This window comes from Mus musculus, chromosome 1, assembly GCF_000001635.26.
Source record: "Mus musculus strain C57BL/6J chromosome 1, GRCm38.p6 C57BL/6J".
Taxonomy (NCBI): Eukaryota; Metazoa; Chordata; class Mammalia; order Rodentia; family Muridae; genus Mus; species Mus musculus.
Window position 1 is genome coordinate 87125557 of NC_000067.6, and position 121896 is coordinate 87247452.

The 121896-nt window shown below is 50.2% G+C and overlaps 6 protein-coding genes and 2 long non-coding RNA genes across 28 annotated transcripts in view; 7 read left to right on the top strand and 1 right to left on the bottom strand.

Moving 5' to 3' along the window:
- Akp3 (alkaline phosphatase 3, intestine, not Mn requiring) overlaps positions 1–3172 on the top strand; it is a 3775-nt gene extending 603 nt beyond the window's left edge. The window contains exons 4-11 of the mRNA NM_007432.3: positions 71–245; positions 324–496; positions 754–888; positions 970–1042; positions 1172–1306; positions 1380–1571; positions 1774–1887; positions 1974–3172. Of these exons, the coding sequence (NP_031458.2) occupies positions 71–245; positions 324–496; positions 754–888; positions 970–1042; positions 1172–1306; positions 1380–1571; positions 1774–1887; positions 1974–2356 (1380 nt within the window). The 3' untranslated portion in view covers positions 2357–3172. The remainder of the gene's footprint in view (positions 1–70; positions 246–323; positions 497–753; positions 889–969; positions 1043–1171; positions 1307–1379; positions 1572–1773; positions 1888–1973) is intronic.
- Positions 3173–17317: 14145 nt separating this feature from the next.
- On the bottom strand, positions 17318–31529 carry Ecel1 (endothelin converting enzyme-like 1). Of its 7 annotated transcripts, XR_001780293.2 has the most exons (20): positions 30464–30607; positions 28648–29532; positions 27962–28030; positions 27745–27855; positions 27564–27656; positions 27263–27387; positions 26427–26649; positions 25893–25991; positions 25579–25653; positions 25344–25447; positions 25050–25108; positions 24921–24972; positions 24228–24295; positions 23940–24064; positions 23578–23643; positions 23069–23164; positions 22670–22746; positions 21109–22530; positions 20707–20949; positions 17318–18095 (listed from the first exon to the last, which is right to left on the bottom strand). XR_001780293.2 is itself a non-coding variant. In XM_017314898.1 (19 exons), exons 3-19 carry the CDS (start codon positions 29431–29433, stop codon positions 22431–22433), a joined length of 2328 nt encoding a protein of 775 aa, XP_017170387.1. In that variant the 5' UTR covers positions 29434–29532; positions 30692–30852; positions 31440–31529; the 3' UTR covers positions 22099–22430. The 7 variants fall into 7 exon arrangements, 5 of the variants coding, with proteins under 5 accessions (XP_017170387.1, NP_067281.2, NP_001264854.1 ...); XR_001780275.2 differs by having other exon boundaries at positions 20707–22530; XM_017314898.1 differs by lacking the exons at positions 17318–18095; positions 20707–20949; positions 30464–30607 and adding exons at positions 30692–30852; positions 31440–31529 and having other exon boundaries at positions 22099–22530.
- Positions 17347–23078, top strand: Gm51638. The gene is made up of 3 exons (XR_003947912.1): positions 17347–17414; positions 17987–18109; positions 22832–23078. It is a non-coding gene; the product is annotated as a predicted gene, 51638 (long non-coding RNA).
- Positions 24289–46690, top strand: Gm33292. Of its 3 annotated transcripts, XR_878346.3 has the most exons (5): positions 24289–24512; positions 25272–25423; positions 25599–25659; positions 40377–40586; positions 46649–46690. It is a non-coding gene; the product is annotated as a predicted gene, 33292 (long non-coding RNA). The 3 variants fall into 3 exon arrangements; XR_878347.3 differs by lacking the exon at positions 46649–46690 and having other exon boundaries at positions 40377–40630; XR_003947911.1 differs by lacking the exon at positions 46649–46690 and having other exon boundaries at positions 40316–40377.
- A 10855-nt stretch (positions 46691–57545) lies between these two features.
- Prss56 (protease, serine 56) lies at positions 57546–62849 on the top strand. Of its 4 annotated transcripts, none has more exons than XM_006529860.3 (13): positions 57546–57651; positions 58599–58706; positions 59044–59100; positions 59197–59386; positions 59768–59867; positions 59954–60113; positions 60338–60480; positions 60715–60877; positions 61019–61198; positions 61328–61492; positions 61590–61652; positions 61940–62046; positions 62389–62849. In XM_006529860.3, the coding sequence occupies exons 2-13, from the start codon at positions 58673–58675 to the stop codon at positions 62662–62664; spliced, it is 1638 nt and encodes a 545-aa protein (XP_006529923.1). In that variant the 5' UTR covers positions 57546–57651; positions 58599–58672; the 3' UTR covers positions 62665–62849. The 4 variants fall into 4 exon arrangements, with proteins under 4 accessions (XP_006529923.1, NP_081360.1, XP_006529921.1 ...); NM_027084.2 differs by lacking the exon at positions 57546–57651 and adding an exon at positions 57758–58042 and having other exon boundaries at positions 59047–59100; XM_006529858.2 differs by lacking the exon at positions 57546–57651 and adding an exon at positions 57760–58042.
- A 2191-nt stretch (positions 62850–65040) lies between these two features.
- Positions 65041–74514, top strand: Chrnd (cholinergic receptor, nicotinic, delta polypeptide). Its single transcript, NM_021600.3, has 12 exons — positions 65041–65186; positions 65419–65573; positions 65964–66008; positions 66658–66767; positions 66930–67085; positions 67290–67399; positions 69244–69444; positions 69929–70040; positions 70127–70241; positions 71727–71931; positions 72019–72137; positions 73024–74514. Exons 1-12 carry the CDS (start codon positions 65135–65137, stop codon positions 73204–73206), a joined length of 1563 nt encoding a protein of 520 aa, NP_067611.2. The 5' UTR covers positions 65041–65134; the 3' UTR covers positions 73207–74514.
- A 5740-nt stretch (positions 74515–80254) lies between these two features.
- Positions 80255–86279, top strand: Chrng (cholinergic receptor, nicotinic, gamma polypeptide). Of its 2 annotated transcripts, NM_009604.3 has the most exons (12): positions 80255–80323; positions 80519–80658; positions 80912–80956; positions 81094–81203; positions 81831–81986; positions 82652–82749; positions 83459–83659; positions 83871–83985; positions 84208–84322; positions 84968–85184; positions 85347–85480; positions 85759–86279. In NM_009604.3, the coding sequence occupies exons 1-12, from the start codon at positions 80269–80271 to the stop codon at positions 85930–85932; spliced, it is 1560 nt and encodes a 519-aa protein (NP_033734.3). In that variant the 5' UTR covers positions 80255–80268; the 3' UTR covers positions 85933–86279. The 2 variants fall into 2 exon arrangements, with proteins under 2 accessions (NP_033734.3, XP_006529141.1); XM_006529078.3 differs by lacking the exon at positions 80255–80323 and having other exon boundaries at positions 80330–80658; positions 85759–86087.
- A 2075-nt stretch (positions 86280–88354) lies between these two features.
- Positions 88355–114932, top strand: Eif4e2 (eukaryotic translation initiation factor 4E member 2). Of its 9 annotated transcripts, none has more exons than NM_001347083.1 (8): positions 88355–88463; positions 94025–94139; positions 95364–95498; positions 98797–98901; positions 100294–100446; positions 100541–100677; positions 106847–106925; positions 112290–114932. In NM_001347083.1, exons 1-7 carry the CDS (start codon positions 88444–88446, stop codon positions 106890–106892), a joined length of 711 nt encoding a protein of 236 aa, NP_001334012.1. In that variant the 5' UTR covers positions 88355–88443; the 3' UTR covers positions 106893–106925; positions 112290–114932. The 9 variants fall into 9 exon arrangements, with proteins under 9 accessions (NP_001334012.1, XP_006529737.1, NP_075803.2 ...); XM_030254745.1 differs by having other exon boundaries at positions 88388–88939; positions 112290–114698; XM_006529674.4 differs by lacking the exons at positions 106847–106925; positions 112290–114932 and adding an exon at positions 107038–107219.
- The last annotated feature ends 6964 nt before the right edge of the window (positions 114933–121896 follow it).

Below are 121896 nucleotides of genomic sequence, written 5' to 3' on the forward strand. Positions count from 1 at the left end.
GAGGCAGAGAGGCTCGGGTGAAGAAATAAATGTCTGCTTTGAGCCCAGTTGGGGGTGTCTCTGTCCCCAGACATACAGTGTGGACAGACAGGTTCCAGACAGTGCAAGCACGGCCACCGCCTACCTGTGTGGGGTCAAGACCAACTACAAGACCATCGGCGTGAGCGCAGCCGCGAGATTCGACCAGTGCAACACCACATTTGGCAATGAGGTCTTCTCAGTGATGTACCGTGCCAAGAAAGCAGGTGAGTTGGAGCCAGGCTCAGCTATGGGGGGCAAGCCTAGGGGACTGGATGTCTCACCCTGACCTTTGCCGTCTTCAGGAAAATCCGTAGGTGTGGTGACCACCACCAGAGTGCAGCACGCCTCTCCCTCGGGCACATATGTTCACACAGTGAACCGCAATTGGTATGGGGATGCTGACATGCCTGCCTCTGCGCTGCGGGAAGGTTGCAAGGACATTGCTACACAACTCATCTCCAACATGGACATTAATGTAAGGAATAAAGTGTAAGGGAGAGGGGAAAGGGGAGGGAGAGGAGGAGAAGGAGGGGGAGGGAGGGGGAGGAAGGGGGGAAAGGGGGGAAGGGGTGGTCCCAGGCAACCTTGTAGACTGAACTCCCTGGATCTTCTGGGGTCTTTGAGGGCCGGGTAGTTCAGTTCCCACATACCTGGTGAGGAGCTAGGGACTGGCAGGAAAAGGAGGCAGAAGACAACCTAAAGTTCACCTTCCTTCATCCTCTCTGACCACAGGTGATCCTTGGTGGGGGCCGAAAATACATGTTTCCTGCTGGAACCCCAGACCCCGAGTATCCAAATGATGCTAATGAGACTGGAACCAGATTGGATGGCAGGAATCTGGTGCAGGAATGGCTGTCAAAGCACCAGGTGACCGACTGCAGAATATTAGTGATACAGTGGAGACCAGGGAAGGGCTTTGGACCTTACCAGTTGCTTATGTCCCTCTAGGGATCCCAGTATGTTTGGAATCGTGAACAACTCATTCAGAAGGCCCAGGATCCGTCAGTGACATACCTCATGGGTAATGGCCCCACACTTCCTGCACTGGTACACCTCACATGGCAACCACTGATCCTCTGTGTATATATGTACCGTGACCCCACTGCCAAGCTTGGTGGTCACCAGTATATATTTTGGTTTTGTACCTCAGGCCTCTTTGAGCCTGTAGACACAAAATTTGATATTCAACGAGATCCCCTGATGGACCCATCTCTGAAGGATATGACAGAGGCGGCCGTGAAAGTGCTAAGCAGGAACCCCAAAGGCTTTTATCTCTTTGTGGAGGGTGAGTCTCCAAGCTCCCATGGAAAGAGGGGACAATGGACAGGGACAGGCTCAAGCTCACTGGCTTCCTGCAGGGGGCCGAATCGACCGTGGTCACCATCTGGGCACAGCTTATCTGGCGCTGACTGAGGCTGTGATGTTCGACTTAGCCATCGAGAGGGCCAGCCAGCTCACTAGTGAACGCGACACTCTGACCATAGTCACTGCTGACCACTCCCATGTCTTCTCCTTTGGTGGCTACACACTTCGAGGGACCTCCATCTTCGGTAGGTTCGGGAACAGTGGCAGGCTGTCAATTACGTACAGAATACTTCTGAGCCATCGTTTTCTCTGTCTGTAAAATGGACAGAAATGGGCACCTGCCTTGTGGGGATCTAGCAACGACTGAACCACTGGCCAGGCAAAAGGCGGGGGCTCGTCTAAGCATCATTCCTTGGCAGGAAAACGTGTCCCTCTTCCCCCATGCAGGGCTGGCTCCCCTCAATGCTCTGGACGGCAAGCCCTACACCTCCATCCTGTATGGCAACGGCCCAGGCTATGTCGGTACAGGGGAAAGACCCAACGTCACCGCCGCTGAAAGCAGTGAGTGCGGTGGGGTGGCTTGCCTGAAGGTCGGGTAGAGGTGACTCAGATCAGAGATCCTCTCCCTTAACATCTTGTCCCTCCAGGTGGCTCATCGTACCGGCAGCAGGCTGCTGTGCCGGTGAAGTCGGAGACCCACGGCGGGGAGGACGTGGCGATATTCGCGCGTGGCCCGCAGGCGCACTTGCTGCACGGGGTGCAGGAGCAGAACTACATCGCGCACGTCATGGCCTTCGCAGGCTGCCTGGAGCCCTACACCGACTGCGGCTTGGCACCCCCTGCAGATGAAAGCCAGACCACCACGACAACCCGCCAGACCACCATCACCACCACCACCACCACCACCACCACCACAACCACCCCGGTCCATAACAGCGCCAGAAGCCTGGGCCCAGCCACCGCCCCGCTGGCTCTGGCGCTGCTGGCCGGAATGCTGATGCTACTACTAGGGGCTCCTGCGGAGTCCTAAACTCCAGCACATCTAGGCTCCACCCACTAGGTCCCACGCCCTCACCTGGTCCTTCCCTTCCCTGACCTCAGTGCTCCCTGCATTCTGGGTGCGGGCTCTACCCCAGGATCCTCTCTCTGTCTTTCTGCTACTGGCCTCATGTCTAGCCCTACCTTGCATTGCAGCTTCCAGGTTCCTCCTACCCAGGCACTCACAAAGGGCAATCACCTCTGAGCTAGCAGCCAGCCTCAGACCCCACAGAGTTACTTCTCCCCAGGCAGCATGACCACCAAGGCCTTGACCCTCCCGGGGCAATCCGGACTCTCCTTTTGCCCTCATCCATCAGCCCCTAGCAAAAGATAGGATCCCAGCAATAATTTGTGGAGGACCAAACATGCACCTGCCCATTGGCACTCTCTCCGAGCTTGAATCCATCCTTACAGGCTCTGTACCCAGGACTAAGGCACAAGAGAACACAGAGAGAGGCTGTCTTCCCACTACTCCTCGGTCTAATCTGCTGGCAGGTGGCAAGGCTACGGTGCTGGGTACCCCTAGCCAGCCTTTGACATAGTTCTTCCTCGATGTCTCTGGACCAGCTCCACATTCAAAACCCATCATGGGCTCAGCCATACCAACCCACAGAGCGAAGATTCTGAAATCGTTCAGCCCTTTCATGTCTATTGCCCAGCTAGGAGATTCAAAGAGCTGTACCCCACCCCACTCTCAGGTCATCTCAGGTTGCACCTAAATTTCTGAACTGAGAAAAGTCCCTAACTTCCCAGGTCTGCATTCCCCTGGGGAGAGTCAAGTCAATAATAAAGAATGTATTCAATACAATAGCAATAGTCATTTTCTTTTTCTTCGGCTCAAAACCAGAGCCTAGTGCCTGCTAGGAACGTGCTCTGCCACTGATCCATAGCCCCATATCATCTCCTCCCCTCCCCTCTCCTCCTCCCTCTTCTCCTTCCCCTCCTCCTCCTATGACTCTGTAGCCCAAGCTGGCCTCAAATTTATGACAGTCCACTTGCTACAGTCTCCCAGATGCTGGGATTTTAAGTGTGAGCCACACTCCTAGCATCTTAGTAGGACCTTTGCAGAAGGAAAGCCTGAAGTGTCTGGAGCACTGAGTTCAGATGGGGAGGGGTAATAGTGGAGCTCAGTTGGAGAGAGACAGCCAGCTGAGCAAGAATCCTGAATGAGGTGAAGGCCTGAGCAACACCACACAGCAGTGCTAATCCCCCCACCCCCCAGGCCAGCGATCAGCTGGGAAGGTTGCAACGACTGGGTCAGAGAGGGTGGCTGGGACAGAGGATGCAAAGCTGGAGCTGCAAGGAGCTGTGGGAGGAGAGGAAGAACTTTAAAATCCATGGCAGTGTGGTCACAAGCCTTTGAATAAGAATTCAGGACGTGGTACTTTGGCTATTGCAGGAAATATGCAATCTTTTCCCTTTTTTCCTGTTTTTTTTTTCCAGGGGTGGGAATGGGTGTTAGATATAGGAGCTGGTCAGCCAGAGGGGAGATGCAGACCCTAACCATCTCTGACTTGCATTGGGAACTTGGTGGAGCACCACCCCAGTATAGTTCTTGGCCCCTGTCTAACCTGCCCAATGAGGACATTTGAAGGAATTACGTAAAGGTGGATTAAGCTGTGTTTCTCAGTAAGTTTTGCAACACTACAAATTTATCTGTACATTTATGAAGGTACAAAAACACACTTTGCTCCCACTAGTAATATTAGGAAGATTGAATATGTTTCCTTATTTGCTAAAATCTTGATTTAACACTGTGAAACATCAATTCGAAGTCTTGGCTCTCGGAGTAGTTTATTTCAATTCCGGATTTTAGTGGCTGTCGAGAAAATATGGGAGCTGAATGGAAAAAGGCATCGTTAACAAAGCTTCCAGAACCATCATACTGGTTTTTAAATTCCATCCACCAATTATGCGAGGCTTTTGTTTGGCTCCAGCTGATATATTTCTGTCTTCCTGGGTGTCAATTAGTTGCTCTTGCAACACAATGGAGCAGCATTACACACTTATGTTTTATAAATTTGTTCAAAACCCAAGGACCTCTTCATTTTAAAATTTGTAGCTTAAAGAACCAGCTTGTTCTGGAATTAGATGTTGGTTAGTAGATTGGTTAGTAGATGTTCAACTTTGCGAATGTTCTGAAAAGTACTAAGTGGTGTACGTGAAGGGGGAAGATTTTACGGTGTATATAGATTATACTTGAATTTTGAAAGGCAGATTAGGTTGTCTCTGCTTCCAAGCTTCAAGGTGTGGGATGAGGGTTTTATTGGCCACACACTGCTGGGACACCAACAAGATGGCTCAGCACTTGCTTTCTGCCCAGCAATGCTAGTGTGACCTCCAGAATCTGAGTAGACGTAAAAAGAGAGACCCAGCTCTACAGCATTGTCTTCTGATCTCCATGGCATGCAGGGACACACACACACACACACACACACACACACACACACACGTACGCACGCACACGCACATGCACATGCACACCACACATAGGACTTTATTTATTTATTTATTTATTTATTTATTTAGGTTTTGGTTTTTCTTTTTCTTTTTTTTTAAAGATTTATTTTTTTTTTTATTATATGTAAGTACACTGTAGCTGTCTTCAGACACACCAGAAGAGGGAGTCAGATCTCGTTACGGATGGTTGTGAGCCACACACACACACACACACACACACACACACACGTACGCACGCACACGCACATGCACATGCACACCACACATAGGACTTTATTTATTTATTTATTTATTTATTTATTTAGGTTTTGGTTTTTCTTTTTCTTTTTTTTAAGATTTATTATTTTTTTTTATTATATGTAAGTACACTGTAGCTGTCTTCAGACACACCAGAAGAGGGAGTCAGATCTCGTTACGGATGGTTGTGAGCCACCATGTGGTTGCCGGGATTTGAACTCAGGACCTTCAGAAGAGCAGTCGGGTGCTCTTACCTGTTGAGCCATCTCACCAGCCCAGGTTTTGGTTTTTCAAGACAGGTTTTCTCTATGTAGCCCTGGCTGTCCTGGAACTCACTCTATACACCAGACTGGCCTTGAACTCACAGAATTCTGCCTTCCTCTGCCTCCTGGGTGCTAGGCTTAAAGGTGTGAGCCATCACTGCCCAGCAGTAATTTAATTTCTAAAAATACATCTTTGGCTACAGAATCAAGTCTTTGTGAGAAGCCTTTTCCTGAAAGGAACTGGACTGATGGCTAGTGGTGAGAGCATTTTGATGCTCAAACGTGAGGGCCAGAGTTCAGATCTAGTACTACTATAACAAGCCAGACAACCCCAGCACTAAGGAGAACGAAGCCCAAAGGATCATCAGAGCTTGATATCTATGAATTCCAGGCTCAGAAACAGGCTGTCTCAGAGGAATAATGCAGAGAAACTCTAGAGGCCATCTAATGCTCTTCTGGCCATCGTGAGTGCTCTCACATGCACCTGCACACATGCAAAGAAAATTCTGTTCAAATCTGTTGTCATCTCTCCTTCTCTGCCACAAGACATTACTCAGTATTCAAAGACAATGTCCTTATTACTTTTTTGTTAAAGGGACATCTTTACTAAAGGGGCGTGATCAGGGAAAGTGCATTCATTATTTTCAAGCTTTTTACCAAGTCCCTAACCAGACAACCTTTGTTGCCTTAATAACGTTGGCACACAAAATTTAATTGAGAGCCAGGCATGATGGTATAGCCTTGGAATTGCTAGCACTTGGGAAGCTGAGGCAAGAGGATAGCCACAGGTTCAAAACCAGCTTGGGCTACATAAACCAGCCTGGAGTATATAGTGAGATACTATCTCAAAAAAAAAAAAAAAAAAAAAAGGAGGAGGAAGAGGAGAGGAAGGAAAGAGAAGGCAGAGGAGGGAGAGAGGGAGAAGAAAGAGTGGGGGAGGGAGAGGGGAGGGGGGGAGGGGGAGAGAGGAAGGAAGTATCCAGGAGGCAGAGGTAGGAGGGTTTCTTGAGCTCAGGAATTCCAGATCAGCTTGGGCAGCGCAATGAGAGCTTGTCAGGATGATGTGTCAGGGAAGGGGTGGGGAAGCCTCGGGACATCTCCTTCTAGAACTTTGCCACAATTATTCCTGACTCATTCTCTCCGGTCTAGAAAGCTTTTGAGACCATGCCCAACCACATTATCAAGAGTCACAAAGATTCTGCTCTCATAGGACAATCTTGTTTTTATAAACTTACCCCACACCTCCCACATCGATGTGTGCCCAGGCTTCTGCCTGCAGTGCTAGTTTAACTATGGACTGAAGAGTGGAGTGGGTGACTATGGAGGGCACTGAGCCCTGACTGTTACCCAGAATCCTTTTTTAAAAATCCTCTCCATCTAGTTCTTCCATCAGTGTAACTTCTACCATGTTCCCCATAGGCCACTGCTTTTATTCAACAAAGGCATTTACTGCGGGCAGTATATCTTCTCTGCTGTATCTTGCCTTTAGTGGCTCACACACCAGAAATAAGAAAAAAAGAAAAGAAAAGTGGTTTGTACATTTCGTGATTGGAAGAGAATCCAGCAGATACCTTAAGCTGAGAAACATCTGTCCTCTCAGTCAACTGTATAGCAAACCTCCCACACTTGGTAATTTCCTCTAATACTCATTTCTTCCAATCAACAACTGTACCCCCACCCAATCTTTCAGGAGGATTTGCTGACAAAGATATGCCTTTCGGTTTGTCGACAGATCATTTACTGTTCATTGTTTCTGCCATTTTTACTGCAGCGGAAAGAAAAATTGTTTGCCTGGTGCTAGGTGGTGGGGTTTTTTTCTTCTTTTTTTTTTTTTTTCCTTTTTGTCTTATGCTATTATGTAAGAAACTTTACAAGAGCTTTCCAAATATTTATCATTGCTTAGGGAAATATCAAAAGTACTGGGCTGAGAAACACATAGCTCTAAACATCGTCAGGGAAAAACAAATACAGGGGTTTGTCTTCATGTTCTGAAGGCTGTTTGTAAATGTCTGGTGAACCATGAGGATTTTATGCTGTTGTTGATGAATATCTCAAGGTACCTACGGCTAAGGTTGTACTAGAAAGGATGGGAGGGGGTGTGCCTTAAAAATGGTGTGTGTGTGTGTGTGTGTGTGTGTGTGTGTGTGTGTAGGTAGAGGACAACTTTTAGGGAGTTGAGTTCTCTCCTTTTACCATGTGGCTCTGAGGGATTAAACTCAGGTCACCTAGAGTTTAGGAAGCAAGCACCTTTTGCTGCTGAGCCATTTTGCCAGCCCTCATACGGTTTTATAATTTATAAAGACCCCTGTGACTTGTATTAGGTGGGTGCCAAAGGGTGGAGATGCCAGTATGGAGCTCAGTGTGTGTGTGTGTGTGTGTGTGTGTGTGTGTGTGTGTGTGCATGTATGTGTGTGTATGTGTGTGTGTGTGCCATCATCCTGAACCCTTCTCACAGCTGGGACACAGGGGTGATGAGCAGGCTTGGGTGTCATCAGCCGGCCGCTTCTCTCTTTGGCTCATCAGGATTGTTTGCAGTTCCTTGGCAGGAATCTTTTGTAAGCCACTTGGCCACCCTGGAGGATTGGTTTGGTGAAAGTTGGATGATAGAATCCGTTAGTCCACCTAGGTAGACACACTAAACTTGAATACACTGAAATTCACAGAAAGTGAGTGGATGGGTGGTGGAAAGAGCTGCTGGGTCAGCCATGGTTTGAGGCACCCTCTTCCTCTGGGACCCCTGTGACTTGTATTAGGTGGGTGCCAAAGGGTGGAGATGCCAGTATGGAGCTCAGTGTGTGTGTGTGTGTGTGTGTGTGTGTGTGTGTATGCATGTATGTGTGTATATGTGTGTGTGTATGCATGTATGTGTGTGTATGTGTGTGTGTATGTATATGTGTGTGTATATGCATGTATGTGTGTGTATGTGTATGTGTGTGTATGTGTATGTGTGTGTGTGTGTATGTATATGTGGGTGTGGGTGTGGGTGTGTGTGTGCACTCACATGAATGCTCCTGTGGTGCACTTGTATATGAAGTATGTTGTTATTAGACGCGTTCTCACGACCGGCCAGGAAAGACACAACAAACCAGAATCTTCTGCGGCAAAACTTTATTGCTTACATCTTTGGGAGCCAGGAGGGCAAGCGCCCAGCGCCCAGCCCCAAAAACGAAAGCCCCTTCAATAATGAAACCGAAACCCCTTCCCTCTTTAGGAGAGTTAAATTTCGCCTAGGACGCATCACTCCCTGATTGGCTGCAGCCCATGGCCGAGCTGACGTTCACGGGAAAGGTAGAGTACAAGTAGTCATAAAATACCCTTGGCTCATGCGCAGATTATTTGTTTACCACTTAGAACACAGGATGTCAGCGCCATCTTGTGACGGCGAATGTGGGGGCGGCTCCCAACATCTCCCCCTTTCCTTTTAATAAGAGCAAATAGGCCACCCAACTAATCATGGGATATAAGAGCTGAGTGGCCAGCGACCTATTGCCTAAGCATAGATATATCAGGGGAAGCTCCATGTTCTAGTCCTGCAAGCGCCTGGGCAATAACCACTTTGTCTCTCCTAGTTTGGGCCTTAAGCTTACAGACCAATCAAAGAAGCAACACTAATCCACAGCAAAGTGTATCTCCAAATAATATTAATCCCACCCATTTTTTAAAGAAAGAAAATGCTGAGGAGATCCAATTGGGTAATCCTTTGGTCAGGGACAGGTCCAAGCGCGTGGAGTTGACCTGAAGTCTCAATTCCCGAAGGGATCTGTTCAAATTCAGCCATCCAATTCTGTAACATATACTGAAAAAGACTTTTTGACAAATTAGCTGTCCTAGTAAATTTAACATACTGAATGGAAATAACACACAATCCCGGAAACTTTTGTTCACATCCCAGCTGAGTTATTTGTCATAATACATCTAGTTGTATCTGGACAAGATCTATGAGTTGATTAACCAGCATGAGACCTCTCTGTATCTTGACATTAGCTGAGGCCTGTTTATCTATGACTGTAGTCACTGAGGCTGACAAAGTGTTAATGGTGTCAGTCGTCTGGACCTGTCCAGACAGAGCCAAGGCTGTCTGAATTAAGGCTAAACCCAGTTCCTAGTTAGTGGTAAAAAAGCAGGAGAATACTTGAGCATTATACATCACCGTCATTGGGAGTGGAAATGTCGACATTATCCCCCAACGCTGCTCTCTCTTTATTATTGACGCCCTGGACATCACCAAGACGAGGGACATCAGTATTCCCTTGGTCAGTCTGGATTTTTCGGGTGAGTCTTTCTGGTATCCAAAATGGGTTGTTTTCATTCTGTGGGAAAACACAGATAGCTCCCCTGGATCTTATCAAAATAGGATCCGGGCCATACCATTTATTATCAAGGACATTTTTCCATTTAACCATCTCATTGGGCCTATCTGGCTCTGTACAATGACGTTCAGCCGCAGTATGGCCATGAGCATCAATATTTAAAAAATTGAGTGTAAAGAGTGCCATAGACACAGACACTCTTGGTGCTCGGGGTACAGTCTCCTCAAAAGTTCCCCTCTTCTGTTTTATAAGATAGGTTTTGAGGGTGCGATGCGCACGCTCAACAATACCCTGTCCTTGAGGGTTGTATGGAAGTCCAGTCAGGTGGGTCACGTCCATCTGACGGCAGAACTGTTGGAATTTTTGAGACGTATAAGCTGGTCCATTATCAGTCTTAAGGAGTCTGGGTTTCCCCCAAGCACTCCATGCCTCAAGGCAATGTTGAATCACATGTGAGGCTTTTTCTCCGGTTAACGGAGAAGCAAACATGATGCCAGAACATGTGTCAATGGACACATGGAGATATTGAAGTTTTCCAAAGGAAGAAACATGTGTAACATCCATTTGCCAGACCTGTAGAGGTCGAATACCGCGTGGGTTAATTCCCACATGAGGAACTGGCAAGAACTCACAGCAGCTTTGACATTGAGTAACAATGTCACGGGCTTCTTTTCTTGTCAAGGAGAAACGACTGCGTAATGTTTCAGCCGTCACATGAAAATTGTTATGAAAATTTCTTGCAGCCTCTACCGGGGATGATAGGGCAGCAGCCACCACTTTAGTGGCCTTATCTGCCAAATCATTTCCCAGAGCCATGGGGCCAGGTAGGCCTGAATGGGCTCTAACATGAGTAATATAAACAGGAAATCTTCTAGATAACAAAACTAATTGTATTTGCTGAAAAATATTGGCAACTCTACTGGAAGGCTTAATCACTCCAGCCACTTCTAAAAGATTTACTGCATTAACCACATAACAGGAATCTGACACAATATTAAGGGGTTCTAAAAAGGTTTTTAAAACTTCTAAGACCACTAAACATTCTACCACTTGAGGTGAATTTTCATTATATTGTTTGGATACCACTTTACCATTAGCCACATAGGCACCTATGCCAGTTTTTGATCCATCAGTATATACCACAATCCCATTTTTAAGTGGGTTTCTTACTGTTATTTGTGGAAACACAACAGATTGATTTTGGGCAAACTGTAAGATTGGATGCTTTGGATAATGGTTATCTATTTTTCCTGAAAAGGAGGTAACTAAAACTGCCCAATCATTAGATGTGGCTGCCAAGGTTTGAACCTGTGCAGCGGTATAAGGTACAATTAAAAGATATGGACTTTGCCCAAAGTGGGTGATTGCTGCTTTTAGACCTTTAAGGGCAAGCTGTGCAATTGCATCAGGATACCAATCTATTATTTTAGCTGGGGATACGTTTGGATGGATCCACAACAATGGCCCATTCTGCCACAAAACTGCAGTTGGCAATTGTGCTGTCTTAAAGACACACAAACTGAAAGGCTGCGAATCCTCAATACGTTGTAATTGTGCATTCTGTAAGGCATTTTCCACTTTTTGTAAGGCCTGGTTAGCAGCTAGAGTAAGAGTCCTAGGGGAGGAGATATGAGGATCTCCTTCTAAAATACTAAACAAAGGCCTTAACTCAGCGGAAGGAATCTTTAAAAAAGGTCTGAGCCAATTAATATCTCCCAACAGCTTTTGAAAATCATTTAAGGTATGGAGGTGATCTCTTCTTATCTCTACCTTTTGGGGCACAATCTTATCTGGGGACACCACAGAGCCCAAGAATTGTCCTGTATCAGAAATTTGGACCTTTTCTGTGGCTATCTGTAAACCCCACTGACTTAAAGTTTTAAGTAGAAAAGGATATGCCTTTTGTAGCATGGTAAGGTCTTTATAGCACAGGAGGATGTCATCCATGTAAAGGAGCAAAATTAAAGAGGGGAATTGTTCCCTCACTGGCAAAAGAGCTTCTTGCACATAAAGTTGGCACATTGTAGGACTATTGGACATTCCCTGTGGTAAGACCTTCCATTGATACCTCTTATCAGGTTCCATGTGATTAATAGAGGGGATGGTAAAGGCAAATCTGGGCCTATCCCTTGGACACAAAGGTATAGAAAAGAAACAATCTTTAATATCTATAATAATTAAATTCCAGCCACGTGGTAAGGCGGAAAGTACAGGGAGACCCCTCTGTACTGGGCCAAATAAGTTCATTTGCTCATTAATGGCTCTGAGGTCATGGAGCAGTCTCCACTTTCCTGACTTTTTCTTAATTACAAAAATTGGAGTATTCCAAGGTGAGGTAGATGGCTCAATATGGCCTAGTTTTAATTGTTCCTCTACCAGTTGAATCACAGCTTCCAGTTTTTCAGAGGATAGGGGCCATTGAGGAACCCACACTGGATTCCCCGTTTTCCATGGTATGGGCCGTGCTGCCCCAATGGCCGCTATGGAAAACCCAGACCCTGTCTGTCTTGGTTTCCATTAGGTGAGATGGGCTCTATCCTTCCCTGTTCTTGATGTCCTAACCCTTTTCCTTCTTTATAACCCATCTTTGCCATGATATTTTTTGCTTTAGCTGAATACCCTCCTGATGGGGCGTTTTCATTGGACAAAATAAGGCCCAAATGCTGCATAATATCCCTTCCCCAGAGGTTAACCGGGAGTGGGAGCACATAAGGTATGAATTTCCCTTGCTGTCCTTCAGAGGATTCCCACGTCAAGGCAACGGAGCTTATAGTGGGACATGATTGATATCCTAGGCCCTGTAATGAATGAGATGACTCTGTGGTGGGCCATGCTTTGGGCCACCAATGTGTAGAAATTATACTTTTATCTGCTCCGGTATCAAGGATGCCTTCAAACTCTTTTCCGTTGATCTTAAGGCAGAGCTTAGGTCTATCATTTAAAGATACAACTAAATAGGCAGAATCATTTCCTGAGGAGCCCATTTTCTTTATCTCAGGTCCTGCAGATTTTTCCCTGGTATTATCAGGGAGGAGCAGCAGCTGAGCTATCCTATCTCCTTTACTAATAGAAAAAACGCCTTTAGGGCTTGAGCACAGGACCTGTATTTCAGGGGAATGTTGACAATCCATAACTCCAGGGTGGACTACTAAGCCCTGCAAGGTGAGTGAACCCCGGCCGAGAATAAGGCCCATGGTTCCCGGGGGCAAGGATGGTATAGGCTCCACCGGCACCGGCTGAATACTCATTTGAGGCATTAGTAGGAAGTCGGAGGCGGCACGCAGGTCCACCCTTGTGGGTCTTCCTGGGTCGCCTCTCTGACTGCTTCCTGGGTCCTGACAAACCGGTTCCCATATCTTTGAGGGCCCTGGGACCGAGGGCCCGATGACCCGTTTTTTGGCACATAAGCTGATTGACTATCAGGTGGGGGAAGGACTCTGCCCTTTATATCCCTCACAGAGCGACACTGGTCAGCTCTATGATAACCCTTACCACACTTAGAGCAAAGAGTGAGAGTCCCTCCCTGTTTATCTGGAGCTCTGCAATCTTTCTTAAAATGCCCAGGCTTTCCGCAGTTAAAACATGTCCTCTGATTATTTCTGCCCATGGAGCGGTTTTGGGATTGAAGGATGGCAGCCGCTAAACCTGCATTGCTGAGAGGTCCCCCAAGCTCTCGACAGACCCTGAGCCAGTCTTGTAAGCCTTTGTTCTTTCTTGGGGCTATGGCCGCTCGGCACTCCTTTGTGGCTTGCTCATAGATTAGCTGTTCTATCAGAGGCGCAGCTTGCTCTGACTCTCCAAAAATACGCTCTGCTGCCTCTGTCATTCTGGCCACAAAATCTGAGAAGGATTCCTGAGGTCCCTGGATTATCTTTGTTAACTGACCAGTGGTTTCACCTGCTCGAGAGAGCGCCTTCCAGGCCCTAATAGCCGTGGAAGAAATCTGGGCATAAGCTCCCCAATGGTAGTTTGTCTGATCAGCAGAATAAGCTCCCTGACCCGTTAACAAGTCAAAAGTCCAATCTCTCTGCTCTGGAGTCAAAGCAGCTGCGTTTGCTCGGGCCTGCGCTTGTGCAGCTTCGTGCCAAAGCGCTCTCCATTCCATATATTTGCCCATACTAGGGAGAGCGGCTTTTACAACCGTTTGCCAGTCAGCAGGAGTTAGTGCCATGCCGGCGAGCCTGTCTAACTGCACCAAGGTAAAATTAGCATTGGTTCCGTATTTACGGACCGACTCGGCAATTTCTTTAATTTGTAAGTATTCTACCGGAGCGTGGACACGCCCACCCTCGGCTCCTTCAAAGACTGGAAATGCCTGTTGTATTTTCCTTTGTTCCTCTCTGGGAATGAATGAGTCTGCGCACTGCCTCTCTGCGCACTGCCTCTCTGCGCATCTCTCTGCGCACTGCCTCTCTGCGCATCTCTCTGCGCACTGCCTCTCTGCGCATCTCTCTGCGCATTGCCTCTCTGCGCATCTCTCTGCGCATTGCCTCTCTGCGCATTGCTGACGCACTACGCAGGGCGGGGGCTCCGCATAGGGCGGACCTTGAAACCGACTGCCGGGAGGTTGAACAGTACGCTGGCTTTCGCCAGCCGCTTTTGGCTTTTTTCTTGACCAATTAGCTGGCTGGTAATGGGCTGCTTCTTCCTCCCAGTCTGTTTCCTCAGAGGAGAATTCTTCATCTGCTTCAGAACTACTAAGAGCTGGCTTCCTGAGCTCATCTAGTGACGAGTATCTCCTAGAGACCTCCGCTAATCGATCTTTTTTCTTTTCTTTTTTCTTTTCCTTCCTTCTAATCTCTCCCCAGGTATTCTTACCTGACCTAAACTTTTCCTCGGGTTCAAGACCCTTGGAAAGGCCTGTATACTTATTTTGTGTACCATATTTTCTCTTTGCTCCTACTCTCTCTCCCCGCTTTACTTCTGATAGATTGCCCTGAATTTCATCCAGAATTTTCAGCCCTATCTTAATCACCTGATAACATGTGAAAAGGAACAAAAGGGCTCCTAACATTAGAAAAAATTCAAGGCCAAACATTTTCCACTTTACTTCTGATAGACTGTCTTGAATTTCCTTAGAAAGTTCAAGATCAGACTTACCTCGTAAAGCTGTACTCACTGGTACTCTCGTTCCCCAGCTGAAAAGTTCTGAATTCATACAGTTGAATCCTTCTTAACAGTCTGCTTTACGGGAACCTTTATTACCGCGACCCGCAGTTCTGGTTCTGGAATGAGGGATCTTCCTTGCGCCAGTCCCGAGTTTTTTTTCTCGTCCCGGAATTCGGCACCAATTGTTATTAGACGCGTTCTCACGACCGGCCAGGAAAGACACAACAAACCAGAATCTTCTGCGGCAAAACTTTATTGCTTACATCTTTGGGAGCCAGGAGGGCAAGCGCCCAGCGCCCAGCCCCAAAAACGAAAGCCCCTTCAATAATGAAACCGAAACCCCTTCCCTCTTTAGGAGAGTTAAATTTCGCCTAGGACGCATCACTCCCTGATTGGCTGCAGCCCATGGCCGAGCTGACGTTCACGGGAAAGGTAGAGTACAAGTAGTCATAAAATACCCTTGGCTCATGCGCAGATTATTTGTTTACCACTTAGAACACAGGATGTCAGCGCCATCTTGTGACGGCGAATGTGGGGGCGGCTCCCAACAGTATGTGCGCTTGCATATGGAGATCAGAAAAGTCTTTTAGTCATTATTCTCAGGAGTCATTCACTTTTGAGGGTTTGTTTTTTGTTTGTGTTATTAATGATTTTTATTTTTATTTTTTGAAAGACAGAGTCGTCTACTGAATCTGTAGCTCACCAAGTGAACTAGATTGGCCACCAGTGACCCCAGGGATCCTCCTGCCTCCACCTCCTGCATGTACCCATGTAGCTGGCCTTATATGTGTATACCAATGTATCTGACTTTTCCACATAGGTTCTGGGAATCAAAACTGGGTCTTCCTGCTTGCAAAGTAAGCAATTTATTGACTGAGCTATCTTCCAGGCCACATTTTTTGTTTGGCTTGGCTTGGCTTGGTTGTTTTTAGACAGAGTCTCACAGTTCAGACTGGCCTTGAACTCTTGAACCTCCTGCCTCCATTTCTCAAGTGCTAAGATTACAAGCATGTAGTACCATGCTGGGTTTATGCAGTACTGGGGATCAAACCTAGAGCCTTATGAGTCCTAGTCAAACATTGCCCTGACTGAGCCACATCCCCAGCACTGAAGTTTGGCATTATTTATGAAGATTGACTATTCCTGCCACAGGTTGTCCACTGTACAGGGCTGTGGCAAAGCATAGCACAAAAGCATACCTGAAGATACTGTAGTACATAGCAGGCACTCAGGAGCACCCGGAGCCCTCTAGCCAAATCCCCAAGGGCCAGATAACTCCCTATGATGGTGGTCACCTTGCCCCAGACACAGATCTGCCCCAGTCAGGGCCACAAGGCACCACAGCTCTCGCTTCCTGTTCCCACTCACAGAGCCCCTCCAAGCACTGACAGCTGGCCTAGAAAGTGCCACAACAGGGGGTGGGAGGTGGGAGGTGGGGAATGGGCACAGCTGCCTCAGCCACTTGGGAAGATTCAGGCAGGTGCCAGGTGTGCCCTCCTCTTGCCCTTGCCGCTAATGTTGCATCTGACACAGGCCCTAGAAACAGGTGCCTCTAGCATTAGCATTAGCATTTGTGTGACAGGCTCCAGGCCCCTTGAGGAAGCCTCCTCGCAATCTAGCCTCCCACCTTCCAGAGGCCTACAGACGCTGTGTGGGGTTTCCCATCACAACCCTGATCAAAGGTGGCCCCAGGGCCTACTTATTTCTACTGATTCAAGCTTCCATGTTTGCTAGCAGTGCACACCAGCCTGCAGCACCTGCGAGCAGCTAGAAGTTCCCCTTGATGTAACCTTGCCCACTGGGGATGTCAGCCTGCAAGCACTGAGCATTGACATGGTGCCAAGGAGCCCAAAGTGGGAGGAGCCTGCTGAACTACCTACCCTTCAGGGAAGAAATGGTCTTCCCCTGCCCCAGTAGTGAGACACACGCCCCCCGCCCCCAGCTGACCTTAAGAAGGGGACCACCAGATCATGATGTGGTATTCTGGTACCTTTTACTTCCTGTTTACAGAGTCTCACCCACTGGCTAGCATGGCATCTCAGACCCTCTTTACCCATGGCCAGAGCACCTCACGTTAAAGGAGAATGGTCCCCTAAAGAGCCTTACCCACTTTCAGACATCACCTCCCAAGTCCCTGACAGCAGCCGCTGCAACTGTTTGGTCCCAAAGGAAGATGGGAGAATTTTTTCCCCTTATTTATGCAAAGTATAGACAAGGAGAGATGCGCCTTTACAGCTCCATGTGACAGCAGCTTGGGGATTTGAGCTGCCTGCTGGCCCAATGAATCAGCTGTGAGTGGCTGCCAGAGGATCCTGCAACCAGGCAGCAGCTGAGGTCGCGGAAGCCAGGCGCCTGCTTTATGTTCCACAAGATGAGCTCATGCTGGACTCTAGCCCACGTGGGACTGAACCCAATGCCCCATGCATCATTCTCGGCACCTTGAACCCTGTGCTGATCACAGCGGTGGGGAGGGCGGGGAAAAAGGGGGATCCACCGTGATCCACTGAGTGGATTTATTCTGCTGCACACTGTGACTTGAGCTGGGGAGTCTGTGGTAAAATGAGGCACAATGAAAACCAGCTATGCTCACCTTTATACCACCAGCAGCTATCTATGGACAGTAGAGTATGGGGGCTATAACCCATGGAGCATACAGGAAGACACCCCAAAGGTAGGTTACACGGAAACAAAAGCTGAGGCTCCTCACCTGAGGCAATCCCAGAGGCTCCAAATGAGCCACAACTCATGTCCCATGAATAAGTCAGAACAAAGGAGGAGGGTGGTTGGCAGAGACGGGGTAACACCCGTGAGGGAAGGGGGCTATGTTTGCCTTAGATAAAGGAAGAAATTATGGTGTCGGTGGTGAGGGCCCAGAGTGTGGGCTCCAGCTCATCACGAGGACTGTAGGAAAGGCCGGGTGGGGTCAGGACAGCCTTTTCTTTCAACCGGAAAGAGAGACAGAGTCCCCAGTCCTTGATGGTACTGAAGACAGGGCCCGATGACTGCCTGGTAGATGAGACAGAGATCGGCGCTCCTCTGTAAAGCTGCCAAGGTCCCTCAGTCAGTTACATGCCGTACAAATCCATGGGCTTCGAAACACAATGACAAGTGAGCTTATAAAGCAAGGACCTCCCTGGGGAGGATGGGCTGAGCTTCTCATTGTCCTGAGTCCTCCTCGAAGCATGTGAAGGAATTATAAATAGCATGATTAAGGGTGGATTTTTCTCCATGAATTCTCCCAAGGACCACCTCCTGCAGATCAATTGCTGTTCAGCGGCCTAAACCTGAACAGCAGGCTGCTGGTTCCGAAGCCCAGAGCGTCCTGGTTTCACAAGAAGCCCCTTCGTAGACCCTGTGGGTTTGGAGGTAATGGAAGTGCCTGTGGCCCTTTGCCATGGAAGCCGGGAACAACGGGGAAAGTACTCGTTCAAACAGAAACTCTCCTCTTGTAAGGGGTGGGAGAGAACTGGTTCCTGTCTGTACAAATAAATCTCTCCCTGGTTCAGAGGCCACGGGGAAGAGAAGGGGAACTGGGCTGTGAGGTCTGGGCACAGTCCTGCCTTGCCCTGGCCCAGCGTGGCTCTAAAGGACAATGGGTGGGCAGGGACCTGTGCTCCGTCTCTAGACAATCTGAAGCCAGCAGGGAAAAGAGGAAACTGCTGGTGCACTATGTCTGCCTGTCTCGCTGTGTCTATTTATCTTTCTCTGACTCTGTGTCTGTCTCTGTCTCTCTCTGCCTCTCTCCATCTCTCCCTTTCTCTGTGTATGTCTTTCCATCTCTACCTCTCTGTGTCTGTCTGTCTGCCTCTCTCTGTGTCTTTCTGTCTTTATTTCCACCTCTCTCAGTCTATCTCTCTTTCTTTCTCTGTGTATGTCTATCTCTACTTCTCTCTGTCTCTGCCTGTCTGTCTCTCTGTGTGTGTATGTATGTCTTTCTGTCTCTATCTCTGCCTTTCTCAGACTCTGTCTGTCTCTCTCTGTCTCTGTCTCTCTCTGTGTGTTTCTCTCTGTCTCATGTGCACAGCACGTAAGTAGAGGTAGGAGAACACGCTCAGGTACAATCTACTTTTTGTTGGGATGTTCTATCATTGGCCCGGTACTTTATCACATTTGGCAGGCTGACTGACCTGCAGCCTTCGGACTAACTGGCCCTCTGTGCCTGCCTTCCCGTCAGTGGGGCTCCAGGTATGCCGCTGTGCCCAGCTTCTACATGGGTCTGGAGATGCACACACAAGCCCTCACATTCATGAAGCAAGTGTTCTGACAGCTGAGGAAAACATTCTCCCCGTCCCTTTTTTCTGAAGCAAGGTCTCATGTAGCCCGTGTTGGTCTTGGATGTGCGATGATGGCCTTAACCTTATCACTGTGTGGCTAAGGATAACCTCAAACTTCTTATTGCCTGGCCTCTATTTCCCAGTGTTGGAATTACAGATGTACACTCCCACACAGTCTTTACGCAGTGCTGGTGTAAGGGAAAGTGAGTGTCTAAAACCAGCTTAGGGAGGTGTCAGAAGGGAGAGAAAGAGAGACAGGACACCTCAACAGCTGCACAGGCCATACCCCTTTAACATCTGTAAGAGCTGTCCCTTCTGCAGATCTGGAACTGTCTCTTATATGAGTGATACACTACAGACAGAAAAGATTAGGTGTATGTGTGTATGATTATATATATATGTGTGTGTGTGTTTATATGTACATGCATAGGGACAGGGGAATAGAAAGGACCAGACTGAGACCCCCAGGGTCCAGCCCAAAGGAAATTTTAAGTGGAAGATCCTCACTTCTAATACATTTGCAATAAGGGTCAAGCAATTTTTAAAACATATGACACCTAGGGTCTTTGGCACTGGAGCACACTCTGGGGTGCTAGACATATGGATCAGCTCAGTAGATCAACCACAGGGATATAGAGACCTAAATCTGGTCTCTCTGAATGGGTTAGGGCAGCCGGGGCCTCAGTGGCACCAGACAGTGGCCCTTAAGGGTGTCACATGACTCTCAGCGTCACCAAGCTGGAGATAAATCCATTCATCTTCAGGATGTCCCATCAGATACCCTCAAATCCTCCCCTACTTGTTCAAAGGAATATCTCCTACCAAGCTGAGAAGTATCCCAGAATCCCTGGCCATGAGGTCCCAGAACTGAGCTATACTCGTGGACCATCCCTGGCAGCCATGATGGGGCTAGACCTAGGTGGAGTCCTATAGATGCTGCACTGGAAAGGGAAGAGGGGCTGGTCATGTGTGGGTTTACTGTCATGTGTGGCAGTGAGCTAATATTAGGGGCACTCCTCACTCCTATGCTGCTAGGAGCCCAGAGAAGGTAGCTATCTCCCCCTGGTCACACAGCAGTACCTCCTGGGCTTGAGGGCCAGTCACAGAGATAGATGGTGGAATCAGATTCAGCCCAGGCAGCTGATTTCATAAACTGTTGCCAGGGTAGAAGAGCATCCCTGGATGCATGGACATACAGGCGGATGCCTGTAAGCTGGGGCACAGTGAGAACACCCTCAGCTCCTTTATTTCCCTGCTATTAAATGCTTAGTGGAAGACTGTGTTTGCCATCCCAGTGTGCTGTTTGGAGTGTACCTGCTGTGCAGATGAGCTCAGTGGAGCCAGTCCTATCACTACCCTTTCTGGACTTCTAGACTCCTGTCATTATGGCTGGGAAGGGCCTTCGCACTGCACGGATGCTCCACCCCACCCCCAAACACCACGGAACCTAAGGCAGGGGCGTCAGTGTTGTGCTGGCCTTACGTGAGCCCCTCCACCTCAGGATATCTAATCAATCCCCAGCTCGGGTGGCCAGAGAATGGCCATGGCCTCTGCTGTAAGTGGCTTCCTAACAGAACACATACGGAAAGAGTCTAGACGTCTGAATGCAAGAGGACTCGGAAGCCAGCAGGTGACCTGTTACTACGCCCATGTCTTTGGGTTGTGTTGAAGGCCTTCCCAAGACTCTACCTGCAACAACAGTGGGGAAGCAGTGGGTGACACTGGGCCTCAGGCGACCTGCTGGGACAGTCTTCTCCCAGAACCACACTGATGTCCTCAGCAGGGTCGAGTTGTAGTGGGGAGAGCCGGCCTGCTGCCCTGAGGCCTTCCTGAGCGGTGTCCACAGTGGTGGAAGGAATTGGACATCAGCTGGGGAATCTTGATAGTGACTTAGAGGCTGGGTCTGGAGCCTCAGTTCTCCCTATACCCAGGCTAGAAGGGTGAGGACATGGAGGCAGTCTCAGACATCAGGACCCCAAAATATCTCACAGGTCAAGGCAAGTGTCCTTTGATCCAACTTCCCAAGGGGCATGGTAACCTGTACCCAGCCCGGGTGAGAAGGTCTAGAAACCATTCCTGTGTGGGACTCACCTCTAAGGCGCATGCCATGAAAATGTCCCCGCCAAGCAGTTCTGAGCTGGGCTGTGTGCCCAATGCAGTCTTTCCCAACACCTGGGACTCCTCTGTGATCACCATAGACTAGGAGGAAGACTGGCCTCCTAGACTGGCCACTCCAGGGTCTCCTTCTCAGAGCCTGCTCCCTCATCAGGGCCACACTATTGTAGCCCAAGCTGAGACAATTAGGACTTTTTAAATGTCACCTGAAGCTGGAGACACTGGTCAGACATTCTCTGAGCACACCAGTCAGCACTGGACTGGTAAGAGACTGCCATGGCGAAGTGGAGATGGGCCATTGAAGGAAGAAAAAAAAAAAAAACTACCTGGGAGGAAAGGCAGTGCCCATTGGCTTCTTTCCTTGTACACGCAGGGACCGTCAGGCTGCCCAACACGGTGCTCTTCTCACCTGGTACCGTCCCCCCTCTCCCCCCACACACACACAACTGAGCAGCGCCAGTGGGCAGCCCAGGCAGAATCCTTTCCACCACTGGTTGTGTCTGGGGTCCCTCAGCTAATTACCTACCACTACTTAGCTCACATAGCATCCCTCCCTCCAGACTGTGGAAGGCCAGATGCTATGAAGGCTGGCTCCATGTCGATGGAACCTGGGGCCCCAGTCACCTTCCCAAAGGTGAAGCTGAGGCAATCAAGGCCTGGCTGGAACATTGAAAAAAAAAAAAAAACTGGATTTCCACTGCCAGCAAGTGCCTGTGCTACCCTAAAAGTAAAAGATCAGCAGGCCACAGGGCTGGACTGTGCTCTTAAAGGAAGTTCCTTCATGACTGTGGGAGAGAGGGTGGAAGGTGATCTGGCTAGGGAGGAAGCCGGAGTTAGCAGAAAGGTGAAACAGAGGCATCCAAAACAGAGGGAGCCATAATGTCTCTCCAGTGTCCCATCTGTGTTACAGGGCTGAGCGTCCCACCCAGAGGGACCCTCCATCTCCACTTGTCTGGAGGCCAAGGCTATATATAGTACAGCAGCTTTATTGACCAGACTAATCAGCAAGAACACATCAGTGGGACCTATCCAGCCCCGGTAGGGGGGTCCAGCTGCCTAGAGCCGGGTGTGAGGACCTCATAATTCCCCCTCGAGTGTCCCCCAGAACCTAGCCTTACCCCTGCTCCAGGCCCTCGCTTAAGTGAAGGACTGCAGGGGGCGGGAAGACAATCACATAAAGGTTGGGAAGGAAGATAGACCCGGAGCAGGAAGCATGGGGCTCATGTTGCCCCACAGCTGGTAGAGGTGATCCGTGCAGGGCAGTGGGGACGTGCAGGTAGACAGGCAGACGGCCAGGCTCACCACACAGAGCACTTATGGACGGGGTTCATGGGAGAGTCCTTGGGACAGTGGAAGGCCCGGCCGAATTCCTCAAACTGGGATACGCTGCCCAGGACCCTGGGGTGGGGGGAGAGTCCTCAGCAGTGTGGGCTTTACTGGCCACCCTGTCACCTCTAGGTTGACCCTGTCCCTTCTTGTCCCTCTGACCCCAATCAGACACAAGGAAGGGACTGCCCAGCAAGGCAGATGAGCCTACCGGTAGTGCTCAGGTGCATGCTTGTCTGTCAGCACCTGCAGGTAGATGGACTGTGACCGTCGCTTGATGCACCAGTTCTGGGTCCAACAGGAAAGGGGAAGAAGAGGAAGAAATGGAGTCAGGTGTCTACTGCCTGTTTTCTACCCTTTTCCCCACCCTTAGGTGCCAGCAGAAGCCATGGACCATCTCACCTCTGAGAGGACAGGCAATAGATAGGAGATGGATGGATCGATAGATGGATAGAAGAATGGATGGATGGATGGACAGACAGACAGACCAACAGACAGGCTGAGCCCTGGAGATGCTCATGTGAGGCCTGGGCCAGGCTGAGACTGAGCACGGACATGGTGTTCCCTCCTCGGCCCCTCCTGACCCCTATCCCATCTCCATCCAGCTCACCTGTGCAAAGGCAATGAAGAAAAGCTGGTTGTGTGTGTACTTGAGCCGGTGCAGCGGGTGCTCCGGGCCATGCTCCCGGACCCACTTCTGATAGGCCTGTGGGTGCCAAGAGCAGGGAGCCACTGTGGCCAACTGCCTGTGCTGCACAGGCCTCTTCTCCATCCTTCACTCAGTCCTCCTCCCAGGAGGAGACTAGCCCCTCCCCCACCAGCCCCGGTTATGTTATCCATTCTGTATTCCCTGCCTGTCAAGCTTTCTACTCTGGCACGCTGATCCCTCAATAGTGCCACATCCTCCAGGTAGTCCTCTTTGTTCCCCCAGTAAAGTGGTGCTTGTTTGTTTGTTTGTTTGTTTGTTTGTTTGTTTGTTTTTCTCCCCCTCCTGGAGGACCCCAGCCTAGGCCAGAGCATCAGCAGGACGGGAAGGGATGAGCTGTGTTCCTAGTCTGGGGTTCTCATCAGCTCCCACCTGTCCCCCAGCAAAGACAGAGAGGAGGCTGGGTGGCTCACATAGTAGGCCAGCTTGAGGCCTCCCATGTCTGCGATGTTCTCGCCAAGTGTGTGTTTCCCATTCACCTGCCAAAAGGAAAAGGAAGAAGAAGCTGCCCGGGCCTGCTGGCCTCCCACAGATCTGGCTACCCTGAGCTGCCGACCAGACTACCCTGAGCTACTGCCTGTCCCCCCCCCCCCCTTCCCGGGGAATTCAGGAGAAGCCTTTCCCTCCCCTCACCCCTACTATGTGGCTGTTTGTGTACACGGGAATCGAGAGCATGTGTGCGGGTACTCTATTTCACGTATGTGCACATGAGCATGCACGCTTCCAGTTTGTGGCCAGTCAAAGGGGAAGTGGAGGCAAGGGTGGAAGGTCTCACGCGCTGGTTGTAGACGGTGAAGTTGTCATAGAGGCGAACGATGCACTCGGCCTTGCGCAGAAAGTGGCTGTAGGAGGTCTCAGTCCACCAGTGCAACAGGTTTCCTGAGCGGTCATACTGTCCCCCTGTGGCCAATGGCAATCCAGCACACTCAGACCACGCCTCACCCTATGGCCAGGCTGGACACTAAGCCCCTCCCCTCTCACCAGCCAACCACAGCTCATCCTCCATGACTCCTCCCACTCACTATCCGTCCTTCCCCTCCCCCAAGACCCTCTCATGCCTTACCCCAGTCGTCATAGCCATGGGTCAGTTCGTGCCCAATGATGGTGCCAATACCCCCGTAGTTCAGAGACCTGGGCCCACAGCAGCAGGTTAAAACCAGCCCTTACCCACTGAGAGCCCCACATTGCTGCCCAGGCCCCTATTGCCCCTGCCAGATGAACAGAGAGGCCCCAGAGATCTACGCATCTCCAAGGTCCTCGGCATGTGTCCCCCAGCTTCCTTATAGACTCTGTGAAAGGGACCAGTGACCCATGTCCAGCTGTGTTTTGGGAACTAACAGCTTACAAGGTTGGTGGAGGCTGTGTCTTCAAGGAAGCAGGAAGGGAACTGAGGCACTCACTTGAGGACTAGGCTTCCTTCCTCACCGCTATGATCCCCCACTTTTGAAACAACTAAGGGGGCCTAGAGTGGGTAAGGGGTATGCTAGTTGGCTTTAGCTGTAATCTTGGCATAGCCTAGCATTATCTGAGCTAGTGAAGGATTGCCCAGGTCGGACTGGCCTGTGACCATGCCTTTGAGAGACTGTCTTGATTGGTGACTGATGTAGGAGCCCAGCCCACTGTGGTCAGCACCATCCCTAAGCCGGTGGGCTTGGGATATATAAGAAAGTAAGTTAAACAAGAGCCAGAGAGCCAGCCTGACACCTGCAGGCAGGGCTGATATGCCCAGCTGCACCCTTTAAGTCTCCCTACTTACTGTGGGAAGTCTGGGTCATACAGGGTGGGCTGCAGGATGCCAGCTGGGAAGACTAGGAGAAAGGCATGGTTAGTGGGAAACACCTCCACTTCTGGGCCCACCCGGGCAGGGCAGGACACAGCTCCTTACCCATTTGATTCTTGTTGGGCAGATAGTAGGCATTGAGCGCCTGTGGTGGGAGGAGCCACCTGTGTGAAGAGGACAGAGTCACCTGGGGGGGGGTACATGGGACATCCCCCAGGAGCCCCACACCCTAGCTTTCTTCAAGGTGGTCCTGGCATGCCAGCTAGCTTAACAGTGCATTCTCTGGGCTAAGGTACCGCCTTACTGCCCTCTCTCTTGTTTACGCAGGCCTGTGTTCCCAGCATGTTCTCTCCTCCCTCGTGGCCCTCCTCCACCCTCAGCTCAGGGCTGGGCACTCACGAGGATTTGTCCACCTCCTGTCGAATCTTTTTGACGGACAACTGGATACTGAATCGGATGCTGTTCAAAATGTTCTTGAAGTAGGTCTTCTCGTGGACCTCGAACTGTATGGGGATGGGCAGGGCTCAGTCATGAGCTGGGGCAAGGCCAGGCCCTTTCCTTGGGAGCCATGAGTTTTCCTCCAAGTTTGGTGGTGGGCTTTCCTGGGGCCTGAAGGCAGTGAAATCCTGCCTACCTCATATTCTTTGTCTACAGCCTCAGGTTTCAGCAGGAAGTCTGGATAGCCAACCATGACCATCATGTACTGGAGCTGCAGGTGAGAGATTGGGGGCAAGGGGCCCAGAGCCTCAGAAGACAGTCTCCCACAGGCAAAAAAAGGGAAGGGGGCTCCAGGCTAGCATGGGTCTGGGACCAAGGGAGGACAGACACAGACCAATTCCATAAAGGCATCTCTGTCTCCTTCCCCTCGTTACTCCCAGCGCCTGATATCCAGCAGGCACTCAAATAATATTTGTGACACCAACAACTGGGACTCAGACCCTATCTCACCTTGGCCCGAGCAGCTGCCTTGGTCTGGGCATCCATCCAGTCCAGCTCCTCCAGGCGCTGGCCCAAGATGTACTTGATATCTTCCACTAGCTGCTGCACCTGCAGGGTCAGAAGTCAGGGATCAAGGGTCAACTAAGGAAGTCTTAGATCCGCACCCCCCCCCCAGCACCTGGCAACACAGGGATTCCTATCATCTGTTCAGGGCACCGTGCTGGGCAACAAGGAGAGACATGGGCAGTAGGGACAGCAAGCTCCCCCCTGGAAGAGAAAACCATCCTAGCACAAGTCTGTACAGTCCTAAGGTCATGTCTCCTGAGCATGGCTAAGAATGACCCTCAGGGGAAAGACAGGGTAAGCCACCTACAGCTGACTGTGTGCACAAGCATCCCAGGGGAAGAGCATCCTAAAGCCTCAGAGACAGCTTAGCTCCTCTACCCAACCTGGGCCCTGTGCCACAAGAGGATCTCTGAGATCTTCCATCCTCCACATTGAGCACACCACCTGCACCCCACCCTAGACCCACGGCAGCCTGACCTTGGCTTTACTGGCAGCTGAGAAGTGTTCATGTACAAAGAGGGCACCAAGAGCCATGCCGAAGTGGCGGTTGGCCTGGCCCAGGCAGACTCGGGCCAACTCCTGGGGCTTGTCATTGCCCTCCATCTCTTTGGCCAGCTCATGCAGTGCCTCTCGGAATGGTGAGGACAGGTGCTCACTCAGAACCACCACCACACGCCACACTAGGTAGTTGTGCAGGATCCTGGAGGCCAGGTAAAGCAGGGGATTGTCTAATCAGATCTAATCAGATATGTATGTAGGTCATCACAGCCCTACCCACCTGTGCTCCCTAGGGTAGTACTCAGTACCTATCCACCCTGCCCCACTAAGAAGGAGAAAGAGATCAATTTAGATATGCAGAAATCAATTTGAACTGTCCCAAGCACAGAATATGATCTTGCTTCTAACAAGAGCCATTAAGCCTGGCCTTGATGGACCAGCATTGTTTCCCAATTACCCTTTGGTGTATGACACAGAGTACTCAGAAATCCCTTGGTGGCTTTCTTTTCCTTCCCTGGACGTACAGGGACTAGCAGGATTCTCCCCAAGGATCCCTTAATGAAGTCCAAACTCTCAGCCTCACCATCCCAGGAGGTAAGGGCAGTTCAAGGGGATCCCAGCCTACCCAGGCTCCCACAGGGTAGGTGCAAGCACATGACTGAAGGATCTAGATTTACCTACCAGCGCTCCCACCTGCCTTCTGCTGTGTGGCTTCAGCAGAGACAGGGATTACAAAGGTCAACAAGTGGACAGCTCTAGGGTGCTGATGGAGGAGCAGCAGGGGACAGGGAGCGTTAGAGCATCTGCAGCCTCACCTTCGAGGTGTGGAGCGGATGAGCTGGGACACCTGCTGCATGTAGTCTGTGGCCAGCAGCACCACCTCCTCCTCCTCCGAGAAGTCTTCCTGGAAGATCTGATCCAGCAGCCACTTCCACTGCAACTGTGGAGCCAAGGGCAGGGAAGCAACAGGAGACAACAAAGGGGTCCAAAAGGAGACAACAAAGGCACGTCGGCATTGAGGGGCATGGAAGACCTCGGTCATACCTAAAGATGGTCAACTTGCAGTCCCTGCGCCGCCCCCATCATCACCCATTCACCAGGTCTGAGAACACTCACATGGGGGATGATCTTCTGCAGCTGCCCCAGAGTCACTTTGTTGTACGCGGAGCTGACATCACGACGGAGATCATCATATTCTGACACAGAGATCTGGAGTGGAGACCAGATAGACACAGGCCTGACCTATGTTCCCCGGCCTTTGTCAGGGTCCTGGAGGCTCCCAGCCCCTCCTGCTCACATTGGCCAGCCTCTGTTCCAGCTGAAGGATTTCCTGCGCCTTCTGCTCCACAGCGTCCGCTCCCAGTAGTCTGAGTAGACGCTGCATGAACACCCTGTATGCAGCCAAGATCTGCACCAGGACACGTGCTCCTGTTATGGGGAGGGAGACACCTACCCCCGCGACCCTCCTTCTGGGGCTCTTTCCTTCCCAGAAGCCCCAGCCTCTGCCTAGGCACCTTCTCACTCTCCTCGTCTTGAGCTAGGTACAGGGTTCTCTCTGGCAGGGTGAGCCCATCCTGGTCAATCTGGGGAGGAAAACAGGGACCCCTGGTCAGAAGTGCACGGCCAGTTTTCCAGCGTTCCCTCTCAAATGTCAAAGAAGAGAAGACAGGACGAGTCAAATACGGATCTGTTGTCACAAGCTCCGGGATCATGAAAACCAACCCCTCTCTCAATCCAGAGAAGTTAGCCAAACCCCATTACTCTTAGTTCAGCCTGAAGATGCCCTGGAGAACCCGCCTTTCACTCCTTCCCCAACCGCCTTCACTTTCCCCACCTGTAGGGACACCGTGGGGCGCTATACTGGGAGTTGGGACCTCTGGAATTCTTAGCCAACCCCAGCCTTTCAGGGCGATCGCCTGCGGGCTCCCACTCCCCGAACCCCACCTGCCTGAGGGCTGGGAATTGCGGCTCCCGCAGCTCAGCTAAACACAGCAATTACTCCAGGGAAATTACTTGCGCCCTCCTCCCGCGCTCTGCCCCTGCGCGCGCCCCGCTCCTCCCTGATCCCCTAGCTGTCCGAACCCGTATCCTTCGGACGCGGGATGGAGCAGGGGGCACGCCGGGCCAAGGATGCGGGAGGTCTCAGGTGGGGTGCGAGGATTGTCGTGGGGCGGAAAGGCGGAGGGGGGGGGACACTCACGCGGATGACGTAGCGCGAGGAGTTCCTGTCGTCCAGGCTGACTGTAAGCGAGAAGAGCGCGGCCGCGCTGTACACACCCTGTGCCTTGTACAGCAGTCGGTTGAGGTCCCAGCGAGCCGCCCCGGGGCGATCGGCCGCGCCGCCCAGGTCCCAGCCGCCGCAGTCCTCGATGACCTCGAGCATGGGCCGCGGCCCGAGCCTCTCGATCTCGCGCATGTCGAGGCACGAGCGGAAGAAGGCGCGCACCTTGCGCTGCGCAGCGCCGCCGGGGCCTCCGGTGGGTCTCGCCAGCAGGCGCCGCAGACGCTCCTCGTTCTGCTCTCCGATGGCCGCGATCGTGCCGTAGGTGAGCTTGTCGTCGGGGATAGCGTGGCGCCGCAGCCAGCCTCCGCACGCGAACGAGTAGAAGTCCTGGCACGGGTCGATGCTGGCGTCCAGGTTGGCAGACAGAAAGCGGGCGGCGCGTGCAAAGGCCTTGCGCTCGGGGCAGCCCTCGGGACAGGCTCCGCCACCGCCCGCCGCTCCCGGGCCCAGGTATTTGAGCGCCAGCATGGCCGCCAGGATGGCGCAGAGGCCGGCAGCAAACACCAACCCCGACAGCAGGCACACCTCGCGTCGATTCCAGCGGGGCAGCCCAGACCTGGACCCGCTAGCACTGCGCCCTGAGCCCCTCGGGAAGCCTGGAGGCAGTGAGGTCCCTCGAGCGCCCCCGGTGCCACACCGGCTCACATACTTGACTTCCTGGAACTCGTCGTAGTGCGCTGTCATGGAATACGGGGCCTCCATTGTGCCGAGGCTTTGGCTGCAGACCCCTTGTTTGGTCGATTATAGGCTGCTTCTGTCTGCGGGCTTTCTGGTCGGAGCCCACATGGCCCTCGGTCGCAGCTGTAGGAAGGGAACATTAGCAGGCTCAGAGAGGCCCTGGAAAGTGAGGGGACCCAGAAAACAAAGGGTGGGAGTTAGTTTAAGAAGATGGAGGCCACCTGTGATCCACAACCAAGGATCCCACTTCACTCCGTCAACCAAGAAAGAAGGGTTCAGTTGCCAGCAGCTCTTACTGGAATAGTAGCCTTTAACCTGCCTACCCAGGTCTCCACAAGCTCACCACAGAGTAAGGATGCTCGGACACAAAACCAAAGAGCACCGGGCACAAAGTGGGGGCTTCACTGACAACCTGTTTCCCTTGTCTTTGCCTTTCTTGCCCATCATCCTCTCCAGACAAGCCAGGTGGGGGAGGGGGAAGCAGAGGCCGGAGAAAGGAGGTGTGGTCAGGGGCGCCTCTCTGCGGACCCTGAAGCCTCCTTCAGTTCTCCGAACTAAAAGCGACCAGACACCCAAACTTCGTCCTCGGGGAAGTCTGCAGGACCACTCTCAAGCCACCCTCTGGCTGTTTCTCTTCAATGGCTCCAAAGCCCACAAGTCCCTTCCCCAAGCAGCAGCCCTCTCCATTCCCCATCTTTCCCCCACCCGACTCCCCAACCCCGACGGCCCAGATGGAAAACCAGAGACTGGTTTCATCATTTGCCACCCATCAACGCCCCGGGCCATCCCTGTCGTCAACAGGTTCTCCCCAGAATCCAAAGTTGGGAGAAGTTTCACCCCCTTTGCTGCGCCAGCCCTGAGCTCAATCTCTTGCGTCGCGCGGCGCAGTCAGCGGAGCTTGAGAGCCGAGTCCTGGAGTCGCAGCCGCAGCCGCAGCTGGAGCCAGAGCCGGGAGGACAGAGACAAAGCCGAGAAGCTCGGCTCGGCAGCCGCGGTGGCCTCGGAGGTGGCTGTGATGATGTCCTCGGAGGCGGCGGGCCCGAATGACACTTACCCGGCAGGTGCGCGTCTGGGCCGGGCGAGGACCGAGGGAGGGGTCGGGAGCAAATCCCGGCCTCAGCCGGAGAGGAGCTGGGCTGGCTGCGGCTCTCTTCGTGCGCCCGCCGCCTCTGCCGCCGCGCCGCGCCGCCCGCCAGCCCCGAAGGAGGGGGCGCGCCGGCGGCTCCACCCTCCTTCTCCCGCCCCCTGCACCCCTCCTTCTCTCTGCTTCCCTCTGGGCTACCTGTCAGCTCCAGCAGTGCGGAGGTGGGGATGGCGACCGCGGAGATAACGCTCCTGAGAGTGATGCACCAGCTTCTGGCTCCAGGACTCCGGAGTCCAGATCTGTCCCGGGAGGAGGAAGCACGGTCCCTTCTGATGAGCCACTTGGAGCCACCTACCAGTCTGCGGTAAAGGGACTGAAGCTGGAGATCTGGAGGCCAGAGGGAAGTCTGGGCCGAGCCCACAGAAGCTCAGCCCAGGGAGGACTCCAATGGGCAGGTGAAGAGCCTGTATCTGGACCAGCACTCTGCCAGGCGCCATCAGCACCAAGACTTCTTTGTCCTTTTAACTCCTGCTTGCCCCATCTGGGTTCTGGTTGGTACAAGACCCTTTACCTAGCTCTCCTGGGGAGGTTGCAAGTAGAGGCTGAGGCTGTGGCCTCCTCAACCTTAGGTTTTCCTGACATCATTGGCAGGAAGTCCCAGACCCACATAGAAAGGCCTAGAAAAGGATGGTAGGGTGGGGAGAGGGAGGAATCTTGCTCCACTTCCCTCACGGGACTACACAGGGTGAGTTTGTCCAGTCTTCCACCCATTCCGGTTGGCTGAACTAGCTTTTTAAATGTTGGGGACCTCGCTCCTTCCAAGAGACAGAATCATCTTTACCTCTCCACTGTACCCACAAGGTGAAGCCCACACGTGACAGAGACCTGGGAGCTTTCTGAAGGACTGCTACTGTTTCAGGAATCTGCTTTCTCTGCCTCGACTTACCCATCTCTTCTGGTATCCCCAGCAAAGGACCACACAGCCCCAGCAATCCCAACCTTGTGGCTCCAGCCTGCAGCCCTGGCCTAAGCAATGTTTCAGACATTGGTGAAGACCGATGTGATAGAACCCATGTTGAGGTGGGACTGCGGAGAGCGACCACCATCCCGTCGCCATCCCCTCCGGATGTTCTTCATCGTCAGCTACCCAGTCACTAGCCTTTAGTGGCCACCTCTACCACTTTCCTGCCTGTCCAGTCTGTCCATTTCTAAGTCCCACTCACAGGACTGTCTTTCATTCTGACCATCCTAAGGTCCTCTCCTGCCCCATGCATTCTTCTCAGGTCCAATTAATTCTACTGAGGAGCGATGGAATTACGCAAAAATGCCGTGTTTCCGTGAGGGGGGAGGGGAGGGCAGGGCGGTGGCAGAGTGGCTCTTTGTGCTTTTAATCTGCATTTTCCCCTCAACATTCCATCTCCTGGAGGATAATTTTCCAGCCTTTTCAGGCCCTGATTGGTATCATTTCTCCGGCAATGACAGCTTTTATTTTCCCCGAAATGAATGCCGTGAAATTTCCAAGAAATATAAAAATGGATATTGTCTCAAGGAGCCGACTACTCCGACAGCAAGGCACAGAGGCAAACCTGCTTCCCCGGGGACTTTCCTCTGCATCCACAGGAGGATAGGGACCCTGGTCCTCAGTCCCTTTATTTGCTTCTCTCCTCTGGGGTCAGTCCTTGGAGCTCTTCTTCTGGTCACCACTCACACACTCAACTACCATTGATCCATTCATCTGTCTCCCGGCCAGGCTGGCCAGGCGGATTGGGCCTCCCCAGCTGCCTGTTCTGTTCAACACCTTATACTTCACACTGAACCCTGAGTGCTGAAATAAGCTTAGAATTGGGTCCTTTGACCATTAGGCCCTTGTCACCTTGACATGTCCTGTGGTCAGGCTGTCCATAGAAAGGGTTCAGAGAACCACTCCTTCTCTCTCCTGCCTATCTTGCTCCATCGATCTCTGAGGTTCTCAGAGATTCTCCTTCAGTTGCTACGTGCTCCCAGATCCGATGAAGATTAGATTGACAGGACCGGGCCATTCCTAGCTGAGTCCAGAAGAGCCCCAAATGAGGTTCTAGAGACCCACCTTGGGAAAAGAAGGCAGGCGGCAGTCAGAGAAGGCACACAGGGGTATGAGGGGCAGAAGCATTTGGAAGCAGTTCTTTGCCTCCACACAAGCCAAAGTCATATCCCAACGACTGTGTTGATGGAGCATCACTGGGTTTGTCTTCTAGATAAGGAGCGCCTGTAGCCCCATCTCTGGTATAGCTTTGGGACAGCAATATTCACAAGGATTCATGGCTATTGAGCATTCACCAAGGTGCTGTGTATCTTGCCCTAAACAAGGGAGGGAATATCCTAAAGCCAGACCACCAATCCAAGACCTAGCTATGGTCAGTGCCAGCTCAGATCTGTACTGTGTGGGGTAGAACCCTGGCCCCTGCAATGTGTCAGCTCTGGGCTACACCACAGCCTCTCTCCCATCCAGCCAGTGCCCTGGTCTTCTAGCAGTTGTGAGTTGTCTCTAGGCCACAACCAGTTTCCTGCCCTCCGCCTGGCCTCCCTGGGCTCATCCATCCATTATTCACAGCACAAAATGGATTTTTAATTTGAGAAATGAAATGACTCTCCCTAGTGGCTGGTGTGGCAGGGAGGGGTGGGGGAGAGAAAGGTCGGCTCTTAGAGACGGCTGCACACTGCTGGCTGTGGCTCTCATGGAGAAAATGAATGTCCACGGCAGGTTTTGGGGGCCACAGGGGCCCCAGGTACATGCACCCCCACCCACTACCCATACTGTGCCTTTACTAACATTGTTGCTGTCATGGATTGAGTTAAGAGTGCCATTCTGTCCTGAGGTGGCCAATAGTGAGGTCTGGGAGCAGCTAGAACCTGTCACCCATTTGTTTTCTCCTGGCTGGTCTGTCACCTTTCAAAGTCCTGGTCCTCACTGTCTGGTCATCTGGCTTCCCAGGATTCAGCCCATCCAATGATTCACAGATCAACCTGGATTTTTAAATTGTATTTTATTTATTAGTTAGTTAGTTATTGCAATAGAGTCTTACTTTGTTGTCCCAACTGGTCTGGAACTCCCGGGCTCAGGTGATCCTCCTGCTACAACCTCCTAAGTAGCTGGGATCACAGAGTAGACAAGCATGATGGGCTAAGAAATGGCTTTTTTATTTTTATTTTATTTTATTTTTAACTTTTCTGAGATAGGGTTTCTCTGTGTGGCCCTAGCTGTGCTGGAACTCACTCTGTAGACCAGGCTGGCCTCGAACTCAGAGATCTGCCTGTTCCTTCCTTTCAAGTGCTGGGATCAAAGGGTATACCACCATGTCGGGCATGAAATGGGCTTTTAATTTTCAAAATAAAATGTCACTCTCTGGTAGCTGGGGTGACAGACAGGGACCAAAGAAATCTGGAATCTCCTGCACCCAACCTCTTGTAGATTCCCAGTCGAGCTCTATGTAAAGCCCTGGCTCTTCACTGTGCATCCTCTGGTCTAAGCCTTGGCCTCCAGTCTCCAGATCCCTGAGTCACCCCTCATGATGACTAAGCTTAGTCAATTTAATGTAGCCTTTAAGGCAATGGCCTCGCCCTCGTGTGTGTGTGTGTGTGTGTGTGTGTGTGTGTGTGTGTGTGTGTGTGTATGTGTCTGTATATATGTGTGTGTGTGTATGTGTGTGTGTGTGTGTGTCTGTATGTATGTATGTATGTATATATGTATGTATCTGTGTGTCTCTGTATGTCTGTATGTCTGTCTGTATGTATGTATGTATGTATGTATGTGTGTGTGTCTCTGTGTGTGTGTGTCTCTGTCTGTCTGTCTGTATGTATGTATGTATGTATGTATATATGTATGTATCTGTGTGTCTCTGTATGTCTGTCTATCTGTATGTATGTATGTATGTATGTATGTATGTATGTATGTATCTGTGTGTCTGTGTGTGTGTGTCTCTGTATGTCTGTATGTATATCTGTATGTATGTATGTATGTATGTATCTGTGTGTCTCTGTGACTCTGTGTGTGTGTGTGTGCTAGTGTGTTCATGTGTTTGTGTAGAGACCAGAGACCATCAGCAGGTGTCCTTCCACAGGTACTACCCATCTTGTCTTTTGAGAGAACTTTTCCTTGGTCTGGAGCTCGCCAGTAGACTAGGCTGGCTGGACATCATACCAGGGAACTTCCTGTTGTCCCCCTGCTTCCTAGCATGAGTTTTCTAAGCATGGGCACCACACCCAACTATTTTTAAAACATGGGTTCTGAGAACCCAACTCTGGTCCTCATGCTTGCACAGTGAGCATCTACCCAGCTGAGCTGTTGCTCCCCAGCCTGGAAGTGGACACTTTTGTGTTCTTCTCGCCCTTTCCAGTCTGAGTCTCCCCACCCGCTCTCTTTCTTCCTTACATAACTCTGATCAAGTGTCATTTCCAGAACACAGCTGGCTCGCCTATGCCCCAGGACCTTAGCACTTACCGACTGGAGCATCCTTCCTCTGTCACCTCTTGGACAATTGCCAGTTATCTTTCTGGCTTTTTGGGAGCACTCCCAGTGGCCCCTTTAGTCCTCTAGTCTGGACAAGTGCTATCTCCATGGGCTTGGGGCATGCCCTCCCTGAGTCCCCACCATACTGTTCTTGAACAGAGTCCAGGACAGAGACTTATTAAGTGGGCTGCAGGAATTTACCTGTACTTACCAACGCAGGACCAAGATTACAGATTCTCCACCATGCCCAGCCTCTAGGGATTGAATTTGGGTCCTCGTGCTTGCAAATTGGACACCAACTAAGCCATTTCCCCAGCCCCTAGAATAATGTTTTATGTTAATAAATGTCTAATTATCTTTTTGTTTCAAATAGTTTAAATCATTCAAGTCATGCACATTTGCAGGGGACCAACCTCAAGAGTCTCCTTCCCATCGATTCCCATCCTCTGAAGCTCCACCCATACCCCATGTGAGCCCCTGGCTTCTGAGGGCTTCTTGGTCCGACCCCACACCCTTGATCATGGCAACTGAGCGTTCTTCCTCAAGCCCACTCTACTTTTGGAGCAGCTCCACATCTGCTCCCAGAAACCCAGGCAAGAGCATCTTGAAGCTGGCTGGGGTCCAGCTCTAACCCCAGATCCAGACCTAAGCTGCAAGAGTCGATCATACTGAGGGCAGGTACTAGAGGTTGGCTTTACCCAGAAACCTCTGAGTAAGTCTGAGACCTTGTGGCTAGGACCTTGGCCTCCTGTCCAGACACCCTGCCTCCAAAGGCCTTTCCTGGATCTTCCTGTCTGGAGTGGCCCAGCCATCTTTCATCTGTTGCTCTGGGTACATCTTGTACCAGATTTGTCCCTACCTGACATTCTCTTGTGACTTGCTCTGTTCCCAATGGCAGCTTCCCTTCCTCAGTCTGTTGAAAGCACCATCCATCCTGTCTAGTGAGGTTTGGGCACAAGGCACAGGGTCAATCTCAGGGGGCTAGGCCTGGCCCTGGGCCCAGGCCAATAGAGCAGACAAGGCAGTATCACCCAGAGGGAGAAAGGATATGGCATTGGGAAGTGGAGTTTGGAAGCCTGCAGCTCTGACAGGTGGGCCTCTGGGGCTAACCATTTTGATGGAGAGCCAGCTCAGCTCTTGCTGCAGACAGGAACAAGGCAAGGGATCAGGGACTGTGTGGCATTGGACCTCACAACCTTGGCACCCCTTTCCTGCCAGGATCACCATAGCTACTGCCCATTACTGCAAGAAAGAAGCCAGAGGGACCCAAGCAGAATCTCCCTCTGCTCAAAGGGTCTCCAAGTCCCCTCCCCCTGCACTTCATCATCATTTCAAGTGATTGGAGCTGAAGGGGATTGTTAGATAATTAAAGCTGAGCCACTAATTGTTCCTTTTAGGAAAGAGAGCCTGCAGAGGGGAGGGGACATGGAGTCTTAGGTGGCTGTGCCTGGCTCTGGCCCTGGGTAGGGCCTTCTAGAATGTCTCTGTGTGTCTGGGGAAGGCAGAGACTTGGTAAAATGGATGGGGAACCAGGGCAGAGCTCAGGGCCCAAAGGGGCACCTTTGTAATGCCACGAATATCCATGCCTAGCTATGTGCCCTGCACCCACCCATCCAGGTGTAGACTGGAATGGGCCTTGGCAAGGGTGTCATGTTTACAGTATCCTCTGTAAACAAGAGGCAGGATTCCAGGCTGGCCCCGGTTCCAGGCTGATCTCTGAGCATAGAGCCGTGGCAGTAAGTTCCTGCTCAGCCTTCCTCCACCACTGGCCCCTGAAGCAAGCTCTCTGGCTTCACAGTTAGCCAACAGCTTAGAAAACCCATCACATCTGGGTCTGCCATCAGCTTGGTTCCAAAGCCCCTCCTGGAGAGAGATCCCAGGTCTCTGCCACTGTTGCCAACAGAGGTTTTCATTTGCTATTGCTATCTATCAACGCTACCCAAAACAGCCATCAGAACACAGCTGGACTCCTTCACAGTCTCTTTGTTCCTGGCCTAGGTGTGGCTAACTATATTTTTTGTGCTCAGTGTCCCACTAGACTTAGATCAAGGTGTCAACCTCAGCTGTCACCCACCCCTGAGGCTCAGGGGCTTTTACCCTGCTCACTGGTGGGGCAGAATTCTGTTCCTTGTAGCCGGATGTTTCAGGTTTCTGCCCTGGACTTGCTGTCCATCGAGGGGTGCTTTTAGCTCCGGGGTCACCTGCACTCCTTATCAGCATTCCCATCTCTGAAGCCAACAATGGGGAACCCACTTCACAACTAATCTGAACATCTGCAGGATCACCTTGAAGAACCAAGAGAATATTCTGCTCTAAGAGGCTCATGTGCTAGGTCAATTCACCCTAACAATATCCCCCATTTTGAGGTCAACTCATTGGAATCCTCACTGAATTTTCAAAGCCTTTTCACAATAGTACCCAGACATGTGATTGAATTTCAGGACTCTAGAGGTCTAGAATCTTGATGGCCCCATCGAATCCTGTCACAAGGATGAGTCCAAGGTCAAAGCCAATGCTAACCCATGAGCACCCAGCACCAATCTGACCTGGTTAAGTTGTTTGGGTTTTCTTTGTTTGTCAACTTGGAACACACACGGGGGCGGGGGGGTCATCTGGGAAGAAAGAACTTCAATTGAGAAAATGCTTCCCTTGGATTGAAGTCTGTGGGACATTTTCTTGATTAATGGCTGACATGGGAAGGCCCAGCCCATTGCGGGCAAGTGGTCCTGGGTTGCTTTTGGCCATTGTGTTTATCACAGTAGCAGAAGCCTAACTAAGACAGGCTCTGAACTCTATGGCTAAGTTATATCCTTCAGTCCTCAGAGTGGTCCCAGGAGTAGGCACCACGATTCCCTGATTTTACAGAGAATACAACCAAGATACCTCAAGTTCCACAAAGCCACACAGCCGATATGCAGCCTGGCCTAGATGCAAGAGTTACCCTGGGTCTGGTCTAGGTCTTGCTGTCTGTTCTTGGGAAAATCATGTAACTACTCTGTTCAATGAAAACCCTAAAATACACTCTCCCTAGACAAACAGGTCAGATTCCATGCTCACATGACAGAAGACCGGCAAGCTGGTCCACCGTTCCCAAGTCATTTGGCATGTGGCTCCAAGGACTGACATCTGTAATACCTGATGAGGCGAATGGGACCCTGATGCCCATCTAGCTACTGCCAGTCTGACCGTGCAACCCAAGGACAACGCCCCCAGCACTGAGGCTGAGGGGCCTCCCAGCATCAAGAACCCCAAGATTCACCAGGCGGTGGTGGCACACGCCTTTAATCCCAGCACTCCGGAGGCAGAGGCAGGCAGATTTCTGAGTTTGAGGCCAGCCTGGTCTACAAAGTGAGTTCCAGGACAGCCAGGGCTATACAGAGAAACCCTGTCTCAGAAAAACAAAAACAAAAACAAAAAACAAACAAACAAAAGAACCCAAAGATTAATGGCCAGGAATTGCGGCTCACATATGCAGGCTGGCCTCTAGACATCTGAGCGGGGCTTAAAGCCCTAGGTGGAGGATAGATAGACACACGTGTCAGGGCAGTATGCCTCTCTTTGCCACTCTAGGCAAAGCAGTTCTGGGGAGAGAGGTGAGATGCAGAGGAAGCAATGGCCACCTGCTCCCTCCCCCATGAGAAAAGCTGTCAGTCACCCCCATGGTCACCTCCCCCACTTCCCGCCCCCGCCCCCACGCTTGAGCTGCCTCCCTCAGTAATGGGCTTAATCATAACATGCATTAGCTAGGGCCTGCTGCCTGCAATTACCACTTCAATCAGCCACCCACCACCCGCCGCCCCCCAGCCTCGGGCCACCCATAGGGACACCCCCCGCCAGTCCACCCCACCTCCCTGCAGACGAAGCATAGGAACCCCAGACTGTGCAGATGGACAGAGATGTGACCCCTGCAGCAGAGCCTTGGGGTGGGGCTGGCCAGTGGGCAGAGAGCCACAGCTCAGGGTTACAGGCAATTATTTTAAAAGCCTGTTGAGGGAAATGTGCTGCCTGCCCAGTGCAGTGTTGTCTTCCTGAGGTTATGCTGACCCAGGTAGCTGAGAGGCTGCTAGCACACCATATGTTTCATGTGCTGGTCACAGCGCACAGGCACCAGCTGGTACTAGGGCGTCAGGAACACATATACAGACCATGGTACCCACCTGGACCTCAGTGAGTTGGGTATTCACTATCTCTAAGATGCAAGTACAAAGCCCACTGCCCTTGGCTTTAGCGGCTTTTCCTAGGCAGCCTCTTACACTCTTTAGTCCTAACCCCTAGCACCGACTCCCTCTTAGGGTGCAGGAAACAGAGGTACTGAGCTGGACTGGAGGACTTCCCACGACATCTAGCCTCATCGCGCTGGATGCTGGATGGAGACTGGAGAGAAGGGCAGGAGGCGGACCTGGTGCGGGGAGCGGAGAGGGGGGGGATGCTGTTGTGCTGTGATTCTCTCTAATTGCTGTTTTGCTGAGAGGTAATTAAAATGCCTTTTTATTTCACACGTCAGAGCCCTTGCCAGGCTGTGGAGAGGGCACAGGGGGGAGCCAGGAGGTAGAGGCAATAGAGAGCTAGGTGCCTGGCACATGCAGGAGTCAGAGGGTGAACTACTGAGCCCAGCTAGCCTTCCAGAAGGCCCGGGTCTGGCCTCTGGTCCAGCCTATGAGCATCCTGAGTGTAGTCCAGATCAAGGCCTGTGGAGCCTGCACAGCTAACAAAGGCCATGATGATGAAGTCAGCACCAACCTGAGAGTCTCCTCCATGCAGGTGTTTTGCTGGCTGTTCAACTTGCAAAAACAACAGCTCCTGTGGAGATGCCACCATTATCCCAGGAGAGAGGAAGAGAGAGCCAGTCCCTAGAAGGACAGGATTTGAACTGGACAGACCCCAAAACCCAAAAGCATCAGACCAATATGCCTACCCATCCAGCCCCAAACTTGCCCCCCCCCACAGAGTTCCCTAGTCCTACCCTTACTATCCTTGGAGCCCTGTGGGAAAGGACACAGCCCTGAGATGCATGACAATACCTGCCACCAGCCGTCAATCCATGCTTGTCACTCTAGACTCTACCGTTAGGGGGTTACTGGCTGACAGGCCCCTTGGAGCAGAATAGTCAGGACTTGGCACTGGCTATAACCAGACAAGCCTAGACATTTACCCAGCCAGAGTCAGGCTAGAAAGCAGAAGGTCCCCTGCCTTCTCCTGGGATGACTGGAGATGGTGGGTTAACAGCACATAGATCTCAGCAGTAGAGGAGGCAGACCCAAGACCAACTGAACCACACCTCTGTGTTTCTTGTCCTGCTCCCCCCCACTTCCTATCTGTCTATTCTCTTCTCTCAGTGTGCACTGGATAACATCACTCCATCTGTATCTTCATCATCCCTTTCTCCACCATCATTAGCACCAACATCAGGACCACCATCAGCTCATCTATTATCCTTGCCTTTGTGGAATTCATCGTCATCTCTACTATGGGCATCGAAATCACATCATTGCTATCCCATCACCAGTGCTGGCAATGCCACCATCACCATCAGGACCCACGTGGTACCCAGCACTATCTGATCTCATCGAATCCTCAGAGTAAGACCTCCGTGGTCTAATTTCTCAGGTGAATAAACCAAGCTTTGCAACCTAGGAGCTTACTTAAAGCCACCAAGGCAGGACTTGAGTCTGAACTGCTTGACCCGGGAGTTTGAAGTCATAATTGCTACATAGAACCACTGTCAGTCCAGAGGCCTGGGCCATGGCAAAGAGAAAGGAAAAGAGAGGGTAGGATCAGTGCATTAGGAAGCAGCAGAGATGGAGGTGTGCCTGGTACTTAGTTCAGTTTCCTTAGCAGACAGTCTCTTGTCACTCTAATAAGTGCTTAACAGCCTTGCTCCCAGCCCTCCCCTGGCTGTACTTCGCCAGAGCTACATGGGAGGAATAGGTCCAAGAAAGCCAGTGAGACTCAAGCTAAGGGAGTGGAGTCGGCTCAGTGGTTAAGAGCACTTGTTGCTCTTCCAGAGAACTGGGGTTCAATCCTTAGCATTTACATAGTGGCTCCCAACCATCCAACATCCTCTTCCAATCCTCGCAGGTGCTGGGCAAGCACATGGCTCACCTGCATTCAGACAAAACATTCATGCACATAACATTCAGACACATAAAATGCTGGGATTTACAAGCATGCACTGCTCTGCCTGTTTTTGTTTTTTGTTTTGAACATGGGTTCTAGAGAAAAGGATTCCTTTTCAGTTGATTTGACAACTGAATCATTTCCTCAGTCCTGAATTCCAGTCTTGTCTCCAGTACTGTGGAGGCCAGACAGCCCCAAGTCCCACATCTTGTGAGCCATGACCAGCTCTAGGAGGCACCAATCACTAGTGGTGGCCATACTGAGGATGAACACCATGTCTAGTTGGGATTGTCGTAACTAACGGGGTGGGCCTGAGATTCTCAAGTTTGGGAGGCTGGAAGTATATATGGGTCAGGGATCTGGCATGGTCAGGTTCTGGTGAGGACCCATTCCTGTTTGTGGATGGCAGTCTTCCTGCTCCATCCCCACATGGAAGAGAGCAGAGAAGTAAGGCAAGCCCATTCATGTCCCATCGTTAGGGATCCTCTCTCATATCTGATCACTCTCCAGTAAGATCATCAGTGCTGTGGTTTCAGCCTATCAAGTGGGAGGGAGCGCTGTCAGTCAGTCCATAATAGACAGTGAGGTCAGAGGGTATGCAACAGCCCAGTCAGGCAATAACCAAAGATACAGGATAGATAACGCAAATGCACCCTGAGCTGTTTCCCCAGGTCTTCTCCTAGCCCTGTCCTTCCTGGGAGGAGGCACTTTCTAGACACAGTACCTACAGTGGACCATTGCCTGGCCTCCATTAGTGGTTCTTCTCTGCCTTCCCTGGTGGTACCCTCCTCCAATCTCGGCAAATCAAGGGAGCTCCTTTCTTCCAACCTGCCAGCTTTCTCTCCTCAGCCCGATCTGTCCCTGGGTTCCATTGATGCTGGTGTATTAGTCAGTACAGTGTAGTATTAGGATGTAGTATTAGGGAGGCTCATGAGAGCAGTCACATCTTCAGCGTCTAATCACATCGTTAGTAGTATGGGGTTTTTTGGTTTGGTTTGGTTTAGTTTTGTTTTTGGTTGTTTTTGAAAGTACTGGGGTGGGAGTGTTTGTGAGACTTGAGGGATGGTAGAGGAAGGATCAGGGGTCCTGAAGCCCACCAGCAGGCACTCCCCTCTTAAAGGCAGGGATGACAACCTGTGCATCCTCCTGTCCATCATGCTAGCTCTATGGTCTTAGAGGTAAGTGATCCAAGACTGGAGGGAAGAGGCAGGGGACTCCCTGGGTCTCTGCATGGGGCAAGAGATGCCTCTGTTGTGTGCAGCAGCTTGGGCTGTGAGCAAGGAAGGGTCTCAGTGTGTCACATGGATGGAAAGAATGAGTGAAAAGCTTCTTAGGATTAAAGCCCCCCTCGGGTGGGTTGGAACTGCCAGTCAAAGGAGCTCTCCATCCCTGGGGAAAACTGACTGACACCTCAGATGAGAATGTTCTAGTTGATATCCCAGCACCACCATTTATTAGCTGTGAACAGGCTACTTGGTCTCGGTAAGGCTTGTTGTCTTCATCTGAAAATGGGAACAATAAGATCTCCCTTGATTTGCCGAGATCCAGAAGAGGAAGGGAAAGCAGAGAACCACTGATGGAGGCCAGGCAATGGCCCAGGGTAGGTATTGTGTCTAGTAAGTGCCTCCCCCCCCCCCCGGGAAGGACAGGGCTAGGAGACGGGCTTCAGAGCAAGGTGCAGACCTGGGGAAACAGCTCAGGGTGCATTTGGGGGACACTGAAATCTGCAGTAGGGCCTCTTGTAAACCAGTGGCATCTGAGACTAGGAAAGGGGTCCTTGGCAACACGTGCTGAGTTGGAGCTCTCCTTGTCTCTGAGCCTCCGCCTCCTCATCAGTTACATGGGAATCCCAACAGGGAGAGAACTATGGGATATATACAAGGCAATGTAACGGAAGCATCGGAAGCATGTCAGGCATACTGTGTCGGGGACGCATGCACACACACACACACACACACACACACACACATATGTTCACACACACATATGTTCACACACACATATGTTCACACACACATATGTTCACACACACATATGTTCACACACACACATATGTTCACACACACACACACACACACACACACATTCACATTCACACCTGGCTGGCTTCCCTGAAGAAGCCCTGGTACCCCCACCACCCTCACCATCCACCCCTGGATGCTACAGCAGTCATACTCACGCTGTCAATGTTCCCTGCCAGCTAATGGACCAATTTTTTAGCATTACGGAGATTTGGCCAATTTGGCGGCCCTGACAGAAAGGCTCACAGAGTGAACAGTTGCCTGAGGGTAGGGTGGGGTGGGAGAGCTGAGGAGGATGGGAAGAGAAGGAGCTGCAGGCACTCCCCCACCTCTCTGCCTGCTCCAGCCTGAAGCCTCATAGTCCAGCAAGGGGAGGTGGAGCTATTGGGGAGATTACAGAGATAATTACCCCCACTTACAGGCCCCTCCTGTGCTAAGCACTTTGCATATATTTTCCTCTTTTAATCCTCCATAACCCTATGAGGCATTTCTATTATTTTCTCCATCCTTCCTGATGTGGAACCTAGGCACGAGGCACCGTGCTTGCTCAAGGTCATATGGCCAGAAAGTGACAGGAGTTGAGAGGAAGAGTTGAGGCTTAAAGCCAGGTCTTCCAACTGGGCTCCATTGTGACTATAGATGGAGAATCAGACCAGACACCTTTCAGCCATCCACCCACCCCGTCACCCATCTACTCAACAGTGCCCAAGGGTCTCAACCTAAGGGCTCTGTAGGTGGGGATCCCCTATGTGCCACAAATGGGATCCCGAACCCCTTTTTCGTCTGGTTGAAGGTGTGTCCTCACATCTTTTAAAAATTCCCTTAATCCAGCACACTGCAGGGAGAGGGCCCTGGTGCCTTAGCCTGGAGCTGAGTACCTCTCTCCTGTCCAGGCTATGGGGCAGCGTCTCTAACAAGCTGTGGCATTCCAGGGCTGGTCCTAGGCAGTAGGAAACTGCACCCTATCTCATGCCCTGGGCCCTTATAAGAGCAAGGAGGCTGCGTTGTTGGGGGAGGGAGGGGAGGAGGAGGAGGCTGCGGAGGGGGAGGGGAGCCACTGCCACAGGCGTGGGGAGGGGGCTGCTGGGCTCTGTGCATTAAGCGATCAGAGAGCACAATATTTCATTGCCGGCAATCGCAGCCAAGACATCAACTGCTTGGGGAGAGCAGCCTTAAAAGCCTTTTGATTTTATTTCTTCCACTTCATTTTTTTTTTCCTCCCTTTCCTTGCTGGTGTCCTTGACAAGGCTCCCTTCCCCCTCTCCTGCCCCTTCCCCAACCTGGGCGCTAATGTTCCTTAGAGTCTGGCCAAGGAAAGCTGGACTTCCTCCTTGAGGCGTTTGCAAAGCAAGCGCCTCCATAGTTCTAGCCCAGTAAGACTCAAGGCTCACATGTGGCTGGGGAGGGGCCTTGGCATACTCGTGTATGCCCCCCCTTTACAGGTATAGGCCCGTGTACACACGTGTGTGCATGCCTCGATGTATACACACACACACACACACACACTCCTCTCCCTTGGGTAACCAGCATGTGTCCACAGAAAACACTACCCTAAGTAAGAGATACTGGGGTGGGTGGTGGTGTGGGTTGAGTGGGAACTGCAGCAAATTCGATGGCTCAGGGTGGTGAGAGACACCCTTAGGTGTCAGTCCGGTTGGGCCCAATCATGGACCCGACCCATTGTAAATTCCAGAGGCCCTGAGACCTAGACTTGTGTAGAAAACAGGCACTAGCTCACAAGAGTGATGCATACGGGCCTACTAGGTCTCTGAGGGACACTGAACCGGGCCCCCCGTGACATCAGCCTTTGGACCGTGACGTCACTGCCCCGCTCCCGCAGCCCCCCCCCCTCCCCGCTGGGTGCTTCATCTCCACCTAATGGCAGGCGACGCAGAATTGCACATCTGTCTTGTCGGGAATTAGTTAATTGAATCAGGCGGCCCGAGCTGCCGCAGCGACCTCGGGCCTGGCCCCTGGGAGGGGGGCTGGGCAAGGTGGGGGTAGGCTCAGACTGGAGGGCCGCTCATAGGGCTCACCTAAGCTGGTGCGGGAGACTCAGCGATGTGTGAATGTATGTCAATGTCCCACTCAACCTTCCCTTCCCCCTGCACCGTGAGGACCTGGGGCCAGGGACCCCCAGGGGCTGGCTGAGAACCAGGCTCTAAGAACCAGGGCTGGAGACACATCGCCTCAACTAACTGCGCCCCTGCCAGGGCACCCATTGCTGGCCTACACACCCCTCTGCCGGAACCATTCTCTTTGACATCATTCCCCTCCTCCTTCACAAGGGCAGAGGAGCCAGAAAGCGCAGCTAATTTCCCAACCGGAAGTGTGTTATCTTTCCCTCCCCGAGACCCCCACCCCCACCCCTGACTTCTGAGAATTCATCCCTAAACGTTGAGTGGGGTAAATGCCTCTGCCTGAGGATGGTCATGACTGCCATACACAACTGTATGAACTAAAGGTCCAGAGAGCCCAAGTGGGGCGGGACAAACTAGGGGTGCTCCACGGAAGAGACTCCAGCACCCAGGGGCTCCTGCCTGGAACCCACACTATAGATCATTGCGTTTCTGCCAGGTTCTAGTGCTTACAAGCTGGCCCTCTTTCACTCAGTCCCCACCTTTGGGTAGCCCTTTATCATTTCGGATTCTTAGCTAAATGACTGATCCTTGAGCAATAGCCTCCCCATTTCACAGATGGGAAAGCAGAGGTCCAGGGAGGGTAAGTGGCTGGCCAAAGACCTTCAACAGCTACAATCCCACCCTGGCCTGGATTTGAACTCAAATGCTCTGGCCTTAAATGTCAGTCACTCCACTGCTCTGCCTCCTCCTCTAAGGACCACTTAGTTGCTAGGAGACAGCAAACTGGTGGTTACTATGGGAACTAGGATGATGGGGAAAGTGGAAAGAGTTGGTGTCCAGACAGCAACAGAAAGGCTCCAGGTGGACTTCCTGGCTCCTTCCCCACTCCTCACATGGAGGCAACCTTTGGCTTTCAGCTCTGGGCTCTGGGTTCCAGTTCCTGGGGTCCAGGCAGCAGGTTCTACCCAGTGGCAGAGGAATGAAAAGGATACTTAGTTGCACTGGACAGTGCATTTCAGATTAAGAACCCTCCATGAGGATGTGAACCATCAGATGCAGCAGGATGGTAAGACAGGCCAGGTTAGGGAACTCACTCACACTTCTGCTTCCATGACTGGCTTTGGCCAGTGGTATAGAAGCAAGAGCAACCATCAGGAAGGAAGGGTAGGACTATGGTGGGGTAAAGCCACTGCGAAGGCTCTAGATCTGTGTAAAGTGGTGGCACCCTAGGCCCTCTGAAACTGACAAAGGTACCAAGCACGAAGCCTAATAGGTAGATTTCACTGTGTGACCCTAGCCAAGTCACACAGCCTCTCTGAGCCTGTGTAAAGTGGGCATAGTAACAATACCTTTCACATGGCACTGTAAAGATTACAGGAATGGATTCCAAGCTTCAGACAGGGCTGGCGGGCTCTAAGGACCACCAGCATTAGTCACATTTTTATCGTAGATGCTCACCAAGCCGCAGAAGTCCAGACCACTGTAGACCCGGATTGTCTCCTCTCCTCCTCAGAAGCACGGGCCTGTAAGCCTCACCCCTTGCTAGGCCCTGGAGGAACAGAAACAGAGCTATATCTGTCCCCAGCCTTTTTACCGAAAGCTGGAGCCACAGTCTGAGGACCCAAAGCATGGGAGGCTGAGGCTGGAGGAGTGAGGGGGCAGGGGCGTGCTGCAACTAAATTTGCTCATCTAGCCTGTCAGTCCCTTAATCTGGTCCCAGAGGAACAGCGCAGAGGCTTCACTCTGGATGACAAACGAGGAGGGGAAAGGCCTGCCCTGCCTGGACGCTCGGTGAGTAATGGCCTTGCATTAAGATATTAGGCCTGGCCGGGGTTGGTGGGGACACGCTGCCGCCTCTGCAAAACAGGGAGAAGAAAGCCTGGAAAGGACTGGGTACTAAGAGAGCCATGGGATGGGGGAGGTTCCTAAGGGACCTGGAGAAGGGGCTGGTAAAAGACACCCAAGGGAGGAGCACTGTGACAGAAGGACAGTGTCCGAAAGACAAGGGGACAGAGCCCAGGGCAGAGAGGTAGCAGAAAGAGGAGGGAAGGTAAACAGACAGGACTTGGGGAGCAGAAAGCCCCAGGGGAGGAGACTGGGTTCTTACAGGGCATGAAGGGGCAGGACGAGCAGGTTGGCCACCAGGGGTATCTAGACTCCTGGTGGCCACTGAAGCCTTAGACCTCTGGAGAATGACACCGGGAGGCAGGGGGTCATGGCTGGTCCTTTGAGGTCCCTCTACTTAGTTCTGAAATGACACTGGGTGAGCCTGGCAGTCCTAACAGAAGTGACCTTGGCTGTGGACTGGAGGGGAGGGAGCCCTGTTCCCACAAGCCAGTGCCTAGGACAAGCACCTCATGATCCCTCCTCAGTAGACACCTGCTGCCCATAGCTGATCCCTGAGGGGTTGACTCGGGGACAGTCTCTCGGACCCAAGTAGGGAGCAAGGTTTGAAGTCAGTGGGGCACAGACAGAGGCTATCAGAACAAAAGGGAAGGTGCTGGGCTCCAGAGAGGCCCAGGGGGAAATGTTCTCTCTGCTTTCCAGCCTCCCTGGCATCCTGAGCCTGCCTTCCCCACTGCTGCTCCATCCCTGTGCTGTGACTCAAGCAGGGCATGTGACAGCCTTGCTGGGCCTTCTAGAATAGGCAAGTTCAATAAACATTATACGTGAATGCTATTTTATTTCCCCCAGATCCCACACTGTCCGTGTAACCAACTTGAACCCTGGAGCAAGTCACAGCAAGTATCATCTCTCTCTTCAGTGGGGCCTCCCAGTGGTTCCCCTTCAGATCTGGGAAAGCATCCATCTCTCTGAGCCTCAGTGTACTGGTCTTTAAAATGGGCCCCCTATGAAGCTCAGTGAAGTAAGCAGTATAAATAAATGATTTATGAGGTCACAGGGGTCACCCGGAATTCCAGCCCTCTGCTTTGATGCCCTCAGTCTGTTCTCCACGCCTGTCAGGGCACATTCGTGCAGGAGAGCCAAAGCTGGGAGCCTCCGGAGCACGGATGGCCAGGCAAAACTAAAAAGGCCAGGGTGAGGTGGAGGGGGTCAGGGATGAGGAAGGGTGGAGTAGGGGGAAGGAGGAAGGTGGCGCTTATCCTAGGTCTAGGATAGAGTGAAGACCTAGGGACCAGCTACCACTATTGATCCGTACTGCCTGTTGCCCCAGCCCAGCATATCCCAGCTTCCTGGGTGCAACCTATTTGGTGCAGTCCTCTGATGTCACATAGTCACAGCCCTTAAGACTTGTTGAACAAGGCATCGTGCCAGGATTGAGGATGCATCTCAATGGGCAGAGTGGTTGCCAGCATGCTCAAAGCCCTGGGTTCTCCGGTTCCTCATAAAACGAATGTGGTGGTGCGTAACTGTTAGCCTCAATACTCCCCGAGACAGAGGAAAACCAGAAAATGTCTCCTACAACTCAGCAAGCTGCCCTCCACCCCCGCAGAGCTACACTTGACCCGGAAGAGGGTGATTTGGGGATAAAGTCCAGTGTTGGGGTACTGGAGCGCAGAAAAGGAGTCCCAGGTCTCAAAACAGAGAAGATGCCCCCTTCTGCTGCGTAGGTCTGAAGGAGTCTCCTGAAGGGGAGGTGGCATTGAAGGAGGGGCTTCTGAAACGCACCCCACCTCCCACCTCCCGTTCTGTGTGCCTTAAGGCACAGGATTTCCCAAGCCCTCGTTATAGGTCTGCATCTCTCACAAAGAGCCACCAGGAGGCGCCCCGCGCCTACAAATCCCCCTACGGCCGCCTACAGGAGGAAGGTCTGTGGCGGGAGGATCAAAGCCTCTGAGCAACCCAGGGTCCCTGAGCCCCTCAGGGCGACCCTTTCCTTCTCCTACCCAGTGGTTCCAGGCCCGCCGCCAGGCTTCCACAGCGGAGTGGGCTACAGTGTGGCGAAGGTCCCACCACTGAGCCTGTCAGGCCAGGTTTCCACTCTTTCCCTGAGTCCCCTATCTGCGGAAGTCTCAGCCTCTTGGCAAGCACAAAGATCACTGCTGGTCAGGGTCTGGTTTGGTCCGTTCTGGTCATGGCCACAGCTGCTGAGCCTCAGCCCATCCCAGGCTTCCATGGACCAACTGTTCCCATGCTCTCTTCGTTCAGACTCATAAGATGCGTTAATGCTTAGGCCTGGGCCACCCGGGCTGGAGGTCAGAGCCTGCAAAGAGAACAGTCTCTGCAGACCAGGACTCCTGGCTTTCTTAATCTTGAGTAGAGATTCCACCTGGAAACCATCCGGGACAAACAGCTCCCGAATTTAAAAAAAAAAAAAAGTTACATTTTTAGTTGTGTTTGTTTTGTTGGCTTTTGCTTTTATCTGTGAACTTAAGTGTGTACAGGGCAGAGGACAAGTTGCAGATGTCAATTCTTTCCTTTGACCATGTAGAGCTCAGGGATTGAAGTCTGGTGCTTGGGCTTGGAGGCAGTTATGGTTATGCACTCAGCCATTTATCCAGCCCTTTAAAATGTAGGTTTGTTTGTTTGTTTGTTTGTTTTTTAAAATATTTGTAAGCTGGGTGTGGTGGGGGCTGGAGAGATGGCTCAGCCGTTAAGAGTACTGACCACTCTTCCGAAGGTCCTGAGTTCAAATCCCAGCAACCACATGGTGGCTCACAACCATCCATAATGAGATCTGACGCCCCCTCCTGGGGTGTCTGAAGACAGTGTACTTACATACAATAAATAAATAAATAAATAAATAAATATGCAGAAAGTGCTTTTTAAAAAAAAGTTGGATATGGTGGTACAGATGTGCAATCCCGACATTTGCTGTCTGAGATGGTGGCCTATGTGGCCAGCAACTTCATGGGGATTTTGCATAGGGGACACTGTTGAACCTCTAGTGACGTACGGAGGTCTGGGCTTAACTTCACTGAACAGATGTGGGGCCTGAGGTTGGAGGGACCTTAAGAGGTTTGCTGATAGACTTAACAGCTGACCAGATCCTTGATGCCCTCTTACCTCTCCCTGAGACCTTCTCTTTACTACCCCCTTCCACACACAGGCATTCAGGACCCCCCAATAGGCAGGAGATCTATTCCAGCTCCAAGCTGTTCCCATGGTGGGCTCCTCTGCATCCTTGATGGTGAGCCAGGCCGGGGCTGGCTTTAGTCTTAGGGCCAGCTCCCCTGTACAGGGTCTCTTGTAGTGCTCCACAGTGACCCTAGCGGTTGGAAGCACAGTTGCTAGATCCCCTTCCGGGAGGGAGGCCCTGCATCTGTGTTGGCTCTGTGCCTGGAGTGTCACTCTGTTCCCAGGGGCTCCTCCTCATGGCGGCTGCCAGCCTCCCTCCCTGCCTCCCATTAATCATGCGCACAGGATTTATATTCTCCAGCAATTTATTTCAGTAAATGCAATCTGGGTGTGCCTGCAGGTGGGCAGGACGCTCCGCTGCTGCCGGGCTGCTGCCGGAGTCACGCTGCCTGGCTTTATTGTCAGGGTAATGGGCATGACTCAGAAGCTAAGAGCCCTCAAGGAAGATGCTAGGCCTAGCCAGGCCCGGGAGCAGAACACCAGGGACCCAGGGACCAGCCCTACCCAACGTGGACTTGATGACCCAAAGGTTCTACTCCGTCATCTTTTCCCAGATGACTAAAGAACTGGGGGCAGAAAGGAAACTGCAGTCTCAACCCTCAGCTTGACGCTTCAAGATCCAGATTTGGGAGATAACAGGCAGGGATGGGGGGGGATCTATTTTCCTGACCCAGGCCCTCCTCTGAGCACTACCCCTCAACACTGCCAGGCCCACCCTAGAGGGATTAACCAAGTAATGCAAGCCTGCCACCCCAGTTCATCTTTCTGGGTCCTCTTGTGCCTCTTCATCTCCCTCTGCCTCTTTCTAGTCACTGGATGTTGCACCCTGTGGCTGTGGAGAAACAGCCCAAGGTCAAGCAGGAGCTAGGCTACCAGGTCCTGAGTCAGTTCCCCCCAGTTATCTGCCCATTTACAGACCCTGAAACAGAAGAGGCAGGGGGCTAGAGCGGCACTCCCTCACCCAGCCCTCTGTAGCCCCCTCCCACACTCCAGATTCCTTCAGTTCCAGGTAGGTCCTAATCTACAAGCATCTATCTCTTTCTGTGGGAGTCCCAAGACCAAGACTAAGCAGCAACAGCCCCCATCTCTCAGGTTGCCCCACCTACCAGGGCTGCCTCTAATGCTGCAGATAGTTCCTGCTGTCCCAAAGCCATTACCCAGTAAGTGTGTGTGTGTGTGTGTGTGTGTGTGTGTGTGTGTGTGTGCACGCACACAAGCACACTGGCTGCAGCAGACAAGAGCAAGAGCACATCCTTTCCAGCCTTGCTCTCTCATTGCCTCTAGGGATTTGTTGGCTTTGTGTGTTGTCCCTCAACTCTAGTCCATACCCTGGATACCCACATCTCTTGGTCCTTAGGGGCAGGGCCTGATGCTAAGCAAAAACTGGGTGTGGCCTGCAGAGGGGCCTCTGATATGTATGTATGTGTGTATGTATGTATGTATGTATGTATGTATGTATGTATGTATGCATGCATGTATGTATGTAGCCTCTCCAGCTCCATGCATAGAAACTGAAAACAACAGGAGGGATGTCTGGGTCCCACACACACACTCCCAGGAGTCCCAGACCAGCAGTCCCCATGCTCTGTCATTCTCTCCTACTCTGGAATCCGGGGACAAGATTCCCATGAGACACTGAAGAAACCTGGCAGCCCTGGGTTCTCTCTTCAACTTCCCTTCAGGACCCTAGTCCTCAGTATACTGCCTGCCATTTTCAGGCCCTGGCCCCAGGTGCCACTGCAGGTCCCTAACTCTCCATCTCCCCAGGTGCCACTGCAGCCCCCCTAACTCTCCATCTCCCCAGGTGCCACTGCAGCCCCCCTAACTCTCCATCTCCCCAGGTGCCGCTGCAGCCCCCCTAACTCTCCATGTGATACCCACTTCCTTTCTGCCAGATTCATTACTGAGGAGGAGGCGGAGCCCGGGCACCAACCCTTCCTTTCTAGAACCTTCTACCCTTGTGTAAGTGCCCCAGGAAACCCCTGCAGAGGCCAGAGAGGGCTTTAGGAGCAGGCACAATCAGATTTGCTGTCTTCTCTTCTAGGGATGACACCGGCCTTAAACAGTTGTGGGGAAGGGTTGGTGCATTATACTACCTTGAGTTTCATGGAACTGCCTTTGTCTGGTCAGCACTTGACACTAATAAATATTTGAGGATGAAATAATACATCAACAAACACTATATCATTGAGAAGATTTCTACCTCTCATACTTTAAAAACACACAGACCACACACACACACACACACACACACACTTGATGCCTTGTACTGGCCACATGCTGCCTGCTGGTTTTAAAGACTACTCCTATCCCCCAGCAATGCAGGGAAGTACAAGGAAGAAGTTTTAAAATAAAGTAAGAATGAGTCTCAGCTCCCAGGTGAAGACCCTGGGTGCTATGTGCCGGATGATGCTGGGTTCTGGATAACACTGGGTACTGGATCACGCTATATGCTGGACAACATGGTATTACACTCCTGTAGTCCTTCCAGCATATGGGAGTCAGCTAGAAGACCTGGAGTTTGAGGCTGGCCTGAGTTGCACAGTGGCACTCTGTCTTTAAAGAAAATAAATAAAAGAAAGAAAGAAATCAAGCATTATTAATATTAATGAATGGCCATTCTCAGAAATCTCATTTTGTATTGATGCAGATAGAAGTTTAGAGACAAACTGATAGAAATTAATATCGTTATAAGAAGGACTCTAACTGAAGATTTTTAATAGGATTGATGAAATTTAATTTTAATTTATGTGGAAAGCAGGGACAGAAGTGACCCTGAAGAGAGTCACATGACTACAGTGTGTCTCTTCTCAGTCTCCCCCAACTCACAGACACACACAGGGTCTCACATTCCCCAGACTCACCAGGCCTCAAATTCCTAGTGTAGCCAAGGATGACCATGGGCTTATGGGCTTCTGATCCTCCTGCCTCTGCCTTAGTTCTGGGAGGACTACGTGCCAAGCAAACACTCCCTGGCCCCAGAGATTTATTTTCCTAAAAAGACCATCTAAGCCAGACATAATAGCTCATCCCTGTAATCTCACACACACACACACACACACACACACACACACACACACACACACACACACGACCAAGGCAGGAGGATTGCTTTGAGTTTGAGGTGAACCTGGGCTTTATAGTGAGTTCTCGGACAGCCTGGACTACAGTGTACACCTGTGTCTCAAGAAATCAAAACAAATACAAAGACCATCTAATGTTAACAAGAAGAGCTAAAATCCTGATCGAGAAAAACGTATTACCCAGCAGGCAGGGTTTGTTTGATGCTTTCTTCTTTGACAAAGTACCTAGAACAGCAATTCAAAGAGGGGTTTGCTTTGGTTCATGGTCCTTCATGGCAGGGTCGTCATGGCAACATGAATGACCGGCAGCTGCTCACATTGCATTGCTCCCACTGGGAGGACTGGGGTGCTCATCTTTTCCCCCATTTGAAGTCCATGGCCCCAGTCCAGTGTCACCTACAGTTAGGGTGGGTCTTTCCAACCAAGTCAACCCTTCCTGGAAATACCCTCATAGACATGCCCATCGATTTGTCTCTAAGGTGGTCCTAGATCCTGTCAAACTGACAGTCAGTATTAGACCATCACAAGGGATAACAGAAAGTCCATATCAGAAATGAAGGTGTTCGGCTACCAAATATAAGAGAAACAAAACTTAAACCATGGTCAGAAAAAGAGAAGAAAGTATATGAGGAGAGATGGCTGATGGGAATGAGAAAGATGAGACATGAGAAGAGGGAATGAGTGGGGAAAGAGGGTGAGGAAGAGGAGAGAAAAGGATTATACAGCTCTGTAACCCTCCCTACTGGGGAGTCTAAAGCTGGAGGACTATAAATCCAGGACAACCTGACTACAGAGTGAGGTCAAAGTAGTGAGACCTTCTCAAAACAAGAGAGAGAGAGAGAGAGAGAGAGAGAGAGAGAGAGAGAATCAGGCATGGGACAAAGTTGTAATCCAGGCATTTTAGAAGGTAGAGGTGAGGATCCTTTGGTTTTAGGGAGTTTGAGGCCAGTCTAGGCTCCTTGAGAACCTGTCTCAGACAGATGGAAAGAAAAAGGGAGAAACAAACCAACAACTAACTAAAAAGAAGGCTAGAGATGTAGCTTGATGAGAAAGTAATTTGTCTGCTGTGGATAAGACTGTAGGTTCAAAACCTAGTAACAAGAAGGAGGGGGAGAGGCATGAAGGAGGGAGGGAGGGAAGGAGGGAGGGAGGGAGGGAGGGAGGGAGGGAGGGAGGGAGGGACAATAGGAGGAAGGCAGGGAAGGAGGAAGGGAGGGAAAGAGGGAGGAGGGGAGGAGAAAAAAGAATTCTGGACGTGAGATGGTTTGTTTTCTTTCAATCAAGTTGAACAATGGCCTATAGAGATCTGGGTGGTGGTCTGGATATGTCTTGTGACTGGTTCAAGTTTGAGGCTAGCCTTGGCAAGAAGGGAAGGGAGAGGTGGGGTCTGCCTAGCCACCCCCACCAAGCCTCTCAACCCATGGGTCTGTAGCAGGCAGCACAGCTTCAGCACCCCACACCCCCAGACAGAACCCCCACCTCCCTGGGTCCCTCCTAAAGCCTAGGGGAACTGGGAAGGTCAGAGTGAGAAGCAAAGCTGACACTCTGAAGGGAACTCATAGCTATGAGGAAGGCCCTCTTCTCAGCCATCCTCTGAAGTCAAGCCACACCCCCTCCCACGGCCACCCTCAAGGTCCTTTTTCCTTTTCGGGTTGCCACAGCTCCCTTGCTACCTCCCTGTTCATTCAGTTAAACACCTTTCTCGTGACTCCTGTGAGACCCAGAGCGATGACCCCACCATCCCCTTACAGGAAGACTGCACTGTATTAACTCTGTTAACCTTCCTAACAGGGCCATCCTCCCAGATGACTACACATCCATCCTTGAGAGTCTGGTGCCACATAGCACCTACTGGGTGCTTAAAACAGACCCTCAGCCACATTTCTGAGAGCAGGGGCTCAGGAGAGCCCTGGCTGCTGCCAGGAACCTGTCCCCTACTTTTCTCCTTCCTCCCTGTGTTTCTGGAAGTCTTGTCATTCTGGAGTCTGCATCCCTTCAATTCCTGCATCCTCTGGCCTCTGTCTCTATGTCACGTTGGACTGAGCAACCAAACTTCTTTACTGTTGCATAGCCCAAATCAAGTCACATTCTGAGGTAAGGGGGTTGAAACTCCAGCATATCTTTTGGGGGGGATGATTTGGGCTCCAACAGGAAGTGACTCACGAAAGCTCACTCAGGAGTACAGTCAGCCTCACGGGCCTGTCTGAGTCACAGCTGAATGGCCTCTCATCCCACAGAGGCTCTGATGTCAGGCTCCTCTCAAATTCCATTGCATCAAACATCGGCTCACAGCCACCCCTGTGCCCATTGGGCCGGCTGATGCTGATGCAGAGATGCTGTCCTCAAAGACAGCCTGGGGGTTTCTTAAGCCATCCTCCTGTTCCTCTCTGCTCCTTCTCCTAAAAGAGCATGGAGATCAAGGGACATGTCACTTGTCTCTTTGTCACTGTGTATTTCCTGGCTGGCTTGAAACTCATTGTATAGACCAGGTTGGCCCCAAACTCACTATGTAGACCAGGTTGGCCCCAAACTCACCAGAATCATCCTGCCTCTGCTGATTTAAGTTTAAGTAGAAGGTAGATGGCTCATGACTGAGCCAGGATCAAATGCGTGAAACACTTCACAGTGAGGAGACTGTGGTGCAGTGAGTAACGGATCCTCTGTGACTATGTGGAGGCCTAAGTGAGGGAGGGAAGGGAGGGAGGGGGACACCCCCCCCCCTGCACACACACACACACAGAGCTCATCCAGAGCATACCTATAAAGAGGCTACATCATTGGATTCTGGGGGAGGGGGCATTGTGTCCCCTTTCACTCCTCCCATCCCTCCCACACCCCCAACCCTTCTTCCTCACCTGAACTCACAGATACCTCCTGAGAACCCACTAAGGCTTTCTAGATATATTGAAGAAACCCCCAAGGTTCCCTGCCACACCCCGTCTCTCTTCCTCCTTTCAAAGTGGAAGTACAGAGCCCAAGGGCTTGTCTCTGCCTTTGGGAGGGGTGAAGGAGACCTACGGCCCTCCATTAGGCTCCATTGAGACTCTTAAAACAAAAAGACCACCTTACCCCTGGGAATTAAAATTGCCCAGGAATCTGATCCTGGGGGAAAAGAAAGATTGCTCTGATGCCAGCCAAAGGAAGAGATTCCACATGCTCCCAACAACTTGTAGGATCCCAGGAGTCGAGACAAGGATGGGGTGGGGTGGGGTGGGGGTCTTCTCAACTTGTAGGAGCCAGATCTGAAACAGTGTGCTTTTCCATGCCCTGCCCTTTGCTGTGTGGGTGAGAGAAGGGTCTACTCCCTTCCTGCCATCAGACTGGACTCAAAGCCTGACACATGCCAAGAAGGCAGAGTGAGGACAGACAGTTCTATGCTGGCCACTCCGGCCTGGCCAGGCTTCAGCAGGCATACAGGAGCCATACCTCTCTGCTAGAAACTTGGAGAGCACATAGGATTTACCTATGATATGCAGAGATAACTCCAATCCCTAGTGTCATTGAATTGACACAACAATCTATACCTACCGTTCTCTCTACCTTCCTGGTGGTGGGAGACAGGCTACGTGCTGTGATAAGCAGTCCCTTTGAAGAGAACACATCCCCTAGCCACAGTGTGTCCCAATTCCTGTACTTAAACCCTTAACCAACATGTCCCTGCTGCCAGCACAAATCAAGGTGCCAAGGGTAGTTTTGTTTTGTTTGTACCCAAAGGCTCGGCCCTACCCCAGGTGGTGACTGGATATCAGGACAGTTGCCTGTTTATGACCTTCTCTCAAGAGTCCCTCCTGCCAGATCAGGGTCACAGCAACTGAAAACAAAGCTGGACACACTGAGTGGGCAGGGACAGGGGTCCTGCTGGATCCTGCGCTCCCCAAACTGGGCCACAGTGGGGCCTTTCATCTCCCGCTTGCTTTTGCCTCTTCCCACCCCGCTACCCCAGTGCAGCAATTATGGCGCAAATTAGAATGCTTTGATCATCTTTAGAAAGGGCCACACGGAGGAGGGACACTGCCAAGCAATTAGGGGCAGAGGGGCTGGAAGTTCAATGGCTTGCTTAGGGGGTGAGACTGCCCAGGACACCCACCCCTATCCCTAGCTCTCCTCCCTCCAAAAGTGCCTGTCCCAGCAGAGCAGTGGACTCCCCAGGGTGGCAGAAACAGATGGGGATCCCCCCTCCCAGCCCCTGCCCACCAGTCTCCCTCTGCCTGGCCCCCAGCCCAACGGTCAGTTCTCCAGCCCCATCTCAGCCCCTTTGAAGCAACCGCAGGAACAAGGGCCGCTTTCACAGAAGTGGGGAGACGCAGAGTGGGACGATGAGACTTCAAAGGTGAGGGTCCAGCCCACTACCTCATTCCCTCCCCCAGTCCTGGCTGCCCTCCCACGCACACACACCCCTCTGTCCTCTATATAGCTCCAGGGCATCGTTTCCCTGAGGGCTCCCAGGAGGTGAGGGCCAGGTGAGGTGCGGACCATTAGAAGTGAGTAGTTTAGTGTAAGACAACGGGATCAGATGGTTTGAGGGACACAAAGTCTGTGGGCAGGAAGAATCACAGGAGAGGGTAGAGTCCAGGAATAAAGAGGACAGGGTCTCCCGCCTTGGCCCCAGGTCACCATGCCGCTGGCTATGTTGTTGCTGCTGCTGCTGCTACTGTCCCCAGACTCCCAAACTGCCCATGGGCATCCACTGTACACGCGCCTGTCCCCCGGCGCCCTGCAAGGTGAGCCGGGCTGGTCCGAGGGAACCACGGGAGGTGGGAGGGGCATAGGGAAAGTGAGGTCAAGGGAGGACAAGGGAAATGAGCTTATCTCTCACACTTAGGAGGGCCTGTGGTCCTTCTGCCCACCTTCTGCTGGAAGGAGGAGCCTGGAACTGGGATATAGGAAGGGAGGGTAGACAGCCTCACCCAGGAAGCAGAGACAGCAACACTGCCAAGGGGTTCCAGAGATAACGGTGTTAGAAGACCCGGGGCAGCATGCCTTGGGCCCAAAGATGGATACCTTAACCATATTACCTGGATGTCGGTGGGCAGTGGTTTTCCTCTGAAATCTTTAAGAAAGGAGCTTTTCAGAGATTCCTTCCCAATTGTAGCACCATCTGCCCTGAGGGCTGGCCCTTGGGGCCTGACCTCTCTCCCCATCTCTACATCCCTGGTAGTCTAAGAGTTCACCACGCTTCTCTGGGACTCCCCAGACAAGGTTCAGGAAGACTTAGACTGAGTGGGGCTCTCTGCCAAGGGAATGTGACTTTGTGTCCCATGTCCCTCCCCCTCCCAGTTTTATCTGCCCAGGGGACTCAGGCATTGCAGGCTGCCCAGAGGAGTGCCCAGTGGGCCATAAAGCGCGTGTTGATGGAGATCCAGCACAGACTACATGAATGCCAAGGTTGTACCAGAAGTGCTACCCCACCCAGCAGACTCACATTGGTACAGGGGACTCCTCCTTTTGTCCATGTCCAGCCCTTATTTTTAGGTTCCATCGTCCTTGGGGTCAGATTCTTTTTGAAGGTCCAAGTGGAAGGGGTATGCCAAACTTGAGACACAGCAGGGAGGAGGGGAGAGTGTGGGCTCAGGTGGTCACAGTTCATGGCTGCTCAAATAGTTCCATGTGCTAGAAGGCGGGCCAAGTGGAGAGTGGTTGAAAGATGAGGCCCAGCCCCCCCCCCCAATAAAGCGAAAGATCCGCAAGAGGGCGCAGCGAGGCTCAAAGGATTGTTTCTCAGTAGGACCTGGACGCCCTAGACCTCAAGCCCCCCTCCTCCAGGACCCACCGGAGCCAGGTGAAACTAAAAGACTCCAAGGGCTGAAAGCGAGGTGGGCCTCAACGTGAAGATAACTAAAACTTTTGCTTCATGACGCCGTTTCTGCCATTCTAGTACAATGTGGAGAAAGACATCAAGGCGTTGCCAACACGACCCGGGCTCACGGCCGCATAGTCGGTGGCAGCACGGCTCCCTCGGGGGCCTGGCCTTGGCTAGTGAGGCTGCAACTTGGAGGGTTGCCTCTGTGCGGGGGTGTCCTGGTAGCAGCATCCTGGGTGCTCACGGCTGCACATTGCTTCGCCGGGTACGTCGTCGAGATTCCAGGCACCTGCTCAGCAGGGCCACCCAATCCGATGGGAGTCTAAGCACCCATGGGCCAAAGCAGAGCAGAGCAGGTCTCTGCTGCCCCCTAGCGGAAGCTAGCTCCCAACCTCGGGCCTTAAAATGCCGGTTGCGGGTGGGGGTGGGGGTGGGGGTGAGGGATCCCAGGGTAGGAGAACATCACACTGAATTTTCCCACTGCAGGGAATCTGCACCTTCCCGGTCTCCCTCTCTTTCCCTTGGGTCACAACAGCCACACTTACAGGCTCACTGGATGGTGTGGGTGCATGAGGGTCTGGGCCTCTGAGGGGGCCTCACGCCACCCTCTGTCCCTGATTGGTGTCACCCACTACTTGCGCTGCAGTGCCTCGAATGAGCTTCTGTGGACTGTGATGCTCGCCGAGGGGCCTCAGGGGGAGCAAGCGGAAGAAGTGCAGGTGAACCGCATCTTGCCCCACCCTAAGGTGAGAAGACACGCCCTGAGTCCTCAGAGCTGGGAATAGCATCCCAAACCCTCTTCCTTGACCTTGAACCGCCACCTGCTCTCTAGTTTGACCCGCAGACTTTTCACAATGACCTGGCCTTGGTACAGTTGTGGACGCCTGTGAGCCCAGAGGGGCCTGCGCGCCCCATTTGCCTTCCCCAGGGTTCTCGGGAGCCTCCTGCCGGCACCCCCTGCGCCATTGCAGGCTGGGGGGCTCTCTTCGAAGGTATTGCCAGTTAGGGCCTGGATAAGCTAGCTGCAAGGGGTAGTGAAGAACCAATGGGGGCGGGGCTAGGGGTGGTGGAAGTAAGCTGAAGAGGTGGGGTTTGGAGAGACTAGAATGATGCTCCATCGCATAAACCACGAGGAATTAAAGAGGGCAAGTGAGAGGGGATCTCGAGGCGCAGCCTCTGCCTTCCAAACCCAGACCCCTTACATTCTTTCCTGTAGACGGGCCTGAGTCTGAGGCAGTGAGGGAGGCCCGCGTTCCGCTGCTCAGTGCAGACACCTGTCAAAAGGTCCTGGGGCCTGGGCTGCGGCCCAGCACCATGCTCTGCGCTGGTTACCTGGCAGGGGGCATCGACTCATGCCAGGTATGAGCTAAAACTGACAGGGGGCCCTGGGTGCGTCTCTCCCCTTGGCAAGATAACCCTGTTCTCTCTGGGTCTAGCTGAAAGCTCCTACCTACCGCTAAATCTTCCTAAATAAAATGGAAACAAGTAGTAATCACAGACGCAGCCAGAGCCAATCCTTCCCTACCAGGTACTAGGCAGATATAATTCGATCGATTGTGAATGCATTGCTCTCTGTTGGCTCTGGTCCCTTAGGGTGACTCCGGGGGCCCTTTAACCTGTTCCGAGCCCGGCCCGCGCCCCAGAGAGGTCCTCTTTGGAGTCACTTCTTGGGGAGATGGCTGTGGGGAACCAGGGAAGCCTGGGGTCTACACCCGTGTGACCGTGTTCAAAGACTGGCTGCAGGAGCAGATGAGCGGTGAGCATCCCCTAGCTAATGGTACCTCGGATAGGTCTGGGCAAGCCGGTTTCCATCCCGCTACTCGGGTCTCTGTGGAGGAGCTGCGGATGAGTGACTTGTAGATCCACATACAAGGGGTGATCTGGCATCTGCTTGCAGCGGGCCCCTCCACTCGCGAGCCTAGCTGCAGAGAACTTCTAAATTGGAACGCTCGGGAAGAGGAGCCGTTCACGGACGCCCCGGGCCTCTGTGCCTTCTATGCGCGCCAGTGCCTAGGGTCCGAGAGCTCCTGTGCGCGCCTAGCGCTCCAACAGTGTCTGCAGCGCAGGCGACGGTGCGGTCAGTCCTGTTTACCCCTGCCAGGGTGGGGGAGGAGGAGTAGGGGTGGGAGGTTGGAGGGTGGGGGTGGGAGATGGGGTGCGAGCCCCACCATTCGGTGGGCCCCTTACACCTCTAAACCGCTCGCAGAGCTACGGTCACTGGCGCACACCCTGCTTGGTCTGCTGCGGGGCGCCCAGGAGCTGCTCGGCCCCCGGCCAGGATTGCGGCGTGGAGTCTCCGCGCCCGCTCGCTCCGCGCCGTCGCTCCAGGAGCTTCCCGGTCACAATCCCCGAGAACAGCGGTTATACTCAGGTATCCTGAGTGCCCCCAGCCAGGCCTAGGCCCCAGAGTCTCGGAATCATGTAACCTCTCCGAGGCGTGCCCACTAACTTCCTGTGGTCTCCTCCAGGATCGCGAATTGCGGGAACCTGGCTCCAGAAACCAAAGCCGGAGCGGCGCCCGGAAACAAAGGGTAATGTCGCCCCCTACCGGCCTGCTGGAGAGGAGCGGCCAAGAGGCTGTTTCTAGAGAGAAGCTGGGATTGTCTGCTAGAAAATTCCAAATGACAACAGAGAAAACCGGCGCTCACTCCCTCTCTTCCAGGAAAACAGATTCCTTTTTAGGGAGACATGTGGCACTAAGTCCTTGATGGTGTCAGAGGCACACAGCCTTGCATGATCACGAAACCTCTGCCAGCCTCAGTTTCCCCATCTAGAGCACACAGTTCTCTCATAGTCTGGGGATCTCCCCTTCTTGCAGGCTGCCCTGGGCTGGAGCCTCTGCAACAGAAGTTAGCGGCTATTCAGCGAGCGCATGCTTGGATCCTACAGATCCCAGCTGAGCACTTGGCCATGAACTTTCATGAGGTAGGTCCCCAGGCTGCCCAGGCTCCTTCACAGTGGCCTGTGAAAGCTGACCTGACTGGAGCTCAGTAGAAGGAAGAGACAGGGGGATCCAGCCTTTCCGGGGCGGAGTGGGGGTGAGGGTGAGCTGGAATAACAGGTGGCTATGAAGATGGGAGGTAGAGAGGTAAGAGTGGAAGGGCTCATTAGAGCATTCGCCTGATCTGGAAATTAGATGGATTTCTGGGAGATGAAGGGGCAGGGCAAGGCTCTAAGTAGCTTCCAAAGCTCCAGGAGGCAAGAGCAACCCTCAGGTCAGAAACCCTCAGGAGTGGTTTTTTGGGTCCTAACCTCCTCCCTCTGCAGGTGCTGGCAGATCTGGGCTCCAAGACACTGACAGGACTCTTCAGAGCTTGGGTGAGGGCCGGTTTGGGGGACCAGCGTGTGGTCTTCAGTGGCCTAGTGGGCTTGGAACCTTCCACACTGGCTCATAGTCTCCCCCGGCTACTAGTGCAGGCCCTGAAGGCCTTCCGCTCAGCTTCCCTGACAGAAGGAGAGCCCCAGGCACCCTGGATAGGTGCTGATCAAGGACAGAGGCTGGGAAAGGAGCGCCAGGGCCAACTCCAGCCTCCTGTTCCCTGAACCAGGCAACCCTGTGATGGTCACACTGTCCTGGGGGCTAAAGCGGTTGTGTGAGACATACAAAGTCTCTCTATTCCAGTTGATCTTGGATGTGTGGATAGAGTGGGGATCCTGGATCTCACTCATCTTCTTCAATGTGTCACCAGACACGCATGGCTGCTTTAATAAATGTTATTTATACTCTACATAAAATCTGGAGCTTTCTTGGGATGGGAAGGGGCTGGCATTAGATGGGAGTAGGGCAGGGGCCAACCTCGAAGAGCAGTTAACAGAGACCACAAAGGAGCTGGAAGGAGCCAGAAGTGGTGGCTTGTGCTCGCCGTGCTAGCATTCTGGAGACTGAAGCAGGATTGCACTGAGTTTGAATGTGAGCTACATAGTAAGCTCTAGGCTAGCCTGAGCTACAAAATAAGAGCACCCCTTACCCCCCACACACACACACACACAAAGATACGAAACCAGGGCCTGGAAGAGATAGCTCAGTGGGTAAAGTTCTTGATGCATATGGATCTGAGTTCAAGACCTCAGAACCCAGGTAAAAGCCACAGGGGCAGAGTACACCTGTAAACCACAGCCCTAGCTAAGGAGCATGGCAGTGAGGAGCAGACAGACCTCGGGCGTTCACTGGCCACTCTAGCTGCTCCAGGCGAGGTCCAGGTTCAGCGAAGAGGCCCTGTCTTGAAAAATAAGGTGGAGGAGATCAGCTGGATTTCAGCAGCAGCAGCAGCTCCAGAGCCTCAGTCCTTCTGTGGCTTTCCGTGTCCCCCTCTCCCTTTCAAAACCGTAGCTTCTGGTATGGCTACCTCAAGGTGATCGGTGACGTGCAAGTGATTTAGTACGCAAGTCAACCGCGCCAAGGGGAGCAAAGAGAGAAGCTGTGCTTCTCTGCCTGAGTGAGGACCCGGACACCATCCTGGAGCAGAGCAGAAAGATTCAGCAGGCGACATGGCCCAAACCTATGACAAGACCCTGCCAGACCAGGCTGCCACTCTGCCCTCAATGATGCAACCTATGAGACCAATGACAGCAAGAAGGATGCCCTGAGGTTCATCTCTTGGGTCTCTAAGAGAGCCCCTGCACCCTCACATATGAGCAAAATGATCAATGTCTGCTCCAAAGACACCATCAGGAAGCTGACAAGGTCCAGCATGAAGTACAAAGAGCTCAGCCACCACTGCACCTTGGCAGACAATGGTGACAGTATTGTCCTCTCCCTGGAAGCAAGCAAGCCTTTATGAGGCCACCTCCAAACTTCTGCTTAGAACAAAGAATAGGCTCAGACTTGCCAGTGCATGCTGCAGTCGGCTCCTCTCTTGTCAGACCCTATGGGCATCCCTTCACCCCATTGCTAGTCTCCCCGACATCTAGATGGCCTCCTCCCTCCATGCCTGACGGTTCTGGCTTTCTGATTCCTATTAGATAGAAGCAGATCACGGTGCCCAGGCACCTTTGAGGGTTGTATTCTCTTAAGCATACTCTTAGTGCCATCTATCCCGACCACTGACTTCTAGCCACAGTCATTACAACGGACAGGCCTGACTCTGTGTGGAAACGACCCTCCTTGCCCCAGTGGATCCCCTTTTCTTTCCCTTTGGTTTTGGCTACTCATAGATGCAGGAACGGTGAGGAGACTTCAGTTCAAATTAAAGAAAGAAAAGAAATGGGCCAGTAAGGTGGCTTAGCAAATAAAGGTACCTGCTGCCGAGCCATGTGAAAGGAAAAAAAAATTTAACTCCTTCAAGTTTCCTCTGACTTCCACACATGCCACAAACTGCGCAGAAACACACTGAGTGGATGGGTGGATGGATGGATGGATGGATGGATTTTATTTATTTACTTATTTATTTATTTATAAATCTTTGGGGTTTTTTGGAGACATGGCTTCTCTGTGTAACAACCTGGCAGTCCTGGAACTCATTCTGTAGACCAGGCTGGCCTTGAACTCAGAGATCCTTCCTCTCTTCCCAAGTGCTGGGATTAAAAGCATACACTGCCACACCCAGCTTAGAGGTAATATTTTTAAAGATGGGGGAAAAAATACACAAGTACAGGTGGAGCACTAGCAAGATGGCTCAACAGGTAACAGTTGCCTGCTGTACAAGAAGTTTCACCTCAGAACCCTCTGTAGAAAGAGAGAAGCAATTGTGACAGGTGTACACACACACACACACACACACACACACACACACACACAGAGGATTCGCCCCCCACCCTCTGCCACCCTACCCCACCAGGCCCCACCCTACCAACAATCTGTGACAATCCCTGCCTGGGATCTTTTCGTTCTGCCCTTGGCTCCTGCCCTAACTGGCAAACCCCACCCCCTCATCACCAGCTTTCAAGTATCAGATTGCGTTTCCGGCCTCTTCTTTCCAAACCCCTAAACCACCAGCACCTGTCCCCTTGCTTGCCTCATTCCACAGCCAACAGGCTGAAGGGAAGACAAACCCTAGTCAGTCAGAGGTGGGGGATGGCAGGGCCTGTGCTCACACTGGGGCTGCTGGCTGCCCTTGTTGTGTGTGGTAAGGATGACATAACCCCCTTCCTGGGGGCCTTCTATGCCCACCTGGGCCACCGCCTCCCTAACATTATACCTAATTCCCACTCCCACTCTGCCCTTTCTAACCCTAGGCATCCCACCCTCAGGGAGCAGCTGGCTTTCCTCTGCTCTGCCCAGCCCAGGGCTGCCCCAGCAGGAGCACAGGGAAGGCTCCTTCCTAGGTCCAAACACCAGCACCCTACCCCTCTCCCCAGCCCTCCCAGGCAGTTGGGGCCTGAATGAGGAACAAAGGCTGATCCAGCACCTATTCAATGAGAAGGGCTACGACAAAGACCTGCGGCCGGTGGCTCGAAAGGAGGACAAAGTGGATGTCGCCCTAAGTCTCACCCTCTCCAACCTCATCTCCCTGGTGAGTAGACCTTCGTGGGATAGCCTGAGCTGGGGAGAGGATGGCAAGAAGGGACAATTGCTCAAAGGCTCCTGACCAGCTAGCTCCTCTTCTGGGAGACATGCATGACTATTCTTTGTGCCAGATGGTGCCACGGGCCTTTAGCCACCCAAAGCCATCAGCTCTGCCTGCCACTGTCAAGCTATCCCTGTGCTCCCCCGGGACTCACATCAGCAGCCTCTGCCCTTCGCTTCCGTAGTCTGCTGATCCACCTCGATCTGTTGCTCTAGAAGACCCTGGCCCTTCCAGCTGCCGTGGTCCCTGGGAACCAGGCAGATTAGATTCTGCTGACTGAGTTTGGGTGAAAGGTAGATGGGAACCTTTGGCTACAACCCTGTTGTTTGATTACAGAAAGAAGTGGAGGAGACCCTCACCACCAACGTGTGGATAGATCATGTAAGGACACCCTGCCGAAGGTTCCAGGTCCCCTGGTGCTCACTTATGCTGGGGACCACAAGCTCCTATGGACACACCTTTGGGGGAGCTTGACTACAGAGAACCCAACTGCCCTTTTCCACTGAGGCCTCTACTAGCTCCGAGGACATGTCCTAGAAGGCTGGGGTTCCTCCGTGCTAAAATTGCCGCTGTGTCCCGATTTGCTTTGTTGTTGTTTTGAGATGGGGTTCCCTAGCCCTGTTTCCCTGGCTGACCTAGAACTTATGACGTAGACCATGCTGGCCTTGAACTCACAGAGATTCATTTGCATCTGCCTCCCAAGCCCTGGGACTAAAGGTGGGATTAAAGCACAGAGTCACCACCTCTGGTGTGCATTGGAAGTCACTTTTCAAATCAAAATATCAGAACTGATAGAGGTTCACGGCATAGAAACAAGCCAGTCTGGCGTGGAAATTGTGCCCCTTAGTGGTATAATGTATGTCCTACACAACTGTCTGTGACGGGCCTGAGTCTAGTTCTTTATCCATCTCCTCCAAATTTCTTTTGTCCCAACTCTCAGGCTTTGTTTAGACTTCCCTGGGGAAGTGGGGACCGCTGGGAGGGTGGTTAGTGGCCGAATCCACTTCTGATGTCCTTTTTGGACCTCTAGGCCTGGGTAGACAGCCGTCTACAGTGGGATGCCAACGACTTCGGGAACATCACTGTCCTGCGCCTGCCCCCTGACATGGTGTGGCTACCAGAGATTGTACTGGAGAACAAGTTGAGAGGAACCCTCCCAGCCCCCCTCTGCCTCATTCCCTTCCTTATGCTCCCCAGCCTGCGCCTCCAGCCCTGCCTGCCCACCACCCTCTCCTGCCTCCTGCGGTCCTGCCGGTTCCTGGCCAGCCAGGACACACAGTGATTATGGTCTCCATCCCACAGCAATGATGGCTCGTTCCAGATTTCTTATGCCTGCAATGTGCTTGTCTATGACTCGGGCTATGTGACCTGGCTGCCGCCCGCCATCTTCCGCTCCTCCTGCCCCATCTCAGTCACCTACTTCCCTTTCGACTGGCAGAACTGCTCCCTCAAATTCAGGTTTGTCCACCTGAATGTCTCTCGGGCCAGGGCACCCAGCCAGGGACTGGAAGCTGTGAACTAAATGCTCTCAGACAGAGGCTTTGGTCCCATGCTGAGCAGAAACCCCTCAGATGATAGCCTTCCCCAACTAGCCCTCCCCACTCTACCACCTCCTACCCTCAGAAGCCCTGTTCAGAGACTTATGACCACTGCTCTCTCCAGTTCACTCAAGTATACAGCCAAGGAGATCACACTTAGCCTGAAGCAGGAGGAGGAAAACAACCGCTCTTACCCCATCGAGTGGATCATCATTGACCCTGAAGGTTTCACAGGTACTTCAAAAGTCATGGTGGATGGGCCCCAAAGATGCAGACATCTGTGGAAGTTCACTTACACCTCACACACTCAGCCTGGGGCACCGACACACATACAGGGAAAAATAGGCACCCAGACACAGCCTACACACCTACAGTTACTGATCCAAAGAGATTCTAGAGCAAAGCAAAAGGAATCAGGGACCCCTTCATCACTACTACCCTTCCCCCCAACACACACACAGCAGATACTTGTGAGTATGGCAAGGTCTCTGAGGCTAGACGTAGCTGATGGAGATGGGATCAGGCCTTCTGAAGCCTGAAAAGACTGGGGGTGTGGCTGGGGGTTTCATGGATGGATGGATGGATGAATGAATGAATGAATGGATGGATGGATGCTATCACCAACCCCATCTGTGACTAGCTCAGCTCTGTGGGGCTCTCTGCTCAACCCTGTCCAGAAGAAGAACCCGTGTCTTCCGTTTTCAGGGCTGGGATATCCTAGATGAGAGTATTATACTCACCTAATGTTCTCTCGAAAATCTAAGCCAAGGAACGACAGTCAAGAACTATCACTAGATCTTTGGTTTTTAACTTAGAAGACAAACTCAAAATGGCATGGTAACATGCATGCCTGTAGCCTCAGCCCTTGGAAGGCAGAAACTGAAGAACTGCCTCAATTTTCAAGCCAGCCTACACTACACAGGGGGTTTCAGGCTATCCAGGGTTACACATCAAGACCCTGTTTTAAAAACTAACACAACAGAGCTAGTGAGATGGCTCAGCAGGTACAGGTACTTGCAGCTAAAGCTGAACTCACATTCAATTCCTACAGCCCATGTGGAAGGAGAAAATCAACTCCTATAAGTTATCCCCTGAACTACACATACACACACACACACACACACACACACACACACACACACACACACACCTAACAAAACAAAAAAAAGAAAAATCAATGTAGCTGTGCATACCTGTAATCCCAGTACTCCAGAGGCTGAAGTAGGAAGATCATGAGTTCAAAGACAGCCCTGACTGTCTTTGACATAGTGCTATCAGCATGAACTGCAAATTCAAATTCAAAGTAATACATCTTATTTGCTCTGTGTGTGTGTATGTGCATGTGTGAATGAATACATAGCATATGTGCCCAGAGGACAACTTGCATCAGTCAGTTCTCTTCTTCCCAGAGACTGAGCTCAGGTCGTCAGGCTTGACAGATATTGTCTGTCTGTCTGACTCACGGAGCATCTCATCGGCTCCAGACAGTGATTTTAAAAACTCTCTCTTTAATCGTCATGCCACCTACTTTTGATTTGTTAAAGCTTTCTTTTTTAAAGATTTACTATTTATTTTATGTATTTGGGTGTTTTTCTGCATGTACGTCTTGCATACTAGAAGAGGGCATGGGACGACATGGGACTACATGTGTAGGACTATAGTTACAGATGATTGTGAGTGGCTATATGGGTGCTGGGAATTGAACCCAGGACTTCTGGAAGGGCAGCCAGTGCTCTTCACTGCTGAGCCATTTCTCCAGCCCCTTGTGATAGCTTTTAAGCCAAAACATACTCCTTATTTGAACCCTGTATGGCTTCAGCTTCTGTCTTTTTCCAAGGAGAGAAAGAAACAATAAGCAAACAAATAAAAGAGCCTTCCAGAAAAAGTCAGAAAAAAAACTTCTTCCTCACAGACTGACCCCACAGATGGGCCCCACAGTACCCAGAATTCCTCCAAGCCTTAGACAGCACCCTTGCCTGCCTTGCTCCATCCCAGACCCTCATGCTGTCCCAAGCCTCCTTAGCCCCATGGTTTCCCTTCTCCAGCTTGATCCTCAGCTGTCCTTGTACCTTCCTCAGAGAACGGTGAGTGGGAGATAGTGCATCGGGCAGCCAAGCTCAATGTGGACCCCAGTGTCCCGATGGACAGCACCAACCACCAAGATGTCACCTTCTACCTTATCATCCGCCGCAAGCCCCTCTTCTACATCATCAACATTCTGGTACCCTGCGTGCTCATCTCCTTCATGATCAACCTAGTCTTCTACCTGCCAGGCGACTGTGAGTCTCATGCCCCACTCCCCAGCTCCCCGGCAGCCTCTCCCAAGGCCACCTAGCTTGGGTGTTCCCAGTCCTGCCCCTGATCTTCACGGTGAGGGGAGAAATGACCATTGTGAATAAGAACTCAGGCAGGAATCGCAGGCAGGCCTAGCTGGTCTTTGGGTTAGGAACTGCATGCTGAGATTCAACCAGGATGTCTGAGAACTTTCTGAGTGGCAGGGACTGGGAACACATAACAGTCAGTGTTGATCACTTAACCAGTGATATGCTTGCAATGTTTTGAAAGAAAGGCAGGGAGTTTAAGCTCAGGCTACTTGCCCAGATCACTCAGTTAATTAGCTGTGGAGCCAGGATGTAAAGCTAGGCACAGGATGCCATACCCTAGGATACATATCATGGCATTGTGAACCTTGGTGGCAGTGCCCGCTGTGAGGGGACCTTGTGGACTCCAAGTGTGAGCTTCCAGCTAGGTCTGCCTCTCCAGGTGGAGAGAAGACCTCCGTGGCCATCTCAGTGCTCCTGGCCCAATCTGTCTTCCTGCTGCTTATCTCCAAGAGGCTGCCGGCCACTTCCATGGCCATCCCCTTGGTAGGCAAGTGAGTATATACAGCCCTGCCCACAGCCAGCCTTGCCCATGCCTCTGCCCTCAGTCCCCAGCTCCAGGCATGCTGTGTGCTCTCAGGTTCCTGCTTTTCGGCATGGTGCTGGTCACCATGGTGGTGGTGATCTGTGTCATCGTACTGAACATCCACTTCCGGACGCCCAGCACCCATGTGCTGTCTGAGGGAGTCAAGAAGGTGAGCTTTTGACCAAAGATGGAAACCAAGTCCTGGCCGGGAGGATCCGTGAGCGTGATGGGTGTGATCTCAGAATCACTGGTCCTGTTGCCCAGAGTGAGGATTCTCAGCTCCACTAAACTCTTTAAAATAATAATAATAATAATAATAATAATAATAATAATAATAATGGACCAGTTAGCTAGCTCAGTGAGTTGGAGCATTTTCCACCAAGCTTGACTGCCTGAGTTTGATCCCTATGACCCATGCGGTATAAGGGGAGGACTGACTCCTGCAGGATGTCCCCTACCTCCTGTAGTAGCACTGTGGCATGTGTATACATGCACACACATATGCCCACATACACGTGTGCATGAATACTATCATTTTAAAATTAAAACAAAATTTAAGAGTAAGCAGGCGAGGACACAGGGGACAGGGTGTTTGGGACAAGACTATCTGTGCTCTAAGATTGTGGGACAATAGGTTCTTCTGGAATAAGTCATCTTCTGGATGGTGATTCTATAGCTCCTTAATGGTTTTTGTCTTTAATTGAAAGGAGAGCCCAACATTTGGGCTTTTATTCATTTGAGACAGGGCCTTACTATATAACTCATAACAGAGGGGGGCACCGGTGTATAGCTCAGTTGGTACAGTGCTTGCCTAGCTTGCACAAGGCCCAATACTGAGTATGAACCCTGCTTGATCCTAGTGGGAGGATCAGAAGTTCAAAGTTATCCTCAGTTACATAGTGAGTTCTGGGCTATCCTAGTATACATGAGACCCTGGCAGGAAGGAAGGAAGGGAGGGAGGGAGGGGAGGGAGGGAGGGAGGGGAGGGAGGGAGGGAGGGGAGGGAGGGAGGGAGGGAGGGAGGGAGGGAGGGAGGGAGGGAGAGAGGGAGGGAGGGAGAGAGGGAGGGAGGGAGGGAGGGAGGGAGGAAGGAAGGGGAAGGGAAAGAGGATGGAGGAGGAGGAGGAGGAGGAGGAGGAGGAGGGAGAATCAGGGCAGAAGGAAGCTGAGGTGTGTATCAGTGATAAAGCATATGTTCAAACTCTTAATTCTCCTGCCTCAGCCTTCTGAATGCAGGGATTGAAGGCATGTACCCCCATTCTCAGCTTCTTTTTTTCTTTTGGGGGGGTGGGTGTTTCGAGACAGGGTTTCTCTGTATAGCCCTGGCTGTCCTGGAACTCACTTTGTAGACCAGGCTGGCCTCGAACTCAGAAATCTGCCTGCCTCTGCCACCCGAGTGCTGGGATTAAAGGCGTGTGCCATCACGCCCAGCGCTTCTTTTTTTCTTAAGATTTATTTTCAGTGACTGAGTTCTGCTGTTGCTGTAAGTAATGAGGGACCGTTGAAAGCATTCTACACCAGTCAGTGGGGAGTCTGGGAAACAGACAATGGGGTCAGCCTGGGAGCTCTATGCGGCAACCAGGGTCCTCAGAATGTGTAAAGATGACTCCACACTTGTGAAATGGCCTGTCTTGTGTCCCCCTGACTGCTAAAGTTCTTCCTGGAGACCCTGCCCAAGCTCCTGCACATGTCCCGCCCAGCAGAGGAAGACCCAGGCCCCAGGGCTCTCATCCGGAGAAGCAGCTCTCTGGGATACATCTGCAAAGCAGAGGAGTATTTCTCACTTAAGTCCCGCAGTGACCTCATGTTTGAGAAGCAATCAGAGCGGCATGGGCTGGCCCGGCGCCTCACCACAGCCCGTGAGTTCTGGTAGCCTTGGAACGTGGCCCATGTGTGGGAGGTGGGCAATGATAGGCATCATGCCTGCCCCTGGCCTCTGTCCACAGGCAGGCCTCCAGCAAGCTCTGAGCAGGTCCAACAGGAGCTCTTCAATGAGATGAAGCCAGCTGTGGATGGGGCAAACTTCATCGTCAACCATATGAGAGACCAAAACAGTTACAATGAGGTGAGCGACCTGAGACACCATAGAATCAGATGTTCAAGTAGACTAGGGATCAAGTGGATTCTGTCTCCCCCTCATAGACACATGTCCACTTAGATGAAGAGATGCATGGTGGGTAAGGGACCCTTGGCATACATTCTCCAGGAAGGCAGAATTCCTTCATGAAATCCCACAGCATCACCCTGGACCAAGCTCAGGGGTACACACAGACAGACAGCCTTAACATGACCAGGACAAATTTTAAATACATGTCCTTTCTGCTCAGATATTCCAGATAGCATCTATTTATTATATTTATTTATTTTTATAAATGGGTATTTATGCATATTACATATTTATTATACAATTCTTATATTATTATACAATATAATGGATATATAATATGTAAGTATATTATTTTATAAAATATGAATAAATAATATATAACAAATATTTTAATTTTATGTGGTATAGTATATATAAATATATTTTATATTTTGGTTATATATTTATTTATAACATTTGTTTTATTGTTATGTTACTTTTGCAGTGCTAGGGATTAGACTCAGGGCCTCTGTAAATCATTAACCACTGATCTACACTCCCAGCCCAGCACCAGACCTTTCAAAGACAGCCATACTGGGCTGTCTACTCTTAAGCAACTTTTTAACGGTTCTCCATTGTATCCTCCTGCTCACATGTGGCTCAAAGCAGCCCTGAGTGGCTTGGGTCCCTACTAAGGGTAATGGCATTCTGTCCTGCCCCACCCTACTGCTATAAGCCTGAGGTGGCCCCCACAGACACAGAGGAATGGAGCCTATGTGTCTCCATTTCCAGGCCCTAGCTTAAGGGTGTGAGCCTGCATTCTGAAGACTTCCCTTACCCCATGGTGTCTTGACCCTACTTATAGGAGAAGGACAACTGGAACCAGGTGGCCCGCACAGTGGACCGTCTCTGCCTGTTTGTGGTGACACCCGTCATGGTGGTGGGCACAGCCTGGATCTTCCTGCAGGGTGTCTACAACCAGCCCCCACTCCAGCCTTTCCCTGGGGACCCCTTCTCCTATAGCGAACAGGACAAGCGCTTCATCTAGAGCAGGCATGAGTAGACAGCCAGGCAGACAGCAGTCTGAGAACGGCACGTAGTTCCTGCCCTTGAGCTTGTGCCTAGCGGGTGCTGTGTGGCTGGGCAGAGGCCATGGTCGGGAGAGCTCCCTTCCGGAAACAATTCCTTTCTAAATAAAGGAGGGAGACACTTGAGATGGGCTAAGGGTGGACGTGGTGGAGAGGGAGGCTCCAGGGTTGTGAGGAGAAGCAGGGGCCTTGCTCAGGGGGCCAGAGAGGTGACCTTGGGACTGGCTTCCTGGGAACAGTCCTGTGAGAGATCCCCCAACCTGAGCTGCTCCTCCGCCTGACTGTCTTCCAGAGCAGGTCAGAATTCTGAACTTGCAATTTCCTTGCCTTCCTTCCCTTACCTACCTGGGGCCCAGAGAGGGTGACTACTCTCCATTCCCCAGGGAAGGAGGTTTACTGGGATGGTGGGCTGTCCAGGTTGTCATCTGTCAGCCCCCGATGCCTTGGTCGTTCTGTCTGAGTCCTTCTGAGAAGCGGGGGACTGGTGTGGGAGGATGACACTTGGCATCAAAAGCCCCATCAGTGTGTGTTCTCACATCCTAGAGCATCAGGACCCAGCAGCCCCTCTAAGAGACCCCCACATTGAGTCCCTTCCTCCTAGCCCCAGGCTCTCCAAACCAGGGTTGCCTAGCAATATTTGAGGTACACTTGGGATAAAGATTTATCCGTCGTTCATCTGAAGCTCAAATTTAAATGTGCACCCAGTGTTCTTATTGAGTCTGGTCTTCAACCCTATCCTAAAGGAAGGCACATTCAGAACTATCCTGAGTCCTATCAATCACAGGAGCAAGGAGACTAGGTCTTAGTGTAGCCTGCAAAGCCCACCTCTCAAATCGTGTCTTGAGACAGTCCCTGCTCTCTGTACCTGGCAGTTCAGAGTAACCAATAGAATGAGGTAGAAATGATGCTATGCTCCTTCAAAGAACAGCTTCTGAGATGGCTGCTCCTGCAGAGTAATGGCGCACACCTATAACCCCAGCACTTAAGAAGCCGGAGCAAACAGATGAGACCAGCCTGGGTTGCACACACACACACACACACACACACACACACACACACACACACAGCACTGCGGCCTCTCCCTTCCACTCTCCCACTCTCTTTGGAAGTCAGCCACACTGCTGAGACTCTGTAAAAGGGTCCACCTATCAAGAGCCACACAGGCAGGTAGACTAGAAAGGGGGTCTTTCTACCCTGGGAGGACCTCTAGATGAGAGCTGTTCAGGACCCTCAGAAACTGTCGGGGATAATAAATACATTTGGGAGCAGAGAGCTTGTGGTAATTTGCTTCATTCATCATATGATCTTGAGAGACCCACCGCTCCTACTGTAGTCTATTTTGACCCCAGGAGTGGAATTCACAGGGTCGTGCATGTGACGAAAGCCTTCCCGTCAGTTAGCTGCACCCCAGCCCTTAGCTTCAGTCTCTTATGCACACAGTGAGACTGCTCACAGGTTATCGCTAACATTGAATTTGTTCACTGGGGTTAAGACCTCTGTGTTCTAGAAACTTAGGGTGTAACTCTAATTTTTCTCAAATCCTACTTTTTTTGTAAAGATTTATTTTATGTATGTGAGTACACGGTAGCTGTCTTCAGACACACCAGAAGAGGGCATCAGATCCCATTACAGATGGTTGTGAGCCACCATGTGGTAGCTAGGAATTGAACTCAGGACCTTTGAAAGAGCAGTCAGTGCTTTTAACCACTCAGCCATCTCTCCAGCCCTCAAATCCTATTTTTAATGATGGTTCTTAAACACTTTAAACTCCCTTGTAGCCCACAACCCACCAGAGGTAGTGAGAAAGAAAGGAGACAGTGGGGTGGAGGGGTGGGGGGCAGTGAGTGGACCTGTTTAGAAAAGTTCTTTGGAGCAACTCCCAACTGTGTTGTCCGAAAATTGGCAATTCAGTTCCCAGGTCAGCAGTGGCAGCTCGATCCACTGATAAACACTCCACCGATACACCAGCAGTCCAATTCGGTAGAGTCAGGTTAGCAATAGCAGTGACCTAGCAGAGACAGCCAGGCATCAGCCCCAGCTCAAGTCAACAGAAGGGACCAGGAGAAGTTTTTCTGCTCTGCCTGTCAGGGAAGCAAAGATCAGCAAAGACAGGAGACCCACAAGTGTTGCACAGCTAGCTCTATAAGCAAGCCAAGCTCAGCCCCCATCACTGTCCATCAAGTCCTATTTATACCCTTCAAACATCACATGGCCTCCACTGGTCTTGCCTCAGCACGTGTGTCTGTCTCAGCTAACGTCACTCTGCTAATCAGCCCAAGTCTACAGAAGCAACAAGAAGCTGAGGTACACCACCAGAAGGTTTTGTGTGTGTGTGTGTGTGTGTGTGTGTGTGTGTGTGTGTGTGTGTGTGTGTGTGCATTTCTCTCTATGGAGTCCTAACAAATACAGCTCAACTGCACAATGTATGGCAGACCAATACATGCACACCGCTAGCAAAGAATCCTTTCTCACACGTTCTTTCAGTTTGCTTTAGCAGAACATTTTTTTCACCTGTGTCTGCTTCAGCCAAACACTCCTTCATGAGTCTGCTTTAGCCTTTCACCCATGTCCACTTCAGGAAAACACTTCTTCATGTGTTTGTCCCAGCAAAACACCACGGAACACAACTGACTTTCCAAAGAACCCTTAAGTTTCCACTTCACTAGGGTACCCCAAGGGTGATTTCTCACCGTGGACCTCATGTGTGGGCTTGGTTTGCAGGACATGAATCACAAGGAGTTTGCACCCAGTACTCCTGCATTCCAGCCTCATACTGGGGCAGAGAGGAGCCAAGAATAGGAAGGAGCCAGCGGCCCAAGTACTCACTTCCCTATTGTGCAGGAAGGGCTTCACAGCTTAAAGTATTTTCTTGGAGAACAGTGGTCACATTTGGTCCGGACAGCAGCAGGTTTTGAATCTTGAGATGAGACTGAGGAAAAGGAAAACCCATTTTAACCCAAAACAAACCCTAGTTGCATCCAGAGTGAACTGGTCTATAAATGCGAGGTGACGTTCCAGGAAAGCAGCTTTATCCAACACACACAGACAAGCAAGGAGTCCAGGACTCCCCAGATTCACCCAGTCACCCTCATACACAAGAGCTGGGAGAGGTCTTCATCTGCCATCACTAGCTGCTTCTCTGTGCCACGGAGGCACTCTTGGAATCCTGCCACATGGTGCTGCAGCTGGCAGCAGGTCCCTCCTTATCCCAGTTGAGGAGACTGTGGACTCTTCAGAGGTGACAACCCCAAATGCCACATCCAACCAAGGGTGCCTTTTGTGCAGCTTGTCAGCACCATGGGGTGTTGTCAGGACTGGTCCTCCATGGTTGACTTGGAGCCTCATCTTCTTTTGGCCCTGGATGTCACATTCACAAGCAGCTTCCCAAGAAGGTAACCCATACTCCCCAGTCCAGTAGAGCTGCCCATCTTCTCAGTGGGTAGCACACTAGTAAGGGTGGACTGGGCTTCAAGGACAAAATGCGATGAACTGTAGCCTTCACTTAAGGAAGTAGGTGTCCTTTCCCCCACATAGTAAGAATTTAGAGATGGTGATGGTGAATCCCACATCTTACTGGCAGTGTTACTCAAGTTGGCACAGTTCTGTACTTTACATCTATATTCCAGCAGGACAGCAGCCTACCATTTATTACCCATTTCATCATGAAGCAAAGCTTTCCCACAAGTTCCATTTGTGGAGCAACTGTCTAGCCTGGGCAAAGCCCTGCCTTTGGTCTCCAGCACCACCATGTAAAATCCAGCCTGGTGATTACAGCAGTTGAGAGGGTACAGGTGTGAGCCCTTGAAGCTCAACCTGTTCCTTAGCCACACAGATGGCTTTTAGCCAGCCTGGGCTACACAAGAGTGTGTCTCCAAAAATCAATTTATTAATTAATTGCAAAAACAAGTAGTCTTTGAAAAGATGGGGTTGAAGGCAAGTGAGATAGCTCAGGGAGCAAAAAGCTTTTGCCATGAAAGCCCAATAACTCAAGTTTGATTTCCCCCAACCCCACAGAAGGGTAGAAGGAGAGAACACATTCTATAATGTTGCTCTCTGGGCCTGGTGTGGTGGCGCACATCCCAGCACTTAGGAGGAAGAGGCAAGCAGATCTCTGAGTTCAAGACCAGCCTGGTCTACAGAGTGAGTTCCAAGACAGCCAAGGCAACCCAGAGAAACCCTACCTTGAAGCCCCCCCTGTCCAGTGTTGCTCTCTGACATACACACACACACACACACACACACACACACACACACACACCATGGCATATGAAGGTCCCTCATTCACATAATCACACAATAATAATATAAACTTTTTGAGACAGAATTTCTCTATGTAACAGCTTTGGCTGTTCAGGTAGACCAGGCTGGCCTCAAACTCACAGAGATTTGCCTGACTCTACCACCAGAATGCTGGGATTAAAGGCATGGTCCTCCACTCCCAGCTAATACTATAAATTTTAAACACACACAACTTTCCCTGAAGCACCTTGTCTTAGGGTTTCTGTTGCTGTGCTCACACACCATGACCAAAAGCAGCCTGGTGAGGAAAGGGTTTATCTCAGCTTACAGTTGTCGTCCATCCATCACAGAGGGAGCTCAGGGCAGGAACTCAAGGCAGGAACCTAGGGCAGGAACTGACGCAGAGCCCATGGAGGAGTGCATCTTACTGGGTCATTTGCTCATGGCTTGCTCAGCTTGTTTTCTTACACAATTCAGAATCACCTACCCAGGGATGGCATTGTCTCCCAATGAGCTGGGCTCACTCATGTCAATCACTTATCAGGAAACTGTCCTACAGACAATTGCCAACAGGCAATCTAGTTGGAGGCATTCTCTTAACTGAGGTTCCTCTGCCCAGATAATACTAGCTTGAGTCAAGTTGGTGATAATCAAAGAAGAAAACACAACGACAACAACTAACCGGGCTCCTTTGTGAATCAGTGTGGTCAATGAAAGGTGAGCCATATCTGTAAGTTTGAAATCTGCAGACTGAGCCAGCCATAGACCTGAAGTGTGTGGATGAAAAATTTGTGCCTGGACTACATACACAGATCGACTTCTTGTTGTTATTAGTTGATTAATGAAGCCTGGCAATCATTTGTACAACACTGGCACTGCAGTATTAGCCGACTCCCTTGGGTGCTGAGGAGGCATCACTGGTTAGCTCTTCCGGCCTTTGCAACAGGTGGTGGCAAGAGAAAAGCAACTGGAACAAAGAGTGACCCACACATATGCTTTGCTCTTCGTTGGTTTTTCCTCTTCAAACTGGACTCTCCCAGGAGACTCCACTCCTCCTAAGTGACTTGCCCTGCAGCAGAGAATGTCAAGCCAGCTTCCAGACCTCTCTCCCAGTGCACCGAGGAGAGTAACAGTCTTCACATGTAGGAAGGCCTCACAGTACATGCCAGGAGGAGAAAGCAGTGTAGCACACTTTCTCTTCTCTTCCAGACTCTTGAGGCGAGGGAAGGGGGGACGGGACTAGAGGAATGGCGGATGGCCACTGCTCACATCACTTCCTGACTGTAGAGACCTTTGCTGACCTTTGGCAAAAGAGGGCTGGGTAGAAGTTAAGTAGCAGAGACACTTGGGAGGCAGAGGCAGGAGGATCTCTGAGTTAAAGGCCAGCCTCTCCCTGCCCCCACCCAGAGTCCTGGTAGGACACAAAGGACTCGAGGCCTTTCCAGGGGGTCAGGTTCTGAGCCTATCTTCCTGTTTCTGAAACACACTGCCATGCCATAGAGATATGATGGGGCTGAGGATATTCTCCTAGGCATTCAGGGGTGTCCAGTGAGCGCCCTATCCTGCCTGGCGCAGCTGCCCATGTGATAGCACTTAGTGGCCCCACACGGATACACACTGGCCAGAATGTTTGAAATAGTTGGCCACATGACAGGTGGCCCAAGTAAGGACACAGCCAGCAGCAAGTGCCTGCTCCCAGATCAGCCTCAACCCTACCCTTTGATGGGGACAAGCCTAGAAGTAGACGGGCTTCCTTTCACTGTAGTTCTCCTTCGATGGCTCTGGGGGATGCATCCTCAAGTCTGGCCCATCTGCCTCAGCGGACCATGAGTCCTCCTAAGCGGCTTGATGCATCCCCGAGTCTCCCCAGCTTTGCAGAGGACCTGACATTATCTGTCTGATGATTTTATGAACTGCAGCCCCACTGACAAGCCACCGTTCACAGCTGACCTAGTCACAAGAACCACCCACACACACACACACACACACACAAATACACATTCCAGACTCTTCTCAGCCCTCCTAAAGCTTAGTACATCTGTGTCCCTTGTCTCAGGGCACAGGAGAAGCTGCTGTGGTCCCCCGATCGTCAATACCACAGTCTTTACACATACAGCCACCTTCGACCTGTGGCCTATGGGTCACAGGCCTCCCAAGATGCAACCCTTACCCACTTGTAAATAAAAACAGGATATGACACTGTCAACAATTAGACGCCCTGCAGGCACTTCCTTCCTGTGTCCCAGTCCACTGGAGTGACTACAGAGCCACCAGGCTAGTGGTGGCAGGGGATTGAAGTACTAAGGCACAGTCACCAAGACTCTCATGTGTAAATCATACCCCTACCCCCCTGCCGGGTACAGAATGAAGGTTCTTGATCAGTCACCACCAACCGCTGCAGCACCACTGCTGTCCCCACACCCATCTGTCCTTGGCCATTTGCTGAGTCTCCTAGCTGGAAAAAGAGGTGTAGGACCGAAGCAACTAAGTTTGAGGGTGTCCAGTCTCTGTTGAGACACTTTTGAGGGTGTCCTGTCTCTGGTGGGACTATTCCATCTTTCGTCCCCTGGCTGGCCCATGTAATCTGAGCCCAGCATTGTACATATCCTGGGAACAGCTGACAATGCAGTGGTCAGACAGCTGGTGGGGCCAGCTAGAGCTGGCAGGGTTGGCTGGGAGGGGAGTGTAGGCTGACACATGACACTCCGACCCCCCTCTGCAACCCCCCCCCCCAGGCCTGTAGAGCTACTGTCCTGCTCTTCACTGGGCAGAACTGAGGCACCATGCAAGGGGGCCAGAGACCTCAGCTCCTCTTGCTGCTGTTGGCTGTCTGCCTGGGTGAAATACTAGGGATTTGAGACCTGGGGTGGAGGGTGTGGAAGGAACAGATCAGGAGTACAAGATTACAGTGGATGGAGGGTCTGGGGGTTACCTGTACTCTCCCTAGCCCCAGCACCCTCCCCGCCCCCAGTCTCCACCTTATCCCTCTGTGCCTCCTCCTCCTCTGGAGCGAACCCCCTCCTTCTGTTGCAGGGGCCCAGAGCCGCAACCAAGAGGAGCGTCTGCTTGCGGACCTGATGCGAAACTACGACCCCCACCTGCGGCCGGCTGAGCGCGACTCAGATGTGGTCAATGTCAGCCTGAAGCTTACCTTGACCAACCTCATCTCCCTGGTGAGCAACAGGAGGCGGGGAATGATGGATATCACACAGGGCCACAGACTTGCTGGGGAAATAAACGAGTGCTGGGGATCTAACCCTAGCACTCGGAACAGCAGAGGGTCCTACAATGGTGTGGGCAGGACTCATGAAACCCCTGGGGCTACGACGAGGTGCGAGGCTGAGGGCCTCTTGGTTCTATTAGTGTCTGGTGGTGGCATCGGACCTCGGGGAGGAAGGTATAGCCTAACTCTCTTTTGTACCCCAGAATGAACGAGAGGAGGCCCTCACAACTAACGTCTGGATAGAGATGGTAAGACGCCACCTGCCGTATTGTTCTGCTTACTGCGGCTGCCCCACCCACACACCTCAACCTCTTGGTCCCTCTCTGCTGGCTTGCGGTTCTCCAGCCTTGTGAAGAGGCCGGGCAACTGTCCTCTTCATCCACAGCAATGGTGCGACTATCGCCTGCGCTGGGACCCAAAAGACTACGAAGGCCTGTGGATATTGAGGGTGCCATCTACTATGGTCTGGCGGCCAGATATCGTCCTGGAGAACAAGTGAGAAGGGGGTTGGGCAGGAGATAAAGGATACCAGGGTCCAGTCGAATGAGGAAAGTTAGAGAGAGAGAAAGAAGAGAGCAGGGTGCTGTAGGGTGCCAGGCTGAGGGTGGGACTTCAAGCACAGACTCTGGCCCAGGGTTGTAACATGTTAGACACCTGGGGAGGTGTGTTGGTGGCAGCAGGCTTATCCCATCTCTGCAACCTGCTGCCAATTTTAACAACTAGCAAAACGATTAATGGTCATCAGGTCAGACACACACACACACACACACGCACACAAATGGTTCATTCAGGGTCAGTCACTCCGAAAGAGCTTAATAATGTTAGCCATTTTGCCATTATTATAGTTACTAATACAGAGAAAGAGAAACAGATTATGAGGTGATTGTTGGGGTGCTGTCTCCCCTAGACCTCTGTACTCATCTCAGGTCCAGAGTGGAGATGAGCTGGGGGTTTTTGGGGTGGTGCGTGAGTGAGATTAGGTGCTAGACCATCAGGAATGTGACAGGCAGGGGGACTGGTGCCCTCAGATCCCTCCTAACCACACAAAGCAGAGAGCTAGTCTGGGGCTGTGAGGAGCTCTGCCCCCTCCCCCCAGCTCTGTACACTGGCCTATGCACACAGTGTGGACGGTGTCTTCGAGGTGGCTCTCTACTGCAATGTCCTCGTGTCCCCCGACGGTTGTATCTACTGGCTGCCGCCTGCCATCTTCCGCTCCTCCTGCTCCATCTCTGTCACCTACTTCCCCTTCGATTGGCAGAACTGTTCCCTCGTCTTCCAGTGAGACTGATGATGATGTTGGGGGTTGTGGGCGGGGCTTCAGGGAGCTAGCTGCTCTAGGGTGGGTCTGGGTAGTGGTGGGAGACCAGCACCAGAGGCTCCACAAGGCTGAGCCTCCTGCTAAGTCCCCTCACCTATCCTCCATTGCTTCAGCTTCCTGCCTGGGTCCCAAGGGGAGACCCTATTGTCTTGAGTATGTGGCTAAGAACATCTGGGTATGCCTACATACACATAGAACCATAGACAGGCAGGCTGTCCTGGAAAAGAGAAGCCTGGCCAAAGCCAGGATGTGATCTGAGCCAAACCTATGCCCTCTGGGCTCACTTTCCTCATCCATAAGCAGTGAAGGGAGGTCTTGGGAGAAACTGGCAGGACCCCAAGTGTCATCTTCTGATAGGCTTGTATTTCTACCCTATGGTCATTGGTGGCAGTAGGAGAGACAGGGTGGCTCTGAGTTCTTTGGCCAGACGGGAGCACGGAACCCCCAAAGAGCCTGTGCTCCCCTGGCCCTGCATGCTAGCACCAGGGCTTGCTGGAGAACTCAAGAGTGTGACACTGCATATGTCAAAGCCTAATGTCCACAGCTGCCATCAGGCGACGGTGTCTGTGGCCTCATGGACAAGTCCCTCTGCTTCACTTACCCTCTTCCCACTCCTGACCCACAGATCCCAGACTTACAGCACCAGTGAGATCAACTTGCAGCTGAGCCAGGAGGATGGGCAAGCCATTGAGTGGATCTTCATTGACCCGGAGGCTTTCACAGGTAACCCCAGCTAGGAGCCCCTGCCCGGATTGAGGCTATGCCCCAACCCCAATACTCTTCAAGGTGAAAACTACAGTGTATCCTGGAATATGGCTTTCAAAAGGTCTCAACAGAAGTCCAGACATGGTGACACACATACATGATCCCAGCCCCCCTGGAGGATTGAAAGTTTGAGGCTAGCCTGGCTACACAATGAGACTGTCTTTAAAGAAAAACGCAGGAGGGCTGGGAAGATGGCTCCATGGGGGTAAAAGCACTTACTGCACATATGTGAAGACCAGAATTGAATGCCCAGAATTCACATAAATGCTGTTAGAAATGGGAGCCTACCTGAAATTCCAGCACAAGTCAGATAGAGACAAAGGATTTCTAGGGCAAAGCTCTGGGTCCAAGCGACAGACCCTGCCTTGGCATAAAAGGTGAAGAGTGTCTGAGGAAGACACCTGATGCTGAATTCTGGCTTCCACGTCTGTACACACACACACACACACACACACACACACACACACATGCACACACATACATGTGAGTATATGCATACATGTGTGTATATGCATACACACGCATGCACACATACACACCGAAAAGGATCCAGGGAAGTTCTGACTCTTCCTATGATACTTACTCTAGTTTTGGGAGGGGAGATCAATATTCAATCTCCCACCCCACTTGTGTCACTTTGTGATGCTTAGTAAAGTTCTCCCCACAGAGAATGGGGAGTGGGCCATCCGGCACCGACCGGCTAAAATGCTCCTGGACTCCGTGGCTCCTGCAGAGGAGGCGGGCCACCAGAAGGTGGTGTTCTACCTGCTTATCCAGCGCAAGCCCCTCTTCTACGTCATCAACATCATCGCCCCCTGTGTGCTCATCTCCTCAGTCGCCATCCTCATCTACTTCCTTCCTGCTAAGGGTACCTGGGCCCGTAGGAGGGCAGCAGCAGAGGCTTCCAGGGAGGCCAGGGCAGGCCCTGCTTATGACACAGGGCACCACAATCCTAGGACAAGGGTAGTGGGCCCCCTGTAGGACAAGGGGGTCCCTTTGGGGGGGAGGGGTGGCATGCGGGTGGAGGTGGGGTGGGGTGGGTGGGGAACCTGTTCTGAGGGTGTCTTGGTCATGTGCAGCGGGCGGGCAGAAATGCACAGTGGCCACCAACGTGCTCCTGGCCCAGACTGTCTTCCTTTTCCTTGTGGCTAAGAAGGTGCCTGAGACCTCCCAGGCAGTGCCACTCATCAGCAAGTAAGGCTGGTCTTCACATTTGCTTCCCACCCCTTGCCATCTTGGGCAAGCCCATAGCCTTGCTAAGCAAGAGGGCTAAATCCCCAACACACCCCTTCCCTTCTGAGGCTTTTGACAATGGCCTTCCTTCCACCCAGGAACCCAAGGGAAGGAGGGTGGGTGGCACCTGGGTCTGAGGTGCCTAAGGGACATCCAGTCTCCTGCTTGCCTGACCCTGGACAGGTACCTGACCTTCCTCATGGTGGTGACCATCCTCATCGTCGTGAACTCTGTGGTCGTGCTCAATGTGTCCTTGCGGTCCCCCCACACACACTCCATGGCCCGTGGGGTCCGCAAGGCAAGATACTCCCCTGCCCACTTGGGCATCCATCTGTCCTTCCCAATCACCTGTGACTCCCTCCACATCCCTGTCCCTATTCTCAAATTCAGCTGCAAATCTATGCCAAATGTATCTTCAGGTCTAAAGAAGGCTGATGATAACATCAGTGCCTGGGGGCATTAATATTACACGGCTAACTTATTTACTGTGCATAAAATGCTTAAGTGGGTACTGGCGTATCATCCCCATTTAACAGATAGGGAAACAGAGACACAAAGAGGCTCGGCAGCTTACCCAGTATTACTCAGTTCTCAAAAAGCAGGAAAGGGAGGATTCTATCCCAGCATGTCTGTGGCTCTACAGCTCATAGCAGCCATCAGCTGAGAATCATGTTACAAATGTAGATTCCCTAGGTACGTTGTCCCGGGTAGTCTAGACTATCCTAGCATGGGGTAGAGTGTAAGCGTCTGTTTGTTTGAAATAAGTGCTCTGGTGATTCCGGAGGTCTTGAAAGCTTAGAGCCCAGGTTCTGTGTCCAGGAGAAAGTAAGTAGTCAAGCCATCCCAGGACCTAGTCGCTTCCCCTAAAGCACTGTCTTTGTCCCCATTCCCAAGCTTGCCCTGGTGGCCCAAGCAGGGCCTATCACAACAACCCCTCTCACAGGTGTTCCTGAGGCTCCTGCCCCAGCTGTTACGGATGCATGTGCGCCCACTAGCTCCAGCTGCTGTCCAGGATGCCCGGTTCCGACTCCAGAATGGCTCTTCCTCAGGGTGGCCCATCATGGCTCGAGAGGAAGGGGACCTCTGTCTGCCTCGAAGCGAACTCCTCTTTAGGCAAAGGCAGCGCAATGGATTAGTGCAGGCAGTATTGGAGAAGCTAGGTGAGGCCCAAGGGGTCCATTCTGACCAGTGAATGCAGCTAGAAGAGCCGGGTACAGCAGCTACGTGCTGGGAGACTGTTCAAGTTGGAGAGAGGGTCCAGGTCTCTGGGGAAAAGTCATATCCTGGTCTGCTCCCTTCCACTGACTTTATTTCCCCATCAGAGAATGGTCCAGAAGTGAGGCAGAGCCAGGAGTTCTGTGGCAGCCTGAAGCAAGCCTCCCCAGCCATCCAGGCCTGTGTGGATGCCTGTAACCTCATGGCTCGTGCCCGACGCCAGCAGAGTCACTTTGACAGTGTGAGTGGGACAGGGTGGGCAACTACCCAAGTGTAATGTGGGGACAAGGTGGATGGGGTGTTCTGCTTAGGTTCAGTGACAGACAAAGCAGAGGTAGGAAGTGGGAAGAAGGACCAACAGGTCAGAGACCATAAAAGAAGACAGGTTGGTACCCAGACAGAGGTAAGAAGGCTGAATAGAGAATGGAGGCCAGCTGGGGACCTAACAGTGAAAGAGTGAGCCAGGCTGGCTGCTGCCCCTGCTCACACCCCTGCCACACAATGTGTTGTTGCCCTCAGGGGAACGAGGAGTGGTTGCTGGTGGGCCGAGTGCTGGACCGAGTCTGCTTCCTAGCCATGCTCTCCCTCTTCATCTGTGGCACTGCTGGCATCTTCCTCATGGCCCACTACAACCAAGTGCCTGACCTGCCGTTCCCCGGAGACCCCCGCCCCTACCTGCCTTTGCCAGACTGAGCCAACCAATCCCTCCTGGGCCCTGGAGTCAGCTATGAGGGCCATGCTGTTTGTAGAGCTGTATCCCGTGTTGATGCTGAGTGTGCTCTTGGGGAAATACCCAAGGCTTCCTGGGAGAAGATAGAGAAATAAAGAGACAGAGGGGGATTTCTGCAGTGGTTGGTGATGGGTATGGTCACATGACTTTGAGCAGTTCTGATAGGTCACTTTGAAGCCCTAAGAGCTCTGCCTTTCCTGATGTCATTGACTGGGCAAGGTTTTACCCTTTGAGGCCTGAGAAAATTTCCTCCTGCCATTTTGTAAGATTTATTTCTATTATTTCTAACTATATGTATGTATGTACGTACATATGTGTGTATGTATATATTGGGAGTGGGTTATGTGCACATGAGTGAGCATGCCTGTTGGAAGTTGGCAGAGGATGTCAGAACCCTAGAGTTGGAGTTATAGGTGGTCATGAGCAACCAGACAGTGGGTTGCTCATGTCCTCTATAAAAGCAGCAAGTGTTCTTAACCACTGAGCTGTTTTCCCAGCTCCAACATCTTCCCTATGTGAACTTTCTCTAGAAGGTTCGTAAGGGATGTGGGGAACTCTCTTAACTGCAGAGAACATGAACTGGACGTGGTGGGGCCTTTAGTCCTAGCACTAGGGAGGCAGAGACAAATCCATCTGTTTGAGGTCAGTGTACATGGTGAGATCCTGTCTCAAAAAAGGATGGGGGTGAGGGTGGAGATAGTTCAGTGGTTAGGAACACTGGCTACTTTCCCGGGGATCTGGGTTGGTTTCCAGCACCCATGTAGCATCTGTTACTCCAGTTGCAGGCGATCCAACACCCTCCTCTGGCTTTGCAAAACGCCCATGCATATAGTGCAGACATATGCACAGACAGAACACCCATATACACAAGATAGAAAAAAAAAAGCCTTTTTTTTATGGAGATAGGGGTGTGGGATCTAAGTACAGAGTCTTGGCTTTTATGAGGTCTAGAATTTTTAAAAGTGTAACCCATTTTAACTAGCAAGGTTCTTCTAGATGCCACAGCACAAATGTGTACCTTCAGCAGTACGTCCCATTCGTCTAATGTAATACTTCCTCCCACCCCCACTGATCACAAAGGATTTCTTGAGTTTTACTATCTCCCCCCCCCCCATTGTTAGAAATTCTTCACAGTATGGATAGTCAAGAGGCACTGTTCAAAATAAAATAAAATAAAATAAAATAAAAAACAAACAAAGCCAGGCAGTGGTGGCACACGCCTTTAATCCCAGCACTTGGGAGGCAGAGGCAGGTGAATTTCTGAGTTCGAGGCCAGCCTGGTCTACAGAGTGAGTTCCAGGACAGCCAGGGCTACACAGAGAAACCGTGTCTCGGAAAAAAAAAAAAAAGGCCCTGTTCACCTGACCCACATTTCACATGAGCAAGCTGGGGTCCAGAGTAAGAGGAACTCTCTAGAACACTCCTTTATAGGGTTCAAATTTCCATCTCTGATCCAATCTCAGACACTGTAAGAAAGACTCCTAGCCCTGCAAATTCCTTTCGTCCTCTCTCTTCTCAAAAGCCAGAGTACTTGCAAGGCTAGGCCCAAAGCCACTGGGCTGGGTGTGACAGGAGAGCTTCCTCAGCCTCCCTTACATGCCAGGCAATAGGATGATCCCCTGAGGTCTTCCTGAGGAGAAAAAGCGTGACCTTGCTGAGTGACCAGGGGACAACCACGGGCCAGTCCTGGGACACTTTCCTCACCTGTAAATACAGGCACGAACATCAATTTCTACCCCTCCTCTCTGGTGATTAAAAATAAACATCTAACAATGTAATATGTTCAGCAGATGGGTCAGGAAAATGCGTGCCTCATAGCTCTGGAGTTACATCACCAACTAGGGAATTTATTCCTGTGTATGTGATGTGGTTTTGGACAGTCCTTAGGAGTGTGGGGACAATGACTTCAGTTGAGGAGGCAATGATGAGTGAGACCATCTCGGTCCTCAGTAAGTTTGTCACCCTGGTTCGACTCCCCCCACCCCCCACTTCACCCAATATATAGGGAAGGTCTTAATGTATCCCAGGCTGTCCTCGAACTCACTATGTTGGTTAGGCAGGTCTGGATCTTCCTGCTGCCATTTCCCAAGAGCCAGAATTGCAAGTTTGTTTGTAGTGCTCTCTCGTCCTCTCCAAACACCAAGAGCAAAGGATCAACTGCCAGAGAATACCATTTACTAAAGGTTACTATGCCTGACATTTTCCCCCTGGAATCCACGGGGAGGTTAAAGTGGATGGCCGGCAGCCTGCGTAGACAATGCTCAGTGCAAGCAGCCACACCAAGACAGCCCCGGTCGGAACAAGCGCTGTCGTCCCGGGCCACCCGTCCGGGAAAGAGGCCCCGCCCAAGGCCTGAGCACTGACGTTCCGCTGAGCGCCTCGCCAGCCAACCGGAAGTAGCCGGGCCCTTAGCGATGGGACCCGGTAGAGCGGAAGTCACTCCGTGAGGCAGTGGCGACAGCGGCGGCAAGAGGATGAACAACAAGTTCGACGCGTGAGTGGCGCGTGGCCGACCCCGGGGCCCCTTCCCCCAACCGTCCCCCGGGACCGCTCCCGCCGGGGCCGGGCGCGCCCTCAGCCGAGCCGCTCGCTCCCGGGCCGCCGCAGCCCGAGCCTTCCTGCGCCCGCGGGCCCGACGGGGCCGGGAGAGCGCGGCCGAGGTCGCCGGGACCCCTGAGCCGCTGGACCCCGGCGCGGCACGGGCCGGGGGAGGGGAGGCCGCGCCGCCCGGAAGGAGATTTTCGGACGCCCCGCCCTGGTGGGTGCGGGCTGCCGGCGGCGTGGAGGGGCGGGACCTCAGCGCTTCGGGTGTTTCCGCAGCCTTGCTGCCTTCTCTCTGAACGCGGCTTCCCTCCCGCACTCGCTCGGCGTCCTGGGAAGGTCACCTCTCCCTTCCGAGCCTCGATTTTGTCTTCTGCAAGCGGGGACGGTAACAGAGCCCGTGTCGTAGAGTTGGGCAGCTGCGATGAGGTAATGGGGCAGCCGCGCTGAGTACTGTGGCCTCTCGAGTACGGAATGCTTTTCATCTGAGATTCTTCCTGCTTCCTCCCCGACCACCACCCTCCCTTCATCCCCCACCCCGTCCCTGTCTTTCAACTCTTAGTGGCTGCCCACCCCTGCATTCATCTCCAATTCCCGCAGCGAACAGTTGGGAAGTACAGAGAAGAAATATGTGTTGGGGTGGGGGATGGGGGGGTGAGAACATTCCCCTCCTAACGATTAAATCTTTTAGCATTTAAAAGTAATTTTCGTTTTCATCTAGCCCCACTTAAGTTAGTGTTTCACAAGAATTGTATCCCTGGGTAGATTGCAGTGCTCCCTCCTCTCTATGGTTTGTAGTGATCAAATCTGGTTTATCATTCAAAGGCCTACATTTTTAGTTTTAAGCCCACCAGCTGTTTGACAGTACAAAAGTCCTCCAGTCTGAGCCATCGATCTCACCTCTGTAGTGGTTAGGACCGGAAGGACCACATCACGCTCTGCAATACTTAGAGGTACTGTGTAAAATGCTGAGCATGAGCTGTGAAGGGAAAGTGGACTCACTGATAGGTGGTGAAGCTGCAGGTTTTCAATACAGTGAGTTCAGAGGTGCAGACTCAGGAAGTACTGGGATGGGGATTCCAGTTGTACAGCCAGCTCTTCCTTAGGTTTTCATGGTGGCTGAGTGAGCTCTGCTTCTTGAGAAAAGACCTGATGTCTTCTCCACCTTGCTTATTAGCAGAGTCCAGCAGGATAGAGATCCATTGGTCTCCTGTCATAGGCCCTGCAATACCTAGCTTCATACCTGCAGCCCTTCCTCCCTTCTTCTCCTATTGGAACAAATCAAACTGCATCCTAAGAAGATAGTTTTTAGGTTGCCTGTCTTGAATAAGGATGGTTATGTTGGCCACTGTCGTCGTCACTGTTCTGTTGCTGTTGAAGAGATGCCATGACCAGGCAACTGTTTTTTTGTTGTTGTTGTTTTTGGGGGGTGGGGGTGGGGTCTGAGACAGGGTTTCTCTGTGTAGCCCTGGCTGTCCTGGAACTCACTCTGTAGACCAGGCTGGCCTTGAACTCAGAGAAATCCGCCTGCCTCTGCCTCCCGAGTGCTGGGATTAAAGGTGTGTGTCACCACTGCCCGGCCGGGCAACTCTTATGACAAGTTTTTTCTTTTTCTTTTTTACTTATTTATTTAACTAACAAGGCCACACACCTCCTAATCCTTCCTAGCAGTTCTGCTCCCTGGTGACTAAGCATTCAAATATATGAGCCTATGGTGGTCATTCTTAGTCTAGCCACTGCAGCCACCCAGAGGCATCCCTGTGGATTTGTTTCCTAACTTTTTAGGTTAGCATAGAAAGTAGCAGGTTCTATTAGGACACCTTCATACTCAGGCCATTACTTTGTTCTCCTTCTTCCCTGCCCCCACTGGACTCGCTGTGGTCCCTCTCTAGCTCGCTTTTTTTCTTCTAGCTGTCCCCCAAGTCCCTATTGCATGTATTATATTCCTCTCTATTTCCCACTAGCTTCTTCCTAATAACTCTGCAAAAGAGATCTTGGCATGTTTTCTGATAGTTAAGGAAAATGAGGCTTTTCAAGGTTAAGTAACTAGTGCAAGATAGCCTAAAGGGCCAGCTCAGGCTCACTCTTCTACTTTGTTCAAGTGTCTTTATCAACATTTGCTGGGTGGTTTAATTGTTTATAACTATGAGCTGTTGTAAAGAGTAGGGTCTTTTAATGCCCTCTTCCTCCTTCTTCTTCTTTTTTTCAATTATTTATTTTGTATATGAGACACTGTCACTGTCCTCAGACATACCAGAAGAGGCCATTAGATCTCATTACACATGGTTGTGAGCTACCATGTGATTGCTCACATTGAACTTAGGACTTGGAAGAGCGGTTAGTACTTTTAACTGTTGAGTTATCTCTTCAACCCCACCTGTCTTCTAACTTTGCAATAAAGGACAAAAATAAAAGCTTGCTTTTATTTGAAATTAGCAATTAAAATGGTACCCTTGTCCCTGGTTTTGGTTTTGTCATTTCAGATTTTCTTGTGAAAACCCTGCAGTTTGTAGAATGTTGCTCCTTATTTGGAGTCTGTACTCTTTATAACATCTCCCCAGAATTTTCCAGAATCATTCTCAAAGCGTAGTCTCCAGTGAGTGCAGTAGTATGATCTGATGGACACAGATTAAAGAGGCCCTCTAACCTCCTTTAATATGTGGGCTCTGCCTCTAAGTGTGACCAAAGCTGCTAATAGCTTTAAAGGGTGGTCATTAGACTCAACAAGTGGTAAGGTCTCATTGCCTTTCATGTTATTAACATGTGAAACTCTAAGATGCCCTCTCAAGAAGTACAGCCCCAACTGTGATAAACTTGGTTTTCAGGTCCTGGGTTTTGGAAGGCCAGCCTTGATTTGGTTCCTATTTTATATGGTTCTCTTTCTGTCATTAGCTTTTGGCCTATTTTTAAGTGTTTCTAAACTACCTAATTTGATGTTTGGAGATCCATCCCTTAAACATGTTTGTTTTATGTTCGTGTGTGTTGCTAGAGATAAGAGTGGAAAATTAAAGTTCCTCCCTGCACAGAATTTGCCTAGTTCGGACGGTGTTGGGAATTACCTGGACAGGAACTTGGAAAGCTAACCCAAGTGTCACTTAGTCTGAACATGAATTGGATAGGTTAGCCTGCAGAGTGCTGCTGCTTTAAGCCAGGAAGAACCGATTCTGAAAAGCAGGCCTGCCTTTGCTTAGGTCTCTGCTTATGTGCAGAGAGGAGATGAAAGCAGCCTAGGTATGGGGGCACACACTCTTAAAATCCCAGGTAGACGAAGCTCTGAGTTTAGTGCCTGCCTGGTATACATAGTGAGTTCCAGGACAGCCATGGCTACATAGAGAGACCTCTTTTCATAAGATGTGAGAGAAAGGGAAGGGGGGGGCAGGAGAGAGAAAGCAATGTTTATTGGTAGAGTCCTTGCCTTCTGTGAAGGAGGTGCTGGATTTTATTACCAGCACAGCCAAAACTAAAATAAAGGTCAGGGCGTAAAAAGACAAAATGAAGTCCATTGAGGTTCCTATTTGCTGGCTTAGAAAGGAGTCTGAGATGGCTTCAAAATGATAATAGCATTGTTTCTTCTCTGCCTTAACTGTTTTTGTTTTCTTTTTGTTTCCTAGTAGTGTCTAAAAGAAAACCACTAGAAAAGAAAGGAATAGAACACTTTTCTTGGGCTGGCAAAAATGAGAAGTCCTAGGTGACTGTCCTTCTTCAACCAAACTCTAGTAAAGTGACTTTAGAGGCTGTAGTAGGAATTAGGAGCTGAAGAGAAAACAAAAGGGCTTGTGTCCCTAGATGAGACTGAAGCAGTAGAAAAATCCATGAGATATTCTTGTTCAAATGAATGGACACAGCAGGGTGGAAGGGGTTCATTGGGAACAGGCAGGGAATGTTTGTAGACATGCTAACAGAATGGCCCTTTGCACCTAGTTGAGCCTTTGTATACCTTATCTCTCCTCAGTTCTTGGAGGACAGGTACTCTGGTACCCGGTGAGCTGCTTGGTAAATGTTGGTAATTTTTAATCCATGGGTCTTGTGTCCAAGGCAGGCTCGACTTGAAAAGGAAACCAAGCAAAACAAGTTTAACCAAGGGAAAGGAAGTTTACTAAGCACTGGTGATACCTCTGAGCAGCAGACAGATGGCAGTGTCCAGCTCTGCTTGCTCATCAGTTCCAACACCTTTCTCTTTCTGGATTGCCTATTCCTTTTGCTCCGAGTCTTGATTCTTTCATGGACCCTAAAGCTGGCCTAGCTTCTAAATTCTTGGTCTTTGCTCTCTTGGATGAAATCAATGTAGAGAGAGAATTCTTTATTTTGAAAAAAGGTTCTGAGGCCTAGGTTACTAGGCAGACCAGACTACCCTTTGCTCCTATGCCTTACCTAGTTGGGTCTTGACCAGGGTGGGGATGGGGAGATCTGTATCACAGGGAATGGCTACATGAGTATCTCTTGCAGTATGGCTGCCTGTTAGGCAGAGCAGGTACCCCAACACATGACTTATTCATCCTATTATTTATAGGTGTATTTTATACATTAGGTATTAAAGATTCCAGTGTGTAGGTTCCCGTGGTTGAACTCAGTCTGCAAGCTTGGGCACAAGAGCCCTTACCCTCTGAGCAAGCTGAGCAGATTGAGCAAATGCACTTTTATCTTTGTGCACTAACATGCTTGTTTTTGTCTGCATCTGGTGGGTCATAGGTGGTTTCATGTTTGACTCTACTTATGAGACAACATATCCACGCCTCCTTTTGTTTTCATTTAGCCTTTATTCTGTGTCATCTTGTTTTGGGTGTCAGTGATACTGAGATGAAGTATGATATTGCTCTAAAGAAACCTCAATGTCTTGAAGAAGAAACAGGCAGGAAGGATTTGCACCTTGAGCTAGAAGCGAGGTGTTTGCCAGTGGGAAGAGTTGTTGGAGAGGAGACACAATTTCTAAATTTTTGTGAAAAGCACTTTGTGTTGTGTGCTACTCTAGAGGATAGGTAATTAGGAAGTTGGCAGTGGAGCATCTTAAGGTTGCAGGTTCAATAACAGACTCACACCTAGAAAGTGTAGAGGATGGATGGAGAAGAGAGACTGACATCAGACCTGCTTATAGACTGATGATGACCTATTTGACTGGAGAAGGATAATGGCCTAAGGTGTGGAGTGAGGACAGCTAGGAGAGAGATGGGAAGGAGCAGTATACAGATGGGCAAGTTTAACTTTCAGATGTCAGGGGAATTATTTGTCCAGAAATTCTCATTACGAGTTTGTCTTTGATAACAAAAAACATCTCTTTAACTGCTTTGTTATGCTGTTGGAAAACAGAAAGCTGTTCGCTAGAGTTCATGGGGTAGCTAGTTTAATAGTTTTTTTTAATAGTTTTTTATTTAATATTCCTGGTTTGCTTTTCCTTTTGCCTTTCAGATATGCCTCACAGGCCTGGGATTCAAGTGACTTGGGCTATGACCTTGTGGCTTTGTTAGGTAACTCAAATAGTTTAGTCATGGAATGACATTATTTTGCTTTCCTATGTAGCTTAAAAGATGATGACAGTGGAGACCATGATCAGAATGAAGAAAACAGCACACAGAAAGATGGTGAGAAGGAAAAAACAGACCGAGACAAGAGCCAGAGCAGTGGCAAGAGGAAGGTATGTTTGGGGTGATGATACAGGTGTAGTGAGCCTTGGTTATCTCATGGAGTCTCTCTATAGCAGATTCCCTCTTTTGGAATCTCTGATTGTTCTTAAAACAAGGTTGAGGGGGCTGGACAGACTTCTCATCCCTGTGCTCTTGTGCACACTCTCAAACCCATACACAAGAAGATCAGGGACTAGGATGTCACTCTGTGAGTGGTATATATAGTATAAGGCCTTGAGTTCAATCCCTAGCACTGAAGAAAGAGGAAAGGTATGGAGAGGGAGCAAGAGGGTAAAAAGGAGGAGGACATGGGTCACTGGGTGTGGTCAAAGCCTGGTAGAGATGTGTGGAAATGTCACAGTGAAATCCTTAGTATGCCAGTCTTTAGTAGTGGATGTTGGGGAGGTGGTACTGGAGTGGGCATATGTTGAGATAATGAATACCCATCGTGTTATGAGAAAGGCAGAAAGTTGTGTTACAGCAACTTAGAATCAGCTAACTAGCAAAGAGTATACTGTGTGAGCAGACTTCAGAAGGTTGCAAATAATTGAAATTATGGTATTATTTTCAGTTGTGAAGGTGATAAAGAAATACACTTTAAAAAAAAACAAAAACAAAAATCCACAGTCTGGTTGTGTAGCCCTGACTAGCCGGGAACTCAGTCTGATAATGAAGATGATCTCTGACAGTTTTCTGTCTCAGCCTCCCAGTACTAGGATAAAGATTGTGCCACCACATCTGGTAGGAGTGGCACTGTAAAATGTTTATTAGGAATCAGAGAAATGGCTCATCAGGCACAGGCCTGATGATTAAGTTCAATCCTCAGATCCCACAGTGAAAAGGGAAGAGCCAGCTCTCTGAATGTTCTCCTTTGAGCTACACACCATAGCATACATGCTCTCACATTCTGTCTGTCATACACATGCATGATAGTAATAAGCATAATTTTAAAAATCAAGGTGCTGAAGAAGTGACTTAGTAGTTAAGAGCATTGCTATTCTTCCAGAGGACCAGAGTTTGATCCTCTGCACCCATGCCAGATAGCTCACAAACCCTCCTCTGGCCTCTGCAAGCACCCATGTGCACGAATGCATGTGTGCATGTATACATACACAAATAAAGTATATAAATGTGAACATAATATAAACAATCCAATAAAATGGCCTCTCAGCATTGTGACAATGAAGTACAAGTTTGCTGTGACTGTGAGCTAATGTTCCTTCTGCACTTCCCAGGCTGTTGTCCCTGGACCAGCAGAGCATCCCCTGCAGTACAACTACACCTTTTGGTACTCGAGGAGAACCCCTGGCCGTCCCACCAGCTCGCAGAGCTATGAGCAGAACATCAAGCAGATTGGCACCTTTGCCTCTGTGAGTACTTAGTTGTTTGCTGAAACATCCCTTGGTCTGGTGCTCCTACCAGCATTTCTGTTGCTGTGTAGCTCCTTTCCTAGTAACCTACTAAACACTCTAGTTTCTTTACTTGGCTGAGCTGTTTCCCCAAGGTCATGTTTGTTCAGTCCTTAGGTCAGTTGTTAGACATCCATAGGTATGTGCAGGTAATTTATGTGTGGGAATGGTAGCTCTGATCAGAAAGGCATATACAAAAATTAAAAGGGGTTTGGTTTGAGGATTTTTATTTTTATTGTAGCAGATATTTATTGAATCTTTATATACAGAGAGTCATAAGAGAGACAGTTTCATTGTTTATATTATCTGTCCTCATAAAATTGGATTCTGATAAAATTATTTTTGTGGCTGCCATCAATACAGTTGTTCAGGCTCCTCACCCCAGCCCACCCTTACCTTCCCTCCTGTCTCTTTACTACATTTGTAAATGTGGAGACCCTGAGTGCAATTAACACCAGTATTGTCTTGTTGACCAAAGGTTTTCCTGCACCCCTATATGCGATAGACATGTTTAGTCTCTGTGCAGAATTGGTTTTCTGACAGTTTTTGCTGTGTAATACGAGGCTGGTCTGGATCTTGCCACAGTTCTGTCTTAAGTGCTGGGATTATAGATGTGAGCTAACACACAAGCCATCAGTTTTGGTTGTCTACTATGTGAGAATGTTAGACCAGTTTCCAAGTACAGTTGCATTGCAGCCTTTATGTTAGGAACAATTGGTTAAACATTAGGATCAGAGAAGGAGCTGGGAAAGGCATTTCAGGGTTCTGTTAAGTTACATCCCCCCCCCCCCCTTATAACATTAAGAGGTTTGCCATCAGCACTCTCAGTATTCAAAATAGAGCCTGAAGTCTGCTGTCATAATTCATGGCATTAGGAAATGGTCTGTAGTGGAAGCAGTTGGATCTCTTGAGTTCAAGGCTTCCAGGTATACAACTAGAGCTACTCAAGAAACCCTGTCTTGTTGAAAAACCTTAAAGGAAAAATAGAAAGAAGGAAGGAAGGGCCTGTGATACTAAATCCCTTCCGGAGAATAATGATAACGTGAGGCTCTTCAAATCCAAAGCTGTAGTTCCAGTGTTTTGTTTTTCAAAGTTTCTTTTCTTCTTTTCCCTCCCACTACACCCTCCCCTTCCTTACCTTTTTAGAAACACTCTCATTATGCTGGCCTAGAAGTCACTATTATAGACTAGGCTGGCCTTGAACTCACCAAGGTCTTCCTGCTTCCGCCACTATTATCTGGCCTAAAGGTTTATTTTTCACTTTTGTTTACATGTTTGGGTATATATGCATACGTGCTTGTGGGTATCTCAGAGACCAGAAGAGGATATTGGGTTCCCTAGAGCTGGAGTTAAGGTGGTTATGAGCCTTCTGCTGTGGGTGCTGGGAATCAAACTCCAGCCGTCTGGAAGCATAGCAAATGCTCCTGACCATTGAGTCATCTCCTCAGCCCCCTCAGATGGCTTTTTTTTGTTGTTGTTTGTTTTTCCGAGACAGGGTTTCTCTGTGTAGCCCTGGCTGTCCTGGAACTCACTCTGTAGACCAGGCTGGCCTCGAACTCAGAAATCCGCCTGCCTCTGCCTCCCAACAGATGTCTTTCCAAAACTTGCACTGTAAGCCACAAGTAATATTTCCTGACATGGAGTAGAGGCCCAGAGAGGACCTCTAAAGCCATTGCAGCTCATGTTCTCATCTTGAATTCAAGAAAGGATCCACTCAGCACAGAGCCAAGGACCAGCCCAGATTGTGATCGTGTTTGTTTTGCAACAGGGGCTTGCTAGATCTCAGCCTGGCTCAGAACTTGTGATTCTTTTGCCTCAGCTTCCTTGAGCCATAATCCACATTCCTGGCACTAGAATGCTGCTCTTGCAGATTCCCAGGTAGCTCATGACTTCCTGCAGTGCCAGCTCCCAGGAATCTGATATCTTTTGGCCTTGTGGGCATGTGCACATAGACACAGATAGATACACATAATTAAAGATAAGATAAATCTTTAAAATAATAAGACATCTTTCAAAGTTTAATGGTTGTTTCTTTTTATTTATTTGTGTGCATGTGCGCATGTGCCCTCCCACCACCACCACTACCACCACCACCCAGAAGCCAAAAGAGGATATTAGATCCCCAGATGTTATAGTTATAGGCAGTTGTGAGCCACCCAGTGTGAGTGCTGGGAACCGAACTCAGGTCCTCTGGGAAGAGCAGCAAGTCCTTTCAACCCCTAAGCTATCTGGATTTCCAGCCTCTGGGCTTTTTGTTTGGTTGTTGTTGTTTTTGTTTGTTTTCTATGCAAGGTCTCACTATGTAACTCCATCTGGGTGATCCATGTCCCCTAGCTCCTGAATACTGGGATTATAAGTATATAAACATATTTGAAAGAAAACTATAAATCTAGTTTTCTTACGTTCAAGGTAAATAAAGAAGAGACATAATCTTTCCAGCTGAGAGGAGGGGTAGAAACTCTAGATCTAGTTCAGCCTGGGCTATAGTGTGAGGCCCTATCTAAACAAAATAAGAAAATTAGATTTGGCTCTACAAGTATATACATGTGAGGCCTTGTGTTTCCTGACATCCCTCAGTATAAAAAGTTTTCAGTTGTGCAAAGAGCTGGCGCTGTTATTACATGAGAGGTGGTACTTGTCAGCGTGGCCTCCTTTGCCACCTCAAGCTGCTAATGGAGGCCAGCAGTTTTCATAAACTGTTTTTTTAGATTTTAAATATTTTATCTGTATTAGTGTTTGGCTGAATGTATATCTGCATCACATGTGTACAGTGTGCATAGTCTGAAGAAGGTATTGGATCCCCTGGAACTGTCACTCACAGATGGTAGTGAGCTGCCACATGAGTGCTAGGAAATGAATCTGGGTCCTCTGGAAGTTAAACCAGAGTACTTGGCCCTGAGTCAGCTCTCCCGCCCAGTTTATCCTTGTATTGAAAGTGTTGTGCGTTGTGTTTTATTTTGTCTTGTTTTGTTTTTCTTTGATTAAACTGTATTAGTCAGGCATGGTAGTGCAAGCTTGGGAGGTAGAGGCAGGAGGTAGGTCAGTTCAAGACCAGTCTGGGCTACAAGAGACCTTGTCTTAAATAAATAAAAACCCTATATGATAGTCTTCTTTCTACCCTGCTCCAAATGAAAATGTATCCCCTAAAGAAGGTACCTGAGGCAGGGTGTCTCCCATGTTTCTGTTCTCAGTAATACAGCTTTGTGTGCATTCAAAGAAGAGATTAAAGTCCTTGTACCCTTGGCTCTTCTTTCTACAGGTGGAGCAGTTCTGGAAGTTTTACAGCCACATGGTACGTCCTGGGGACCTGACAGGCCACAGTGACTTTCATCTCTTCAAAGAAGGGATTAAACCTATGTGGGAGGTAAGGACTGGTGTCTCTAGCTGCTTTTAGGAGCAGACTCATTTTTCTTTATCTATTTGCTTTAAATTTAATTTTAAATTCTGCCAGGGTTAAAAGACTTTTGAAGTTTTCTCTCAAAGCTGTAACACTATTTGATGCAATTGTATGTGTTCATGGCTTATGGCTTTTCTTAGTCACTGTTGTATTGCTATAAGAGGCACCATGACCAAGGTGACTGTTAAGAGAGAAAGCATTTAGTTGGGGCTTGCTTTTAATTTCAAATATTTAGTCCATTGTCATCATGGTGGGTAGCATAATGGCATGCAGGCAGACGTGGTGCTGGGACAGCAGATGAGTGTCTGGATTTATAGGCAAAGGATGAGACCCTGGACTTTTAAATTTTAAACCTCAGAATCCACCCCCAGTGACCTACTTGCCCTAGCAAGAGCACACCTCTTAATCTTTCTAATTCTTTAAAATAGAGCTACTTCCTGGTGACTATGAATTCAAATATATGAGCCTTTAAGGGCCATTCTTACTCAAACCATCTTAGATGCTGTCATTCAAATGGTGCTATTATAGCAGTAAAAGTTTTCTTTAAATGCCCTGGTTCCCTTAGAACAAGTCTGTGTGCATATGTATGTGCAATGCTTTTGCTTAGTAGATAGAGGATTAAAGTGGCAAGAAAAAAACTCTAGAAGACCAGGAGTCTGGAAGCGAGCTCTGTGATCTCTTTGAAGAGCTGTTACTTGACTGCATTCTGGAACAACACTTCTACTCCAGGGCCAGAGCATTTTTCTAAGAAAAAAAAATAACTGTTCTAGAAAATGTGAAAAATCTTCCCTTCCTCCTGGCTCAGTGAGACCTGTTCCTCCCATGCCCTTAGCATCCTTCTGCTTTACGTATTACATGTTTCCCTCAGGCCCAGCTTAAGTGTTCCCTTGGAGGTTTCTGCCCTATGCTCTCACCATCCTGTGTGCATGCTTACAGTAGTACTCATTAGGCTGTGTGGCTGTAATTAATTTGTTGTGTATCTCTACTCCATTGTGCCTGTGCTACGATCTGAGCTTCTACCTGTGTACTTGGTACTTAGTGACAGTCAGATTTTAGCAAAAGGTGATTATGGTCTGTGTTTGAAATATATACCATTTCACTGTGATTCCTGAAATAATTCAGATAAAAGTGGATTCTTTTAAAAGATCTATTTAGTCCTTTTAAAAAATTATTTAAATCAAGGATGCCTGCCTTTTTTTCTTGCTTTTTTTTGTTCCCTGTTTCTTCTCTCCTTAACATTGAAATAATGTCAAATTGGAAAGTGGCCAGACTTCACTGGTCTTCAGAAGTATTCTTTGGTATTCAAAGATGACATTGTGGACCAGTAGTTTAACCTTGATGCTTTCTGTCTTTCTATAGGATGATGCAAATAAAAATGGGGGCAAGTGGATCATTCGACTCCGGAAGGGCTTAGCTTCCCGCTGCTGGGAGAATCTCATCCTGGCTATGCTCGGGGAGCAATTCATGGTTGGGGAGGAGATCTGCGGGGCTGTGGTCTCTGTCCGCTTTCAGGTAAGTCAGTCTAGGCCAGTGCTCTTTCTTGTGTTGCCGCTGTTGTCTTTGCTACTTCTGGTTGGTTTGATAATTCACTCTGTTCCTCCCTTAGGAGGACATTATTTCTATATGGAATAAGACTGCCAGCGACCAAGCAACTACAGCCCGAATCCGGGATACTCTTCGGCGCGTGCTTAACCTACCTCCCAACACCATTATGGAATACAAAACTCACACCGACAGCATCAAGTACGTGTTGGGGGGCTTGGGGGGGACAGGTCCCTGAGCTTAGCAGGAGTAGCTCCATAGTTGGGCCCAGATGAATATTGTCATATATGACACTGACTTGTGACATAGGGACATACCAGCCCCCTCCAGGGCTTTGGCCACTTGAAGTTCCTGTTAGTGAGGCTCCAAGGATCTACCAAGGTGCTATGGCGCAAAGGGCCCTTCTGCAGAAACCCAGTTTTCCTACCTGGGCTGGTTTCTTTTCTATAGGCTGTCTTGTCTTTCTTATGCTAACCACTATTTTAAAATGAAAGACAAAGCTCTTTCAGAAGTTTCTCTTGGCTGTTTTAAAAGACAATTACTGAACAATAAAATCCTCTTCCCTGCCCACCCTGACCCCACCTTTGCATGTCTGTTTAACCTGTTAGCTTTAGTCTGTACTCTTTGTCTTGGGAAAGTGACTTCTTTTTATGAGTGGTGACTTTACTTTGTATGTATAGATCTGGAGTCTAGGTGAAGTACTGTAGATTGTGAGAGAGGAGAAGGGAGGGTAGAGACACAGGAAAAAGCAGCTTTGTATCCCACTGAAGACAGTGAGTGCTCTCCATATCAATAATCACTGGTGAGGGCTTCTCCTTCAGGGACAGTGACAGATGAGATCAGGTCATTATGAATAAGTTGTGGGAGTGGCTTCCAGACTGTCTCATAGGTGGAAGGAAAGCCAGCCATCTGGAGTCAGGTCTCTTTATGTTTATTGTCTCCTGTGGCCCTGAGCCAGTATGTGCCTTTGGCAAGTCTCTACAACTCTGCCTCAGTGTCTCCAGCTATAAGATGGGAGTCCAGAAATAAATAGTAAGGTTGTGGTTAGGTTGTTTTAATCTTAATAACTGAAGGTCCTCAGAGCAAGAACACTTACAGGACCAAGTATCATTGTTGTCATCATTAGTACAATATCATCATCCTGCCATTCCTATTCAAGACTAATAGTCAGACGGTGGTTGTCATCAGCAGGCAGACTCTGTGAGACTCTTTCCCACGTGTTCACATATGATGTCGTGGTGGAGTTCACTTACACCAGCTAGGTGCCAGTTTTTGACTGGGAGTACTGCCATGGGCATTGGTCCTATGTCAGATGGCTCTGACTCCCTGGAGCCACCAGCACTCATTTGCCATCTGTGGCCCTGGTTGCTTGTCTCAGTAGTCATGTGTCAGTACTGTTTTTCTTAGAGCAGGTCTGTCTTACACTCTGCTGCAGGACAGAGATAGTGTCTGCCCTCCTGCTAGGTTTAGTCTAAGCTCATAAGGTCTACATCTTTCCCTAGGATTCTTGTTTGCTGGATTCCCATTTAACCTGGTTAGGAAAGGGAAAGGATAGTTTCCATTCACTCCCCACTGTTCTCCCTTTCTGATACCTGGAGACAGTTCATCTTGACTTGTAAAGTCCCATAAACAGATCCTTCCAGGACCTAGGAGCCTCTGGGACTCCTGCCCTGCAGCCGTAGCACCCTCCTCAAGACCCAGATGCTACTTTCCCTTGCTCCCCACTCTCTTTCCTCTCCCAATGAGCTACCTTTTGCACTTCCACTAGAATGCCAGGCAGGCTGGGCCCCCAAAGGCTCCTTTTTCAAAACCTCTGGAAGCCGCGATTGAATGTGCCATGACCCTCTCCCTCTCTGGATGGCACCATCATTGAAGCTGGCATCATCGGAGTCTCTTGTTCTGTTGGCGTGCCACCTGGAAGACCCTTCTGTCCTGGACAAGAGGAACGGAAGAGCATGTTATCCTTTGAGAACAGGCTGACAGCAGCAACTACTACAACAGCTGAGATCACAAATAAATGGTGCTAAACCAGCTTGTCTCATGCTCTTGCTCTTTATGGTGCATCAAGATGTGGCCTCTGGATTGACTGTCACCATTTTCAAGGGATGGCACACAGACTTCTCCATGCAGGGCCATTCAGGGAACACAACTTCATAGCCACAAGCCCATTGTGTAGTCACATGGTACTTTATTCCGGGACTGTTGTGGTCTGACATTAAATAATGAGGTGACGTCTAACTCAAGACCCAACTGCCTGGTGCTCAAGTGTACTAGTTTCCATCCAGTTAGACCAATGGCTGGCCCAGAGTGGCGGCTGAGTTCAGGTCCAGCTTGAAAGTCTCTTAAGGTTGGAAAGGGGTATCCTTGGCTTTTCTTTGCTAACTTCCATTTGCCTTTAGTTCATAGAAGTCTCTTGCTTGGAACTAAGCCCTGCTTCTGTCTGTCTGTGGCCGCACATACATACTTTTTTGCTTTGTGCTAATGGGGTATTCTCTCTGGTGCCAAAGCTGCTTGGCAACCTCCTCCGTTTCCTTGCAGAGTAGATTGTCTTCCTCTTTGGTAGTCTTGCTTGGTGAGAGCCCTTCATTCTTTCTAGCCCAGGGTTACTGTGCCAGGCTCTAGGGTGAGAGGTGCCTTCATCTTGGGGTGGGGGTGTGCAGTCGCCTGTGAGGTAATCTGAATGTACATGTGCTACCCTTGTGAGTACTATGGCTTTGGCTTATATGTGCGGGCAGCTTGGCTTTTAGACCATTAACCTGCATGGAGAGTTTCAACAAGCTTTGTTAGCCATCCCCAAAACTAAAAATTAAAAAGCATTTTTGTGAACCCTGGGTTGTCTGAATGGAAGGTAACTGCAAGGTTGACTTTTCTAGAGTGCTTCGTCCAATCTGACAGCAGCACACTCCTTAACTCTAGCTGGCTGACTTAGCCCTAGTTGTGTGCCCAGGAGTCCACAAAACACAATGAGACCTTAGGCTAGGTATCCTGGGGGTACTTACGTCATTACTGCTTTATCACATTCTAACATGTCTAGAAAAGAAATTTGCTAAACTGCAGAAAGCCTGTCAGATGTTGGCTTTCTTGGGCCTTCTGCCTTATCTTTCACTGGGAGGTACACATGCATCGTAGCTGCATCAGCAAGCTCGATGGCACGTTCCAGAGCTAGAGAGTATCAGCAGCAGACTGAGCTGAGATCCCCTTCAGATCCCAGCTATGTGTGAGATGTCAGTGATGCTCCTGCCTGGGTCTGCTTCTTGTGGGTTTTATTTGAGCCAGTGAACAGCATCTACTGAGACTTGAGGAAGAGCCAGCAGTAATGATGGTTTCCCAAGTACTCTGGAGATCAGGGCTGCTAATAAGCAAGGGCATGGTTTGAGGAGTGGTTGAGCTTCACTCAAGCATTCCTCCAGCTTGCTGTTTCAGCCCAGTTTCTAGTGTTCTTCACCTGTCCGTCTTTCCAGCCTTCCCTGGTCACCCTGCCTGTTGCCATTTCCTACAGCACACCTGGATGAACCAAGAAGTAGCTGTTGCCCCACAAAGAGGCCACTTTGCTTGGTCCTTGTGTTGCTACCTGTCCCTAAGAAAGATAAAGCTTATTCACTTGTTTGTATCAGGTCACAGCTCTGGAACTTGCCATGTAGTCCTCACTGGCCCCCAACTTCACCTCAGACTGCTGGGATTAGAGGTGTGAGCCACCATGCCAGCTCTCATGCCCAGCTTGTGGCTCCTCTGAATAAAGCAGATTTGAGTTTTCATAGGTTTGGGTCCTTACATCAAATGGCTCACAGCATCCTCTACTTGGGGGGGGGGGGGGGGGGACTCCTACCACAGACAGAATTCTGGGACCACTAGGGTACTGCTGCCACAAAGGCAGTTAACACAGACAGCACTGTTGTGAGAAAATTGCATCTGGCCTGGGATGGCAAAAGGACCCTCTTCCCATAATGGAGCACAGTGCTGGAGAAGCTGATGGGAGTTCTCTGCAGAGCGTAAGGAAGAAGGGAAGAGAGAGGCCAAATTGTGGAGTCTTCCTTCACCTGGTCTAGCTATCATTGTATTTCAACATTGAACTTTAATATACAGATGAGGGCCAGCTCATTCACTGCCTTAGTTCAGTCATAACCTGGTGGTCCTGGGCCACTTTAAACTTAGAGCTGTCTGACCTTGCATTGTGTGCTATATATACCCAGACTAGCAGGTGGCTAAACCCCTTTCTAGTGAGGGCTGGCTGAGAGCAAGGCACTGGTGCCTGTAGGCTTTGGGTGGAGATTAGAAAGCAGGGAATTACAAACAAATGAGATCTGGTGAGATAGGATCAGTGGACCTTAAAGAGTCTTTCTTGCTGTCACTGGAATCTCCTCAGAATTCTCAGTGGGCTTTGTTCATCTCTGGTGTGTTCGTTTCTAGACACTCAAATCATAAGGCAATTTTTAGGATAACTTCCTCTTTAAAAGAAGAGCATTTTGAAGTTACCTGATGTGCTTGGGCTGCCGAGTGGAGGGACAGTGACTAGACATTCACACCTGGCTGGCCTCTGAGGACAGGAGTGGGTGCACCATTGCTCACGGCCACGTGCTTTATTTCCCTGAATCCATGCAAGGAAATTTCCAGACCCAGAATCTTCATGTCTAAGCATAGAAAATAGGAAGTCAGTTTAGTGTGTCGTGTACTAGAGGAACCTCTTCAGCCTTCCGGGTCTTCACCCAATGAACCATTGTTAGGCAGAGTTAGTAGGGACTGGCCCTTCTGGAAACAAAGGGATAAATGAGATGGACTTCAACCCTGCTGTGTGACCTTGTTGACCTCTTAGTTACTTAAAGTAGAAATTAAATCTTGCTGTTAGGTTCCCAGGTCATTGTCCAAGTGTTGGATTTTTACTTGTCTTCATTGAGAGTAAAGAGGGAAGCCGCCTCCCGCATCCCTTAGGAGCCAGAGAACAGCTCATCACTGTGTCTCCAGAAAGAGCTCGGGAATTGACAAGTTCTGGCATACTTCTTTAACAGTCTTAGGTTTTCCTGTGAGCCATTTGTCATAAAATAGTAGCTTTTCTGAAAATTAAAAAAAATAAAATAAAAAAGCTGCTATTCTATAGAATAGCATATATAACGTACATTGCCTAGTCCTTTATTAATAATCTTACTTGATTTTGAGACGTGGTCTCCCAGTGTAGTCTTGGCCATCCTGGAATTCACTATGTTCCTGTGTTTCCCAAGTACTAAGATTAAAGGTGTGTGCCACCTTTGAAGAAGAAAGCCTACCTAGAGTGCCTGGTAATGAAATCTACTTTAGTACTAAAATATCAAATGTGTAGTGAGAGGCGGGGTGTGTTGTCACTCAGTGCTGTTGCTACCTTAAGCCAAGAAGAGAGTAATTGCCTGGCCTGTAGTGTAAGCCTTTAATCCCAGCACTAAGAAAGCAGAGGCAAGCAGATGTTTGTGGGTTTGAGGCCAGTCTGGTCTACAGAGCAAGTTCTAGGCCACCATTAAGTTTGATACACAGTGCCCAGGAGAGTCACTGCTTTCAAACTGAAAAGTGGGTAGGGCAAAAAGGCGAGAGAAGTTAGGGTTCTGAGAGCTTCTGGACCCCTGGAGGAATCTGATTTTCTCCTTCATACAGCAGCACGGAGGCCTGTTTGTGGGACACTGGCTGAGCTGTGAGTGCATGCGTGCGTGCTCTCACACCCCTAGCTGCTTCCTAGTCGTAGTTCTGAGTTGTGTTCCTCACATTTATGGTAAGCAGCATGGAAGCTGTAATGAGCTCTGTTAACTGAAAATGCTAGCTGCCAGGGCCCACACATCTTAAATCTAAAGATAAGACTTACCCAGGTGCTTTCAGAAGCAGGTAGAATCTTAGGTATTTACCATCTTGAGTTTAAAAAAGCTAGAGTCTTGGAAAGGTAAAAGCAGAGAAGATGACATATTGCTGGGTTGCATCTTTAGACAACATAATGCTGGTGGATCCTTGGCTGTACCCTGAGGCTCAGGCCTGGTGAAGAAATGGTTTCTGCTACCTGGTTCCCAAACCCAGTGCAGCAAAGGCAAGAACTGTTGCCACTTGCTGAAGCAAGATGGAAGTATTTGTGGACATGGCTGAGCTTCGACTCTGACTTCAGTGACCGCGCCTTCGCTGCTGTTGAAGGAGCACTGGGAAGTACTCAAGGGAGTAGTGAAGGCTAGACTTCCTAAGTAAAACAAGCTGAAAACGACAACTACCTGCCATCTAAGAAGAAAGCCTGCTGGCCCTCACTCTTGACTCAGCTCCTGTTTCCAGTCAGCATGGAGGGATCGAGGTGGGAGGTGGGGTGATGGTGTCTGCTCTGTTCTAAGCGTTTGATCTGAATGTGCTGTTGTTTTTGTCTCTGGTTTACCAGGGCCTGGGAGGAGTTTCATGGCCTGGTGAACAGCAGCGGCCGCTGATCGGACGCTCCCCCTCTGTCTCTCACACTCAGGGTAGGGCCTTGTCTACCTTCTCTGTAACCCCATGACATACCTCTCAGCTATAGGAACCCTCTCCCCAAGGGGATGCCCTCTTCCCATTTGCCTCCAGCCTTGCCTCTGCCAGCATTGCACCTCAGGGAACCATGAGTTCCAAACTATGTCTCATGGTTAACCCCTTAAAGGTCACCAGACCTCATGCTTCTACGTTCCCGCTTGGCTCCGTGCACCAACAGATCTGAGATATCTTGAGATGCTAACATGTCATGAGAGTAAATATGTATCATATCTTCTTGTTCAGTTCAGATACTTCCCTTTTTTAAGCCATCTGCCAATGTTTTATGGCCAGAGGGCAGTTCCGTAGGCCTCTGTATGGGTTAGGTGAGAGGTACGCCTCTTGTTTGCTGTCAGCTACAGGGAAACAGTCAACAGACAGGTGAATTTCAGGGCTTCATAAGAGACCAGGTCAACATGACAGAGATGGGCCCCAAAGCAGGGAAGGCGGGGCCAGCTCCAGCATCTGCCTGCCTGAGTATTTGTACTTCATCAGGGGAGTGTCTGGCCCATGTCTGTCTCTAGCAGAGAAATTTGGAGAAGTTTAGCTGAAATTGAAGCAGTATTTTTCTCAGAGAGAGCCTCTTCCTAGACCGCACACTCCATATGCCTCTGTAGTCGCTGCTTGAGAAGCCCGCCTACACTAGGAAGGAAGTAAAGGTTTTCCAGACCAGGAGACCTGCCGCCCTCAGATGAGCTAGAAGAGGTGACACTGAGGAGCAGGAGCAGGTGAATGCATGGCTGAGTGCTCTCTGGGCTGCAGTGATCTAGGGTGACCAGCTGCAGGGTTCCTGAAAGTGGATGGTGTTTCCAACCCCCTGAGTCTCTTTGTAGTTCACCGCTGTGTATGCCAAGCTAGCTGGTCCAAGAGCTTGCAGAGCTTGTTCTGTGTCTGCCTCCCTTATGGCGACCACAGACTTGTACCACCCCGCTGGGCTTTTTACATGTTCTGGGAATTTAGACCAAAGTCTTTATGCTTATACAGCAAGCACTGGCCCACTAAGCTCAATTTTGTTTTATTGAGACAGCGTTCATGTGGCACAGGCTTGAGCTCATTGTGTGATTAAGATAACCCTGAACCTCTGATTCTGATCTTGCCTCCACCTCCTGAGGGGTGGGATCGTACACAGAGCTCCCGCTCCCCCTCCCTTCTTTATAGTCTGATTTTGTTGTAAATTAGGTTTTGTCCAGGTGTAGTGCTTTATACCAATACTCTCAACAATGAGAAAGCTGAGGCAGGAGGATTGCTAAGAGTCTGAGACCAGCCTGAGCTACACGGTGAGTTCAGGGCCTGCCTGAGTTATGTTGAAATCTTAGGTGTCCTCCCCTGCCTCCAGCCCTGCAGCAAGTCTTTACAATAGAAACTTAAAATGACTTCCTTAGCAGACACTACATTCTTCCAGGATACTGTTGACTTGTTTGGAGAAGTCATAGTCCTTAATAATTACCACAGTATATTTTCTCTCTCTGTGGCCCTCCTGGGCTTTATGCCCTTGCTGCTTTAGGTGCTCCTGAAGCACGGGCTTAGGAGTCTGTGAGGAACATTCTAATTTATACCCAAAAGACACACACACACACACACCCCACATTGGTGGGGGTTACCTCACCCAGCTTGAAAGCAAGCCCCTCCTCATATTTCACCTCTGTTGTTTGGGGTTTGCTTTTGGTGACATGGTCTAAGATGTAGGCACCTTCTGCACGGACACCTTAGCTTCTTGTCCCTTTCTTCGAATGGATTCCCCTCTACCAATCGATCATGTTCTGTAGAGAAATTTGATAGAAAAACTGCTATTTAAATAATTCTAGCCAGACAGGGTGGCATACACCTATAGTCTCAATATGGCAGAGGCAGGAGTATTAGTGAAGTTCAAAGCTAGTGTGGGCTACATTGTATGACACTTGTCCACACCCCTGTAAAAGAGTGAGGAAGATGGGAGCTCATACATATAGTCCTAGCACGTGGGAGGTGGAATCCCAAGGATTAGGAGGCCATTGTCCTTACAGAGCAAGCTCAAAACTAACTTGTGCTGCATGAGACCCTGCCTCAACACAAAAAATAAAAACTCCTTACATGCATACATCTTAAACTTCAAATATTTTTCCCAAGTTACATGTTTTATATGTTCGCATAATCTATTATTTAACTTTCTTTATGGAACCAGGCTTGTAATAAAGTACCGCTAAGTCAGAAGGAGCGGATCCTGATTACCTGATGACTAGGTTGGCATGGGCAGAGCAAGGGGTTGTTGGCAAGTACAGCGGTCATGGTGGTTTAGTAGATGAGATTGAAGTACACTCCCTTTGAACCTAGCTTACAGTTGTGCTGAATCTTCAGGGAGAGAAGAAGAAGCCAAAACTGCTCACCAGATTAGACTGCTCATAGCCAGGGGTAAGGGCAGGCATACTCAGGATAATAGGCCATGGTGACCTCCTCTCCCATGCCACTTTACAGAGCAGAAACTTGGGTGGCCCAGCACTCACCTGAGGACCCAGGGTCACATGTTGCACCACGGAGCACGGGTGCACACAAGACACTCCCAGAGAGAAAGACAACCTGAGAAAACCACTTTGTCCCTCTTCCCAAGGGAGTTAATTCCTGCCTCGGACCCTTGTTTCCAAAGTTAGAACTTGAATTAAAAAGTGATTGATTTGAAGCAAAGAAAATTGGAAAGTTGTTTGAGTATTTGGACAACAGTTTTCCCGGAGGTAACTGGGAATATGAACTTAGGAACCAGTTTGTGTGGGAATCTCTAGTGTTTCTGGGATCTCAAGACAACATAACTTACGGTCAGAAAGATTCTTCCGATTGCCCCTAGAGCTATGGGCCTGGGTACTCAGGTGTCCTATATACTCAGCATATATGTCCTATATACCCTAAGCGTATACATCACAGCTAGCTGCTGGTGTTTTGCTGTTGAGGTGATTGGTTGGTTTTTGTTTTGCTTTTTTCTCTCGGTGGTGTTTTGCTTAAGAGCAGAAGCAGAGATGGGTGTGGTGGTGCTCGCCTGTAGTCTTAGCACTCAGGGACTAAGGCAGGAGGTCCAAGTTTGAGGTCAACCATGTCTACATAGCAAGTTCCAATTCAGCAAGGATCACATAGACAGATCCTGTGATCACTGCAGCAAAGGTAAAGAAAAGGACAGAAGTGCAGAAGCAGCCACTGAAGGCCTCTGACACTTCCTGCCTACCATCTTTCTTTCCCTGTCACCTAACTTCTTGCTGTATAGCTGGGGCCTGGCTGAATGTAGTTCTTAGAGAGTCTAGGGAAAAACATGCCTCAGGCTAAATTTGGAACTAAGTGTTCTAAACTTTCACTGTTTCTAGAAAGCCTTGGACCACAGCCATGGAGGTCCTTGTGCCATCCACCTGCTTCCGACGGTCCTGACAGAGCAGGCCACCTACCTTCACTGCTCTTTGTTTTCCTGTTTGTTAACTGCCTGGGAAGCATCTCCTGGGTTCTGGCTCTCCCACTTTTCTTCCTTTTCCATCTTGCAAATTGACTTCCAAGTGACAGGAGGGACTGCTTACGTGTTCTTACTAGGAAGAGGCTCCTGAGGGGAGTGACTAGAGCAATACTGATTGTTGAAGGAGAGTGGGCAGACTCTGCAATGGGCCTGCATAGAGTGAAGCCATTTCTGGCCCAACCCTAGCACAGATCAGTATTTACCTGAACTCCTCTTTGTAGCCCCTCAGCTGTGCTGGATCCAGAGCCTCCACTACCCACCTTATCCAGGAGACAGACTCTTTTTCACCTCTCTTCCTGAGTTGACAAGTCCTATCACTGTCCCACCTTTCTGTTCATCCTTCTTACAAGAAAGATAAAGTCAAGCTTTATCTGGGCATAGATGCGGCTCTGAGAGGGAGAAATGGAGCAGAGCAAACTTCCTGTGAGGTCACTTCAGTATGTAGCATGTGTGTATAGAAGAGGTGTCATCTGAAATGCAGACTTAGTGACATAGCACACCAGCTAAGAGTTAAGAAAGAACCCCTGGACATCACCTCCTCTTGCTTTCCTCTGTGGTACCACTAAGATTCCATAGCATCTTTCATTGGCCTCTGTCACTCAGAGGAAGCTGTCCTTTGAAAGGTTTGTATACCATTTTAAAAGACGGTTGCCTGTTAGCCTTGTGTTCAGCTCCTTAGATGAAAAAGTTACAAAGGTCATAAAGTTGATAAGGGTCAAATGTGTCGGAAAAGAGCCAGTGGACGTGGGCAATCATGTCCGTTTCCTCCAGTTTCCCTAGAGCAGCTCACCCGTCTCTTGCAACAGAACAGTTGATGTCTGGTTGTGGAACTCTCAGTCGCTTGCTTCCAGCAGCCAGTAGCAGGTAGGACTGATTGGCCATATGGTTGCCTGAAGATATATCCTCCCTCTTTGGTGTTTATTTACTGTGGACCAGTTGCCTGGTTAAACGTAGCAGTGTCAGCACTTACGACCACTGCACTGCAGTGACCCTTTACAGTGAACAGGGAATTGACCTCAGAAACCCGAATAATGAGTTTGCTTCAGAGTTCCCAGCGAATTTAAATGCAAAGCCCTGGGCTGGGACAGAGACTGCTTGAATCTTAAATTCCCCAGCCAGGAAACCCTTGAGATTTTTGAGAATCAGGTGGTGTGACCTGCTGAGCCGTGGCTAGATATTCTAGTGTGAGGAAGGTTGTCAGGGCTGCCTGCACACAGTAGAAGGCACATAAGACACACATTGGGAGTACCCCACGTTCCCATGTTCCTCTTTCAGGGAAGAACTTTCTGATTCAGGGTACCAAGGTACACTCTGGAGATGCAGTTCTGTTTTAAATGGGGCTTGTGGGTGTGGTTGGATTTGTTTATTGAACGGTCTGATTATGTCTTCCTCCTCCCTGTTTCACCTGCCCACTTGCCATTGGGTCCCTGTTGTCCTGCCTTATGTAACCGTGTGTTTCAGCATTTCTTAAAGTTTATATATATATACAAACACATGCATATATAGCCTTTCTTCTCTCCCACCTTCACTGAGGTTGGCTGTTGTGTATCAGATTGTCAATTGATCTTGGAAATGTCTCCATATAAGCTCCTTTTTTCTCTTTAAGGTTGCAGTATACCACTATGAGAATGTGCATGCATTAATATTTCACCTGCACTGGGGGAGTTACTAACCTTTTACCTTGCTAAGCAACAGGCTGGAAGTTTTTGCACGGACTTGGAAGGCAGGCTGCTGTTTGGCTTTAGACTGGCAGGGAAGGGCTGGGTCTGGAGAGCTGGTCAAGTCCTCCCCCATATGTGTGTGCTCATATCTAGATGGCCCATATATTGAATACTCTATTTTCTCCCATTTTCTCTTTCAGGGACAATTCAAGCTTTCGAAATACAAAAATCACATTGTGAAAGCGCACAAGCTGGCAGTAATCCTTTTCTCTTTGTGTGTTTGTCTGAATTGGATGCGAGGCTCAGGCAGTTCTTCTGTCTGTTCACTGAAGGGGTGTACCTAAACCATGGGCTCCCCTTCTACACTCGTTCCTGGAAGACGGACTCTGCTAAACACCTTCCAGCATTGCTGACCTTATAAAGTGGGAAGAATGGGGAAAATGTGACTGTAACAGACAAACACTTTTTGGTGGGGTTCTGTGTGGGAGTGCAGCTGTCTTATTGCTGTGTACTATCCAGATGCCTCTTGGCATCCTGCTGTACTCACCTGCTGAGCGAAGGACTTGATGACCGACCATATGTATGTGTCCGGTGCTGGGTCTGAGCTGAGCGTTATCAGTATTATGAATGCTTGCACATCCAGGAACAGCCTCTGCTTAGAGTTGAAGAGAATCAAATGTCTCTTCCAGCTCTACCGTTAAGTTATTGTGTGTTCCTCTCCCCTAAGCCCACCACTTTGAACAAGTGTTAAGATATGATGACAGCCTAGGATTCTGTGTCCTTTGCGCCTTACACCTCCAATGGGACTCTTCTTCTTGGGCACTGAAGCACTTAAATTGTGATCCCAGGCAGCACAGGTTTTGCTGAGGAGAGCTAAGGCATCTGCCCCCTAAGACAAGCTGGAGAAGAATGCAGTTCAGTGAGAAGCCAGATCATAGTGTAGGTCCCACGTGTGGGGTTGGGCTGAGGGCAGTGACTGAAACCAGCCTCCCATGTGAGCAGGACTTGTGTGGTGAGCATGCCCTGTCGGGCTTGCATGGCTGTCATGGAGGAAGCAATGGCTAGTTAGTGCCACATTAAAACAGTGTGTAGAACCCACAGTGCTGAAACAAATAACTGAAGAAATGGCAGCCTTGCTGAGTGCTTTCATTTGATGGCTGTGTCTGTAAGCTGTGGTTGGAAAAGACTTTTGGTCCTTGACACCTGGATGTAAACAAATTGTCCAGATCCCTCGATGCCCAGAAGGCTCCTCCAGGTGTGTCTTCATCAGAGAAGCAGACTTTGGGAGCCTGAGGCCAGAAAGGTCAAGAGTACCCAAGACCAAGGAAGAAATGGGCAGTTGCAGCAGCTTCAAGTGCTCTGAACTGGGCTCTTGTGAGCCAAGATGGCGGTACCTTAAATTAAGGCCTCTCTTTAAAGCATATCTGAAGATGAAGATGCTGTTACTCTGAAGGTAACAGCATCTCCTCGTGTCCATCACACTCTTCCAGCTTTCCAGTCACTGCTGGTTGGGAATGCCCTCCCCTGAAAGAACAACACGGGGCCAAGAGGGAAGGTGTTTCCGCCGCGGGTAAAGCCATCTGAGAAGAAAGTCCAACAGTGATTGAAGCTCCAGGAATCTGAAGAATGCATTCTGGGGTGGTTGTGAAGGGCCCGGCAATACCAGAGCATCATTGGCTGTCAAGGAGGCAAAGGCTGCCTCTAGAGGCTTGATGAAGCAGGAGGCCTCCACATTTGCCTATGCTCCTGTCGCCTCGAAATTTCCAAAGAGCAGACATTTGGACTTGCCTTCCTTTGGGCATCTCTCTGGTGTGTGTGTGTGTGTGTGTGTGTGTGTGTGTGTGTGTGTGTGTGTGTGTGTGTCTGTGTGTGTGTGTGTTTGTGTGTGTGTGTGTTTGTGTGTGTGTGTACGCGTGTACAATGTGTTTATGAGTGAGGCCTGTGTCAGGTCTAGTGGTCTGGTTAGATGTTTTGTTTGCCCTTTTAACCTCATTTGTTGAGATATTTGAATCTCTTGTGTTTTCTAGAGCTATTTGTCTTTCCCTGTCCTTGGTCTTAGTATTTGACAGTTGGGTTTTTTCCCTCCCATCCAAAGTGTGCTCATTAGAGGGGCTCTAACTGTTGGGCAGCAGCTTAACCCCAGTGTTCTTCCAGGTGCTCTGCCTAACAGCTCAAGGGGAAAGTGAACACTCAGTTTACCCAAACCCACTTCTTTTCAAGCTAGCTGGAGAAGTCTCTCCATTTATTTTGACTCCACAGGCCTCTGGTAGGCTGAGATACCAGATAGTTATGGTTGTGGTATCATCTGTTCCCCAAACAGGAGAGGCCTGCCGGAGCCAATGTGACCAGCACGATAGTTGCTGCTAGACACCACTCCTCTCAAGAGCCTTTCTCCTTTTTTTTTTTTTTTCCCCACGTTTGTGTATTTTCCCTGTGACACTGGCAATGGGGTACTTTTTCATCCAGAGAAAAACTTGTCAGTGCTCCCAAGAATGAATTTCCAGGGGATTGCGGGAGGGGAAAGAGCAGGGGCTGTGGCAGCGAGTTTTCGTGTTGCACTTTGAGAGGATTGTCTACTGCAGTAATAAATGGAAAGTATCAGCAAGAGAGCAGGCTGTGGACTTGTCAATACAAGGGAAGTGGGACACTGGAGGGTGGGTGGTCCTAGCTCTGTCCTGGTCTCCATTTGCACTCCAGACTTTGTGGGCAGTTATAGACAGCTGGCAGCACTGGCAGATTTAGTACGAACATAGTCTCTATTGCTTTATTTTTTTCTTTCTGAGAGACAGTTCCATGTAGCCTTGTGTCATTAAACTCGTAGCATGGTAGAGGTTGATTTTGAACTTCTGAGTCTCCTGCCTCTAACTTCCAAATGCTGGATATATAGGCATGTGCCATAGTTCCCGCTGACTTATGCAGTGCTGGAGATTGAACCTAGGGCTCTGTGAGTGCTACTTAAGCACTCTTCCAATTAAGGCACATCTCCGGTCCTCTAATTAGTATTAGCCATTGCCACAATTCAGCTTATAATTTGATTACTCTTTGTTGACCATGTTGACCAAGCTGACTGACCCTGAAATTACCATGAATCTTAGGCCTCTAGTTCGTAAGTGCTGTGATTAGAGGTGTGTTCAACCTCAACCTAAATATTTTTTTTTTTTTTTTAAAAGATTTATTTATTTATTATATGTAAGTACACTGTAGCTGTCTTCAGACACACCAGAAGAGGGAGTCAGATCTCATTACGGATGGTTGTGAGCCACCATGTGGTTGCTGGGATTTGAACTTCTGACCTTCGGAAGAGCAGTCGGGTGCTCTTACCCACTGAGCCATCTCACCAGCCCCTCAACCTAAATATTTAACATCACAAAAATGCTGTTAATTATCCTTAACTGGGGATAAGGAATATTGGAGTGAAGATAGAGGAAAATTCAAAGAACCTGGGAGGTGATAGATCCCAACACTAACTTCATAAAAATGGGGTTGTTGACAAGTGGAGACTGGGAACCCTGCATAGATCTCTGCAGAGCAGCATTTCAGCTGACCTGCACAGCGCCAGAGCATGGGTTATAACTGCCTGTGCAGCTGCTCATGGAAACAGCACCCTACAGGGAAGGGGGCTTTAGTTTCAGGAGATCTTTGTCAGCATTTGAGCTGTCAAAATGAACAGGCTGGCTGGCTGGCCCTGGGAGGGCAGACGGACAGAGGACATAAGATCACCTATTGGTGGACCCAAGTGGCAATCATAAGGGTAGACCAGATGCCTTTTTAAGCCTCATCCAGCTGTGGTGTCAGAATGGACCTGCCATTTGAGTGTTCAGTGGTATCTTAGGGTTTTACTGCTGTGAATGAACATGAACAAAGCAAAAAGCAAATCTTTTTTTTTTTTTTTTTTTTTTTGGTTTTTCGAGACAGGGTTTCTCTTTATAGCCCTGGCTGTCCTGGAACTCACTTTGTAGACCAGGCTTGGCCTCAAACTCAGAAATCCGCCTGCCTCTGCCTCCTGAGTGCTGGGATTAAAGGCGTGCGCCACCACACCCGGCTTTTTTTTTTTTTTTTTTTAAGATTTTATTTATTATATCTAAGTACACTGTAGCTGTCTTCAGATACACCAGAAGAGGGCGTCAGATCTCATTACGGATGCTTGTGAGCCACCATGTGGTTGCTGGGATTTGAACTCAGGGCCTTTGGGAGAGCAGCCAGTGCTCTTAACCTCCGAGCCATCTCGCCAGCCCCCAAGGCAACTCTTATAAGGACAACATTTAATTGTGGCTGGCTTACAGGTTCAGAGGTTCAGTCCATTATCATCAAGCCAGGAACATGGCAGTATCCAGGCAGGCATGGTGCAGGAGATGCTGAGAGTTCTACATCTTCATCTGAAGGCTGCTAGCAAAATACTGACTTCCAGGCACCTAGGATGAGGGTGTTAAAGCCCATACCCACAGTGACATACCTACTTCACCAAGGCTACACTTTCTAATAGTGCCACTCCCTGGGCTGAGCATCACAAGTGGTATCAGACAGATGTAATCAGCTGGTGAATTGGGTCCCAGTAACCAAGCAGACTGCCAGTTTGGCAAAGAATATGCTAAATTTCTAGCTCTTGTTCCCCTGGGAAATTTTTTCAGTGTGTTTTTTAAAAGGATGACTTTGTGGCCAGCCTTTCCTAACTGTACCTGCCAGGGAACTGTAGAAAGTGGGTAGGTGTGTGTCTCCTCTTCCCAGCAGGAAGTCTTGAAGGCACAGAGCAACAGAGAGCAAGATGAGCTCTCAGAAGCTCCAGCACCCGTCACACCTCCAAACCTTCCTCCCAGATAGCCTAGGGCTCACATTAATTGCCTACTCTGGCTACCCACAGGACTGTCCTTCTCTGCGAGCCTCCTGCTCTCTGCAAGCTTCCCTGCTCACCAGACTGGCCCAGAACCCAGAACCAGCATTCTACTCTTCTCAAGATTTGTCTCCCTTCTCTAAATGGCTTTCCAGATTGATTGATCGAGACAGGGTCTTGCTAAATAACCTAGGCTGGCCTTGACTCTGTTTCAGCCTCCCAAGTGCTGTGATTCCAGGTATGAACCACCAAGCCCAACTGCAGAGTTTTGTTTTTGGGATTTTAAAATTATTGTTGTTTCTTTTCTTATTAAAAAAAAAAAAAAAGGATATGGTGGCACATGCTTGTAATCTCAGAACTGAGAAGGCTGAGGCAGGAGGATTGCAAATAAGGGTAGCTTTGGCTACATAGTGAGACTGTTCTGGAACAAAACAAAAAATCCCCCAAATTAGACAAACCGATAGACCCACAAAACGAGATATGATTCATCAGTAAAAAGAAAAGTATTAACAAACCATAAAAAGACACTGTCTCTCAAATGCCATTGCTACTCCATGACACTCTGAAAAAAGAAAAGCTATGGAGACAGGAAAGAGATGAGTAGTCGCTGGAGATTGTCAGGGTGGGAATAGGTGGAACATTCTGTAGACACAGCATGATAGGTTCCAATTGTCAACACATTGCAGAGTGCACACAAACAGCAAAGCCTAATGGAAGCTAGGAACTCTCAGCAATGAGGACATCAGCTCACGTTGTTCATCACGTCCAGCAGGCGCGCCTCCGCAATGCTGGATACAGTGGGAGCCTGGGGCAGTGCGGGTCCAGAACTGTGCGCTTCACTCCTGTTCCACCTATAAACCTAAATGTGCCCCTTTGTAAAAAGTACAGGTAGGAAGGGAGTGTCTGCTAACAGTCCCTGAGGGCTAAACTGTTAAATACTTTACCCTGCGCGTGTTTGTAAGTGCGAGAGAATGTTTGCTAGTGTGGAGGTGAGGAGCTTTTGGGAGTCAGTTCTCTCTTCCCACTGTGGGTTCTTGGGACTGAACGGCTTCTCTGCACAGGTGCCAGGTACTTTGCCTGTAAGCTACCTTGCTGCCCCAAAACATTTATTTTAATACATTAAGTGTGGGAAAGTGGGGCTGGAGAGGTGGCTCAGCGGTTAAGAGCACTGACTCCTCTTCCAGAGGTCCTGAGTTCAAATCCCAGCAACCACATGGTGGCTCCCAACCATCTGTAATGGGATCTGATGCCCTTTATGGTGTGTAGACAGCAACAGTATTCATATACATAAAATAAATAAATACATCTTTTTTTTTAAGTGTGAGAAAGTGAAGCAAATACAAACACAAAACATTATCCAAGAGGCAGCTTCTGGGCTCAGTGGGTAAAAATGCCAGGCCTGACAGTTTGAGTTTGATTCCCAAAACCCACATGGTGGAAGAAGACCATCTTATGTAAGTTGCCCTGTGACATCCACATATGCTCTGTAACATTAATTAATTAACTAATTAGTTCAAAAAACTTCAAAATCAGTCTTTAGTAGTTAGAGAGATGGCTCCGTGTTTAAAAGCTCTGGTTGATCTTCCAGAAGACCAGGATTTGGTTCCCAGCACCTATATGGTGGATCACAGCCATCTATAACTCCAGTTCCAGGCAATTTATTGGCCTCCTCTGTCTCCTAGGGTACCAGGCATGCACTTGGTAGACAGACAGACAGAACATGCATCACAAATCTTTAAAATGTTTTAAATCAGTTTTTTTAAAATACTGTTTCATGTTAGCCTAGTCAAGGAAATTCTTCACAGATGTGCCCGAAGGCCTGTCTCCCGGGTGAGTCCCTGACAACTTTTAACCGTCGCTATGACCAGATGGTAGTGAAGTCATCCAGGGACCATGCTAGCTTTTCTAATCGTTGTCATGGCTCCAGTATGAATCCTTTCTGTGTGAACAAAGACCGAGCCATCAAAGGGTCAGATACTCGGTGACACAGATCCCGAGTCCTGCGGCCACAGATGGAAAGAAGCCCTTAAGGTGTATGCCACAAAAATGCCCCCTTGCTTCACTGTGCTTGTTTCTTGAGCTGAGAGTAGCTGTTCCAAGAGTGTTTAAAGCCTACACTAAGGTCTAGACAGTGTTGTACACCTGCTAGACAGTGGTGACAGTGGGACCATTCTGAGGGCCTGCTTTCTGTGGTTTTGTCTTGCACTTTTAAAAAATATTTATTTGTAGGTTGAGTTCAATAGTGCATAGATTTAATCCTAGCACCCAGAAGGCAGAGGCAGGTGGATCTTGTGAGTTTGAGGCCAGCCAGTTCTCCGTATCACATCCAAGACAGCCAGAGCTGCATAATAAACTCTCCCATAAAGCAAACATTCATAGGTGTGCACCCCTGACCACACATGTAGAAGCCAGAGGCCCATGCTGTGTGTCTTCTTTAGTTACTCCCACTTTTATTATCATCAGCATTAATTGACAGGGTCTCTTTGTAACCCTGGATGTCCTGGAACACTATGTAGACAAGGCTGTCCTTGAACGCTCGGTGATCCTCCTGCTTCAACATCCCAGCTCCTGGGAGGAGAGAAGACCTTGGCAACAAGGGTCACGAGCAAGGGAAGACCAACTGTAGTGTTCACAGGAGTGGAGAAGTGCTCGAGTTCCCAGTGGCCAGAGTCAGTCTTGATTTAACTGCAGAGATGGGGGCCAGTTCCTGGTGCCACACCTTGAAAGTGAGGTGACGTTAGCCAAGAAGAGAAGGCCTTGCCTGGCCTGTTCTTCAAGGCTTGAATACAAGTCTTCAAAAGACTAGAGAAGTTTCCAATTGAGAGTTCAGCTTGCCATAAAAGCTCCGATGCTCTTTAAAGGCACATGGCATAGTCCACCTGCCAAAACCATAAATTTCACAGTGTTTGGTACCCAATAAAAATTCCTTGACATAGGAGGAGGAAGCAGAGAATGCCTTAGTCTGAAGAACAGACACTATAAATAGGCTCAACAAGGGCAAAGACTCCAAATTTCCATTTTAAATGAGTTTCCAACTAACATTCCCTAGTGAAGATTGGAACTAAAATCCCTCTTTTTGTCTCCTTGCTGTTGCCCCCTTCCTGTTCCCACCTAGCAGTGAGCTGTGGCCAGTGGCCCCCAAGAGTAGATCAGCCCTGCAAAGTGACCTTATCTTACCACACCAGGCCCCTTTGCCATTTCCAGTGTCACCTCCAGAAAGTCCTCCCTGGCCTCCTGTGAAACGTTCTTGCTGCCTTGTTTTTTGTTTTGTTTTGTTTTTCCTTCCTTGCCATTTATTTATTTATTTATTTATTTATTTATTTATTTTTTTAGATTTATTTATTTATTATATGTCAGTACACTGTAGCTGTCTTCAGACACTCCAGAAGAGGGCGTCAGATCTTGTTACAGATGGTTGTGAGCCACCATGTAAGGTTGCTGGGATTTGAACTCCAGACCTTCGGAAGAGCAGTCGGGTGCTCTTACCCACTGAGCCATCTCACCAGCCCCTCCTTGCCATTTATTGCAGTGCATGCTGAATTTGTGTGAGTCCTTAAAATCGTCTCTCTTAGAGAATATAAACTGGGGCCTGGTGTGCTCTTGAATCTCCGAGAGGAAGTAGCACCTGGTTCAGTCTTAGGTGAAGGAAGCATACAGTACGCCAGCCGGAAGCTCATTAGCTGCGGGAACAAATCATTCAGCAGCTGCTCTCCGCAGTCTTTCGTCAGGTCAGGAACTGTGGCGCAGAAGACATCGTCTTCAATGTGAGTCGTTCCCGGGGCACAAAATGCAAAGTGCAGCCTGTGCTCTTTAAAGCCCTTGGTCAATACTGCTGTCCAGGTTGGTTTTGGTCCTGTCTCCACTGGGTGCACGGTTATGCCCAGCTGCTTCCACTAGGGGGCACTCCAGGACCCCAGTTCCCGCAGGGTAGTGGGTTTGCTCTGTCTGTGCAGGTCAGTCTCCTAGAGAGAATGAAACACGAAATCTAGATAGCCTGCGACCCTCCCGACGAGCATAGTGACATGGATCTTACCTGTCCAAGGAAAAAGGTGGCTTCCTCACCTTAATCCTCTGCGTCCCAAGCCGGGTCTCCTGGAGAAATGAAGGGCAGGGTATGGCCCTGGGCATCCATGCCGACCCCTTTCCTTAAAGCAGGGGAACTCCAGCTCTCTCCATTCTCACAGAAGCAGGACCTATCACAATCTTCTCTCCTCTTCCCCTTGATCCTCCTCCTCCTCCTCCTCCTCTTTCTTTCCCTCTCCCTCTTCCCTCTCCTCCCTCCCTCTCCCTCTTCCCTCTCCTCCCTCCCTCTCCCTCTTCCCTCTCCTCCCTCCCTCTCCCTCTTCCCTCTCCTCCCTCTCCCTCTCCCTCTTCCCTCTTCCCTCTTCCCTCTCCCCCTCCTCCTCCCCCTCCCCCTCCCCCTCCCCCTCCCCCTCCCCCTCCCTCTCCCTCTCCCTCTCCCTCTCCCTCTCCCCTATGCCACCACTTTGGAAGGTATTTTTGGCTTTGCTAATTAAAAAATAACATTAGTTCAATGTTCTTTTGAGGCGCTGGGAGGCAAACCCAGAGGTTCAGTCATGCCAGGCAAATGCTTTATTACAAATGACACCCCAGCACCCCGAGTTTTGTTTTGTTTGCTTATTTACATGAAAGGAAACAGTAGAGTAATTTTGCAATTACCTGGGTAAAAGAGAGGAAAAAACCTCCTTTGCAGATTATAGAAAAGGAAAGTGATTGGAGGGAACTTCAAGAAGAAAAGCAGGAGGCTGGGCATGGTAGCGCATGCCTTTAGTCCCAGCACTCGGGAGGCAGAGGCAGGAGGATTTCTGAGTTCGAGGCCAGCCCGGTCTACAAAGTGAGTTCCAGGATAGCCAGGACTAAACAGAGAAACCCTGTCTTGAACCCCCTCCCCCCAAAAAAAGCAGGAAGTGCAGTGACGCATTCAAACATCTCATTATCGCGATACTAGCAAATGGATA

Excerpts from the sequence above, each read along its gene's own strand:
- Ecel1 (XM_017314898.1), bottom strand. The coding sequence starts at position 29,433 with ATGGAGGCCCCGTATTCCATGACAGCGCACTACGACGAGTTCCAGGAA. Across the intron at positions 24,973-25,049 it reads GCCCAACAAGAATCAAATGG|TCTTCCCAGCTGGCATCCTG; the intron begins GTAAGGAGCTGT and ends CCTTTCTCCTAG. Across the intron at positions 22,531-22,669 it reads CATGCACCTGAGCACTACCG|GGTCCTGGGCAGCGTATCCC; the intron begins GTAGGCTCATCT and ends CCCCCACCCCAG.
- Chrng (XM_006529078.3), top strand. The coding sequence starts at position 80,398 with ATGGAGGGTCTGGGGGTTACCTGTACTCTCCCTAGCCCCAGCACCCTC. Across the intron at positions 81,987-82,651 it reads AACTGTTCCCTCGTCTTCCA|ATCCCAGACTTACAGCACCA; the intron begins GTGAGACTGATG and ends CCTGACCCACAG. Across the intron at positions 82,750-83,458 it reads TGACCCGGAGGCTTTCACAG|AGAATGGGGAGTGGGCCATC; the intron begins GTAACCCCAGCT and ends TTCTCCCCACAG.
- Eif4e2 (XM_006529674.4), top strand. The coding sequence starts at position 88,444 with ATGAACAACAAGTTCGACGC. Across the intron at positions 98,902-100,293 it reads GGATTAAACCTATGTGGGAG|GATGATGCAAATAAAAATGG; the intron begins GTAAGGACTGGT and ends GTCTTTCTATAG. Across the intron at positions 100,447-100,540 it reads TGGTCTCTGTCCGCTTTCAG|GAGGACATTATTTCTATATG; the intron begins GTAAGTCAGTCT and ends TTCCTCCCTTAG.
- Chrnd (NM_021600.3), top strand. The coding sequence starts at position 65,135 with ATGGCAGGGCCTGTGCTCACACTGGGGCTGCTGGCTGCCCTTGTTGTG. Across the intron at positions 67,086-67,289 it reads AACTGCTCCCTCAAATTCAG|TTCACTCAAGTATACAGCCA; the intron begins GTTTGTCCACCT and ends TGCTCTCTCCAG. Across the intron at positions 70,041-70,126 it reads GCCATCCCCTTGGTAGGCAA|GTTCCTGCTTTTCGGCATGG; the intron begins GTGAGTATATAC and ends GTGTGCTCTCAG.
- Prss56 (XM_006529858.2), top strand. The coding sequence starts at position 57,937 with ATGCCGCTGGCTATGTTGTTGCTGCTGCTGCTGCTACTGTCCCCAGAC. Across the intron at positions 59,101-59,196 it reads CCAGGACCCACCGGAGCCAG|TACAATGTGGAGAAAGACAT; the intron begins GTGAAACTAAAA and ends CTGCCATTCTAG. Across the intron at positions 62,047-62,388 it reads TGGCCATGAACTTTCATGAG|GTGCTGGCAGATCTGGGCTC; the intron begins GTAGGTCCCCAG and ends CTCCCTCTGCAG.